General features: G+C 58.4%; 4 protein-coding genes and 3 long non-coding RNA genes across 39 annotated transcripts in view; 5 read left to right on the forward strand and 2 right to left on the reverse strand.

Moving 5' to 3' along the window:
• The window catches only part of TSPAN32 (tetraspanin 32), a 16,987-nt gene extending 7,748 nt beyond the window's left edge, over positions 1 to 9,239 (forward strand). For 3 of the 17 annotated variants that reach the window (XM_086383876.1, XM_086383870.1, XM_086383871.1), the window contains 5 exons: positions 5,382 to 5,483; positions 5,929 to 6,015; positions 7,298 to 7,381; positions 7,563 to 7,633; positions 8,031 to 9,239. In XM_086383876.1, coding sequence (XP_086240002.1) covers positions 5,382 to 5,483; positions 5,929 to 6,015; positions 7,298 to 7,381; positions 7,563 to 7,633; positions 8,031 to 8,229 — 543 coding nt within the window. In that variant the 3' untranslated portion in view covers positions 8,230 to 9,239. Of the gene's footprint in view, positions 1 to 5,381; positions 5,484 to 5,928; positions 6,016 to 6,424; positions 6,558 to 7,297; positions 7,382 to 7,562; positions 7,634 to 8,030 lie in introns of all 17 variants that reach the window. The other 14 variants (XR_015157605.1, XR_015157604.1, XM_086383865.1 and 11 more) reach the window with 9 other exon arrangements.
• Positions 9,240 to 11,241: 2,002 nt separating this feature from the next.
• On the forward strand, positions 11,242 to 13,437 carry LOC147341694 (uncharacterized). Of its 2 annotated transcripts, none has more exons than XR_015157615.1 (2): positions 11,242 to 11,993; positions 12,330 to 12,749. It is a non-coding gene; the product is annotated as an uncharacterized LOC147341694 (long non-coding RNA). The 2 variants fall into 2 exon arrangements; XR_015157616.1 differs by having other exon boundaries at positions 11,707 to 11,920; positions 12,330 to 13,437.
• Positions 13,438 to 21,409: 7,972 nt separating this feature from the next.
• LOC147341695 (uncharacterized) lies at positions 21,410 to 43,334 on the reverse strand. 5 transcript variants are annotated; one of them, XR_015157612.1, is made up of 4 exons: positions 43,183 to 43,334; positions 37,915 to 38,040; positions 23,662 to 23,925; positions 21,410 to 22,408 (listed from the first exon to the last, which is right to left on the reverse strand). It is a non-coding gene; the product is annotated as an uncharacterized LOC147341695 (long non-coding RNA). The 5 variants fall into 5 exon arrangements; XR_015157610.1 differs by having other exon boundaries at positions 22,276 to 22,408; positions 23,248 to 23,925; XR_015157609.1 differs by lacking the exon at positions 23,662 to 23,925.
• Positions 43,335 to 58,407: 15,073 nt separating this feature from the next.
• Positions 58,408 to 78,070, forward strand: CD81 (CD81 molecule). Its single transcript, XM_086383878.1, has 8 exons — positions 58,408 to 58,698; positions 71,558 to 71,672; positions 75,108 to 75,205; positions 75,966 to 76,040; positions 76,318 to 76,422; positions 76,756 to 76,857; positions 77,241 to 77,327; positions 77,476 to 78,070. The coding sequence occupies exons 1-8, from the start codon at positions 58,633 to 58,635 to the stop codon at positions 77,536 to 77,538; spliced, it is 711 nt and encodes a 236-aa protein (XP_086240004.1). The 5' UTR covers positions 58,408 to 58,632; the 3' UTR covers positions 77,539 to 78,070.
• A 2,366-nt stretch (positions 78,071 to 80,436) lies between these two features.
• Positions 80,437 to 84,111, forward strand: TSSC4 (tumor suppressing subtransferable candidate 4). Of its 5 annotated transcripts, none has more exons than XM_086383859.1 (3): positions 80,437 to 81,882; positions 82,626 to 82,741; positions 82,880 to 84,111. In XM_086383859.1, exon 3 carries the CDS (start codon positions 82,902 to 82,904, stop codon positions 83,877 to 83,879), a length of 978 nt encoding a protein of 325 aa, XP_086239985.1. In that variant the 5' UTR covers positions 80,437 to 81,882; positions 82,626 to 82,741; positions 82,880 to 82,901; the 3' UTR covers positions 83,880 to 84,111. The 5 variants fall into 5 exon arrangements, with proteins under 5 accessions (XP_086239985.1, XP_086239986.1, XP_086239987.1 ...); XM_086383860.1 differs by having other exon boundaries at positions 80,437 to 81,194; XM_086383861.1 differs by having other exon boundaries at positions 80,437 to 80,898.
• A 777-nt stretch (positions 84,112 to 84,888) lies between these two features.
• TRPM5 (transient receptor potential cation channel subfamily M member 5) lies at positions 84,889 to 107,009 on the reverse strand. Of its 7 annotated transcripts, none has more exons than XM_086383855.1 (25): positions 106,973 to 107,009; positions 103,512 to 103,638; positions 102,975 to 103,155; positions 101,272 to 101,438; positions 100,366 to 100,549; positions 99,017 to 99,081; positions 98,728 to 98,919; positions 98,383 to 98,485; positions 96,941 to 97,059; positions 96,304 to 96,627; positions 95,928 to 96,068; positions 95,698 to 95,821; positions 95,256 to 95,401; positions 92,316 to 92,428; positions 91,942 to 92,034; positions 91,571 to 91,829; positions 91,344 to 91,462; positions 91,045 to 91,177; positions 90,789 to 90,963; positions 87,607 to 87,760; positions 86,963 to 87,144; positions 86,667 to 86,799; positions 86,067 to 86,139; positions 85,683 to 85,749; positions 84,889 to 85,343 (listed from the first exon to the last, which is right to left on the reverse strand). In XM_086383855.1, the coding sequence occupies exons 2-25, from the start codon at positions 103,626 to 103,628 to the stop codon at positions 85,237 to 85,239; spliced, it is 3,471 nt and encodes a 1,156-aa protein (XP_086239981.1). In that variant the 5' UTR covers positions 103,629 to 103,638; positions 106,973 to 107,009; the 3' UTR covers positions 84,889 to 85,236. The 7 variants fall into 7 exon arrangements, with proteins under 7 accessions (XP_086239981.1, XP_086239977.1, XP_086239982.1 ...); XM_086383851.1 differs by having other exon boundaries at positions 87,387 to 87,760; XM_086383856.1 differs by lacking the exon at positions 95,928 to 96,068.
• Positions 107,010 to 107,791: 782 nt separating this feature from the next.
• On the forward strand, positions 107,792 to 115,962 carry LOC147341699 (uncharacterized). 2 transcript variants are annotated; one of them, XR_015157613.1, is made up of 6 exons: positions 107,792 to 107,948; positions 108,542 to 108,648; positions 112,121 to 112,332; positions 112,524 to 112,677; positions 113,461 to 113,577; positions 115,605 to 115,962. It is a non-coding gene; the product is annotated as an uncharacterized LOC147341699 (long non-coding RNA). The 2 variants fall into 2 exon arrangements; XR_015157614.1 differs by having other exon boundaries at positions 107,817 to 107,948; positions 112,118 to 112,332.
• The last annotated feature ends 10,219 nt before the right edge of the window (positions 115,963 to 126,181 follow it).

A 126,181-nucleotide genomic window follows, 5' to 3' on the forward strand; every position in this document is an offset into this window, starting at 1 on the left:
GCCCGTTAGCAGCAGGGGCTGCGGGACAGGGGACAGGGTGTCCAGCGGTCCTTCAGGGCGGCCCTGACCTGCCTGCAGGCGGGCTGCCTGGTGACCTGCTCCTTCCATTGTCACCAGGGGCTGTTCCCAGGGATGTTCACTTTGGTGGTGACCGTGGCGATGGTGGGCGTGGGTCCCTTTGCGGGGGCGGGGGGGGGGGTGCTCCGTTCTCCTCTCCTTCCTCCGTCCACCCACCCCTCCATCTCTGGTTGCTGCTGGTTCTGAGGGACCCCGGGGCGGCTCGAGGCTGGCAGGGAGGGAGGCCCCAGTTCTGAGATAACGCAGTCACGCGGGACACCAGCCCCTGGACAATGGGGCTTGAGGCCTGCGGGCCCGGGTCTAGGGTGGGTGCCACCCCAGGGAGGAGGGCAGGACCATAGCTCGGGAGGGATCGCTCCCAAGTGACGGGGGGCGGGGACCGCCTGGCCTTCCAGAAATTCTGCCTGAACTCCAGGCCCTGAGACACAGCTGAAAGCCTGCCTGGGAAACGGGACTGGTCAAGTCCATGAGTGAAGCTGAGTCCTCCCAGACCAGGGCTCGGGGTCAAGGTCAGAACTTCTGTGGCCGGACAGAGGAAATGGGTGCCCAAGAGGTTCAGAGAGACGGGGGACGCAGCCCCAGATGGGCTTCTGTTTGCAGAGGCCGAGGCCTGGCGGGGCCAGGAGGGTCCGCAGTCTGTTGAGGAGGGGGCGCCGCTGGTCCATGTGGCCGATCCCAAGGGCAGAGCAGGGCTGGCCAGCACCCCCCGTGCCCTGTGCCTGTGGCCCTGACAGGCTCAGCTTCGCTCCCAGCCGAGCTGTGAGTCTGAAGGGCAGCCCCTGGGTGCCCCTCCCAAAGGGGCTTCTCTGTAGAGGCCTCCCCCCAGCCCCCAGGAGCGGACACAAGCCAGGCAGGAGAACCCAGGCCCAGGCTTCGCCTGAGGGAGCCCAGACCAGGCCAGACCCCAGAGCAGACCCTGGGGAGCCCAGCCCCACAGGCCCTGTCCAGACAGACTTTCCGAGACCCCGAGCGCGCCTTTCTCCTCTCTTTGGGCTTAAGATTCCCCTGCACTCCATAAGGACAAGCCCGGGGAGACCACGGTGAGTCCTGCTGGAGGACACTGGTGAGGGGAGCGGTTTAGTCTCTAAGTCGTGTCTGACTCTTGCGACTGTAACAAGCCGGCCTTCTCTGGCCACAGGATTTTCCAAGCAGGAATACTGGAGTGGGTTGCCATTTCCTTCTCCAGGTGGGGGGTCTTCCTGACCCAGGGATTGAACCCAGGTCTCCCACATTGCAGACAGATTCTTTATCGACTGAGCCACTAGGGAAGCCCTGGAGGATCCTGGGTTTCCAGGCAGGCAGGTGACCAGCGGCGTGTTTGACCGTGTATCAGGGATCCCAGCGGCCCTGGCCCCTGGTTGCACGGGCGCCCCAAGGTGTTCATGAAGCATGCAGGACAGCTGGGTCAGGAGACCAAGTTTGTGCTGTGCGTTTTCAGGCGTGTGGTTACCCACGCTAAAGCCCAGAGGGCTTCCCTGGTGACAGCGGGTAAGTCTGCCTGCAGTGCGGGAGAGCCGTGTTCGAGCCCTGGCTTGGGAAGATCCCCTGGAGAAGGAAATGGCAACCCACTCCAGGATTCTTGCCTGCACAATTCCATGCACAGTGGAGCCTGGTGGGCTGCAGTCCATGGGGTCACAAGAGTCGGACGCGACTGAGCGACTCACACTTTCACCCTCTCTCTTTACCCACTCTGGCCTGCCCTGCCTTATCCACAGCACCGGCCTGGTTCCCCTGTCCCCGCCCCACCACCGCTGAACTTCTTGGAGTTGAGGGGGCATCCCCAGACCTTGCAGGGCGGTGCCATCCTCTTGGTCTGCAGATGGAGGGGCTCAGGCCCATGGGGGTGGGGAGGGGACCAGGTCACCCTGGCAGAGCCGGAGCAAGAGGGGCCACTGTCAGGGCTCTTAGACCTGAGTCAACGCCTCTTTTCCCGTAGCTGCCCAAAGATCACCCCAAACCGTTCACCACTATTCTGGGATCATCTGGGGTCACCCACCCCTGACCAGAGGGGAAAAGAGCATTCCTTCTGGTTCTTGGGGGGTCGGGGCCCGGAAAGGCAGCCTCGGCTCTCGGAGACCAGGGAGCACCGAGCCAGGCTGCTGGCCCCCCACCCAGGAGCTGCCGGGCCAGGCGAGGTCAGGGTCACCACACGGGTGGTCCCTGCCAAGACAGCTGCCAGGGTGCCCGGCCGGGCAGCTCCCCCGGGGCAGCTGCAGCCCCCTGTCTTGACTCTGACCCTGTGTGTTTACAGCTCCCAGATCAGGGCTGGCGGTTCTGCAGGGGCGGGGCCCACAGGCCGAAACCCTTCTGGGGCTCCCGCTCTGGGAAGGGGAAGGGGTGGAAGCAGACAGGACCCAGCTGGGCTTCCTCCCTGCACAGCCCCTGCCACCCCCGACAGAAATCATTCTGGTCTGGTCTGTGCTGCAGCTGGCCTTTGGGGTCCAGGGTTCAGGGCCCTGGCAGGCCCCAGTGGGGGCTGGGGCTTCCTCCCACACCTGAGTGGGCGCAGGGGGGCCTGGGTGGGGTCAGCCCTGCGTCCTGCGCTCTTGGGCGATCGGCCCACCTTCCTGGGCCTCCGTGTCCTCGTCTGTAAAGGAGTATGAAGACCTCCCCGTGTGCGGGAATGAATCAGCACAGGTGAAGGGACAAGCGGAACCCACTTGCAGCCGCCGAGCCCGGGTCTGACCTCCGTCACTCGCTCTCACGAGGGTGCGGGCCCCAGGTGGCAGGGGCCGAGGAGCCACCTGTCCTGTGCCCCCGACCCCGGGCACCTGGGGGCCCTTGGCATCGAGGCCAACCCGGGCCAGCAGATCCCTCTTTCCATGGGGTCCTCCTGGAGGCCGGAGCAGAGACCCTCAAAGGGCCGCGCTGTTTGCTCTAAGGGGTCTGTTCACCCCCATTTCTCCCCTGGCACCCCCTGAGAGATCCTGAAACACGGGGTCCAGATGGCCTGTCTACCTGAGGATGGCCTTGACTTCCGGTGGTCCCGGAGCCATCCCGCAGGCCCTGACCACTCCCTGCCCCCCTCTCCCGGCCCCTGGCCCCCCTCCCAGCCTCAGGCCCTGGTAGGTGCCCTGAAGCTTGGCGGGCGTTCAGCAGGACTAGGCAGTCGTGCTGTGAATACAGAGCTTGAGGGCGCCTGAGAGCCGCTCTGCCCAGTCCCCAGACAGGCCTGCGGGCGATGAATTGCCAGGCCCCGCTTAATAATTCAGGCACGGATTGAGTGCGCGGTGCCTGAGCTGGGGAAAGGCTGCGCGTCCCCCAGCTCCAGGGCTGGGCCCCGCCCCTCGGGGCCACTCCCCGCCCCCACGGTCCAGTAGCCGCCAGAGCCGGCCCTGGGCCACCGGGGGCTGCTCCACACCACCTGCAGCTCCTACTGCCCCCGCCCCCCAGGCATCCCCCGCCAGGCAGGTTAGCAGACTATGGGAGGGTGGTCAGTGGTAAGATTGGGAGGGGTCCTCGTGGGGAGCTGGCCTGGCAGGGACGCCCCAGGCCCTTGGTTTGTATTCAGCAGCCTAGAAACCCTGTCCTGAGGGGTGTCCCCCAGAGCCCTGGGAGATCGGGCTTAAAGATTAGGGCGCCCTGCAGGGAGCACCCAAATCTTGGGATCCAAGGGCCTCTGAGACCTCCCAGCCCCCCATGAATTTCTCTCCTAAAGACACACAGGACCCCTGAGCCCGGGGATGGGGTCCGTCTGTGGAGCACCACCCACCCAGGCACCGGGCCTCAGGAGAGTCAGACGAGCCCCACATCCAGGCCAGGGGTCTCCGGCAGGGGTGTGGCTTTGTCGGATCCACCTCTTCACCTGGAGGAGGAGCTCATGGCCCCCACTTGGAAAGAGGAGCCCATGGCCCCCCTTTCTGGGGTCGGGAGCGGGTGGGGAGCTAGGAGGGGGAAGAACCCACAGCTCAGCCCCGGTGGGCGTGCCCCTCCAGCCAGTGTTCCTGGTAGCACTCAGAGGGGCCAGGGTCTCCCTGGGCCCTAGTGAGGGGTAGGGGGGGCTGGCCCCTGTCACGGCCTCCTGTACCCCTGACCCCAGGCTGGCTCTGCTCCCCCCACAGGCCCCCCCGAGACCTCCTCCCACAGAGACTAGGACAGCCCACCCGGTCTCCACCCCCAGGAGAGGGCCCCCTCGCCAGGCCTCCTGCAGGGGTGGCCAGCCTGGCGCCTGGCCCCCCGCCCAGGACGCTGCCCACCTCCCCCTCGGGTAGTGAACAGAGCGGCTGGAGCATCTGCGAGGCTCGGAGATCTGGGTCTCACCAAGAGAGCAATGAGCTCGGAGCGCGATGTTGGGGGTGCAGATACGCCTGTCCCTACAGGGGCACCAGGGCTTTGGGCAGCACTGGGCAAGAGTGCCCCCCCGCCCGCCGGCCCCCAAGTCCTCCAGGCTGGGAGTGGGGAAGCCGGGTCCTTTCCGGAGGGCGGGGTGAGTGGCCAGAGCAGGGTACCCCCGAGCACCCGCCCACCTATCCCAGTGGGCACACGACTCAGGGGCAGGAAGGGAAGGGAGGCTGGGCTCAGGGTCTCTGAGGTGGGGAAGGAGGGCAGGGGAGCTCAGAGGCCTTGCCTCTGCCAGACCAGTGACTCCAGCACAATCACCAAAGACTCCCTGGAGGAGGCAAGATTCCAGTCTGCCTCTGGCGAAGTAACTTGGCAAGGGGAGGGCACTTCAGAAGGCGCAGGAGGGGACGTTTAGCTGGGCAGATGGAAGGAGGCCTGGGGAAGGGGCACAGGGTGACGGCACAGCTGGCCAGGCCCTTTTGCTGCTCTTCTCTGTCGGCCTCAAGGGGCCTCATCAGCCCTGGGTGCCCATGGCCAGCCCTGGGCTTTTAGGGCTTGCCTGCACCCCAGCTGCCTGGGCCTTCTGGAATGTACCAGATGGTTCTGGGGGACGACCTGGACCATCCCTGTGAGCTGAACTCCGGCACGAGGCGGCTCCTGGCTGTCTCCCCCAGGCCCACCCTTCGCTCTCCCTCCCCACTGTCCATTTCCAGATCAACAGAAGCAGGTGGACACAGGCCAGGCCCTCCTCCCACCGTAAGACAAGAGCTGGTTTACCCTGCGGGACCCCAAGGGCAAGAGTGGCATCAACAATCATTCTTAGGGGGAAGTCCCCACAGCTGGAGCACGGGAACCCCTGTGACCAGCACCCGGGGGACACAGGCCCTGCTCCTGGGGGGCCTGGTCCCGAGGAAGCAAGAGGAGGAGGCCGGTTGAGCGCTGCTCAGCACCTGAGGGTCGTCAGCGGGTCCGTCAGGGACGTGAGCTTCACCAGCACGGCCTTCCCGCTGCCCTGTGTGCAGATGGAGGACGCTGTGCTGGACGCCTACGACCGGGCCTACGAGCGGGCGCTGAGGAGCACATCCGGAAGCGGGCGGCAGGAGCTGGTGGCCATCCAGGACACGGTGAGCACGTGGGGGAGGCCCCCTCTGGCGCAGCTCTGAGCAGCCTGCCATCCAGAAAAGGGGCACAGGGGAGCAGTCCCCCAGAGCCAGCTGGCCAGGTGCAGAGCTGAGGGTCCTGGGTCACCGATGCCACGGCGGGGCAAGGCGCAGGGCAGAGCGCGCCTGTCTTCCTCCGCCCTGGGAGGCCTGGCTTCTGAGTCCGTGGGTTCAGAGCGGAGTGTGAGAGCCCGTGTGCACACGTGAGCTTCCAGCTGGAGGTGACACAGCCGGTCTCGGTGCCCGCAGGCCGGGCTGCTGGGAGCTGGGTGTCCCCTACAGAGCCAGCCTCCTGGCCCTGCGCCCCCGTCCTGGCCGGGGGCAGGGCGGGGGGAGGACGTCATGCCTCAGTTTCCCCTCTGCCCCTGGGGTTCTCAGAGCAGACCGCCTCCCTTTTCCGCTCCTGCAGTTCCTGTGCTGTGGCAAGAGCTCGCCCCTTGGGCTCCTGGGGGGCTTGGAAGCCGACCTGTGTCAGGGGGAGGAGGCTGCCAGACAGGTGAGGGCAGGGCTCGCCACCATCCCTGGGCTCTCAGCCCCAGAGCAGCGCCACACCCACCCACTGGCCCCCCAGACCCTCCCAGGGAGGCGGCTGGCCTGGGCTGGGTTCACTTGACCCGGCTGGGCCCAGGTGCTCACTCCTTCGTACAGCTCCCAGCTTGAGGGACTGAGACCCTCCCGTCAGAACTGTCTAGAAGGGCAGGGGAAGGTAGGAGACCCAGGGGCTGAGCTGTGCTGAGCGCCCGCAGAGCGCGGTGGGCAGCTCTGCCTGTGCCGGGGACCCCGAAGCCGGAAGGACATTTCCTGGAAGGTCAGCCTGGGCCTGAATCTGGCCACGAGGGCGTCGGAGGCAGGGACAGTGGCCTCCCCTCACCCCCACCCCCTGTCTCCCCTCCCCCACCGGTCAGGAACAAACTCACCCCATCTCTGGCAAGAGGCTCCTGGCCACCCTCCAAGAAACAGACAGGAGGATGCAAATGGCTGGAAGCCCAGCCCTGACGGAGCCAGCACAGTGCCCTGGGCCCTGGCGCTGGGGGGGAGGTGAGGGCAGTGGAGGGATGGGGGTGGGAGGCCCCAGGTCCTCGCCTGCAAAGTGGGGGTGAAGGCCGGCTTCCTGCACCTTCTGAGGCAGGCAACATGGGAAACGGCGAAAGCCTTGTGGGGAGAGACCCCTGGGGGAGGGGGTGGGAGGGTGGACCCCAGTTGCATTCCAAGAGGAAGTGCAGCCGCAGGGGCGGGGATGAGAGCCTGTCAAAGGGATTCAGGGGCAGATGGACAAACACCAAGCCGGCCTCCACCCCTGCCTGCCCGCAAATGCCAAGTCCTTCCCCGGAGCCGAACGCCACCTCTGAGTGGTTCAGAGTGGGGGGTGGTCCCCTCCCTCTTCCCTGGAAATAGGGTGCCTTTGTGGGCGCCACGGCCTGGGGAGGCCGGGGAGGTTCAGACGCGGCAGGAACGCCCCTCCCTGTTAGCCAGTGCCCTCTCCTCACCCTCAGTGGGGTACCTGGGACTCAGCCTGCCCTGGAGGGGCAGACACATGGCCTAACACCCAGCGGCAGGCCCCGCTGGGCCTCTGGAGCCCCTCGTCCCCACAGAGACAGGTTCCATCCTGCTTGTCTTTGCCTGTTTTAAGTACCTGTCTGGAGCTCGGGGCAGTTGTCCTGGGACGGGTGGCACCCCTAGCCTGGGTCCCAGTGTCCGCTAGGGCCCCCCGCCCCTGCGGAGGCACCGTGCCCGGGTCGGGAGGGGCGGTCCGGGCCCACACGCTGCCCTCTGCCCAGGACTGCCTGCGGGGGATCCAGAGCTTCCTGAGGGTGCACGGGAACATCGTCTCCACCCTGATCGGCCTGGGCCTCGCCTTCACGGTAGCTCTCACCACCCCCGCGGCCCCTACCCCCAGGGTCCTGGGGACCCGCAGGGCTCGCCCTGCACAGGGAGCAGGGAGGAGCAGGCCTGGGGGTGACAGGACCTCCTTGACCCCCTTCCCCGGGGGGCGGTGAGCCCCCAGAGCTGCTGGGACATGTGCTCTGTCCCCCCGCCCACCAGGTGTACGCAATGCTGCTTAGCTCCTTCATCTGGTTCACCATCCGCTTGGGCAGATACCCTGTGAGCCAACGGTAGGCCCACCCACCCCCCACCCCCACCGCCACCTCCCCAGAAGGGTCCTAAGGGCCTGCAGGTGCGGGCAGGGGGCAGACAGCACCACCCCTTCCCGCTCCCAAGATCCCGCCTCTGCCCAGCTGTGGGGCCCCTGGACCGAGGGCCCAGGCCGACACCCGAGAGCAGGCCCTTGGGGGGCAGCAAGCACTCCGCCAGGCAGGCTCCGCCCCCTCCCCGCCCCCGCAGACACCTAGTCTCACAGCGGCGTCTCTGGGGCCCCCAGGACAGCCCCCTGCCTCCATCCATGCCGCAGGCTCCTCCACCGCTGACCCAGCCCCTCTGCTCTGGCCACCTGCCCGCCCTCCGGGCCCAGATCCCGGCCCCTCGCGTCCTCACCGTCCCTCTGCCCCTCAGGGCCCGCGACCACCCTCCCCAGGAACCCAGAGTCTACAGATGCATCCGGGAGGGATCCCCGTCTCCGCACCCGTCCAAAGCAGATGTTCCTGGGGGCCGTCTGAGTCCAAGCAGACGCTCGGGTCAGCTTCTGCTGCTCCAGGACACCCACCCGCCTACCCACGGGAGTGGAGAAGCTACGGTCTCGACTCGCATGTGACCCTCGTGGGAGGGGAGGAGCTGTTTCCCTCCACGTGGTGGGGGGTCAGGGAAGAGGAGGCTTGACCAGACCAGCACCTCCATTGAAGCAGACGGGGGTTGGGGGAGCAGGGGTCAACTGCAGACTCTGGGGAGAGGCTAGGGGGTGAGAGTGCGGGCAGAGGGAATAGAGGGTGGGTTTGGCAGGGCTCCCTGGCCCCCCACTCCCAGGCTCTGGGGAGAAGGGAGGACCCACTGCAGGCTCAAGCAGACTGGAGGCAGTTCAGTTCTGCACAGCGTCAGGACTGAGGCCCCACCCATGTCGGCTGTCCACGGGCTGCTCGGCTCCGGAGACCACTTCCCCTCCTCACACGGCCCCCCATCCTCACATCGCAGGCAGGAGGGCTCCTGCTCCCCTCTGACCCTCCAAGCAGGACTATCTGCAGGCCCAGGTGACTAGGTGAGGGCCACCCGGGTGACTTCCCTGTTGTAAGGAGAAATCACTCGTGTAGTGATGCTGCGTGTACAGTCCCGGGGGTGCGTCTGAGAAATCCTGCCTGCTGCTGCCCCCGTGTCTGCCATCCGACCACCTGACGACTGGCATCCTCGGCTCAAGCCCCAGAGTCCTGGGCGGGACACCGGACTGGCCCAGCCCAGCTTGGGGGCCCCGTCGTAGCTGCCAAAGGAGAAGGAAACACGGCCCGTGGGGCTTCCACCAAGGGGGTGCGGCCCCGCCCCACCGAAACCGGCAGAGTCTGCTTCTTCCCCAGTGAGGAGCAGCGTCTGTGAGGTGCAGCCAAACGGGGACGAAGTGAACAACGCCCGCTGCCCGCAGTCACACACAGGCCGTAGTACACCTCCCAGAACAAGCAGCTCCCCAGGGACAGACAGCAGCCTTGTGCCGGAAGCTCGTGGGCAGAAGTCTCGCGGTTCTGCGGTTCTGGGTTTGGTAACCGTCCAGGGCCTCTGGGGAGGTGTGTTCCTCTCCCAGTCTGTTCTTCTCATCTTACAAAATAAACTTTAAGGAAGGCACCAGCAGTGGTGGGAAGAAGAGGGAACAGGCTCGTATCAGGGACTTTCCTGGCAGTCGAGCGGTGTACGCTTGACGCTTCCACGGCAGGGGCCGTGCAGCATGGCGAAAACCGAAGAAGAAGAGAAGAGAAGGGGTGTGTCACGGTCAGAGTTCGTAGAATCGGATGTGAGAGTGCAGGAGAAGAGTCTGCGCCGGAAGCTGTGGCCGGCACCCTCTGCCATCAGGCTCGCCTCTCCCCTCCCACGCCCACCTGCTCCGAGCCCTCCCACCTGCTTCTCCTGCTGGCGAGCCCACTCTTCTTGGGGAGGGTGCTGGGAAGGAAGGCCTCCTCCCGGTGGTGACCTCTGCCATGCACCCTCATCACCCCCTCATCCCGCCCTCACTCAGGAGCAGGACCGCATTTCCTCTTGATCCCGTCACCGTGGCCCCCTTCGGGGCCCCTTAATCCACTGGCAAGGGAGCCCCAGGTGGGCCAGGTGGGAACGCTCCCCCTTCCAACTCAAGGTCACCATTGTTTTGTTCAAAGCATCCCTTTGCTGGGACTGAAAACCAGGCAAGCAGGGCCCAACGGGGACGAGAGACAGAGCGTGTGTGAGCAGCCCGCTCATTCTAATCACAGGAAGCGGGCCCTCCCCGCCGTGGCCTCCACCCCCGTGCATCCTGATCTGGGGGAGATGGCGGCATTGACTAGCATGTCCTAAGGACACAGGGCCACGGTCACCCCACTGTCCCAGCCGTGGTCCTAAACGACGCCAAGGCCCCATCCCATGGGGTCTCCTCCTTGAGGAGCTGGGTATGGGGTGGCTCTCGGGGAGCCCAGGGCATCTCCGCTTGCCTTGCTCCTCTGGCTGTAAGGTCAGGTCCTTGCCCAGAAACAGGGATCCGGGAGGAACCAGCCCAGCAGCACGGTGTTAAGTCGGTAAGTAAGGGAAGGACGGGCGCGGGTGGGGGGCAATCCAAGTGCAGGGCGAGAGCCCAGCCGGTGGGAACCATCGCTGCCCTTCTCGTGAAGGGGGAGCCGGGTTCAGCAGTGTTTCAGCGTGACCCGCCAGAGGGGACGCGACTTCTGGGGAGGCTGTGGGGGTAGTGTTTCCCGGGGAGGTTGGCACTGAACTGTGGACGCAGGAGAGTAGGCGGCCTCCCCCATGTTGGGGGGCACCAGCCAGTTCCCCGAGGCCTGAACGGAGCACATGGGGGAAAGGAGAACGCCCCTCCTCCGGCCCCACCGCCTGAGCTGGGGCGGCTCCAGGCACCGCCTCCTGCCCTCAGACTGCGGTTTCCAGCATCAGGGGGCTCAGGCCTCCAGACTCAGGCTGGATGACGTCACCAAACTGGCCTTCCTGGGCCGCCAGTGTGCCCACAGCAGGTCATTCCCAGCCCCGTAACCACGCGAGCTGTTTCCTCGTAGTACATGCTTTATAGAGGGGCAGGTAGGTAATTGGCTGGATGACAGGTGGAGGGGTGTATGGACGGAAGGATGGAGAGACGGAAGGGTGGGTGAATGGAAGACGGACGGATGGGTAGAGACGGGTATCCCACTGGTGGGCTTCCCAGGGGGCACCAGCGGTGAAAAACCCGCCTGCCAAGGCACGAGACGCAAGAGACGTGATTCCACCCCTGGGTGGGAAAGATCCCCTGGAGGAGGACAAGGGGCCCACTCCAGCGTTCTTGCCTGGAGAATCCCATCGACAGAGGAGCCTGGTGGGCTACAGTCCAGGGGGGTCACAAAGAGTCAGACACAACTGAGTGACTGAGCATGCATGCAGGCAGCCCACTGGTGCGGTTTCTCTGGAGACTCCTGACCCACACGGGGTCTCACGTCAGTGAACCTGCTACCAGGGGGCAGGCCGGTTTCCCGGAGGTCCGGCATTGTGGTGCAGAGCTGGACGCGCGACTGTGACAGGCTGGGCACCCAGCTGTAGGGGTGTCCTGCTGGGCCCAGGGACGGCTCCTCTCCCTGCCCTCTGCTTTGCGCGGGCCCAGCAGGCAGCATGGGGCTGACTGGGGAAGGAGACACTGCCTGCCTGCCATGGGCTCCAAGGGCCTTACAGGAGTCCAGACCCCCAACCTCACTGGGCAGTGGGGCGCTGCTGGCCTGCCCAGCTACATGACCCAGTGCCCGATGACACCCCCTTCAGGACGGGCAGCTCAGGTCACCCTGCCGCCCCATGTGCGGGGGTCCACCTCTTCCCCAGCCCAGAGGGGAGCCAAACAAGGTGTCCCAAAGGGAGGTGAGGTCCTGGCAAAGGGCACAACTATGTGCCCGCACAGGACTGGCACTGACCTTCTGCATCTCAGCTTCCCCAGCAGCCCTGGGGCCCCTGGGTCACAAGGACCAAGTCCTGTAACCCCGGGGGCACCTCCACCAACTCTGCATGTCGCTCAAAGTCAGCACCCCAACGTGCCGCCTGGATGCAGGTGAAAGCAAAGCGGATGCCCAAACAAGGCCTCCGCCTCCTGTGCACAGGGTCCAAGGCGCGGGGCACACAGCTCTGTCCCCCGGACCCAGTGAGGACCTGTTTTCACAGGGATTACTCGCGCTCTGCCATGCGGTTTTCACCCAAGTGGCCTACCATGCCTCCTCCAGATCTCCTCGGCAGGGGTCAGCAGCCCGTGGACTGAGCCGACGAAAGCAAGTGTCTGAGTGGTCCTGACGCAGGGCACGCTGCTGTCCCTGCAGGTGAGGGCACAGATGTCTGGCCTCTGGCTTTCTGCATCTTAGGACAGACCTAAAAACTCAAAAACAAAGCCAGGTACTGACTGGGCGGGCAGCCGCACACCGGGGGCGGGGGGTGGGCACGTGCGTAGGTTTGTGCCGACTAAGAACACCTGGAGCAGGGCTTCCCTGGTGGTCCAGTGGTTAAGCTTTTGCCTTCAAACGCAGGGGATGTGGGTTCAGTCCCTAGCTGGGGAGCCAAGATCCCGTATGCTTTGGGGCCACAAAACCCAAACATAAAAAAAACATAAAACAAGCTATACAGTAACAAAGTCTCAATAAAGACTTATAGAAGCCCTGAAGCTAGGGCTGCCCGTACGCCACCACCTGATTTTTAAGGTTCACTCCTACCCCCATGGGGCGCATCTCACAGGCTGAGGACCCGATCCAGGGTCCCGTCCAGAGGTGGGGTGCCGTATCGCCGCATGTGCAGAAGCCACCCTCCTGGACATGGCCCATCGGTCCTCACACTGCTCGCTCCAATTCCAGCGCTCACAGCAGCGCACGCGTGTTCTTGCCCAAGACCTGAAGACGTCTGTGCGTCCAGGAGACATGACTTCCCGTTCACATGATTATTGGCTGTTTCTGTTTCCTGTTCTGCCAAATGTCTGCCTTTTGCCCATTTTTAAAATCAGATCCTATGTCTCTATCTTCTGAGGCGTGGGGAAGTCTGTATTACTGGGTAGAAGTCACTTGTTACTTGCATGGATTGTAAATACTGTCTCATATTTGCGACCTGACTTTCACTTTCCTTATAGTGACGTCTGTGAACAAAGGTTCTTTGTTCTTTAGCTTTTGATGAAAACTTTAATACAGAAAAGAAGTAGAAAGAGTAATATAATGAATACACATATATCCACGGGAAAGGCTAATTTTATGTGTCAGCTCGGCCAGGTCCTGGTGTCCAGCTATTTGGTCAAACACCAGTCAGATATTGCAGAAGGTATTTTTCGATGAGATTACCATTTTTGTGTGTTTGCACTGAGTCTTCCTTGCTGCGTGTGGCTCTTCTCTAGCTGCGGCGAGCAGGGCTCCTCGATAGATGCAGGCGCAGGCTTCTCAATGCGGCGGCTTCTCCTGTGACAAAGCCCGTGCTCCAGAGTGAGGGCTCAGTAGTGGTGCTCACGGGCTCAGTTACCCCATGGCGTGTGGGATCCTCTTGGATCAGGGATCAAACCCATGTTCCCTGCATTGGCGGGTGGATTCTTAACCTCTGGACCAACAGCAAAGTCTGATTGAACATTTCAACCAGAAGATTTGGAGTAAAACAGATCACCTTCATCGAGTGGGTGGACCTTGCCCAATCATTCGAAGGCCTTCAGAGCAAAGACTGAGTTTTCCCAGAAGAAGGATTTCAACCTCAAAAGTGAAACACAGGGAGCCAGCCTGGGTTCCTGCCTGCCGACCTGCTCATGGAGCTCAGATGTGCCCCTCTCCCAACTGCATGAACCAGTTCCGTAGAATAAATACCTCGTTCCTCATTCTCTCTCTTTATATATAGACACACATACACATACACACACGTGTGTTTACTTTAAGATATGTGTGTATGTAAGACTCTTAAAGTCGATTCCATATGTCATGACACAGAAATTGCATAGACAAGTAGTTCAGCATTCATCTCCAAAGAAGGAAGCTGTTTCCCAGCAGACCCACAATCCCACTGCTGTGCGGCCACGTTAGCAATAATTCCCTGGCAGCGCTGAGAACACGATCTGCATTCCATTTCCACCACGTTTCCATCTTAGCTCTTATTGCTGGCTTGTTCACGCCTAGAGTCTGTCGAGCCCCCTGCCCTGGGTGTGTCTCCTCAGTCTTTTCGGATTCACAGCAGTTTCCTCCCACCCTCAGCATTTCTCCCCGAGCCACAAGCCCATTTCGGGAGCCCGGGTCAGTGGCCCGAAGGTCCCAGGTTCTGAAGGTGACGTCCTCCTGGTGCCCGTCTAAATGTGCCTCTCTCCCCTGTTTTTCTTGTAACTGGAAGTGATCACTGAAGGCTTGGTGAGATGGCAAGTCACCCGCCTTAGAGGGAACCCTGCACAGGTGAGGCGTGGGGTCCTTGCTGCCCCTGCTTGGGAAGCACGGGCCTGCTTGTCACACAGGGGACAGCAGCATTTCCACTGTCAAGTTACATCTCTCCCTTGCCACGAGCAAGCACTCCATGGTCGTCCTGGTGACAGCCGTTCCCCAGCAGGCAGCCTCCTCCTGGCTGAGCGTCTGTTGGATTGATTATGACACTAGATGTGGCAACACGGCAAGTCGCTGTCGTGATAGTGAAAGTGATAGTCACTCAGCTCGGCTCTTTTCAACTCTATGGACTGTAGCCCACCAGGCTCCTCTGTCCATAGGATGCTCCAGGCAAGAATGCTGGAGTGGGTAGCCATTCCCTTCTCCAGGGGATCTTCCTGACCCAGGGATTGAACCCAGGTCTCCTGCATTACAGGCAGATTCTTTACCATCTGTTGTGATAGGCAGCATATAAATTAGTCTCATCAAGCCCTGCCTCCTACTGGTCACACCCCCATGCAACCCACTTTGTCTAGAGCATGTGGGCTGATCTAGTGACTGACTTACCTCCAACAACTGAATGAGGGGACAGTGATGAGGTGTCTTCTGAGGCTAGACCCAGCTTCCGTTCTCTTATCGTCTTTGCTCACTCTGCTGGGAGTGGTGACCGTATGGAGGGCTGTCCTGTGAAGGAAGAATTGATGCTTTTGAACAGTGGTGTTGGAGAAGACTCTTGACAGTCCCTTGGACTGCAAGGAGATCCAACCAGTCCATCCTAAAGGAGATCAACCCTGAATATTCATTGGAAGGACTGAGGCTGAAGCTGAAGCTCCAATACTTTGGCCACCTGATGTGAAGAACTGACTCATTGGAAAAGACCCTGATGCTGGGAGAGATTGAAGGCAGGAGGAGAAGGGGACAACAGAGGATGAGATGGCTGGATGGCATCACTGACTTAATGGACATGGGTTTGAGTAAACTCGGTGCTGCAGTCCATGGGGTCACAAAGAGTCAGACGTGACTTAGCAACTGAACCACACCTATAAGATTTAAAATGTTTTCTTCATTTTTTGTGTGTGTGTGTTTTTTTTTTTATGTATTATTTGTGTGAAAAGTATTATAAACCTATCACAGTACAGGACCACATAGCCGACAGTGTTAGTTAGATACCCGGGCCGACCTTTTTAGACTTACAAGCGTGATCTCAGAACAGAGCTTGTGTGCATGCAGGGGACTTGCTGTACCACATTTGGGGCCAAGTCGCCTCATACCACCGCAGACAGCTAACATGGTGTATTTGTTACTCCTTCTGTGTCCCTTAGATGACCCTTCTCTAGGAAGACACTTTCCTTCAACTGAGACTACTCGTGAACTAGGACGATTCTTAATCTGACTTCTTCTTGAGTCAGTTTGGTCCATTCATAATTTTCTATCAATGTTTTTGTTTCATTGAGGTTTTCAAATTTCACAGCCTACAACTTTTTTTCTGACACTCTACTTTGAAATAATTATAGCTTTACAGGAAGTTGCAAAGAAATATATGGAGACATCCTGGGCACGCTTCTCCCCTCCTCTAGAAAGCCTGATGGCAGAAACTGCTGTCTCAGCTGACCCCTCCCCGGGTCTAACAGTTGCTACTCAAAACATAACTAACCAACAAGAAAATGGGGAAAGGGACAGCCGGCCTCAAGGACTCTTCCCAGGAGGGTGGAATCTTTAGATCATCGTTAAGAAATAGATTAATAAAAGGGACATAGAAGGGGCAAAACAAAGGTCTTAATACAGCTGTCTCAAGGATGGCTGGGCCAAAGGGAGGCCTTGCTGGCCTCCCACCATTAACGGGCCCTGAGCAAGCTTGGCCTGTTTCCACCAGTTTGGAGGAAAGCAAGAAGCAGGAAGGCAGCAGGCACAAAGAGGAAGCGGACCTACACTCTCTGGGGACAGTGATCAGGCGACTTAATCAGAATAAAAGTTGACACTATCTTCAATAGTCAGGACATAGAAGCAACCCAAATGTCCACCTGCAGATAAATGGTGTGTGTATATATATATATACACACTATGGAATATTACTCAGCCACAAAAAGGAACAAAATAATGCTATTTGCAGCAGCATGGATGGATGTAGAGATGGTCATACTGAGTGAGGTAATTCAGACAGAGGAAAACAAATACATGAGTTGCTTTTGTGTGGAGTCTAAAATACACAAATGAGCGTATTTGCAAAAGAGAAATAGAGCCACAGGTGCAGAGAACAGAAGTATGGTGACCAGGGAGGAAGAGGGATACGCTGGGAGACTGGGATTCACACAGACACACCACTGCATTTGCTGCTGTTGCTCCGTCGCTCGGTCGCGTCTGACTCTTTGTGACCCCACGGACTGCAGCACGCCAGGCTTCCCTGTCCTTCACTATCTCCCAGGCTTTGGTAAAATTTATGTCCATTGAGTCGGTGACGCTATCTAACCATCTCATCTTCTGTGGCCCCCTTCTCCTCCTGCCCTCAGTCTTTCCCAGAATCAGGGTCTTGCCCAGTGAGTCAGCTCTTCACATCAGGTGGCCAAAGTATTGGAGCTTCAGCCTCAGTCCTTGCAATGAATATTCAGGACTGACTTCCTTCAGGATCGATCAGCTTGATCTTGCTGTCCAAGGGGCTCTCTCAAGAGTCTTCTCCAACAACACATTTCATATACAAAATAGATAACTAATAAGATAATAATAATATAAAATAGATAACTAATAATGAGTATAGCACAGGAAACTCTACTCAAAACTCTGTAATGAACTATATGGGAAAAGAGTCTGAAAGGGGGGGCACGTGTATACGTGAAACCGGTGCACTGCGCAGCACACCGCAGCCGACACAGCACCGCACACAGAGCAGCTCAGCTCAGCTCGGTCGCTCAGTCGTGTCCGACTCTGCGACCCCACGGACTGCAGCAAACCAGGCTTCCCGTCCATCACCAACTCCCAGAACTCACTCAAACTCACGTCCATCAAGCCAGTGATGCCATCCAGCCATCTCATCCTCTGTCGTCCCCTTCTCCTCCTGCCCCCAATCCCTCCCAGCATCAGGGTCTTTTCCAGTGAGTCGGTTCTTCTCATCAGGTGGCCAAAGAATCAGAGTTTCACCTTTAGCATCAGTCCTTCCAAAGAAATCCCAGGATTGATCTCCTTCAGAATGGGCTGGTTGCATCTCTTGGCAGTCCAAGGGACTCTCAAGAGTCTTCTCCAACACCACAGTTCAAAAGCATCAGTTCTTTGGCCCTCAGCTTTCTTTTGGTCCAGCTCTCACATCCATACATGACTACTGGAAAAACCACAGCTTTGACTAGATGGACCTTTGTTGGCAAAGTAATGTCTGTGCTTTTTAATATGCTGTCTAGGTTGGTCATAGCTTTTCTTCCAAGGAGCAAGAGTCTTTTAAATTCATGGCTGCAGTCACCATCTGCAGTGATTTGGGAGCCCCCCCAAAATGAAGTCAGCCACTGTTTCCCCATCTATTTGCCATAAAGTGATGGGAGCAGATGCCATGATCTTAGTTTTCTGAATGTTGACTTTTAAGCCAGCTTTTTCACTCTCCTCTTTCACCTTCATCAAAGGCTCTCTAGTTCTTCTTCACTTTCTGCCATAAGGGTGCTGTCATCTGTGTATCTGAGATTATTTATATTTCTCCCAGCAATCTTGATTTCAGCTTGTGCTTCATCCAGCCCAGCATTTCTCATGATGTACTCTGCATATAAGTTAAATAAGCAGGGTTACAATATACAGCCTTAACATACTCCTTTCCCAATTTGGAACCAGTCTGTGGTTCCATGTCCAGTTCTAACTGTTGCTTCTTAACCTGCATACAGGTTTCTCAGGAGGCAGGTCAGGTCGTCTGGTATTCCCATCTCTTTCAGAATTTTCCACAGTTTGTTGTGATCCACACAAAGGCTTTTGCATAGTCAATAAAGCAGAAGTAGATGTTTTTCTGGAACTCTTGCTTTTTCCATGATCCAGCGGATGTTGGCAATTTGATCTCTGGTTCCTCTGCCTTTTCTAAAACCAGCTTGAATATCAGGAAGTTCACGGTTCATGTATGGCTGAAGCCTGGCTTGGAGAATTTTGAGCATTACTTTACTAGCGTGTGAGATGAGTGCAATTGTGCGGTAGTTTGAGCATTCTTTGGCATTGTCTTTCTTTGGGATTGGAATGAAAACTGACTTTTTCCAGTCCTGTGGCCACTGCTGAGTTTTCCAAATTTGCTGGCATATTGAGGGCAGCACTTTCACAGCATCATCTTTTAAGATTTGAAATAGCTCAACTGGTATTCCATCACCTCCACTAGCTTTGTTCATAGTGATGCTTTCTAAGGCCCACTTGACTTCACATTCCAGGATGTCTGGCTCTAGGTGTGATCACACCATCATGATTATCTGGGTCCTGAAGATCTTTTTTGTACAGTTCTGTGTATTCTTGCCACCTCTTCTTAATACCTTCTGCTTCTGTTAGGTCCATACCATTTCTGTCCTTTATTGAGCCCATCTTTGCATGAAATTTTCCCTTGGTATCTCTAGTTTTCTTGAAGAGATCTCTAGTCTTTCCCATTCTGTTGTTTTCCTCTATTTCTTTGCATTGATCATTGAGGAAGGCTTTCTTATCTCTTCTTGCTATTCTTTGGAACCTTGCATTTAGATAGGTATATCTTTCCTTTTCTCCTTTGCCTTTAGCTTTTCTTCTTTTCTCAGCTATTTGTAAGGCCTCCTCAGACAACCATTTTGCTTTTTTGCATTTCTTTTTCTTGGGGATGGTCTTGATCCCTGCCTCCTGTACAGTGTCACAAAGCTCCGTCCATAGTTCTTCACGCATTCTGTCTATCAGATCTAAACCCTTGAGTCTATTTCTCACTTCCACTGTATAATCGTAAGGGATTTGATTTAGGTCATACCTGATGGTCTAGTGGTTTTCCCTACTTTCTTCAATTTAAGTCTGAATTTGGCAATAAGGAGTTCTTCACCTGAGCCACAGTCAGCTCCTGGTCTTGTTTTTGCTGTATATATAAATCAACTGTACTCCAAGTATAAACAAAGAAAGTAAGAGTGGACCCCAGTGTCCCTCAGCTCAGCCCTCTGCTGGGGCCCCAGAGCCTTGTGCAGAGTGGACACCAGGGTCAGGGGTGGAGAGACAGGGTCCAGGAGTCCTCAGTGCCAGAGCCCTGCGCACGGTGGGACCAACACGGGCTGGAGAAGCCAACAGTCAGAACAGCGGGTGAGAGGAGCACAGGGCCACGGGCCATGGCAGGATGATGCAGTGAGGACGTCTGGGCGGCTCTTGGGGCAGCAGCCATGCCCCCTTTACCTAGTGGTTTGTGATGTGGACATTATGCCGCAATAAGGGATGCGTCCCCTGCCTAGTATTATGAAACCAAGCCCTGTAGATGGACCCCAGTGGAGGCCACTGGGAGGAACGTCAGGGTCGATGGAATTAAGGTCGAAGTTCAGAGAAGCCTCGGGATGCTTGGACAGGCTTTATGTGACGCCACTGAGCCTCTTCCACCGGATTGTGCTGGGGGATGGGGTGGACGTGGTGTCCGGCTCGGGGATGTCTCTCCTGCCTGGTCTTGTAAAGCTCGTAACTCTGCCCTTCAAGCCGTGTTCACCAGACATGCTGAATGGGAACCAGTGAGATGACCTGAGCCACCCACCAGGGAGTAGAAGCTGGGGCGCCAGGCGGGCAGGTCCTTGAGCGATGCCCTGTGTGCAACCAAGACAGGAGCTCAGGGCAGCAGCCGTGGGCACCTCCTAGTGATGACCACCGGGACCTCAGATGAGAGAACTTCTATCTGCGTGGAGTCATCAAACACCCGCTTGCGTTTGCCTTGTTATCAGACACCCACTGGAGCTGTCCTGATGGCTGAAGGACGCAAAATGATCATGAAGGGCTTCCCTGGCAGTGCAATGGTTAAGAATCCACTTTTCAATGCTAGAGATGCCGGTTTGATCCTTGGTCTGGGAAGATCCCACAGGCCACAGGGCAACTAAGCATGTGCGCCCCAACAATTGAGGCTGAGCTCGAGAGCCCGCGAGCCGCAATGAGAGAAGTCACCGCAATGAGAAGCTGGAGCACGGCAACCAGAGAGAGGCTGGCATGCAACAACGAAGACCCAGCACAGCCCCAAAATAAAACACATGAATTTAGAAAAAAAGACCATGAAACCTGAAATCCCCCCGACGTCCAGGATGACACGGGGGGTGGAGCTCTAAGGTAGCAGAGGTGCCCCGGTGAGCTTTCTACAGGGTGGTGCCGCCTGGGGAACACAAGGCCCACCACCGCCCCCCACCCCGCACAGGGAGCCTCTGCTTCCCCGGGACTGACCTCGGGAGGAGCTGCTGGGCCGTGCTGTCCCTGGGACGCAGCCCGACTTGCAGCTCTCCCCTGGCCGACCGAAAGCAGCTTGTCTGGATGGCCCCGCTCTGGCCGAGCTGTACGCAGCTCAGCCTGGCATCGAGCAGGCTGGCATGTGCTCTCCTCGAAGCGGGGGGAAGCACCGGATGGCAGGGGAAGTCCTGACATTTGGGTTTTTACTGACATGTAGGCAAGCCAAAGACCTGACCATCTGGTCGGGCAGGAGGCCCGTGGACCTGGCCTGTTACAGGGACGTCCGTGAAGGACGCGGCCCCATGGAAATCTCTGTGGGAATCTGGGGTGCGCTCAGGTAGGCATGTCGATGCCCCTCAGCACAACCCTGTCGCAGGCTCAGAGGCGACTGGAATCAGCAAGCGGATCCCGGGTTCTCACCTGAGGCATACACCTGGGACCCCGGGGTGGGCAGACGTGGGGGCACTGCAGGGGGATGGGGTCCACAGCCTCAGAGGCACGGCACCCCGGGAAGAGACGGGGGTGTCTGATGGCCATGTGGCCAGTTCTCAGGGCTGGGGGGAGGCCCCGATGGAAGCCGGCAGGCGAGACTGAGGCTGGGAGCCCGTGGTCTGCACGGGGGTCCTGACGGGAACAGACGCTTGGCCCGGATGGTGTCTGGCTGACCCAGACACACTCAGAGCCCTGAGAAGCCGGAAGAGGTGGGTCGCGCCAATCTGGGCAGCCAACTGCCATGGCTTCCGAACGAGGAACTCTGTAGGACCCAGAATGTGCAGCCTGGGAGCGCAGATCTGAGGGACGAGGGACCAGCGGGTAGAACGCGGGAGGGGGCACGCACGTGGGGGCCAGCGGCGACCCCCCTGGACCGAGACTTCCGTCTCCCGGGTGGGTCGGGGGCAGCGAGGGCAGAGAGGACGCTGGCATCATTGTGCAATTCCCGCCGGGCTGGGGGCGGGGGGCAGGCCCTGTTCTTTCTTCCCCAAAACACTTCAGTTTTTTCCTACCTGATGCAACACCAAAAAGAGCAAGTCTGCAATGACCAGGGGCAGAAGTGGGGGGTTTCTTATGCAAGAAACGGCAACTGTGTTTTAAATTTTAATTTCACTTTTTATTGGAGTAGAATTGCTTTGCAATCTTCTGTTCGTGTCTGCTGTGCAATGAAGTGATATACACCGTATAGCTCTTCCCTCTTGGACCTCTCTCCCGCCCCACCCCCGACTGGAATTGATATAAATACACTTGCTTTTAGTCACTAAGTCCTGTCCGACTCTTTTGTGACCCCACGCACTACAATGCGTAAACAGGTAACTGGTGGGAAGCCGGCCGTGTAACACGGGGGTCAGCCCAGCGCCCTGTGCTGACCCACAGGCCGGGGATGTAACTGTGGTTTTAAACCTGAACGCCTCCGGGCCTAAAGCGGCCAGTGGAGCTGTGCTGCCCCGCTTGGCAAACCTGGGCTGACAGCAGATGTGGCTAGCCCGGCACTCGCCCAGAGAGGGGTGGACTGAGGGGAGGCATTCTCGGGGCTCCTATTCCAGCTGAAATCTAGACCAGCTCGTCCGGGAACCAGGGAGAGAAGGAACAGCAGCTGGGGGCAACGGGATGAACCCGCAGGTCCTGGGATGTGAGAAAGGAAACCAGTGTTACGCCAACACCCGAGAGAGGCTCAGGGCCGGCGACGCTGGTCCTCGTTTCAGCTTCACCAGAGGCCTGAGAGGTCAGGCCGCCGGGCCAAGGCCAGTCCTGCTTTGCAGCCTGACCAGATGGGCCTGCGGGCCTGAGGAGCCTCGCCCTGGGGGACGTTCCCACCCGACGTGACAATGCACTGCGCTGATTCTAGCGAGGCGCACAAACCGTGTGAATTTTACCATCGTTTTGCTGGAAGGGATCCTGTCGGTGACCCGAGAGTGGCCTGTGATACAAGAAAAAAACAAATATTTGGCCTTTGTTCTGGCCCTTGACACACAGTCGCTAGAGTCCGTGGTATCTCTTGGGACGTCCCTAGCTGTCCAGTGGCTAGGACTCTGCACGTCCGCTGCAGAGGATGCGGTTCCATCCCTGGTCAGGAAACTAAGATCCCGTATCCTGCACAGAGTGGCAAAAAAAAAAAAAAAGGAGTTAATTAAATAAGACCCTTTCATCTGTGAAGTAATGAGCATGCTTCGTGAGCTGAGGGGACGACAGGTGTCTGGGGGCCCCAGGTCCTTTCAGGACGAGCGCTGGTCTCCGAAAGGACCCGGCGTGATTAGAGGGTTGGCCCTGGCAGCCCCGCCCCTTGACCCCTGGGCGGGGAGAGCGGCTGGGGGCTCAGTCCTGCGGCCGGGGTGTGGATGGGGGCCCCGTGGAGGGGCCAGGAGGGCCGTGTCCCCAGGAGGCCACGGACGCTCCATGGGCTCCCCTCCCTCCCCTCCTCCCCCGAGCACCGCATCCATCCGGCTGTTCCCGAGTTGTGTCTTTTTTAATAAACAGGTGCTAGTGAGTGAAGCCCCTTCCTGGGTTCTGTGAGCCGTCCTAGGAAACAATCAAAGCTGGGGGGTGGGGTTGGGAACCCCCTATTCACCGTCATAGTTGGAGGCGGTCTGGACTCGGTACAGGTGTGGGGACCGTCTTGTGGGGCTGAGTCCTTAACCTGGGGGTCTGAGTAAACCAGGCTGACGCTGTCAGAATAGACTTGGACCCCCCCCCAACTGGGGTCCAGAGACTCAGAAAAGTGGATGTGGTGTTGGAACAGCCCCCTCCCCCAACCAGGGGCTGCGACAAGCAACGCTGCTACGGACATCTGTGCGCACTGTCTTGAGTGGGCGTAAATTTTCAGTTCTTTTGGAGAAATGCCCCAGAGTGTAATTGCTGGGTTGTGTGATACTCGCATGCTTAGTTTTACTGAAATGAATAAAAAGCCGCACGGTAGTCAAATGCGCTCTCACCATCCTTTTAATCTCCCGCTGAATCTGTTCGTAGGCCCCTTTCGCTTTCCTGATGCTTTTTCATTGGTTTCGTCTTTTCGTGATCCAACTTGCCAGACTTTGATCATCATGTCCATCTTTCCAGGCAAGCCAGGGGCTGCGGTCCCTCCCGCACCCGCCCCGTCCCACCTTGTTACCTCTTGCTGTTGCTGGGCATTGCTATCGGCCATTCATTGCTTGGGGTAAAGGCTTTAAATTCTCTTGTTCCTGACTCCTGGCCTCCTGAGTCCTCGCCTTCACAGAGACGGTCCCGTGGGTGAGAGTGCAGGGCGGGCTCCAGGCCCCGCGTCCGTGCCAGGGAGGCTGGCCCTGCGTCCTGCCCACATGACCGTCGGCACCCCCTCCCCCTGCCTGGGGTCAGCCGGGGACGCTCACCCCACTGCGGGCTCCGGGGACAGGCCTGGGCCCTGGGCCGCATTCCCACACACAGTCTGGAGTCTGGTCTCTGGCTGCCCTTCCTCCACCGACAGAGGGGCCTGGTGGGGCCGCAGTCCACGGGGTCGCAAAGAGTCGGGCACGACAGCACTCACAGAAACGCAGCCACATGCGGCCCTGCTAACGGGCCAGTGCCCCGGCCTTCCTCACACCCGCATCTCCCCACAGGGGCTCCTTGCAGAGTCTCGAGGGCGGCAGACAGACCTGCAGACAGACGGGCAGGCAGCCCGTGCTCAGAGGCTCTGCTGGGCTCCACCCCCGGAGCCTCTTCCTTCCCGGTGGGCATCTGCCGGCCTCTCGGCTCTTCAGCACCGACCAGTAAGCCCCCCAGCCCCGGATCACCCCGGCGGGTGAAGGCGGTGCACTGGTGGCCATGGCCTGCTGGGACCCTGGGGGTGCTGCTGTCCGTCTTGTCACCTGCACACTGACACACCTTCCGTATGTGCAAAAACACGGCCCAGTTTCACAAATGTGGACAGGACGCAGAGGCGGGGCCGCCCCCTCAGCGCCCTCGGCCCCTGTGCTCCGGGGGCCGTATGGGTCCCTGAAGTCACTTGGTGCCCGCCCTCCCCTCCAGGTGCTGACCGGCTCCTGTCCCGGGGGCGCACAGGCTGTGCTTCGGGGGACACAGACGACACGGGCCCGTAGCAGGCGGGGACAGCCCCCCTCCCGATCTGCGGCTCTCACACGGGGCAGGGCAGTGGGGCCGGAAGCCTGATGCACACAGTCGGGGGCAGCCCTGGGGTCCTGGCTGGTGGCAGGAAGGGGCAACCTCTGAGGAGCCCCCACCAGGGGTTCCCCCCCCTACACTCTGTACCGTGGCCCACAGAGGCCCCGGCGCCTCTCCAGACGGTCAGAGTGACCCAGGAGGACAAACACTCGGGCGCTCAGACCAGGGGGCTTTCAAGTCCACATCATGCAGGAGGGGGACAGGTGGGCACCAGTGGCTTCTGCCCTCCTGGCCCGAGAGAACGGAAAGCCCCCAGTCCAGGGACAAGCGCAGCAAGGGAGGCCCCGGTCCTGGCTCAGGGGCCCTGCAAGGCCTCAGGGGCTGTGGTCACGCAGCAGCCCCGCAGCCAGGCCCCAGGTGTCCGCACCCGAGACCTCACCCTTCCCTGAGGGCTGTCGAGCACCTCCGAGCAGCTCTGGGGACGGCGAGGCTGGGGGTCTTGTCTGAGCCAACACATCTGGGGGCTCAAGGACCTCAGGGGGCAAGGTCTGAGAAGCCCCCGGGGACTGAAGCCTGCTTTGCGGGTCCCTCACATCCCCATCCCCACAGCAAGCGGCTGGGCAAGGACCCCTTGCCACCCACTGGCAGCTTCAGGGAACACCCCCCCCACACCCAGGCCCAAGTCTCTTCCAGGCTGCAAGGATCCTGACACAAAGAGGCTGGAGTTGGGTGGGGGCCCCGGCGGCACCAGAGAACAGCCACTGGGCTGCTCAGGATCAGAACCCCGGACCCGCCGGCTGCTGCCTGTGTCCTGCCCTCAGCCTCAGAGCTGAAGGCTCCAGTAAAGCTGGGACTGGGGTCCCCCAAGCCCCGCCCCCCCCAGGCGGCCTGGTGCCCAAGTGGCAGCAGCTCCGGGCCGTGAGCTCACTCTCGAGTCCAGCACGTGTGGCCCAGCCTGGGGGTTCCTTCACAGCCTCCACGGAGGGGGCCCAGGGTCCCCAGGGTCAGTCCTGACCCCGCACACCAGCTTGGAGGCCACGGTCTGTCTCACTCCCGTGCACTCAGCCGGGCCCCCCTCTGCCCACGGCACCAAAGCCCACAGAGCCCACGCAGGCACCAGGGCCCAGCTCAGAGCCGGCAACACCAGCAGTGACGGAGGAAGACCCGCCAGGGACGTGGAGGAAGGAAGACAGGGCTGGGGTGGGCCCATGGTGGGTGCTGCGGGGGTCTCAGCCCAGCTGGTGGGCAAGCTCCAGGCTGAGGCCCAAAAGGCCAGGGGAGAAGAGTGTGAGTGTGTGTGTGCACGTTGGCGTGCGTGTGTGAACACACGTGTGTGTGCACGTCAGTGGGCTGCATGTGTGCACACAGGCATGTATGCACACGGGGTGTGCATGGGTACGTGTGGCTTTGTATGCATATGTGTGGACATATGGCTATGCTTGCATGTGTATGTGCGTGTTGAGGAGGGTGGCGTTCCAAGCAGAGGAAACCAAATGTCCAGCTGCTGGGAGGTGTGGGGCCCTGTGCCAGGAACGAGCACGCCTGAACGTCCAGTCCGGGGAGGGGTGGCGGGTCAGCTGTGGCCTCAGACTGGAGGAGTGTGAGGCTGTGACAAAAGGAGGACGGACAGGAGACACGGGTGTGCACGGCGCCCTCTCCCTTCCAGGCTGGTGCAGGTGGGCGGGCGGGACATACACACCCCACCACCCAGGCCTGGCCCTCCCGCCCCCTTGCCCACAACCCCAAAGGCCACCTGTCCCGTCGGCCAAGCTGCAGGTGGAGGACGGCTGCCAACCCACGTCAGATGTGCCACCAGCTGCTGACACAGCCTTGAGTGCGTGTGGGGCCGTGTGCACTCCCACTTCTCTGCCCTGGCAGCAGCCACCTGGGCCCTCAGGCTCGATACACAGGTCTGAACCTTCCTCTGACCTTTGCTCCGCTTGCCCCAGCTCAGACGTTCTCCTGGGCCTCTGTTACCAAGCTTTGACTTTGCCAAGTTCTGAATTTCTGAATATGTTTTCATATTCACTTTCCTTTCTGCAACGTGTGCTCATATTCATTTTCATTTCTGTTTGCAGAGTGGACCTTCTTGATCCCACCTCTTCCTCGAACACACAAGGCCAACAGCAAGCAACACACACAGCACCCTAATACACACACACAGCGACCAACACACACACACAGCACCCTAACACACACGCAGCATTCTGTTTCCAACTTTCACCCTTGGCTTTTGGCTCAGTCTCCTCGCGGTCCACTTGCAAAGTGACCACGAAGTGTTCTTTACTCAATGCCCCGGCATCACGTGAACCATAGCTCCAGCCTCTGCTCTCACAGCCACTGTAACTGAGCAGGACCCGAGGGGGCTTCCCACAACAGAACCCCCCCCACCCCGCCAATGTCCTCCACCTGCCTTTTATCTGTAGAGAAACTTTAGTCAAAGGATAAATTTAATCAGAGAAACGAGAAAATGTAGAAACAAAGAAAAAAGTCAAATAAGACAAAATAATAATAGTTTAGCCACTAAACAGAGTCAAGGACCTTTAGTTCCTCCTCCAGGGCTGAGCCATATCCTTTGAGCTGTTTTGCAGATACTGAGCTTCCCTGTGGCTCAGATGGTAAAGAATCCACCTGCAACACAGGAGACCTGGGTTCAATCTCTGGGTCGGGAAGATCCCCTGAAGAAGGAAATGGCAACCCACTTCAGTATTCTTGCCTGGAGAATTCCATGGACAGAGGAGTCTGGCGGGCTACAGTCCAAGGAATCACAAAGAGTCGGACACAACAGAGTGACTAAACCCACAAGCCCCCACCAGGTGGAGGAAGTTAATTGTGTGCTGCCCACCTGCATGGAGACCCCAGACCCGTTGGAACCAAAAGGTTGATGATGCTGACTCCCAGTTACCTCACCACCAACCAATCGGAAGAGTATCCACAAGCGATCACCCTCCCCACAATCCCCTCCCTCACCCTGGAACCCTCCGGGGACTTCGGCCTTTTGAGCACCAGCCGCCTGTACTCCTTGCTTGGAGCCTGCAATAGCCTCCGCTCTTTCCTCCACCATGACTCAGTGTGCATAGACTGGCCGGACTGCACACAGGCAGGTGGACGCAGGTCTGGTTTGGTAACACCAGCAGCCTGTCTGCTAAGCCGGGGCCACGTCATCTCAGGTCACGTCATCTCAGGTCTGGAGCCTATTTGTCACCACAGCACAACCTGGCCTACGTGACTAATACGGGAAAAGGTTTTGACTGTTGTCACAGCAGAACACTAAAATGAGCAACTACCCAACAGGTCGCCCGGACGCCAGGTGGCGCGCTCTGCAGCGCCTGAAGCAGGGCTCAGACTGCCTGGGCTCACGGCCCTGTCCGGGCATTGGCTGCTGTCCCCAGACCTGGCTCCATGCCACCTGTGCCTCATCCTTGAGAAGGCTGGCCTGGCTGCGTCATCTTGATGAGAACAAGAGTGAGTCATATGACTAAGACTAGAGTCAACGGCAAAACTCCCCAGCGACAGTGGGCAGGCACCCCCAGGTCCCACAGCAGAAGTGTGTGCACAGGCAAGACTGAGGGTGTCCCCAGGTCCCACAGCAGAAGTGTGGGCACAGACAAGGCTGAGGGTCTGGGGACACCAACACGATGCCAACTTTTCAAGTCAAAAGCTGCAGGACCAAGAGGAGGCACATGCCAACCTGACATGTCACCAGCTGGTGGCCTGGACCTGGCATGGCCATAGCCACAGGTAGGGCAGGCGGGGATGTGTTCTGTGTGTGAGAAGTCATCTGGTGGGCAGGCGGCCCTGTGGGAAGAGGTAAGGCTAGGTGCTGGGCAAACAGAAAGACTGCCATCCCCCACATCCAATACGGGCACTTGGGGTCACGTGACTGTGTTCTGACCAGTGGGATTGCAGGGGGAGGGAAGCAAGCTACTTCCCACCTGGTCCCCCCTTTCAAGGTGACCTTGGAGGCCACAAGTTTCCAAAAAACAGAAGATGAGGAAGAGCTGGTGGAGAGATCTGACAGAATGTGGTCCACTGGAGACGGGAATGGCAAACCACTTCAGTATTCTTGCCTTGAGAACCCCATGAACAGTATGAAAAGGCATAATGATAGGATACTGAAAGAGAAACTCCCCAGGTCAGTAGGTGCCCAATATGCTACTGGAGATCAGTGGAGAAATAACTCCAGAAAGAATGAAAGGATGGAGCCAAAGCAAAAACAATACCCAGCTGTGGATGTGACTGGTGATAGAAGCAAGGTCCGATGCTGTAAAGAGCAATATTGCATAGGAACCTGGAATGTCAGGTCCATGAATCAAGGCAAATTGGAAGTGGTCAAACAAGAGATGGCAAGAGTGAATGTCGACATTCTAGGAATCAGCGAACTGAAATGGACTGGAATGGGTGAATTTAACTCAGATGACCATTAAATCTACTATTGTGGGCAGGAACCCCTCAGAAGAAATGGAGTAGCCATCATGGTCAACAAAAGAGTCCGAAATGCAGTACTTGGATGCAATCTCAAAAACAACAGAATGATCTCTGTTCGTTTCCAAGGCAAACCATTCAATATCACAGTAATCCAAGTCTATGCCCCAACCAGTAACACTGAAGAAGCTGAAGTTGAAAGGTTCTATGAAGACCTACAAGACCTTTTAGAACTAACACCCAAAAAAGATGTCCTTTTCATTATAGGTGACGGGAATGCAAAAGTAGGAAGTCAAGAAACACCTGGAGTAACAGGCAAATTTGGCCTTGGAATACAGAATGAAGCAGGGCAAAGGCTAATAGAGTTTTGCCAAGAAAATGCACTGGTCATAACAAACACTCTCTTCCAACAACACAAGAGAAGACTCTATACATGGACATCACCAGATGGTCAACACCGAAATCAGATTAATTATATTCTTTGCAGCCAAAGATGGAGAAGCTCTATACAGTCACCAAAAACAAGACCAGGAGCTGACTGTGGCTCAGACCATGAATTCCTTATTGCCCAATTCAGACTGAAATTGAAGAAAGTAGGGAAAACCACTAGACCATTCAGGTATGACCTAAATCAAATCCCTTCTGATTATACAGTGGAAGTGAGAAATAGATTTAAGGGCCTAGATCTGATAGATAGAGTGCCTGATGAACTATGGAATGAGGTTCGTGACACTGTACAGGAAACAGGGATCAAGACCATCCCCATGGAAAAGAAATGCAAAAAAAGCAAAATGGCTGTCTGGGGAGGCCTTACAAATAGCTGTGAAAAGAAGAGAAGCGAAGAGCAAAGGAGAAAAGGAAAGATATAAACATCTGAATGCAGAGTTCCAAAGAATAGCAAGAAGAGATAAGAAAGCCTTCTTCAGCGATCAATGCAAAGAAATAGAGGAAAACAACAGAATGGGAAAGACTAGAGATCTCTTCGAGAAAATCAGAGATACCAAAGGAACATTTCATGCAAAGATGGGCTCGATAAAGGACAGAAATGGTATGGACCTAACAGAAGCAGAAGATATTAAGAAGAGATGGCAAGAATACACAGAAGAACTATACAAAAAAGATCTTCAGGACCCAGATAATCATGATGGTGTGATCACTCACCCAGAGCCAGACATTCTGGAATGTGAAGTCAAGTGGGCCTTAGAAAGCATCACTACGAACAAAGCTAGTGGAGGTGATGGAATTCCAGTTGAGCTATTCCAAATCCTGAAAGATGATGCTGTGAAAGTGCTGCACTCAATATGCCAGCAAATTTGGAAAACTCAGCAGTGGCCACAAGACTGGAAAAGGCAGTTTTCATTCCAATCCCAAAGAAAGGCAACGCCAAAGAATGCTCAAACTACCACACAATTGCACTCATCTCACACGCTAGTAAAATAATGCTCAAAATTCTCCAAGCCAGGCTTCAGCAGTACGTGAACCGTGAACTTCCTGATGCTCAAGGTGGTTTTAGAAAAGGCAGAGGAACCAGAGATCAAATTGCCAACATCCGCTGGATCATGGAAAAAGCAAGAGAGTTCCAGAAAAACATCTATTTCTGCTTTATTGACTATGCCAAAGCCTTTGACTGTGTGGATCACAATAAACTGTGGACAATTCTGAAAGAGATGGGAATACCAGACCACCTGATCTGCCTGTTGAGAAATTTGTATGCAGGTCAGGAAGCAACAGTTAGAACTGGACATGGAACAACAGACTGGTTCCAAATAGGAAAAGGAATACGTCAAGGCTGTATATTGTCACCCTGCTTATTTAACTTATATGCAGAGTACATCATGAGAAATGCTGGACTGGAAGAAACACAAGCTGGAATCAAGATTGCCGGGAGAAATATCAACAACCTCAGATATGCAGATGACACCACCCTTATGGCAGAAAGTGAAGAGCAACTAAAAAGCCTCTTGATGAAAGTGAAGTGGAGAGTGAAAAAGTTGGCTTAAAGCTCAAAATTCAGAAAACGAAGATCATGGCATCCAGTCCCATCACTTCATGGGAAATAGATGGGGAAACAGTGGAAACAGTGTCAGACTTTATTTTCTGGGGCTCCAAAATCACTGCAGATGGTGACTGTAGCCATGAATTTAAATGACGCTTACTCCTTGGAAGGAAAGTTATGACCAAGCTAGATAGCATGTTCAAAAGCAGAGACATTACTTTGCCAACAAAGGTCCGTCTAGTCAAGGCTATGGTTTTTCCTGTGGTCATGTACGGATGTGAGAGTTGGACTGTGAAGAAACCTGAGTGCCAAAGAACTGATGCTTTTGAACGGTGGTGTTGAAGAATCTTGAGAGTCCCTTAGACTGCAAGGAGATCCAACCAGTCCATTCTGAAGGAGATCAGCCCTGGGATTTCTTTGGAAGGAATGATGCTAAAGCTGAAACTCCAGTACTTTGGCCACCTAATGCGAAGAGTTGACTCATCGGAAAAGTGCCGTGACTCGGATTTAACCTGGCTGAAACAACCTCTGCGTGGAATAGGCCAAGCACAGCAGGAGCCCAACTCAGCGAAACTCCCGCGCTAGAAGCGGAAGGCGAAGAAACCCAGCGCAGGGGAAGGCCCATCGTGCTGGAAACCGGGACAGTGAAAAACGAACTCAGCAGAAAGCTCACGTGGCCCAGTCTCAGATTCCAGAAGGCCTCTGGTTAAGGTAAGAGGTCCTCGCTCCTATGGCTGGAGGGACCTTTACAATCTCTCGTTTCTTGTTTCCTCGAACCTCCCGCTAACAGGCGGGCGGCAGGGGCACAATTGAGAGACTCTGGAGAGGCTGCTCCTCAGCATGTCCCAAAGGCGCTATCTGCTGAGCCCCAGTAGCTGTTACCCAAGCCGGTGGGGGTTCTTCTGTCCTTTCTCTTCTCTGTGCCAAAGATCAGACCAATGAAACTGTGAGCACCGGTCAGATATTTAGCAAATCTTCCGGCGGGCTATGAAGGGGATTCCTTGGTACGTTTTCCCCACTGCTTTTTCCTCCTGTCCTTCAGCTCTCTCCCGGGACTCAAGCCCGGTCAAAACTAGTGAAACTCAGGCTCTGATGCCTCATTGCAAAAATTCATTGAGAGACAAAGTGATAAGAGGTGGATTTGTTAGGATCCAGAGAGAAGCCACCCTTCAGGGTGTGAACCATTGCAAGGGCAAGGGCTGGGGCCATGGAATTAGGCCTGGCTAGGTTTTGAGAGGGGATGGAATTCATATGCTAATGAGCGAGAGGACCATCCCAGCCATTGGGGAACCACCCACTCCTCCCTCTTCTGACCTTGTGCCTTGGAGCTGTCCTGCCACCTCTGGGTGTGTCTGTTGGCTTATAGATTAAGGTTTACTTGAATTTGACTTGTCATCTTGGACCCAACTGATTTTAATTGGTTTACATTATACCCTTGTGCTATGTCATTCTTTTCAAAGGTTGTGCTCTGCCCCCTTCCTTCCTGTTTCATGCTCTTTTCCTGAGCCCCATTCAGACCCACAAGGTTTCTACAATCTTCTGGAGAGACAACCAGAAAATAGCTGGCCTTGGGAGGGAAATACTCTATAATATCCAACCCCCTAATCCTACCCAATACTGGGCACACTGGAGATCTTGGGGACGCCCAAACTCCAGTCCGGAGGGTCCCAGGAGGTCATCACGCCTTGACCTGCCTAGGGATCGGTCTTCGAGAGGTTGTCACGCCTCAACCTGTTCGGGGATCCTCTAGTCCCAGGGGTCCAAGGAGGCCGTCACGCCTCGACCTGCCCAGGGACCCAATCCTCGGGAAGCCGTCATGCCTCGACCTGCCCGGGGATTCGATCTCTAGGAGGCTGTCACGCCTCAGCCTGCCTGGGGATCTGCACCCTGACCCGGGGACGCCTGGCTCTCAGGTTGCAACAGTTCTGGGTAGGATAAGCTTCAGAAAGACTCACCCCTAAGGAAGTCCACCCATGGAAACATAAAAAGAGCCTATTACTTGCGGGACTGTGCCCAGTCTCAGCAATAACTCAGGAGCCCAATGAGAACCCCACTGCCTTTCTGGAGAGGCTAAAGAGGCACTCCAGAAGTTTACCAACCTGGATTTAGACTCTTACAAGGGACGGGTGATTTTAAAGGACAAATTCCTGTCCCAGTGTGCATCAGATATCAGAATTAAGTTACAGCAGCTACAACAGCAGGACCCTGCTGCCTCTTTAGATGAGATGGTCCAGACAGCCACCAATACCTTTTATAACAGAGAACAGGAGAAGGAGGCCAAGGCCCAGGAGAAGGAGAGAAAGAAAGAGACAAGGCATGTCCAGATGCTGGCTGCCCTCCAGAGAAGCCCTATTGCAAACCCCGAGTCCTTGAAGGACAAGGCACGAGACAGATGCCTGATCTGTAGACAGGCGGGGCATTGGGCCAAAGAGTGTCCAAACCGTGACAAGTCTCCTAGAACGGCTTGCCACAAATGCCATCGACTGGGACATTGGGCGGCACTCTGCCCTCGGGACCCAAGAGCCTCAAGGTCAAGCGCCAAGCCTACCCTCACGATGGTTCAAGAGGACTGAAGTGGCCCGCTCCAGCCAGCCTGCTGTCACAGATAACCATCACGGGCTGGAGCCAAGGGTGCAACTGATGTGGCAGGTAGGTCCGAGAATTTCTTGGTTGACACAGGGGCTCCCTACTCTGTCTTGATCTCCTACTCGGGAGCCTTCTCCTCCCAAACCTGTACCGTTTTGGGTGCTACAGGAAAAGCAACTACTAAAAGATTCACCCGAGCACTTCTTTGTTGCTGGGATGGACAAATATTTTCCCACCAGTTTCTGGTGGTCCCTGAGTGTCCTACTCCCTTGTTGGGAAGAGATACACTCACTAAACTGGGGACCACCCTTGTGATGGGAAGTTTTCCAGCCCCTAGAGCTCTACAGCTCCTGGTTACTACTGAAGAACCCAATACACCTTCAATAGAGAGGGATCAAAAACTATGGGAAGACAAAATCAACCCCCAGGTGTGGGACCAGGGGATTCCTGGACGAGCCCACCAAGCTGAACCGGTCATCATTGTCCTCCGAGATCCCACTCAGTTTCCTAACCGGAAACAATACCCTCTCAAAAGAGAGGCTCGGGAGGGACTACAGCCTTTAATAAATAAATTCCTTGCTTGTGGGCTACTGGTCCCCACCAGTTCGCCATGTAACACCCCAATCCTCTCAGTAAAGAAAAAAGACGGAACCTGGCGACTGGTTCAAGATCTCCGGATCATAAATGAAGCTGTCGTCCCCCTCCATCCCACAGTACCCAATCCCTATGTAATCTTGGGAGAAATCCCACCCAGTGCCAAGTGGTTTATAGTCTTGGATCTCAAAGATGCATTTTTTTGCATACCACTGGCTAAAGAATCTCAATACCTCTTTGCCTTTGAGTGGGAGGCCCCAGGAGAAAAACACCAACAGATGACTTGGACAGTATTACCTCAGGGGTTCAGAGATAGCCCCCACTTGTTTGGACAGCCCATAGCCAGGATCTCCTAGATCTGGACCTGGGACCTAATGGGAAAATATTACAATACGTAGATGACCTACTGATCTGCTCTCCAGATGAGAAAAGCGCCCAACAACATGCAATTCAGGTTCTAAACTTCTTGGCAGAAAGGGGATATAAAGTCTCCCGTGCTAAGGCACAGATGGTCGAGACAAAGGCCACTTACCTGGGAGTTCAGATTACACACGGGTCCAGGAGGCTGTCCTCTGATCGGGTACACGGAATCCTCCAGTTGCCCTCCCCTACGACTTGAAAACAACTGCGAGCTTTCCTGGGGCTAACTGGTTATTGTAGAATCTGGATATCCAACTATGGTCTAATTGCCCCGCCCTTATATGAAAGCTTAAAGGGACGAGATGATTCAATCCCACTGATGTGGGGAACGCCTCAAAAGGAGGCAGAGGCTACACTAAAACAGGTCTTAACTCAGGCACCTGCCTTGAGGTTGCCAGACCCAGAAAAAGCATTCCAAGTTTATGTCCATGAAAGAGAGGGAACAGCCTTGGGAGTGTTAACTCAGAGGTTGGGATCTGAGCCCCAGCCTGTAGCTTACTTATCCAAGAGGCTTGATCCAACTTCCCGAGGTTGGCCTCCCTGCCTTCGAAATCTTGCAGCTATTGCAATCATGATAGAAGATGCTTTAAAACTCTCCTTTGGGGGCAAACTAACAATTTTTACCAGCCACCAAGTAAAACAACTCCTAAATGGGAGAGGCCACTTATGGATGTCTGATCAAAGAATCCTCAGATATCAAGTCATGCTGATGGAAAATCCAGGCCTCACTATATCCCCCTGTGAGGTTCTTAACCCAGCCCCCCTCCTCCCTACCCCCGAGGGCTCTCTCCCCTTTCACTCTTGTCTAGAAACCTTGGACCACTGGACAAAACCCTGCAAGGGATTGTCAGAAGATCCTCTGACCAATCCTGAGGAAGTCTGGCACACTGATGGGAGCAGCTTTGTCTTGGATGGAAAAAGAGGAGCCGGGTATGCAGTCGTCTCCAATTTTGAGACCATAGAAGCTAAGCCTCTGCCACCAGATACTTCAGCCCAATTAGCTGAGCTCGTAGCCCTGACTCGAGCTTTAGAGCTGGGAAACGGAAAAAGAACAGCCATTTACACTGACTCCAAGTATGCCTTTCTGGTGCTACATGCACATGCGGCTGTTTGGAAAGAAAGGGGCCACTTGACCACCCAAGGGTCCCCAATCAAATATGGTGATCAAATCCTTAGGCTCTTGGAGGCGGTCCACCTGCCCACTGAGGTTTCAGTCTCCCACTGTAAAGGACACCAAAAAGGGAGCACGGAAGTGGCACGACGGAACCAAGCAGCTGGTCAGGCAGCTAGGAGAGCAGCATTACAGAACCATGACCTAATAGGGATTGCCACCTTAGTTCCACAGACTAGTCTGCCAGAAACTCCTTCATATACTGAAGGTGAGACTCTTAAAGCTAAGAGTGAGGGCTTTCAAGAGGATCATACGGGGTGGTTCCGAAAGGAGGGACTCCTTTTCCTGCCTGGAAGCCTCCAATGTAAGCTGGTTAACTCCTTACATGCCACCACTCATTTAGGAGAAAAGGCCCTCCAGAGATGACTAGAAAGGTCCTTCAGAGGAACAGGCCTCCAAATTACTATAAGGCAAGTAGTCTTCTCTTGTCCCACTTGCCAATTAAACAACCCCCAAGGAGCTCGAAGACCCCAGCTGGCCCAGCCCATCCAACGGCATGGGACCTACCCAGGAGAGGACTGGCAGATGGACTTCACCCAGATGCCAGTTTCTCAAGGGTATAAATACCTATTAGTCATGATAGAAACATTCACAGGATGGATTGAAGGCTTTCCCACCTGGACTGAGAAGGCCAAGGAGATGGTAAAAAAACTGCTCCATGAAATCATTCCAAGATTTGGTCTTCCCAGGTCATTCCAAAGTGACAATGGGACATCATTTCCTTCTAAGGTCACCCAAGGGGTCTCAAAAGCATTGGGCATTACTTATTATCTCCACTGTGCCTGGAGGCCTCAATCTTCAGGAAAAGTAGAAAGAGCCAATCAATTCTTAAAATCAGCGATAAAAAAGATAACCCAGGAGACCTCCCTGGGATGGAAGGAGGCTTTACCAATAGCTCTCCTCCGCACCCGCATTGCCCCTAAGGAACAGGTTGGTCTTAGTCCTTATGAGATGCTATATGGGAGACCTTTTGTTTATGTCAATGACCTCTTCCTAGATCCAGAGGCTCAGACCCTCCGGTCTTATACCATGGCCACTGGGCAATTCCACCAGGATATACGCTTGTGGGGTATGAACCAGGACCCAAAAGATTATCTAAAGAGTCACCACTATATGCTCCAGGAACTCAAGTCCTAATTAAAGTCTGGAAAGATGGGTCCCCAAAGGCTCAACTCCAGCCCACATGGAAGGGCCCCTACCCTGTAATACTTTCTACCCCCACAGCAGTCAAGGTACCAGGACGTGACTCCTGGATTCACTATTCACGAGTCAAGCTGTGGAAGAAAACAGAAGAGGACACTCAATACACCTCTGAGTCCCTGGGAGATCTCAGATACCTATTCAGAAGCACCAAGGAGTGTCATTCTAATGAACATCCCCAAAATCTGGTTTCTGGGGATAAGATTTCTCAGGATAACTCTAAGGAGCCAACACAGCTTGACAGAGACTGTACTCCAAAACAGACAGGAGATAGATCTTCTGATCCCTGAGCAAGGAGGGACTTGAGCCATCCTGGCGATGTGCATTTAAAATTGACCAGTGTCCCTACTAGTCCTCGTTATGCTATATCGATGATGCCTATGATTATTCCATGTACTGTCAATCGTCTAACCTGTTTTGTCTCTGCCCAGGTCAACCAGCTACAACATGCAGTGCCAGTTCAACAAAGATATAAAACTACAGCTGACCACGGAAGATATCACACACCCTTGGACACCGCTATAAGGACTCTGAGGATTGAGACTAGCAAGAGGGGGAGGCCCAATACCCCTCGCTGCCCCAGTTCAGCAGGAAGTAGCCAGAAAGACCTCGACGCCCCTATTCCCAAAGAATTGGGCCTCCCATCTCTTGAGGGGGGAATGTTAGATAGGCAGAATAGGGAAAAGGAGTCCAAAATGGTGGTGGCTAAAAGACAAGGAAGGTCAAAGGAAGGTCCGAGGACCAGAGTGAAGACTTAAGGCAGAACAAACAGCACTCCTGGCTAAGCCCAGTTTGCATAGGGCAGGCCCAGGTGGAGGGAAAAACATATAAAAGGAGGAGCCAAAGTGCTTTCTCAGGGACTCTCTCTCCCGCGTGCGTGCGCACGCGCGCGCTCTCTCTCTCTCTCTCCCCCCGCCACCTCCTTCCCCACGCACTCCTCCACTCTGTTCTCTTTGAGTCTTGGATTCTCCTGCTATCTTCTAAATACAATGGAGCTGTAACACTGATTTGCCTAAGAGCTGTAGCATGGTTTGTCCAAGACCCAAGAGCTGTGACACACCGAGGGCTTTAATGTCCGTCGCTCCAAATCTTTGTTGTGACGAGACAAAGAACTGAGGAACATACACTCACGTGACAGTCATGTATGGATGTGAGAGTTGGACTGTGAAGAAGGCTGAGTGCCGAAGAATTGATGCTTTTGGAGGTGACCCTCCTCCCTCCTGGCTGGTCTCAGGCTCTGGCCCCAGCTGACTGCTCCTGTGGAAATTGGAATGAGGATGAACTCCAGGCAGCTGGAAAAGTACCAGGCCACCCTGGAAGGGCTGCTGCGCGAAGTGCTGCCACCCTCCCAGAACGCCCAGTGACAGGCCACTCAGGGGAGAAGGTGGACAGAACTTGGATCCCCTCCACCCAGAGAGGCCCCAGAAATGTGCACAGCTCATCCACTGTTTAAAAAAAAAAAAGAATAGATGCTTTTGAACTGTGGTGTTGGAGAAGACTCTTGAGAGTCCCTTGGACTGCAAGGAGATCCAACAAGTCCATTCTGAAGGAGATCAGCCCTGGGATTTCTTTGGAAGGAATGATGCTAAAGCTGAAACTCCAGTACTTTGGCCACCTCATGCAAAGAGTTGACTCATTGGAAAAGACTCTGATGCTGGGAGGGATTGGGGGCAGGAGGAGAAGAGGACGACAGAGGATGAGATGGCTGGATGGCATCACTGACTCGATGGACGTGAGTCTGAGTGAACTCCGGGAGTTGGTGATGGACAGGGAGGCCTGGCGTGCTGCGATTCATGGGGTCGCAAAGAGTCGGACACAACTGAGTGACTGATCTGATCTGATCTGATCTAACCCATGTAAGACTGTGTGTGGGAGGAAGGAAAGGAATGAGAGCTTAGGGTGACTTTGTTACTGCAACAGAATCTAGCTTCAGAGTGGTGGCTGGACCAGCAAGCAGCACCTGAACGGGGTGGAAATTCAGATCCTCATGGCACCCGCACCCCCCTGCCCCTGATGACCTCATGACTCAGAAACACTAGGCTGGGGCCCAGCAATTGTGTTCGGACAAAGTCCCCCCACTAGGGGAATGTGATGTCCACCGAAACCCCACCCCGTAGACCCCACGGGGATCCTGGGCATGGAAGTCTTTCAGACAGTTGCTAATCAGGGAAGGGCAGGGATGTGGAGACAAGGGAGGAGCAGCCGAGATACAATAGTGAAGGCTTGAGCAGGGTCCTGGTTCCACCTGAAGAGATACACAGAAGAGGATCTTTGACCTCTTAAACCCCAAACAAATGGCAGATGTTAGCATCTTCATTCCAGAGAAGGCTGCAGTTTGATAACCTTGAGAACCAGAGAGGCTCATCGGGAGACCCACCGGTACCTGTGCTCAGCTTCCTCAGTCGTGTCTGACTGTGTGACCCTGTGGACCGCAGCCCAGCAGGCTCCTCTGTCCATGGGATTTTCCAGGCAGGAACACTGGAGGGGATTGCCATGCCCTCCTCCAGGGGATCTTCCTGACCCAGGGATCAAACCTGCATCTCCTGCGTTGGCAGGCAGATTCTCCCACTTGAGTGCGGGGCCTGCACACAGCCTGATCCTTGTTAGCAACCCTGCCTTTGAACCATCACTATCAAATTCCTCATCAATTTGCCCCAGGGTGGGGGCACACAGGTTTCAGGGCAGGAGCCCATGTGTCCCCCTCTGCCTGCTAAAGCTATTCTTTTCTACTTCACCCAAAACTCTATCTCTGGGGTTCAATTTGGGACCAGTGCACAGAGGCAGAGCTTTCGGTATCAACAGGAGCAAGGGCAGGATTAGCGTGAAGGATGGGTGTTCTAGGCTGGTGACTAAGACGTGAAGACAGGAAACGGCAGGAGAGTAGGTGACAACGCAGATGTGAGATGAACTCAAGGCAGGCTGGAAGGACGGACGTGGGGAGCGGGCTGGAAGGACGGACGTGGGGAGCGGGCTGGAAGGACGGACGTGGGGAGCGGGCTGGAAGGACGGACGTGGGGAGCGGGCTGGAAGGACGGACGTGGGGAGCTGGGGTCCTCAGCCTCAGGTGAGGCAGGGCCAAGGCTGACGAGATCCAAGGGGCAACAGTGGGCTCTCACAAGCGGGGCTACGGTCACTGGAGACGGGCGGCCGTGGTGTTGTGCGTTGTCCTGAACTCAGATTGGGATTTGAACCCATAAGGCTGGGACTCAAACATGGCCCAAACTCGTCCTTTAACTGAGATCTCACACCTGGTTTCAGGAGTTAATGCAGCTTGGGTTCTTGATCTCTCATCTCAGAAAGAATTCAGTGAGAGATGAAGTAGGAAATCGATTTATTCAAAAAGAAACACTCTCCACTGGCAGAGTGTGGGCCATCTCAGAAGGTGAGAGTGGCCTCGAAATATGCAGTGGCTGGCTTTTATGGGCTGGGTGATTTCATGGAGTAGTAATAAGGGGTGGGGATTATTCTAACTATTTGGGGGAAACAGTGGAGATTTCCAGGAAATGGGCCGCAGCCCACGTTTCGGTCTTTGATGATTGATGTCAGAACTGTCAGGGCACCCGTGGGCATGCCGCTGGCTTGCTGAGGGCCACAGTGAGTGTGCACTGTGACAGTGTGCACTGTGACTGTACACCAAGGGAACGCGTGTGTGTGTGCCACAGTGAGTGTGCACTGTGACTGTACACCACAGGAACGTGTGTGTGTCTGCACACATATGAGATGAAGTGAAGTGAAAGTCCTTCAGTCGTGTCCGACTCTGTACAGTCCATGGAATTCCTAGACCAGAATACTGGAGTGGGTACCCTCTCCCTTCTCCAGGGGACCTTCCCAAACCAGGGACTGAATCCAGGTCTCCTGCATTGCAGGCAGATTCTTTACCAGCCGAGCCACAAGGGAAGCCCTCTGTGTGTGTGTGTGTGTGTGTGTGTATATATATATGTATATACACATATATGTTTTATATATGTGTGTGTGTGTGTGTGTATATACACCAAGGGAACATTTTATGCAAAGATGGTCACAATAAAGGACAGAAATGGTATGGACCTAACAGAAGCAGAAGATATTAAGAAGAGGTGGCAAGAATACACAGAAGAACTATACAAAAAAGATCTTCATGACCCAGATAATCATGATGGTGTGATCACTCACCTAGAGTCAGACATCCTGGAATGCAAAGTCAAGTGGGCCTTAGAAAGCATCACTATGAACAAAGCTGATGGAGGTGATGCAATTCTAGCTGAGCTATTTCAAATCCTAAATCCTAAAAGATGATGCTGTTAAAGTGCTGCTCAATATGCCAGCAAATTTGGAAAACTCAGCAGTGGCCACAGGACTGGAAAAGGTCAGTTTTCACTCCAATCCCAAAGAAAGGCAATGCCAGAGAATTTTCAAACCACCGCACAATTGTGCTCATTTCACATGCTAGCAAAGTGATGCTCCAAATCCTTCAAGCCAAGCTTCAACAGTATGTGAATCAAGAACTCCCAGATGTTCAAGCTGGATTTAGAAAAGGCAGATGAACCAGAGATTAGATCAAATTGCCAACAGCCATTGGATCATAGAAAAAGCAGGAGAATCCCAGAAAAACATCTACTTCTGCTTCATTGACTACACTAAAGCCTTTGACTGTGTGGATCACAATAAACTGAAAAATTCTTAAAGGGATGGGAATACCAGACCACCTGACCGACCTCCTGTGAAAACTGTATGCAGGTCAGGAAGCAGCAGTTAGACCTGGACATGGAACAGCAGACTGGTTCCAGATTGGGAAAGGAGTACGTCAAAGCTGTATATTGTCACCCTGTTTATTTAACTTATATGCAGAGTACATCATGAGAAATGCCAGGCTGCAAGAAGCACACTGGAATCAAGATTGCCAGGAGAAACATAAATAATCTGAGATATGCAGAAGAAACCACCCCAGTGGCAGAAAGCAAAGAGCAACCAAAGAATCTCTTGATGAAGGTAAAAGAGGAGAGTGAGAAAGCTGGCTTAACATACAACATTACAAAAGACAAAATTCATGGCATCCAGTTCCATCACTTCATGGCAAATAGATGGGTAAACAATGGAAACAGTGACAGACTTTATTTTCTTGGGCTCCAAAATCACTGCAGATGGTGACTGCAGCCATGAAGTTGAAGCAAGACACTTGCTCCTTGGAAGAAAAGCTATGACAAACCTAGTCAGCAGATTAAAAAGCAGAGACATTACTTTGCCAACAAAAATCCATATAGTCAAAGTTATGGTTTTTTCCAGTAGTCATGTATGGATGTGAGAATTGGACCATAAAGAAGGCTGAGCACCTAAGAATTGATACTTATGAACAGTTGTGTTGGAGAAGACTCTTGAGAGTCCCTTGGACTGTGTCAACTACAAATTGGCACTTACTAAGAGCATCGCCAACAGCTAAACAACAAAGATACTTGCCATCTGACTCTCCGGAGATTACACCCCATGCTGCGATGGCTGCTGACCTTCAGCAACCCCTGAGTGAGTTCAGGGTGGGTGGAGGCCGTCTGTGCTCCAGGGAATCTGGTGGGACAGGTCTTTAGACAGTGGATGTTTTTAGGAACAGATTTTATGATCTCAATCCTTGCATCTCCTCATATCTAGAGAAGCCCTAAGTCCCTTCATGGTGACCTCAGAGCCTCACAACTAACAAAACACCTTTTGTAAAATGAGCGCTTCATGGTATTGAGCTCCCCCTTCTCCAAGACCGTATGTATTGTCTTTCCCCCACTGCTGCTTTGCAGCAGGCTCTCAGAGCTCTCTGAGATGCTGTCCCTGGGCTGCAGTCCTAATTTTGCCCCAAATAGAACTCAACACACAACGCTCAAGTTGTATATTTTTTTCAGTCGACAACTGCAAGGTGATCAAGCCAGTCAGTCCTGAAGGAAATCAGGCCTGGAGTTCATTGAAAGGACTGATGCTGAAACTGAAGCTCCAGTACTTCGGCCACCTGATGAGAAGAACTGACTCATTGGAAAAGACCCTGCTGCTGGGAAAGATTGAGGGCAGGGGGAGAAGGGGATGACAGAGGATGAGACGGTTGGATGGCATCACTCGCTCAATAGACATGAGTCTGAGAAAACTCCAGGAGATGGTGAAGGACAGAAAAGCCTGACGTGCTGCAGTCCATGGCGTCACAAAGAGTCGGACACGACTGAGCGACTGAACAACAACAGTACTGAGACTCAAGGTCTAGTGGAGGTCAGCCCGTCCACCATCCTGGACCCACCTGGTTCTAGCCCGTCTCTGCCGCGCCCTCGGGCTCGGCCATTCTTTCAGAGGCTGTGCCCTGTCCACTTCCCTCCTGTCTCAGCCCCACCTGGGACGGACATGGGGCTTGGCTGGGAAGAGTCCCACAGGCCAGTCCCCTCCAGATCCACACACCTGGCTCCAGGGATGGCAGGGCAGACCTCTGCTGACGTCAGGCTCCTGTAGCAGAAGACACAGCGTAGGAATCAGGGTTCCGATGACAAGGAACTGGCTCACACCATCGGGAAGGCTGGGCAGCCCCGGGACCTGCAGTCAGCGCGTGGGACCTGGAGAACAGAAGGTATCAGTTCTAGTCCAAAAGCCAGTGGGCTCGGGTCTGCAGGAGGGCCCACACTGCAGCCTGAGTCTGAAGGCAGGGAAAGACTGTCCCTGTGTCCGGGCTCCTGACCAGGCCGGGGGAGTTCCCTCTCACTGAGCCTTTTGCTCTTTGTGGGCTTCACATGATTGGACAAGGCCCACCTTCAGGGGCAGGCCTCCTGCTTTATCCAGTCTACACGCTCCAACACTAAGTTCCTCTAGAAACACAGATATACCCAGGAGAATGTTTGAATAAATACCTGTGCTCCCCGTGACCCAGTCAGGTTGACACATGAAGCCCCTCATGTGGCTTCTGTCCTTTTAATGGTGTGGAATTCCATCTCCCACCCACTTCAGGACCAAGGCTGCCGTAAGCCCTGAGCTGGTTCAGACATGACGAGGACAAGACATAGAGGAAACCGCAGGACCTCGCTGGGCACTGGGAGAGGCCGTAGAAGCGGGTCTTGAGTGTGCTGCCTCACAGAGAATTTGAATAAGTGTGTGGATATTGAACACACTCTCCTGTGACACACCCTATAAAGAAGGCTGAGCACCGAAGAATTGATGCTTTTGAACTGTGGTGTTGGAGAAGACTCTTGAGAATCCCTTGGATTGCAAGGAGATACAACCAGTCCATCATAACGGAAATCAGTCCTGAATATTCATTGGAAGGACTGATGCTGAAGCTGCAGCTCCAATACTTTGGCCACCTTATGTGAAGAGCTGACTCATTGGAAAAGACCCCGATGCTGGGAAAGATTGAAGGCAGGAGGAGAAGGGGACGACAGAGGATGGAATGGTTGGATGGCATCACCAACTCAATGGACATGAGTCTGAGCAAGCTCTGGGAGATGGTGAAGGATGGGGAAGCCTGATGTGCTGTGGTCCATGGGGTCGCAAAGAGTCAGACGTGACTGAGTGACTGAACTGAGTAACTGAGATAGCATATTAGAAAGCAAAGACGCCACTTTACCAACAAGGTCCATCGAGTCAAGGCTATGGTTCTTCCCGTGGCCATGTACGGACGTGAGAGTTGGACTATAAAGAAGGCTGAGTGTCAAAGAATTGATTCCTTTAAACGGTGGTGTTGGAGAAGATTCTTGGCAGTCCCTTGGACGGCAAGGAGATCCAACCAGTCCATCCTAAAGGAAAGCAGTCCGAGTATTCATTGGAAGGACTGATGCTGAAGCGGAAGCTCCGGTACTACGGCACCTGATGCGAAGAGCTGTTGCTGTGGTGCAGTCGCCCAGGCACGTCGGACTCTGTGACCCCGTGGACTGCGGCTCGCCAGGGTTCTCTGTCCCTCACCATCTCCCGAAGGTTGCCCGTTTATGTCCTTCGCATCAGCGATGCAATCCAGCCATTGTATCCTCTGACGCCCTCTTCTCCTTCTGTCCTCCATCTTTCCCAGCATCAGGGTCTTTCCCCATGAGTCAGCTGTTCCCAGCCGATGATCAAAATACTGGCGTTTCAGCTTCTGCATCAGTCCTTCCAAGGAGTATTCAGGGTTGATTTCCCTTAAGACTGACTGGTTTGACTTCCTTGCTGTCCAAGGGACTCTCAGGAGTCTTCTCCAACACCACAGCTCGAAAGCATCAGTTCATCTGTGCTCAGCTTGTTCATGGTCCAACTCTCACATCCGCACATGATGACTACTGGAGAAACCATAGCTTTGACTAGACAGACCTTTGTTGGCAAAGTAACGTCTCTGCTTTTTAATATGCTCTCTAGGTTTTCTTCCAAGGAGTAAGCATCTTTTAATTTCATGGCTGCAGTCACCATCTGCAGTGATTTGGGAACCCCAAAAAATAGAGTCTGCCACTTTTTCCACTGTTTCTCCATCTATTTGCCATGAAGTGATGGGACTGGATTCCATGATTTTTTTCCTGAGTGTTGAGCTTTAAGCCAACTTTTTGACTCTCCTCTTTCACTTTCATCAAGAGGCTCTTTATTTCTTCGTTACTTTCTGCCATAAAGGTGGTATCATCTGCATATCTGAGGTTAATTGATATTTGTCCCAGCAATCTTGATTCCAGCTCATGCTTCATCCAGCCCAGCGTTTCTCATGATGTACTCTGCATAGAAGTTAAATACGTCCGACTCTTTGCGACCCTATGGACTGCAGCACGTCAGGCATTCTTGTCCCTAACCATCTCCCAGAGTTTGCCCCAGTTCATGTCCATTGAATCGGTGATGCCATTCAACCATCTCACCCTCTGTCACCCTCTTCTCCTCTGCCTTCAATCTTTGCCAGTATCAGGGTCTTTTCCAATGAGTTGGCTCTTTGCATCAAAGTATTGGAGCTTCAGCATCAGTCCTTCCAGTGAGTAGTCAGGGTTGATTTCCTTTAGAATTGACAAACTGTGGTCCTAGAGAAGACAACCGAGAGTTCCTTAGACTGCAAGGAAATCAGAGCCATTACACTCCAGTTAAAAAAAAAAGAACCAAATCTAAGTGTCACAGTCATCTAGGGCTACTGTGTAACAAAATACCACAGCCTGGATGAATCAGGTAGTAGAGGTTTACTCTCTCACAGCCTGGAGGCCAGAAGTCCAAGGTCAGGGTGTGGGCTTGGCTGGTTCCTCCAAGGGCTGTGAAGGACCACTGGGAAAGGCCTGTCCCCAGCTCCTGGCGGTTTGCTGGGTTCCTCGGCTTGGAGAAGCCCACCCCCGGCCTCCGCCTTCATCTCCACGTGGCCTCTCCCTGTGGCCTCTCCCTGTGTCAGGGTCCAGTCTCCACATCCCTTGTGGAGAACACTTGCCCCTGGATTTAGGATCCACTCCAAATGCCAATTCAATAACTCTCCATGAAGGCCCTATTCCCAAATACAGTCACATTCTCAGGTACTGGGGGTTAGGACGTCAACATACAAGTTTGTCGGGGACACAATTCAACCCACAGCTCACCCCCGCTATCGTGGGAGCAGAGCAGCAGGTGAGATGCAGAGGGTTGGCTGGAGAGGGAGGCGGGCAGACATCACACGGCTGGGGGAGGTGGCTCCTCTGGAGGCCCAGCAGCACGAGGTACAGGAGCCATAAGGCTGTCCAGGCCTGCGCCTCCCAGTCCAGGCCCTGCCGGGGGGCCCCATGCAGCCTCAGCAGCAGCAGAACCCAGGCCCTTCCTTACACATGTTCTGTCCTTCACAACCTTGGATCCCAGGGCCCTGCAGGGATCAGGGTCTCGCCAGCATCCTTTGATCTGGTCAAAGGTGAAAAGATAACAGCCTGGGAGACACCGGGTGCCCGAGTCTCTGGACTTGGAGCAGGAGGTCTGGGGAGAGCCCAACCGTTAGAAGCAAAGGGACTAGGGCCACTGAAGGCGGCGCCCCGAGGCCGCGCACCGCGCCCCCGGGAGGAGGGGCGGCGCCCGGGAGAAGGGGGCCGCTGCGCCCTGGACTTCTCGGGTCTGTCCCGGGAGCTGCCCCCGCCCGGCGCCTGTGATCGGAGGTCTGTCCTGGTCACTGAAGGGTCCTCCCAGCTCTCTCCCCACCAAAACCTACTTTCCTGGTGATACGCAGAAACTACTCTGGAGATGGAAAAACAAAGAGGAAGAGAGGACTCGGGGGAACTGGGAGTGGGGTGTGGGCAGGACGTCACCTGGAGCGAAGGAAAGCCGAGAACCTCCACAGACGGCTCCGCGTGACCCCAGAGCCTGCGCGGCACAGACAGAGGAGCGCGGCAGGGCGCGCGCTCTCGGAGCGGGACACCGGGTGTGGGAGGCACGGCGGCCCCCCTGCCCTGGGAGGGATGCTGAGGGGCTGGCAGAGCTCGGGAGGCGGGTGGGGAGCCTCATGGGTGGGCCAGACAGGCAACGCCTGTGGAGACCTGCAGGTCCTCAGCTCCAGCCCGGCCCCAGGGGACCCGGGCACGTAGCGGGTGGCATGAGGGGGCGCGGAACAGGGTCTGGAGTTAGGGACCCAGACAGAGAAGACCCCATCCCCCACCAGCCCGGGGGTGCTGTGCCCGACCCGCACCCTGCACGGAGGGGCTCCTGGGAAACAAGGCGGAGCTGGACCGGGAGCACGGATGCTGGTGATCAGGCTCAGCACGGAGACGGCCGCGTCCAGGGAGACCGCGTTCTCCCGGCTCCGGGCTCTGTGAGATGGAAGGAGCAGGGAGGGGGACACGGTCCGGGCCAGGGTCTGAGGGAAGAGGGCGGCCCTACGGGCCAGTGGTCAGTCACTCAGGGCCACGCCCGCCTGCCCCTGGGCAGCCAGGCCAGGAGGGTGGAGGGCTGTGGGCTCCGCGTACTCATTTACACACGTTGGCTAAACCCTGATAATCCACAGCAGACGGCGCGAACGCCCCCAGGGTGCAGCAGGGCCCAGACCGGGTCGGGGGGAGGCAAGGCTGGGGCCTCCCTGGGCTCTCCTCCCCGCTCCCCCGTTCCTGCTCTGGCACGTCTGGGAGGGGGCCCAGCCTCGCTCTCCCCAGCCTCATGCTCAGGGAGCTCGGAGCCCTTCCCCCAGTCCCCCCAGTGCACCTGAGCTCTGGGTCAGCTGGGCCCCTTGATCTGCCTGGGAGGCTGACCCGAGTGGGGTTCCCAATCCAGTGGCCCCGAGATCAGCAAGGTGTGGGGAGGCCCCGGAGAGACGCAAGGCACCCAGCGGGTGGGGGGTTGGGAGGGTGGCTGAGTAGGGCAGAGTCCAGAAGACAGAGACCCTGTGCCCGGGGCCGGTTTCAGCTGGGCCGGCCCTGCTTGGGCCCTCAGCCTCAGTGGGCCCGCATGCTGTGCAGACCCCCACGGCCAGTGAGAGCAGGGGCTCCTGGCCAGGTCTCAGTGCTGAGTGGGAGCCTGCAGCAAGACGTGGCCCAAGTGCTGAAAGGGACCAGCCCCAGGCGGACCCCCTGGGGACGGGCTTCGGGACTCACCGCCTGCCTGGCCTGAGCCTGCTGTTTGAGGTCCAAGGCCACGAGTCTGCACCCAGGCCCTGGCATCAGCCCAGCACAGCACCTCAGGCCGGGCACCCAGTGGGGAACGGGGGGAGGCGTGGATGAGGCCTCGGCGGGGCCTCCAACCCCCGCCCCTCCACGCCTACCTCTCCTGAATGACGGACTCTGGGGAGACAGAAGGACAGACGGCAGGAGGAGCCTCGTCTCGCCCCCTGCTGAGGCCCAGTCGGACCCCGAGCCCCCAGATCCAGGCCCTGCCCTGCACCCTGCCCCCCTCAGGAAATGGCCTCTTCACCCCCACAGGGCAGCCAAGTCCCTCGGTGCCCCTCTTGCCAGTCTCCTGGCCTGCCCCCTGATAGTCAGGCCTTCACTGCCTCTTCCTCACCACCCACCTGGGCCCCTGAGGACCCCTGCCCACCTTGAATCCAGCCCCAGAGTCACCCCCGAGGCATCCGAACACGGGGAACATCCCACCCTCCTCCGGCTCCTCCCGGAGCCCCACCGTACCTGGGGTCAGCTTCTGTGTGGGGGGCCCTTGAGACCCCAGACCTGTCCCTGCCCCCTGCCCCCTCCCCCATCCACTGCTGCCCTCCCACCTCTTTCTGCTGGTCTTGATTTTAAATTTTCTCTCCCAGTTTATTTGATTATTTAGTATTGATTTAGAAACCAGAGCTGAGTCCTTTGGTAGGCAGCATTGATTGCTATTCATTTTCCTTAATCTTAAGAATGGAAGCCGTATTAACCACCCCCACCCCCACCACCAAGCTTTCGATCCTGAGGGCCCTTCCCCCACTCCCCAGCCCGCGTCTCCACCAGCATGGCCCTCCTCGTCACAGTGGGCTGCTTGGGGGCCTCCGGGCCTCCTCTGGAAAGACCCACCAGCTGGTCAGTGGGAAGCGCCAGCAGGATGCGTCTCAGCCCCACTCTCTGCTGCACGCACCAGACGGGCCCCCTGGGGCCTGGGTGCTCCCCGTCTCAGGATGGAGAGAGCCCCCTTTGACCACATTTCCCGCTCCCCGTGGACCCGTCGTGATTCGGGGCCCCCTCCCCACACATGTGGGAATGAGCGGTGGACAGAGAACGTGGGCACCGCCTATGTCTCCCTGGGGTCTCAGCTGGGCAGCCGGGACTCAGCTTCCCCTCTGTGTCTGGATCTCACTGACACAAAGGAGACGATGGTACCATAGACTATATCGGAAGGAAGACCCAGGAGCCTCTAGCTGAGGGCTTGGGAGGCCGGGGACACATTTAAGGGGCCCCGCCTCCCTCCGCCTGAGGCCCCCACCCCCCAAACCGGACACAGACCCTCTCTGTGCTTCTCCCCAAGGCGGGAGCTCCTCCAGCTCCTCTGGGCTAAGATTTCCACCCTGCCAGGGCTCCTGCGGCCGAGCAGTAACCAGACGCCTCAGCCTGTGACCAGCAGGAGCCCCGGGTCCATATGAGTATCCAGGGTTGATCTCCTTTAGGACTGACTGGCCTGATCTCCTTGCGGTCCAAGGGACTCTCAAGAGTCTTCTCCAGCACCACAGTCAGAAAACGTCAGTTCTTCGGTGATGGTTGCATGGCCTCACTGACTCAATGGACATGAGTTTGGGTAGATTCCGAGAGTTGGTGATGGACAGGGAGGCCTGGCGTGCTGCAGTCCATGGGGTCGCAGAGTCAGACATGACCGAGCGACGGAACTGATGCCTTCCTTATGGTTCAGTTCTCACATTTTTCAGCTTTATTGAGATGCAATTCGTGTACCATCAAATTCACCGATGTAAAATACACAGTTCAGGGGTCTTTGTACACCCACAGAGCTGTGCTACCTAATGCAACATTTCAACACCCGAAGAAGACAGCCCACGTGTACCACCTGCCTGTGTCACAAACCTTCTCCATAAGCTGGCTCCGCCCCTCGCCTCCTCTCAGGGTCACTGGGGACACTGTCTCCCTGTCTCCTGGGCTTGAAGGTCTTACAAATACCCACAGAACAGAACTAACTCTCAGCTTTTAGGTGGTGAATTTTGTTTTTTGGTTGACAGCCTATTCTGGACATTAGCCATAAACAGAATCATTTAACCCATGGCCTACTGTGACGGGTTTCTTTTGCTCAGCATCATGGTTCCAGGGTTAGCCACTGTGTGGCCTGTGTCACGACTCCCTTCCTGTGTATGGCTGAACGGTACAGGGGGCCCACACTTGTGTATCTGATCATCCATCCGTGGGCACACGAGTTGCTTCCACCCTTTAGCTGTTATGAACAACGCTGGACATGGCTTTGAATGGACGTGTGGTTTCATTTCTCTTGGGAATGTACCTAAGAGGCCTTGCTGGATCATGTGGGAACTCTGTTTAGCATTTTGAAGAACTGCCAGACTACTTTCCAAAAGGACTGCGTCATTTCACATCCCCACCAGCAGGGTCTGAGGGCTCCGGTTGCTCCACGTTCTTCAAAGCACTTGGTACTGTCTGTCTTTTCTGTAGCAGCCATCCCGGCGGGTGTGAAGTGATGACTCACGGTGGTTTTGATTTGCGTTTCCCCGATGATTAACGACACTGAGATCTTTCCCTGTGCTTACTGGCCACACGACCCATCTTCTTTGGGAAATGTCTATTCAGGGAATTCCCTGGCGGTCCAGTGGTTAGGACTCCACTCTCACTGCAGAGGTTGTGGGTTCTCTCCTTGTTTGGGGAACTAAGATCCCACAAGCTGCTTAGTCCAAACAAAAAAAGTTTATTCAGATTCTCTGTCCATTTTTAAGTTGAGTTGTTTGCCTTTTTGCTGTTGCTACACATTCTTTACATCTTGAGGATACTAGTCTCTTATCAGATATCAGACTTATCAATACTATCCCCCACTTCCTGGGCTGTGCCCCACTCCCCCACTTTCTCAATGGCGGTGTCTTGTTAGGGGGTGGCGGATCATGCCGAGGGACTGAGATTATCTTTGCCAATGCTTTATTTAGCACAGGTTCACTGCCACGCCACGCTTGTCTGACTACTTATGACCCCGTGGACTGCAGCCCGCCAGGCTCCTCTGTCCATGGGATTCTCCAGGCAAGAAGACTGGAGTGGGTTGCCATTTCCTTCCCCAGGGGATCTTCCCAACCCAGGATCGAACTCACGTTTCTTGCGTCTCCTGCACTGGCAGGCGGGTTCTTTACCACTGCACCGTTACTGCAGGAGTAACAACAGTATCATGAGCATACAGGGTAATGTCTCTTCATGAGCCAATAAAGAAATAACACGCTCCAAACAAATGATGGATTACTCCATTGCTCCAGCCAGAGGGCAGTAAAAAGCACGAAGTCTAAATTCGGCTGAGACGTACCTTTTGAATAAAGTTTGGGCTCCTCCACAGACATGTCCAGCTGCCAGTGCAAAAATAAAAGTCTCTCCTGTTGCTGGGGAACCGAGGTGCTGCTGTTGGGTGGAAGGCTGATCTCCTTGGCAAGACAGCTGCACCATTCGTCACCATTTCTCATAAAGGAGTCACCTCTACCAAGCCGAGGGCTTCAGAGAGCTGGATCAGCAGTCTGGCTCCGCGGTCACAGACTCTTGGTATTTACAGCCCTAATGTCCGGGCACCACGGTGGCTTTTTCACATATTCTTATTGATAAGCCCCCAGGGGCCCTTTGAGCAGCTGAGCTCTGATAAATACGATGACATCCTGACACAGCCTATTCTTACATCGAAACAACCTTACTTCTTTCCTGCTTGCTTTGTTTTTAATTTTTATGTTATGTGGGTGCAGGTTTCATTAACAATGTTGTGTTAGTTTCGAGCATACAGCAAAGTGAATTGGTTATATATATATATATATTTTTTTTTTTTTCAGATTCTTTTTCCATACAGGTTAATACAGAATATTGAGTGGCGTCCCCTGTGCTATAAGTAGGTCTTTGTTGGTTATCTATTTTGTATATAGTAGTGTGTGTTAATCCCAACCTCCTAATTTGTCCCTCCTCTCCAAACAACTTTACTTCTAAAAACACTTGTCTCTGCCATAATCAGTGGATTAATGCATTGTCACTTATATTGTCAAAAGTAGATTTGAAAAAAAAAGAGTAGATTTGAAATCATATAATCTCAATACACAGTATCCTTTGATACACAAGAGTTTAACATTTTTACCAAGCCCGATTTACCTACTTTTTCCTTTTCCTTTTCTTTCAGCCACACCGCATGGCTCGCAGGGTCTGAATTCCCCAACCAGGGACTGAACCCAGGCCCTAGCAGCAGAAGCGCCGAGCTCTAGCCACTAGACCACCAGGGAACTCCCTACCTGCTGTTTTTTCCTGATTTTGTGTGTGCTTTGGGGTTGTGTATATGAAATCACTGTCTAACTCAAGGTCATGAAGATTCGCGTTTTTCTCTAAGAGTTTTACAGCTTCCGCTCTCACACTGAGGTCTGTGGCCGCTCTGAGCTGCTGTCTGTGTGTGGTGTGAGGTGCGGCCCTCCCTTCATTCTTTTGCCTTTGGAGTTTCAGCTGTCTCAGCACCAGTTGTTGAAAAGACTATTCTTTTTCTCCTCGAATCGTCTGGGTGTCCTTGTGGAAAGCGATTGGCTGTGGATGCGAATGTTTATTTCTGGACTCTCGATGCCGTTCCACTGATACGCTTGTCTGTCCTTAGGCCAGTGCCACACTGCCTTGATCTCTGTAGCTTTGTGGTAAGTTTGAATCGGGAATGTGACTCCAACAGCTTTCTTCTTCTTTTTTTGAGATTGTTTCTGCTATTCTGGGGCCCTTGCGTCCCCACAAGAATGTTGGGATCAGACTGTGAAAGGCCAGCTGGAGTTTTGATAGGGATTTCAACGCAGCTGCAGATCAATTTGGGGGGCACTAGCAGTACAACCATATTGCCGTAGCTTCTGATCCGTGAGCGCTGGCTGTCTTCGCGTTTCGTCAGACCTTCTTTAACTGCTTTTGGCAATGTCTTGTAGTTTTCAGTGTACTACAAGAAGTACAGTTAGCTTATGCAAAAGAAGTCTTACATAAGTCCGCAAAAGAAGTCTTATGCTTCTTTTGCCACATTTATTGCTAGGTATTTTGTTACTGCTGTTACACATGGGACTATCTTCTTAATTCCACGTTTGGATTGCCCATTGCTAGTGTATAGCCGTACAACTGACTTTTGTGCATTGATCTCTCTTTTTTCGTCTGTGTTGGGTCTCGGTTGCGGCACGCGGGGTCTTTCCTTGGGCACATGGACTCTCTAGATGTGGCCTGTGGGACATGGGAGCTGCCGCACGCAGGCCTAGCTGCTCTGTGGCATGCGGAATCTCAGTTCCCCGACCAGAGATCAAACCCACGTCCCCTGCATTGCAAGGCAGATTCCTAACTACTGGACCATCAGGGAAGTTCCTGTATATTGACCTTGTATTCTGCCCACTGTTGAACATATTTATTTATTGTTTTAACTTTCTGTATGTGGATTTCTTAGGATTTTCCATACAAGACATCATGTCATCTGCAAATAGAGATAGGTTATGCCTTCCTTTCCCATATGGGTGTCTTTTTATTCCTTCATCTTGCTTAAATGCCCTGGGCACAACTTGTAGGACAGTGTTGAACAGACGTGGCAGGAGTATGCAGCAACACGGATGGCCCTAGAGATGACCAAGTAAGTCAGAAAGAGAAAGACAAACAGCAGATCAGGAGTATGCGGCAACACGGATGGCCCTAGAGATGACCAAGTAAGTCAGAAAGAGAAAGACAAACAGCAGATCAGGAGTATGCGGCAACACGGATGGCCCTAGAGATGACCAAGTAAGTCAGAAAGAGAAAGACAAACAGCATATGTTATCACTTACACGTGGAATCTAAAATACGAAACAAATGAATTCATACAAAACAGAAAGAGACTCACAAACACAGAGAACAGACTTGTGGTTACCGAGGGGAAGGTGGATCAGGGAGGGAAGGACTGGGCTTAGCAGATGCAAACGATTATGTATAAGATGGGTAAACCACACGGTCCTACTGTAGAGCAGAGGGGACTATATTGAATATCCTGTGAATATATATTCGATACATGTATAACTGAATCACTTCGCTGTATAGCAGAAATTAACACAACATTGTAAGTCAACTATATTTCAATAAAACATATACATATATATATGGAAAGAGAAGGAGAGAAAGACAGAGAGAGGGAGAGAGACAGAAGTGGCAGGCTTTGGAGTCCTTCCCTTGACCCTGATCTCATGGGGGCCATGCTCAGAGTTCACCATTAGCTGTGATGTTAGCTGTGGTCATTTGTAAACACCCCTGATCCAATGGAGGACGTTCCTTTCTATTTTGAGCTTGTTGAGTGTTTTCATCATAAAAGAATGTTGAGTTTTGTCAAATGCTCTTCTCGCTTCTATTGAGATGATCATATAATTTGTTTTTTATTTTATTAATATGGTGTAGCACCTTTTTCAGATGTTAAGCTCTTTTTGTTTGTTCGTTTGTTTTTTAATGTAAACTTGTCTCCCTTGGGGGCGGCCTTGAGACCCTGTCAAATGCAGACCCTTCACAGGCAGACTCCCTGTGAAGCAGGCTTGCAGAAACAGCCTGTCTCCTTTAGGTGGTCTTTGCTTATATCCACAGGAAATGGAAGGCAAGGAGGCGGGTCCAGTGATCCCACACCCCCTCCCACAACACACACACAGTGCTCGTGTCCCAGAAAAGCAGTGAGTCACCAGCCCCGGGCACAGAAGCCTCTCCGTCAAACACACGTGAAGAAGGCCCTGGCCTCCTGCCTCTCGGGAGCCAGGCCTTGCTCCAAGCGCCTGGGCCTGTGGTCGCGTTCACTGCAGACGGGACACGGACGAACCAGCCCCAAGTCACTGGGAGGAGAAGACCCAGGCCAAGTCCAGCTGGGCAGTGAGGCCTGCTGGGCCTGCCGAGCTGCTGGCAACGCCCCCCATCAGCTCCCCATCTGTCCTGGGGCAGTCAGGGGAGGGCAGGGGTGGCACAGGTCGGGGAGGTGGGGGAGTTGGGGAGTGAGGGGTGGGAGGGTGGCCGGCGTGGGGGGCTCCCCTCCCAGGCTGGCAGGCCCTGCCTCCGCCCCCTCATTCTCGAATGCAGCCCATCTGGGAGCTTGTCCAAGTGTCCCGGCCCAGAGCTGGAACGGGAGCTCTGTGGCCCAGCCGACATCAGCAGCCTTGCCCAGGCCGTGCCCCCGGGGTGCCCCCACCCCCTCCTCAGGCCTTGCCTCTGGGGCGCACCCCCCATCCCCAGCTCACACTGGCACACACGACATGCCACCTCTGTGAGATGTGGGCCCCTGTGTCAGTGTGACCCCTCCCCGGGCACCCTGAAGGGGCACGCCTTCTGGGGGAGTCTGGGGGTGCTCCCAGGTGGGGTCAGTACTGAACGTGGATGCAGGAGAGCAGGTGCTATCCCCCAAGCCTGAACGGAACACATGGGTGAAAGGAGGACACGCCCTCCTCCGGCCCCACCCCGTGAGCTGGGGTGGCTCCTGGCATCTCTTCCTGCCCTCAGACTGCAGTTTCCAGCATCGCTGGGGCTCAGGCCTCCAGACTCAGGCTGGATGACGTCACCAAACTGGCCCTCCTGGGTCACCAGCATGCCCACGCAGTTCATTCCCAGCCCTGTAACCATGCGAGCCGATTCCTCCGGGGCCAGGCCTGACGCTCTCCTGTGGAAACCCTCTAGTCACCTCCACTGGGGCCAGAATCCAGGGCAGCACCACCCTTCAGGGCCAAGAGCCAGCCTCACCCTGACCTCACCACCAGCCCCCACCTCAGACCTTAGAGTCTGTCCCTCTTCCCACATTCTTCTGCTACCACCCACCAGCTTCCTGTTTCCAACCTCCCCCTCTGCCTGAAATGCTCCCCCCAATACCCCAACAAAGGTCCGTATAGTCAAAGTTATGGTTTTTCCAGTAGTCATGTACACATGTGAGAGGTGAACCATAAGAAGGCTGAGCGCCAAAGAATTGATGCTTTCAAACTGTGGTGCTGGAGAAGACTCTTGAGAGTCTCTTGGACTGCAAGGAGAGCAAACTAGTCAATCCTAAATATATATTGGATTGAATTGGACTCATTTATTCAGTCAACCCTGAATATTCATTGGAAGGGCTGAAGCTGAAGCTCCAATACTTTGGCCATGTGATGCGAAGAACTGACTCACTGGAAAAGACCCTGAATGTGGGAGAGATTGAGGATAGGATAAGAGGGGGCGACAGAGGATGAGATGGTCGGATGGCATATCAATGGACACGAGTTTGAGCAAATTCTGGGAGATAGTGCAGGACTGGGAAGCCTGGTGTGCTGCCGTCCATGGGGTTGCAGAGTCGGACACGATTTAGCCCTAGCGACTCAACAACAAAAGCACCCCACAGGGCTGGCTCCGTCACTGACTTCTCCTGGAACCCATGGAGGAGTGGCCCCCATCCCCGGTGGCTTTCCATCCAGCATCCTCCGAACACTGTCCCTTCCCAGCACTGCCATGACCATCATCGGGTGACATCTGTCGCCCTCACCAGGGCCTGAGGTCTTCAAGCGAAGGGGTCCTGGCTGTCCAGCTGCTCACAGCGCCTGGCACATAGTTGGCACCTGCAGGACTGAAGGAGCGGACAGAAGAAGCGGGGTGCTGGGCCAAGGACGCAGGCACACGGTTCTGCGGCTCCCTGAGCTTGGGCTCTCTGCCCCACCACCCCCTTCCCAGAAGGCCCAGGGAAGAGACAGCCCACAACGTTGGCAGGGAATGTCTGCATCACTGAAGGGAGAGGATGGGAGGACAGGGTGCCCAGGGCACCCAGACAAAAGTGAAAGTGTTAGTCGCTCAGTCGTGTCCGACTCTGTGACCCCATGGACTGTAGCCAGCTAGGCTCCTCTGTCCATGGAATTCTCCAGGCAAGAATACTGGAGTGGGTTGCTGTTCCCTTCTCCAGGGGATCTTCCCAACCCAGGGATCGAACCCAGATCTCCCACATTGCAGGCGGAGTCTTAACCATCTGAGCCACCAGGGAAACCCCCTGTACGAGCGACTCTTCAGACTGAAGTCCTGTTCTGCCTCCTGGTCAGCAAAAAGAATCCAGGCAGACCCCTCAAAGACGTTACTTCTTTTGGTTATAACCTTCAACATGCACAAACCCCTCACCTGTGCTCCTGGCTCTTCCAGAAGCGTGAAGCCAAAACAAATTTTTAAATAAACCACCGAGAAAGCTACAGGACTGGCAGAGCCTCTTGATGGATACGACACAGTAGCCACTGGCCTTCTTCAGCTACTGAAATGCAAACCCCTGCACCATGAGCAAAATCAGCACGTCAGTCCCGGGCGGCGGCACTGGCCATGTTTCAAGCGGTCAGTAGTTACTCGTGCCAGGGTGACTGCAGAGGCAGAGCTCCTGTCTCTCCAGCTGCTGTCCCCTTGCTGTCACCTGGACAGAAAGCTTGACGAATCACCTCTTTGCCCCCTGGTTAGCTCAGGCAGTGAGGGCAGCAGGGAACTCAGGAGACAGCAGGGCTGTGGGTAATGGCACCACCAGGGTGTGCGTGAAACACGCCCCATGTTCCTGAGGCGGCCTGGGCCTCTTGGACGCAACACTGGCCGGGGGGACACTCTCTCTGTGACCTTTCTAGCACAGACTCCTCTACCAGCTCTCAGCGATTCCCCGTTTCCATGGGGCAAGGGCTCAGCGACCTAGACTCGGCTTCTATGATCTTCACGCCAGGGCCTCCTCCACCGCCGCCTCACTCCCAACCCGACCCGGCTTTCTGTCCCGGAAAGCGCTGTGAACAAAGCGCACTGTTTAGCTGTTGGCCGGTGCATCACCTCCTCCATGGGGCCTTCGAGGATCGTCCCCAGGAGCCTGAAGGAGGAGGGGAAGTGAGTCTTCCCTGGCTGCAGGCCAGTCCTCCCGCGCGGCCCCTCGGGGAATCGAGCGTGCCCGCAGCCTAGGGATGCATGCGGCGCCTGGCACTGCGCGCCCAGGCCCCTGCGTCCTGACTGCACTATTTGACACCCCGAAGTGTGTGAGCCACAGGGGGAGGGTCGTGCGCCCCTTCCCCGGGGGCCAGGCTGCTGGCTGGGGCTGCGTCCACTCCGCGCTCCGGCAGCAGGGGCGGGGGGGGGGGCCTCGGGGCGGAGCCTGTGGGCGTGGCTTCGGCGCCCTATTAATACCGGAGCGGGGCGCGCGCCCGAGCTCAGAGTGAGCGCGCAGCGGCTGCGAAGACTCAGGCGCGTGCCGGCCAGGCCTCCCGCTCGCCTAGTCCGCGTTCCTCGGCGCCCCTCGTCCGCGCCTGCCCCGCGCCTCCCGTCTGCGCACCCCAGCCGCCCGCCAGGCCCCCAGCCGCTCTCCAGGCCGCCAGGCCCCGCGCCCGACACCCAGGACAGGCACGCGCCCCGCAGGCCGCCCGCCGCCCGCGCCGCCATGGGGGTAGAGGGCTGCACCAAGTGCATCAAATACCTGCTCTTCGTCTTCAATTTCGTCTTCTGGGTGAGCCTGCACCGGGGTGGGAGGGCGTTCCCCGAGCCCGGCGGGCCGCGCGCTCGGTTAGGCCCCGCCAAGGGGCGCAGCCGGGCCGCTAAGTTGCGGGGCCACCTGTGTGCGCCCAGCCTGGGTGGGTGGGAGGGCCTAGGCCGGCGAGTCGCGAAGGTGGGGGTCGTCCGGGGCCGCCGCGTCCCTCGACGGCGGGTCTGGGGGCTCTAAGACGGGTTTCGGGCCTCTGCGCGTCGGGACCCAGAACCCCGCGGCCGGGCCCTTCGGGGACCTGGGGTCCGTTCCCGGCTGGTGATGGTGGTGGTGCGGTGGGTGCGTGTCCCGAACCCAGCGCCCGGCTACTGCTTAGTTCTCCGGACCGCTGTTTCTGGGGCCGCCCTGCTTCTTGGGGAAAGAGGGGCTCGAGGGCGGGGCTTGAGACACCCCGCCCCCATGAGCTCATCAGAGCCACCGCCCCTAGATGGGCGGCCCGGCCCGGTGCAGTGGCTGGCGGGCGGGCGGGCGGAGGTGGGGTGGCGCGCTACAGTTTGCCTTAGTCTTGGGGACTGTCCATCCCACTCTGGGCCCAACTCAGTTTCATCCTCCTGTTTGCTGTGGCCACCCTGAGGGTCGGTTTGGGGGTCCGTGCCCGGGCAAAGCGCAAACAAGAAGCGCCCTGCACCCGGGTGGCCCGCGTGCCGGGGTGCCTGCATAGTGGTGCCCCCAGTTTGAGGGGCCGAGCCTCCTCACCCAGAGGTAGATTCCAGCCCCTCCTCGCCCTGGGGCGCTGCAGAGGCTGTGAGGGGCGAGGGGCTGAGCGGTGTTCCAAGCTGGCACAGGCAGGGGGCCCGGAGAGCTGGGCGACTCCGAGCCTGAGGGTGCTGGGGCGGGGTGGATGCCCAGCTCCGGGCTTGGAAAGAGGTGCCCACAGGTGAGACGTCTGAGGGGTGCTGGAGGGTCTCCTGGGGCCTCTGGGCAGCAGGCCTGAGTTGTGTTTCCTGATCAGCCTTAACTGCTGGCTGGTGCCCGGTGAAGCTTTGGCTTTTGTTTCCATTTCCTGTTGGTGCTGGAATTAGGGGCGTGGAGATTTCTTGCTGTCCCGGGGGCCCCCAGGCGTGGGCGTCAGGAGCCCCTCTGGCAGCTGTGCGCTGCCACCCCTCGGGGGTCCCCGGGCAGGGACCTGGGCCACTTTCTGGCCCCTCGTTGCTTCTCCACCGCCCCAGGCTGCTCAGCCCTTGTCCCGGAGGACGAGGACTGTCTGCTGAATGCCAAGTCGACAGGGGGAGGCTAAAGTTTTAAAATGGCTCCTGGAGAACTGTGTGGGCCTGGAGACCTCTGTTTGCCCTCCGGACGGCCCAGGGTCAGGTCCCGGGACACCGAGGTGTTGGGGTGGGGAGGCGGAGACTGGACTTAGAGTGGAGCTGTCACATCCTGCCTGCAGGGGCACCCGTGGGGGCCCGTGGCCATCAGCCTCTGCCCTGGGGGTGGGAGCAGGGAGGTTGGCAGGATGGGCCAGGGGCCTTGGCAACCTTTGCTGAGGGGCTGGCCTTGGTGTTGATTTAGTAATCGCCTGCTTTGGCCTTGGCAAGGGGTGTCGACCAGACCCCCTCTCCCCGCGGCTTTCAAGCTTTTCCCTTGAGAGCAGAGCTTGGGAGGGCCCTGGTGGGAGGTGGGGGGCAAGGAAGGAGACCGAGCTTCCCGGAGAAGCCCCTCCCACCGCGCGGCCTGGGAGGTCTCCGGCAGACTCCCCCCTCCCCCAGCCCCTCCCAGCTGCCTCTGGTAAAGTCCCAGGTTTCCCAGGCAGCCCTGGCGGAGGCCTGACACATCCCCCGGGGCCACTCTATTCAGGCCGGAGGAATTATTTCCCCTCCCGTCCCCTCCCCGGGCCTGCCCTTCAGAGCTCTGACAAGTTGGCTTCCAGGGGCACGGAGGCCCCACCCACCCATGGTGGGGAGCGGGGAGTCCCTCTCTGCACCCCCAACCCCAGCCAAGAGTGTGGGGCCGGGGCCTGGACCGTGGTGGAGCCTGCTGCCCTGGTCCTGGCTCCCTCCCTTCTGAACTGGGGGTCCTGTTAGTTTAGGAGCTGGGTGCTGGGCTTGGTGGCCGTAGGGAAGACCGCTCTCCTTGGCAGGTGTAGGCTGTGACGTGGGGAGGCTGGGGTGCGAGCCAGGTGGGAGGTGGAGGCTGCGTGTCTGGATCCGGATCCAGGCACTTTCGCAAGTTTCATTTCAGTGAGTAAAGCCGTCCCCTTGGGAGGCGGCGGCACAGGCCTGCTGGCATGGGGTCCTGGAAGGAGCCCACCCCTACATGCCAGCGCACACGCGTGCGCACACACAGACACACACACAGGCTCACACACACACACGGGCTGACATACACAGGCTCTCACTTGCGCGCGCGCGCACACACACACACACACACACACGGGCTCTCACCCATACAGACACATGCAGGCTCTTACACATGCAGACACACACACGGGCTCTCACACACACACACAGGCTCACACACACACATGGGCTCTCACACATACACACATATATGGTCTCTCACACACACAGGCTCTCACATGCGCACACACACACACACACGCTCTTACACACACACACCCCCCACGGGCTCTCACACACACACCCCCCACGGGCTCTCACACACACACACAGGCTCACACACACACATGGGCTTTCACACATACACATACACATACGGTCTCTCTCACAAACACACGGGCTCACACACACACAGGCTCTCACGTGCACACACACACACACACAGGCTTACACACACACACCCCCCATGGGCTCTCACACACACACACAGGCTTACACACACACACGGGCTCTTACACACACACACACACACACCCCACAGGCTCTTACACACACACAGGCTCACACACACACACGCACATACGGTCTCACACACATACACGGGCTCACACACACAGGCTCTCACATGCACACACACACATATGGGCTCTCTCACACTCACACACACACACACACACACACGGGCTCTCACCCATACAGACACATGCAGGCTCTTACACATGCAGACACACACACGGGCTTTCACACATACATACACACACGGGCTCTCTCTCACACACATACACACCGGCCCTGCGCCCCCCTCCCCGCCGCCACACACACACACATGGGCTCTCCCACGTCTGCACACTAGACCCCGAGCCCCTGTGGAGGTGGCTGAGGGCTGTGAGGTGGCTGGGCTGGTGGACGAGTGGCCCGGCCCGAGCTGGGGAGCGGGGCCTGGAGCTCCTGCCCGCTGGGGTGTGTGTGGGGGAGCCTGGGAGCTCCCTGGCAGGGTGGGGCAGCTGGGACTCAGGGGCCCTGCTGCTGGGGCAGCTCGGGGCCTGTGCAGGCTCCCGGCCCTGCACTCTTGCCCAGCCCAGAGTGTGCGAGCTGTGGGAGCCTGCCAACCACATCTGTGAAATGGGTGTGATCACGGCTTCCCCTCTGGGACAGCGGCAGCCTTGCCCTGACACCCGCTGCCCCCATGCACTCACACCTCCTTCCAGAGGAAGCGGCCGGGGCAGGCCGGGGCAGGCTGGGGCGAGGCTGGTTAGAGGCCTGCTCACCAGCCTTTTGCTGTCGCTTCCAGACGGCACATGGCTGTCTGTCACTTAGCGGTTCTGTCACCTTCCTTCCCTGGAGAGGGGCCAGACCCAGGCGGGCTCTGCTGGGGGGCAGGGACTTTCTGCGCCTTGTTTCAAAGGGGCAGGTGGCCTCCCCTGGTGACCCCGGGCACCTGGCTGCTGAACTTTGGGCTACGGCTGTCGATCTGGGCCAGGCCAAGAAGTGGAAGTCTGTGGTCTGTGCCCAGGTCAGGCTTGCCCAGGGGGAGTGTCTGGGCACCAGGCGGTACAGACATGGGCGCCCGGGACCCTGCTGGCTCTGCTCCACCCCATGGGGTGCTACCCGCGGCCCCCAGCTCAGTCTCCCTCCGGAAATTTGAGTTCACCCTGATCCCTATCTCTAACTGCTTTGAAGGCCAGACAGAAATAAGCTCGCGCCAAACCACCCTCCTCCCAGATAATCTACCTACACTCCTTCCCAGTGCCTGAGAGCCGTGGCGGGGGAACCTGGGCCGTGGTCAATAAGGTTTAGAGTCCAGTGCCCGAGGGAGGGGCCGACGGCACGTTTGCACTCGTTTTGGAGAGGGCCCCGGTTAGGGGTGGTGTGGGGGTGCAGGAGCCTGGCCCTGTCCCCCCGCTGGGACCTGGGCCAGGCTGCGGCCAGGCCTGGGTATTTTCCACCTTGGAGGCGGCACTGGCCGGTGGCCAGGACCGCCCACCCTGCAGGAGCAGATTGACTATGACAGGTTAACAGAGTCTCTCCTGGGCCATTTCCACCTGTCCGCCAGATGTGGTTTGACCCCGCAGGCTTCCTCCCAGAGCCTCTGGACTTTGGTGCCACCCCCCGCCCCCCAGCACACACTCTGTTCTGTGGGGCCTGGGCCCCTCCTCGCTACAGCAGAGCTGGTGCCGATTCCCACAAGACCACCGGGGGCCTCCGGGTGGGCGCCCAGACGCTGGGGGAGGCCCTGCAGGGGTGGCCGACCAGCTGAGGGGCAGCCACCCTCCCTGGCCTTGAGGCCTGCTGGGCTCCGCGGACAGGGAGGCACCTTGGAGCCGGGGCTGGGGGTGGCGTCGGGCTCCTCAAGAGCCTGAAGCGTAGTGAGGATGCTTCGGGCAGGGGGCTCCAGAGCCTGGGTGTGGGTCGGGTCGCCACAGAGGCCTGGGGAGCAGGGCCCCCTTCCCCTCTCCACGGAAGCTGTAGCCCTTATACCTTGAGAAAGGTGCTGCTCCCTGCACCCCAACTGCCAGGGAGACGTGATGATTGTGGGGGAGGTGAAGGACAGGAAGCCAGGCCCATGCGGAGCGGGTGGGTGTGGGCGGGCGGCCCCCCGCATCCCTTGCCCTCACAGTGAGTCTTCTGTTGCGACTCCCACGCCCAGGTCGCCCCGGGCCATAACTCTCCCTCGGGGAGCGTCCAGCAGCGCCCTGGAGCCCTGCCTCGCCTGGCGTGCCGTCTGCCTCACCTGCGGTGCCTGTTGAGTTTGCTTCAGCTCTGCAGCCCGTTGCTGGCTACAGCTCAGGCTGTGACTCTGGGGCTACCAGGTGCCCTGGGCATCGTGGTGGGGGAACATGAGTAAGGACCCCGGGCTGCCTGCCTGCCTGCCCAGCCTCCAGTCTGGGTGCTGGGAGACCTGAGCCCCAGAGCTCGATAGTGTGGGTCTTAGGTGCATGGGGGCTACCAGGGGGCGGTGGGCCTGGGAACCGCCTTCCGCAGTCCTGCCTGCTCAGGGCTCACAGGGGTGTCTCCCTCACACACAGCCGAGGTCCTCTCTGCTCCCCACCCGAGGGGCTCAGCTGCCCGCTCTCTGGGTGGACAATCTTCCCTTCTGTCCCCAAGATATCAGCTCTAGCCCATGTGAAACTCCTCAGCGCCTTCCCCTTGCCCACATCTGCGGCCCACTGGGGCGATAAGGAGCCTGAGGTTCCAAGTGGCCCACGTGAGGAAGTGGTAGAAGCAGGCTGGAAACCAGGGCCCTTCCTTCAACCGCTGTGGTTCAGGGCCGGCATGGCTCCAGGCGGCAGCAGGGTGGTGTGGCATTCCCCCAGGGCGAGTGGCTGTGCCCGGGCTTGTGGCGAGCAGGTGCCGGTCAGACACCCTGAGCTGCCCCAGGGGCCCTCTGCTTGCCTCTGCCCCCTACCCGGGCCCACTCACCTGCCCTCTCCCTCTGCAGTGGGCTCCCAGTACCCCCAGACCCTCCTTGTCTGACGTGTGCGGCCCCCTGCAGCTCAGCCTTGGGAGGTCAGTGTCCACATGTGCCCCCCGCCCCCGCACAGGGGCCGAGGGGGCAAAGGGCCATCCACACGAGGGGCTCTTTCAGCTGGTGGGCCGGGTTTGGGGTGGAGGAGCAGGCCACTTCCTGGGCTCCTTGCCCACAGTGGGTGGTAGGCTCGGGAACTGGCCCAGAAAGTGACCAGGCCTGCTCTGCTGGGCCCCGGGAGGCGGCGGGGGGCCTGTGTTCACCTCCCGGCAGGAGGGCGCTCTGGGATCCCCTGCTGGTGGGGCCCTGGGGCCCGAGTCCTTCCCCACCCCCACGCCTATTTTTAGAGGCCGGGCCAGGCGGCTTCCTGAGGTCGAGGGGCTGGAGAGGGGTTTCCGCTTCCTGGCTGAGCCGAGGGTCCTGCTCCTCTGTCCTTCCTTCCTTCCTGCCCTGAGCTGGGCGGCCCTGCTCCCAGAGGGCACGGCAGGACTCCGGGAGGGCAGTCAGGCCCCGTGTCACCGTGTCTGTCCTTGTGGCGGGTGGAGGTGGAGGCTCAGCCTGTGGGGCCGCGTCCCGGCCCCACCTGAGCGGGGTGCCCTCTGGCCCTCCTGACCCTCCACGCCCGTTAGCAGCATCTGGGCTGCACCTCTGCCCTCTGAATTGTCCCAGGGTCTGCAGGGGCACTTCCTGCCTCGCTCCCTTCCTGTGGCCTTCACTGTGCTCCTGGGCGGGTCTCCAGGCCCCAGGACCTCTCGGGTGCCAAGCCGTGTGGGCACTCCCTGGGTCAGAGCGCCGTCCTCCCTGACAGCGCTGGGCTGAGGGCACGATGAGGGCACGAGCGCCTGGGGGCTGCTGGGGCTTGGCCGCCGATTAAAGGGGCACGGGGTACACAGATGTCCTGTCACTCCTGGAGCGTGTGGGCAGCACTTGGGGCGACCATGCGGCAGGGTTGGGGGTGGGGAGGTGCCCGAGGCCTGGCGGGGTTGGTGGGGGGCAGCAGGCTCAGCTGAGAGGGAAGCAGGGAGACGCCCGCTCCTTCTCCGTTTCAGCTGCTGCTTGGAAACGCAGACTGGCCGGGCGGGAACCCAGTGTACTTGGCAGCTCCCCACCCCCTCTTCCTAGCTGACGCTTTTATTTATTAATTCTGGGAAAGGAGGGAAGAAGAGAGAAACAGAAAGTGAGCCTTCAAAGCACTGCAAACAGCCCGTGCCGTTCCCCGGTGTGGAGCTCCCTGGTCATCCCAGCAGCGGGTCAGCCAGCCCCTTCCTGAGCTGCTGCCCAGCCTCGCCCCCAGCAGGAGCGTCTTGGGTGCAAGAGCAGCTGGCAGCAGCCCTTCCGACAGGCCGGCGCTCTGGGATCCCCAGAGGGAGAGGGGAGAGGGGAGAGGAAGCCGTGCAGACCCCACCGGGGACCAGCCTGCCCGATGCTCCCGATGGCCGTCCCAGCAGTCGCCAGCGCTGTCGGGCGCGCTCCGTACACAGCGGCGTCATCCGCGTGCTCTGCCCGTGTCCACGTGTGCACCGTGAATTCCTCAGTGTGCACGTGAGGACACTGGAGGCAGGAAGACGCCCAGGGGTCCAAGGTGACCAGTAGCCGGAGGTCCCGGTTCCCATGCAATGCCAGGACGGCATGCTTTCCGTTAACACCGGACTCTGTTTTGTAGCGGGCGTATCCTTAGTTATCCAGTCCCTTGTTTGATGTTAAACCTCAGTTCTGTGGACAAGATTTCAACATTTCCAGATGCTTCCTGCTGGTCACTGGAAGCCTGGGGTCCTGACCTCGGTGAAGAAGGCAGCTGGGATCCTTCAGGACTTGCTGCTTGGAAGTCCAGTAGACAGGGATCTGGGTGTGGGGGCTTTTAAACAGCTTTGTGTGACACAGCGTCAACCGCACATTTAAGATGGACAACCTGGGGGCTGCCCTGGTGGCTCGGTGGTGAAGAAGCCACCTACCAGGGCAGGAGGTGCGTGGGTTTGATCCCCGATCCGGGAAGACCGTGCATGCTGCAGAATCACGAAGGCCGTGGGCCGCGGCAGGTGAGCCCGTGCCCTGGAGTTGGTGCCACGGCGATGAGAAGCTTCCCCTGCAACCAGAAAAGGCCCTGCAGCAGTGAAGACCCAGCGCAGCCGCAAACAGAATGTCTTCAAAAGGAAAGGCTTCCCTGGTGGCTCTGACAGTAAAGAATCTGTCTTCAGTGCAGGAGACCCAGGTTCAATCCTTGGATTGGGAAGAACCCCTGGAGAAGGGAATCACTTACTCACTCCAGTATTCTTGCCTGGAGAATCCCACGGGCAGAGGAGCCTGGTGGGCTACAGTCTGTGGGGTCACAAAGAGTTGGAGATGACCTAGTGACAAATTTTCACTTTCGTTTTTACCCAGCCCCCAAGGAAGACCAAACTAAACTTGTGTCCAGAGTACACGTGTGCTCTGTCCCAGCAGCCCTGGGTTTTGACGACCTGCTCAGGGTCTACACTGGCTCCTGAACGATTTTCTCTTTGGCAAACTATAGGGCTTCCTCCTTTTCAGACTGTTCATGGGGTTCTCAAGGCAAGAGCACTGAAGTGGTTTGCATTCCCTTCTCCAGTGGACCATGTTTTGTCAGAACTCTCCACTGTGAGGCGTCCGTCTTGGGTGGTCCTGCATGGCGTGGCTCCTAGTTCCATTGAAGTCAGACAAGGCTGTGGTCCATGTGATCAGATGGGTTAGTTTTCTGTGACTGTGGGTTCCAGTCTGCCTACTCTCTGACAGAGAAGGACAAGAGGCTTATGGAATCTTCCTGATGGAAGAGACTGACTGAGGGGGAAACTGGGTCTTTAACTTCTATGCAGAGCACATCATGAGAAATGCTGGGCTGGAGGAAGCACAAGCTGGAATCAAGATTGCCGGCAGAAATATCAATAACCTCTGATACGCAGATGATACCACCCTTACAGCAGAAAGCAAAGAAGAACTAAAGAGCCTCTTGATGAAAGTGAAAGAGGAGAGTGAAAAAGTTGGCTTAAAGCTCAACATTCAGAAAACAGATCATGGCATCTGGTCCCATCACTTCATGGCAAATAAATGGGGAAACAATGGAAACAGTGACAGACTTTATCTTTTTGGGCTCTGAAATCACTGTAGATGGTGACTGCAGCCATGAAATTAAAGGACACTTGCTCCTTGGAAGAAAAGTTATGACCAACCTAAGACAGTGTATCAAAAAGCAGAGACATTACTTTGCCAACAAAGGTCCATCTAGTCAAAGCTATGGCTTTTCCAGTAGTCATGTATGGATGTGAGAGTTGGACCATAAAGAAGGCTGAGTGCCGAAGAATTGATGCTTTTGAACTGTGGTGTTGGAGAAGACTCTTGAGAGTCCCTTGCACTGCAAGGAGATCCAACCAGTCCATCCTAAAGGAAGTCAGTCCTGAATATTCATTGGAAGGACTGATGCTGAAGCTGAAACTCCCAATACTTTGGCCACCTGATGTGAAGAGCCGACTCATTTGAAAAGAGCCTGATGCTGGGAAAAATTGAAGGCAGGCAGAAAAGGGGACGACAGAGAATGGGATGGTTGGATGGCATCACTGACTCAGTTGACATGAGTTTGAGTAAACTCTGTGGTTGGTGATGGACAGGGAAGCTTGGTGTATTGCGGTCCATGGGGTTGCAGAGAGTTGACATACGACTGAGCGACTGGACTGAACTGACAGGGCTTCCCAGATGGCGCTAGTGGTGAAGACCCATCTGCCGATGCAGGAGATGTTGGTTTGGTCCTTGGGACAGGAAGATCCCCTGCAGGAGGGCATTGCAACCCACTCCAGTCTTCTTGCCTGGAGAATCCCGTGGACAGAGGAGTCTGGCGGGCCGCAGTCCTTGGGGTTGCAAAAGAGTCGGACACAACTGAGCGACTGACACTTTCAGTTTCACAGGACCTGGTAGGTTTTGATGTGGGAGGCCCCTGTGGACACTGAGCCCGCCACCAGGAGGGTGTGCACAGCGCTCACCCCAGCAGAGCCCCAGGGCCTGCCCCCAGGGCACCACCTCCCTGCTCCAGGCAGTCACTAGCCTGCCACTGCTGCCCATGTCTGCATGTCTTAAGTTTGTAAAGAGTTTTTGGACCCTTAGTTCCCTGACCAGGGATTGAACCTGTGTCCTCTGCAAGCATGGAGTCCTAACCCCCGGACCGCCAGGGAAGTCCCTCTTCTACCTTTTATACGAAGGGAATCAGAAGGTGGGTTGTCCCCGGTTTGGGGGCTTACCGGGAAAGCACATGTGTGTGGGCATGATGTCCACCCCCACTTCAGGCAGTACCTGGGGGTGCAGGGGATGGCACAGGCCTGCGGGGGGAGCATCCTGGGGGCTGGAGCTCTGTCCCTGGGGCCCTCGCCGGCACCTGGTCTGGTCTCCGTCTCACTGTGGTTTCGTTTGCATCTCCCCTGGGGCCGGTGACGTCAGGCATCTTTCCGTGTGTTTATTTGCTGCGCGTGTTTCTTCTGCGGTGAAGTGTCTGTTCAGGCTTAGGTTTTCGTGAGGTTTCTTGGCCTGTTTTTTAAAAATAGGGTTATTTGTGTTCTTGCTGAGTTTTGAAAGTTCTTGATACCTGTTGGATCCGGGTCCTTGTTGCCATTTGCCAGCGCCAGTCCGTGCTAGTCTTTGAAGAGCAGGCTTCTTTCAGACTTGGGGGTTTTCTGGGTCCCCTGCCCTGCCCTCCTGGGGTGGGGTTGGGGGTCGCAGTGCTGCTTTGCCCGTCCTCTGTAGGTGACCGTAGGTGAGTGCTCACCGCCCCCCGGACTGGGCTGGTCACTGCCCATTGCCTTCCCCAGGCCCACCCGAGCGGGCGTGTGTGGGGCCTGGCATGGCCGAGGAGGGGGCACTCTAGCACCAGGCTGCCCCCTGCCCTGTAGGCAGGACGGGCTTCCCTGTCCACCCCTCTGGAGGGTGGGGGAGCACAGGGAAGTCTGGAGACCGCAGCCCCCCTGCACATCCTGAGGTTTGTGCTGGGAAGCTCTTCCCGAGGTGGGAGAGGTGGGGGCTCTGCCTGCCTCTCGGTCCCCCTGCCTCAGCGTCTGGGGGTGGGGCAGGCGTGACCCTCACTGCTTCCGTTAGGACCAGGCGCCCCACATGGGCCTGTGCCCTGGGACCCTGGGGTGAGGGGCTGCAGGGGAAGATGGGTGGTCCCAGCACAGCCAGGGGCGGGAGGGGCCCCTCCGTGTCCGTCGCCCCTTGCAGTGGGGACACCAGGGCCAGGTCGGGGTTGGGGCCCAGCCTCTGGGGCCACAGAGGGAGGCCCGGGTGAGGCTCCCCGCCCTGCCCGCTTGTCCCGGACTCTCACAGAGCGCTCTCTGGACCACAGTTTCCAAACAGAATAAGTGGCAGTTTCCAGCCAGAGTTACCACGGCAACCCTCAGCCTCACCACCGCCTTCCCTGGAGGCGCAGATGGCAGCCGGCTGAGCCAGGAGCCGGGACTCCCTCTGGAGCCGCCCGCCTCACCCACCACCCCCCACCTCCCCTACTCTCGTCCCCCAGGCCCTCCTGCCCTCTCGCGGGTGTGACGGGCACCTGGGGCAGCCTCAGGATGCCTGCGGCTGGGGCACTGCCCTTCGCGGGGTGCGCAGGGCCTGGGTGCCCTGGGAAGGACCCTGCTGGTCCCACGTGCTGCCCTCAGTTGGGAAGTGTTGGGGGGCAGGGAGCGCCTCCATCCTGGGGCAGGGGTTTGGAGGGTGTCACCTGCTCCAGGGAGGGGTGCCAGCAGCCTCCCCTGGCAGGGGCAGCCCGGCTGCTGCCAGGCACCAACGGTCCCCAACGGTCCCCGCCTTATCGTGCATGGAGCCAGCCCATTGTGGGAGGGTCTGGGTAGGGCTGCGAGCCTCCCGCCCCAGCAGTGCCCCGTGTCCCCTGCCTGGAGATCCCTGGGGGTGCTTGGGGCTTTCCTGGGGGCAGCCCATGGGGCCGGAGCCTCGAATCTCTCTTGCTCCGCTGAGCGTGGCCCCCACTGGTGACTTTGGGCCTCGCTCGGGGGCCAGCATCGGGCCGCCCAGGTGGTTTTCTTGGGGCCCGTGTTTTGGTTTCTCTTCCTCTTTGGACACAGAGCCAATGGTCTGTGTAAGAGCTGACGTTCCTAGCTCCAAAAACAGTCACTGCCTCGCTGGTGGGGGAGCCCGGGGGTGCTTGCCTGGCCGGGTCGGATGCTCAGACGTGAGCCTGGCCTGGATGCGCCCTCAAGGGCAGACCCTGCCTACCCCTGAGCCACCGACCTCTGGGGGTGAGTCAGCCGGAAGCCCCCACCCCCATGCCAGGCTCTGCGAGGAGCCCCCTTTCCTGCCCGCTCTCAGGGCGGTCTCACTGCCGGCTGTCTGGGAGGGGCACAGCAAGCTTCTTCCTCCCAGCAGTCTCCCTCTCTCAGACGGCGACTGCCAGCCCTGCCAGGGCCCGGTGGCATCAGATTGCCACCCCTCACCGTGTCCTGGCACCAGAGACTTGGCATTCACTCCTTGGAGTTCCCGGATGAGCCAGCTCAGGGCAGTGCCACCCCCTCGGAGGAGGGCTCGGCCTTCCCCAGGTCGCAGGCTCCCGTGTGGCCTCTGGCCAGATTTAGCAAGTGAAATACAGGGTGTCAGTTACACTTCCGCTCCAGGTGAACGGCGAGTGCTTTTCTGGCGTGAGTGTGTTCCGGGAGCGTTTGGGGCACGCTCGATACTAAAGAAGTGCTTGTGAATAACCAGGTGTCTGAGTCTCATCCGACAGCCTGTCCCGCAGTCTCCGGTGGTGCTTGGTGGGAGGGTGTGGATGAGCCCCCAGTTCTCCGTACCAAAGCCCGCCTGGGGCATCTGGAAAACCAAGGGGGCAAAGCAGACACGAGGCAGTGGGCAGCCCAGACCCCAGGGCCTGTGAGCCCAGAGTCTGTGAGCCCCGGGCCTGTGACCCCAGGGCCTCTGAGCCCAGAGTCTGTGACCCCAAGGCCTGTGAGCCCTGCCCTTGGTGCTGACCCTGCAGAGCGAGGGCCCAGGGCCCGCCTCTCTGCGCTGCTGCGTGGGAGATCCATGCGCGCCACGGCCAGTCTCTGAGCCGCGTGTGACCAGTGCCCTGCTCTCTCCCCAGCTGGCAGGAGGTGTGATACTGGGCGTGGCCCTGTGGCTTCGCCATGACCCACAGACCACCAACCTCCTGTATCTGGAGCTCGGAGACCGGCCCGCTCCCAACACCTTCTATGTGGGTAAGTGATAGGGGATGGGTTGCAGACCTGGGCAGCTCTTGGCTGGGAGCCGGCAGGAACAGGCCACTGGGGGGTGTGATTGTAAGCTCAGTGAGGCTGCAGACAGGCAGTCAGGGAGCACTTCCAGGAGGAGGCGACTGAGTGGGCCTTGCTTCTCCCTGGGGCAGGGAGGAGGAGGCCCACCAGGAAGAGCTCGGGGGTGGGTTGCATCAGCCTGGGGACGCTGTAGGGGGTTGCATCAGCCTGGGGACGCTGAGGGGCCTGGGCGCCCTCTGCAGTTGTTCCAGGGCCTGCCTGGGCCAGGGTGCTCCCAGGGAAAGCTGGATGGGAGGGGTGTGGGGCCTGTGGGGATCTCACCAGATCGCCCTTAGGGGTGAGGGGAGCCAGGGCAGGAGCAAGCGGGTGGGAGCAGCAGGGGGGAGCCAGGGCGGGAGTGGGCAGCGGGTGGGGGCGGCGGGGGGGAGCCAGGGTGGGAGCGGGCAGCGGGTGGGGGCGGGGGCGCTGTGTCAGGCCGTGGGCCTTTCAGGGAGGCTCCTGGGCGGGGTGGAGCTGGATGCCTGGGCTGCCTGGGGCCCCTCGGCCACACTGGCTGCCTTATTAGGCCGCGGCCCTTCAGGGCATCTGTCAGGCTGGGTGTGGGGTTGGGGCCTCCGGGAGCAGGGGTTCTGGAGGATGGGGGGGGGTGCCTCCGCATGCTCAGCAGTGCCCCTCCTTCTGGCCCTGCCCCCCTAAGATGGGCCTGGCTCCCAGGGAGCTCAGGGAGGGTGTGCGGAGTCATTTCTGTCCTTTAAAGGACTGGCCCCTGGGCGGGCCCCGCTCGGCCCCACAGGCAGAGCAGCAGGCCGGAAGCCTGCGGGGCTCATGTGGCGCGCGACCACCTGCCATCCTGGGTGGACCCTGCAAGGGGTCCCAGTCCTCCCCGCTGCGTGGGGGTCCCAGTCCTCCCCGCTCGGGGGGGGCCCAGTCCTCCCCGCTGCGTGGGGGGCCCAGTCCTCCCCGCTGCGTGGGGGGCCCAGTCCTCCCCGCTGCGTGGGGGGCCCAGTCCTCCCCGCTGCGTGGGGGGCCCAGTCCTCCCCGCTCGTGGGGGGCCCAGTCCTCCCCGCTGCAAGGGGTCCTAGTCCTTCCCCGCTGCGTGGGGGTCCCAGTCTTCCCCGCTGCGTGGGGGCCCAGTCCTCCCCACTGCGTGGGGGCCCCACTCAAGATGCACGCGTGGATGCTGGGCTGGGGTGGCCCACACGCACCATCCCGCTCGGCCACCCCAAGTCGTGGGGGGTCCTCTTTGGGCCAGCCCCAGGAGGGCTGGAGCCCGTGGTCTGGGGGTGGTCCCGGGGCCAGCCCTCCAGGGAGGGTCCCCAGCTCTTGTCTGCAGGGTCCTAGGCTCCCCACCCCCCAGGCTGCGGGGGCCCCCTCAGGTCTGAGTCTCAGGCGGAGAGCATGGGTGTGCACACCCCAAGAGTGCACAGGGGAACCGTGACCCGGCCCCTGCTGTCCCCACGCCAAGCACCCTCAGAGCAAAGCAGCCAGCCTTGCCCACACGTCTGAGGATGCAAGGGTGTCCTCTGGACGCTCGAGAGGAGTTTCTCCCTGGGGCTCCTCCCAGGCCTCTCCTCCCCCTGCCCAGGGCCTGCCCCTGCGTGGTCCCGGTCTTCTGTCCGCGTCCCCCTGTCCGAGCTCTTGGTGCAGGGGGTGTGGGCTCCCCAGGGCGCACCGTTTGGGAAGGGGATCCCTGTCCTCGTGGCTTGGCTGGCTCCTCCTCTCAGCCCAGCGTGTGGCCTGGCAGCTGGGAGAAGAGCTGAAGCCCGCCTGCCTCAGCCTGGACAGGGCAAGGGTGGCAGTGGGCTGCAGACCTGGGTGGCCCCGCGCGGCCCCCTGGAGACACATTCCGGGCAGACGCCCGGGGGTCTGGGGAGACCTTGGTAGAAGACTGGAGGCTGGGGGCCGGGCCCAGGCCGTGATGGGAAGGGTCCCATAGGGAGGCTTGTGGGGGCATGGCTAGCGTTGCGGGTGCCCCTCCAGCCTGTGCCACAACATGCCGCCGCTGGGCCTGAGGGCTCCCCTCAGGGAAGGAGTGAAGGAGGGCTGGACCACCTGGCAGGCCGGGTACCAGCCCCTGGACTCAGGCTTCTGTTGTGCCACCATGCCACCAGGGGTGGGCGCCTCTCAGAGCCCCTCTGGCCGCAGCGTCCCTGCCCACCCGGGGCCAGCCTTTCGGAACCCCCTGGCTGGCAGAAGGATGCAGACGTCCGACGCAGAAGAGGCTTGCCAGGGCGGTGGGGACAGACGTGGGCCCTGACGTGAGCTCTGTGTCCACTGCCAGGAAGTAGGGGGTGGTTAGCGGGACTTAAGCAGCACCCGGGCCATGCTGCAGGGCCTGGGAGGGTCCCCAGCCTCACAGGTCAGAGCCAGAGCCTGCTGCAGCAGGAAGGCTGCCCCGTGGGGCGGGCTAGGGGTGCTGGGAGCCAGCACCTGCCAGGACGCCCCTCCGTGGTGCCCTGGGCCGTCCCGCTGAACCTCAGGGAGGAATGTGGGGACGGGAGTCTCGGAACCTGGCCATGTCCAAGTGAGGAGCCCCCAGGGCTTACCCTCAGCCAGGCCCACTCACGGTCGCCCAAAGGCTCTGTCTGGCCCAGAGAGGGCCCCAGGCTTCTTCTGAGCCTGCCAATGGGTCCCAATTCCCAGACTTCTTCTCCAGAGACGGCCAGGCAGGGCCAGCGGGCCCTTGGCACCAAAGCCCTGGGACCTGGTGTCCTAGCTCTGCCCTAGCTTCGCCTGCTGCGTAACCATGGCAACTGGGGGGTGGGCCCAGGTTTGCTGGAAGGACTAGGGTTGTGGGAAGTCCTTGGAGAGACGTGGTCAGCGTTTCAAGGGGCAAGGGCCCCTTCTGGGTGGGCTGCAGACTCAGGGAAGGGCCGCATGGCCAGCAGTGAGTGCTGGACAGGCCAGGAGGACAGACTGACCCTGTGTGTCACCCTCAAGTGAGCTGGGGCCAGCAGACCCCGGGCTCCACTCCGCCTCCCAGGCCAGCAGCTGGGCCCTTGGCACCGAGATGCGGGTGGCTCTCCAAGGCCCACCGAGTCCCGGAGGCTCTCAGGGGTCAGTGCGCACAGGTGGCGGGGTCAGGTGGAGACCCCCGAACACTCACCACTGGCCGTTCAGTCCTGGCCCCGGTGATGCCTGACTCCCTGTACGTCACAGAGGAGGAAACTGAGGCCCACAGAGGTGCCCACACGGCCCTGCCAGGCTGCTTCCCCCTCGAGGCTCCTCTCCAAGCTACTTGGCATCTGACCTCCTCCCAGCAGGGTGGGCGCCAGCACCTGGTGGGCCCTCCTGAGCCCTGGGCAGTGGTGTGCGTGCCCAGCGCAGGGAGGAGGGCTTCTGGGGGTTGGGGGTGCTGGGACATTGGGCTGCTGAGGGTGTGACCTCTCTCCACTGCAGGCATCTACATCCTTATCGCCGTGGGTGCTGTGATGATGTTCGTTGGGTTCCTGGGCTGCTACGGGGCCATCCAGGAGTCCCAGTGCCTGCTGGGCACGGTAAGGTCCTGGGCTGGGTATGGGGTCGGGGGGGAGGGCTGCAGGGTGGGCCAGGGGGCAGAACCAGGAGTTCGGTGCCAGCCCGGCCCTGCGAACCTCCCTCAAGTGCCAGCTCTCTGGTTGCCCCAGTTTGTTCTCAGACCCCACCATGGCAGACTGCTGCTATATCGAGTTTTTTGTCTAGTTCCTGGTTATAAGTCCAAGTTGTTTTTCTCTCTCTTCTTTGTTAAAACGAGCCACAGATATAGAAAAGGGTGAGTCCCTGCCCAGGTGTGGCCTCAGGTATCCCTGGGAAGTCACCCATCCACGGGAAGCAGAGGCCTGGCCGTGCTGCCCAGGGCCTGGCGTCTGGGTGGCGTGGGCTGGGGAGTCTGCGCCTGTGTCTCCGTGGGGGGGTCCCGGGTGCACCACAGTGACTCCCACCCCGCTTCCCACAGGCTTTGCTCCCTGTCCCCTCCCACCTGCCCAGAGCCAGCCTTGCCCTCCCCCCACCCAGCCACCCTGTCCTCCAGAGCCCAGTCTCTCGGGGCTGATGAGAAGGGTGGCAGGTAACTGCCAGCCCGAGTCCTAGACGCTGCTTCACACTGTTCATCCCCCATCAGGGCTGGGGCGGGTGGATACTGCCGAGCGCCCCACACGCGCCCGTGGGCCCCTGGGGTGCTCGTCGTCTGTGGCAGGCGAGCCCCTGCCGGCCTCGGGGAGCCCTGGGCCCTCTCTAGCCTGTTCTGACCTCCTCTCTGCCCGCCCTTCCCCTCCCCAGTTCTTCACCTGCCTGGTGATCCTCTTTGCCTGTGAGGTGGCCGCCGGCATCTGGGGTTTTGTCAACAAGGACCAGGTGAGCCATGTCCAGGTGGAGGGCAGGGGTGCTGGTGGGGAGGGCAGGGGCTCAGGCTGTGGGGAGGGCTTGGCCTGTGGGCGCTTCTCTGGGCGGGCTCTTCAGGTAGGAAGCCACAGAGGGCTTCCTGGAGGAGGGGGCGTGGTGGCCGAGTGAAAGGCAGAGCCACCTCCCAGCTCCGGGCGGGCAGGTCCGTTCTGACCTTCCAAGGGAGCCAGGTGAAGGCACGTCTTGGGGGGGGACAGTCACCCTGCGCTGTGAGCACCTCCTTCCCCAGATCGCCAAGGATGTGAAGCAGTTCTATGACCAGGCCTTGCAGCAGGCCATCGTGGACGACGACGCCAACAACGCCAAGGCCGTGGTGAAGACCTTCCACGAGACGGTGCGGCAGGGCCGGGGCCGGGGCACGGAGGGAGAGGCCGGGGCCGGAGGCTTTGTCCTCTCGGTGTGACCTCAGCCAGGAGCGGGAGGGGCACTGGGGCCTGGCAGCCCCACTCTTGGGAACCTGGGGTCTTCTGGGGGGTCCCCGGCAGGAACTGGGTGGGCCAGCACAGCTAAGTGGAAGGGTGAGAAGGAGTGGGCCGCTCAGCGTGGTTCTCCCCCAGGAGGGGACTGCCCCAAGCCCCCAGCTTCCGGGCCAGGGAGGCTCCTGGGGCCTCTGCAGCCCATGGGACATGTGCCCAGGGCTGACGGCGGGCGCCCTCCATCCCTGCAGCTTAACTGCTGTGGTTCCAACACGCTGATGACACTGACCACCTCTGTGCTCAAGAACAGCCTGTGTCCCTCCAGCGGCAACGTCATCACTAATTTGTTCAAGGTACGTGATGATTCCCCCGTTTGGCTGCTGCCCCTTGGGTCATGGGTGGTGGCCGGGGCTCCCTCAGGCCATGGTCATGCTGGGCCGTGCGGTGGCTGGAGTTGGAGCTGCTCTGCCTGGGGACCGTGGTCACTTCTGAGCCCCGCGTAGAGGGTGCCCTGGCCTCCCGGGCCAGCCCTGTCCTGACGGTGCCTCGTGGTCTCTGAGCACGGGAGGGTGCCTTTGGCATGCTTGCTGTTCACACCAGGCAGAGACCAGACGCCATTCACACCTCTTTTGGGGGGCCCTGGGGGCGGGGCTGTGCCCCTCCATGGGGCCCCGGGCTGCTGCCCTGTGGGGTCGGAGGATGGGCGCCTCTGATTGCCCTCTGGCCGCCCCTGCAGGAGGACTGCCATGGGAAGATTGACGAGCTCTTCTCGGGAAAACTGTACCTCATTGGCATCGCGGCCATCGTGGTCGCTGTGATCATGGTGAGTGGGGCACACTGGCTCTGCTTGGGGACCCCACCCCAACACCGGGGTCTCCGAGAGCTGACGGACCTGCCCCTGACCCCCCGGGGGTCTCCACCCCCTCCCACAATCTCCGGGAGCTGACCACCCGCCCGCCCCCTCCCTGCAGATCTTCGAGATGATCCTGAGCATGGTGCTCTGCTGTGGCATTCGGAACAGCTCGGTGTACTGAGGCTGCAGCCGCTGAGGCCTCAGGGAGGGCCTCAGGGACCCCGGCAGCGCCCCCCGGAGTGATCCAGACACTTCCAAGAAGGGGCCGCCGCCACCTGTGTATATAACCTCCTGGTACCACTGCTACACTTATCAGCTTTTTTACTTTTGAGGTTTTGTTCATGTCCTGAAGCTCCCTGTTAATTGTCCTTTTGGGGCTGACGTCACCTGTAGGGGCGTGTGAGTGGGCCGTGGGGACTGCAGGGCAGGGCCCCGCTCTGCTGCTTGGGGGCTCTGCTTGCTCAGCCAGGCCTCTCCTGGGGGCCACCAAGGGCCATCCAGCCGAGCTGCACCCACGCGCCCGTCCCCATGAGCGACACACACGCTCAGCCTTTTTTTAATCCTTGTTCCTTTCCGGCCACCTGTCTCTGGAGCCGGGTCTACGAGCAGCCTTATGCCTTCAACGCGCACCTCTCCTTTCTAACGCGTCACCTTCAATTGTAATTACATCTTGAAAAGTCATTCAATAAAGAAGGAAAAACCAGGCATGCTAACACAGTCTGGCCCCTCCGTGTGCCCGTGGCCTCTGAGATCCGGAGGGCAGCCTGAGGAGCCGAGGAACCTGGCACGGGTGGTGCTCAGCTCTCTGGACCCTGTTGGTGGGTGCCGGTGGGGCCCCTTTCTTGGGCCTCGTGTCGCCAGCAGCAGCCTTCACCTGGCCCTCACTCCCGTCCCCGCTCCATGGCACTGCTGCCCGGGGGGGCCTACGAGGGGTGCGCAGGACGACCCAAAACACTTGGTACAGGATATGAGGGCCCTGCAAGACTCCCCTTCCTCTTGACGGTCAGCTCCGTAGACGATGCACACACTGCTCCCTCCCTAGGGCCTCTTCTCTTCCTGTCTAGCTGGTTGTAATCTCCTGTAAAGGTGCTGGGTGGCCCCATCTTCCAGGGGCTGTAGGTGAAGCCCTCAGCCACTCACTGGGGGAGCCCAACCTGGCCCAGCACCAGGGACTGAGGCCCAGCCAGAGGCTGCTGCCCCCGCCGGGAATGCTGGGTTATGTCGTCATGAGCTGCAGGCAGGTACTGACCTGTCTGTACACTAAACTGACCTCTTGAGAATCCAAGTCCCTGGCTGGAATTTGTATGTTAAGGGCTCCCAGTGGCCACCTTGGGGGCTAATATTGGAAACTAGGTCCCAGCCCTGCACTGGGGGTCACAGGGCTTCTGTATGTGGGTTGGGAGACGGATGGCCCAAGGAACCTGCTCCTTTTTACTTCTCCCTGTGCTGTGAAACCCTCTTCAAGCTGCGATGTGAATTAGTGCCTGGGGTGGCTGGACCCCCTCATTCCTGGTGAGGCCCTGAGTGTGGGCACCTTTAGGGATGACATGTCCCCAGTTCAGTTCAGTCACTCAGTCATGTCTGACTCTTTGTGACTCATGGACTGCTCATGGACTGCAGCACGCCAGGCCTCCCTATCCATCACCAACTCCTGGAGTTTACTCAAACTCATGTCTATTGAGTCTGATGCCATCCAACCATCTCATCCTCTGTTGTCCCCTTCTCCTCCTGCCCTCAGTCTTTCCCCGCATCAGGGTCTTTTCCAATGAGTCAGTTCTTCACATTAGGTGGCCAAAGTATTGGAGTTTCAACTTCAGCATCAGTCCTTCCAAAGAACATTCAGGACTGATCTCCTTCAGAATGGACTGGTTGGATCTCCTTGCAGTCCAAGGGACTCTCAAGAGTCTTCTCCAACACCACAGTTCAAAGGCATCAATTCTTTGGTGCTCAGTTTTCTTTATCGTCCATCTCTCACATCCATACATGACTACTGGAAAAACCACAGCTTTGACTAGACGGACCTTTGTTGGCAAAGTAATGTCTCAGCTTTTTAATAAGCTGTCTAGGTTGGTCATAACTTTCCTTCCAAGAAACAAGTGTCTTAATTTCATGGCTGCAGTCACCATCTGCAGTGATTTTGAAGCCCTCAAAAACACAGTCTGTCACTGTTTCCCCATCTTTGTGCCATGAAGTGATGGGATCAGATGCCATAAGATGTGTCCCAAGGTTGCACAGTAAAGTGGGCCCTGTTTCCTCTCTGGGTTCCTGGGCTGGGCAGCAGCACGGCCTGAACCCTGGATTCCTGGGTGCGGCCCTGGCCGAGGGGGCTCGCTCTGGCCGTCCACTAGGGGGGACGAGAATCTGCGCTGAGCTTCAGTGGGTGCTTCCCCGGTGGGTCAGCTGGTAAAGGCTCCGCCTGCAATGCAGGAGACCTGGGTTCAATCCCTGGGTTGGGAAGACACCATGGAGAAGGGAAGGGCTACCCACACCAGTATTCTGGCCTGGAGAACTCCATGGACTGTATAGTCCACAGGGTCGCCAAGTCGGACACGACTGGGAGACTTTCACTTTCGGGGCAGAAAAGACCAGTCAGACAATCGGCAGGCGAGGCCAGGGCGCCTCCCTCAGGCGGCTTGCCACGCGGCGGCCGGCCCGAGTCGTCCAGTGGGCGAAACAAATTCACACCGCGGGACACGCCCCGCGGCCCGGTTCCAGGGACCCGAAGGAGCAGGGACGGCTGCTCCGGAACGGGATCGGAAGTGCCTGGAAACCGCGCCGGATACGTTACGCACTTCCGGTTCTTGCGGCTTCCGGCAAAGTGGGCTACAGTACCGAGAACGAGGCTCTGGCCGTTAGCCCTGGAGCATTCTGGGAGTCGCAGCACTGCCTCCTCACCCTGTCTCCCTTCCTGAGTCAATTCCGGTCTCTTCGCGAAGGAGCGCCACAGTTTCCTGTAGGGAAGCTAGCGCATGCGCAAAGACATCACTCCCGATAGGCCTCAGGAGTGGAAGCCAGGTGCCTTGTGGGAGATGTAGTTCTTCAGGCGCGGGAGAAGCGGCCATCGCCTAGCGGGGGACTCGGTTTCCCAAAGGGCTGAGCGTGGCTCAAGATGGAGGCAGCCAGGCCGAAGTGAGCCGGTAGGTTTTTGGTGGGGAGGGCCGTGCTGCTGACCCGTCGGGCTTCAGCGGGCCACTGTCCGTAGTCTGCTGCCCTAACCAGGGAGACCCTCGTGAGGCCCGGACCCTTGGCCCGCCCCCGCCCGACTTGGCCGCAGGACTCAGGCAGCTGACACGAGCGCCTGCTGGGCACGCGCCGACATTCTGGGCGCGTGGAGTGGAGAAAATCAAGGCTCTGCCTCCCGGGGGAGAGAGACAACCCTCAAGGAAGCCAGCGCTCCCTGGGACCTGGCCAGCCCCGACCCCGCGCCTCCGTCAGCCTGGACTCAGCTCTGCCCTGCAGTGAGCTCAGGAAGTTCTCAGAGAACTCAAGAGACGCAGACCTCGCATGCCCGATCTTGGGGCGCGATTCCCGGCTCCCCTCGGTGTGTCCCACTGATCACGGGCGTCCAGGGGACGGGAGTGCAAATTTAGGAAGCCAGAGGCTGGCTGAAACTCCAGCTTTGCCTCCAGTGTACTGAATGACGGGCAAATTACCTCCCCACTCCGGTCCTGCCAGCCCTAAAACAGACACCGCTGGCGCTTACTTCGTGTCCCCTTTCTTGGAGTTGTTCCTTCATTTTGGGAGTCATACAAGGCCCAGAGGAATGGAGATCTCGCCTGTGTTTGGCCTGGAGCAGGGCACTCAGAGCCACTCCTGGTCCACCTGGCCTGGTCTTTGGTGGGTGCAGGAGCAACGGAGTCACCCTGGGCGAGCAAGGGAGGCTTGGTGGGAAGAGGACGTTGGTGGACAGAGGCTGAGCCCTGTCCTCTGAGCCTGGAACCAAGTTTCAGGGTGCCTGGTAACACTGGAATGCTAACCAGGTGTTGGCAGGACTTCTGTGCTCTGCTGGGAAAGTGAAGGTGTGTGGAGGATCACAGATGTCCCTGGAGGTTGCCTCAGGAGCTGTGGGGCTGGCCTCTGCCAAACAAGGCTGAGCCAGCTTCCTGAGAGCCTGACCCTCAGATGTCAAGGACCTGGCTGCAGTCCCTTCTGGAGCTCCCAGGGCATCTCTCTGCACTCAGGAGCACCCCTCTTCCCCACAGAGCTGGCAGGTGCCCCCGGCTTTGTGGAGTACTTCCTGCCTGCCCTTTTCCCAGGCAGCATCCCACATCAAGCTCTAAAATTCTTTACTGCAGTTATTAGCAAAGTGAATAAATGTACTCGTCATCCACACGACAGATATTTGTGAAGTCCTGACTGAGTCAGTTCGAGCTATTCAGTGAGCCGGTTTGCAGTTACCGCCATGACTGTCAGCTGCTTCCCGTACCTCTGAGCACTCACGGACCTGAAAACGTGTGATAAGCTATCACGTGGAGCCACCACAGGATGTGTCAGTTACCAGGATTAGCCTAGTGACTGACACGAAGTAGGTTCCATAATTTCACTTTTTGAAAAGCGTGATCACCCTTCACAACTCCTTGTAATCCATTAGAAAGTATGTATGTTACGAGGACAAAACAATTGAACATGCTAGTGTGTGGAAACACTGGCACTGTGTCAGAACGAAACAGTGACGGTCTTTCTCCGAAGTGAAAAAGTACTCAGTCGGTGGCCAGGATGCCCTCAGTTTCCAGTTTGTAGTCCACAGGTTTTTTTTTTTTAATGTTTCACACCTGCAGCTGCTAGCCAGTGAAGGAGGACGATACCTGCTTTAGCACAAAATTATGTTATACGTGTCATTCATTCATTTCTTCATTATTTATTGGAGAAGGAAATGGCAGCCCACTCCAGTATTCTTGCCTGGAAAATCCTGTTGGCAGAGGAGCCTGGCAGGCTACAATCCAAAGGGCCGCAGAGTCGGACGCGACTGAGCTGCTAAGCATACTGCCTGCCACTACCTCACGTGGCCGACAGAGGGAGCGCAAGGATTGCTGCTGACCCCGGGTTGACACCCAGGCTGGCTGCTCTCTACCAGACCACCCCGTGCGGGTCCCCTAGTGGCTCTAGTCAGACCTGCCTGGCGAGGCCTGAGGTGACAAGTCACAGGACCAGCTCCTGGGCCTGGCTGTTCCGGGGGCTTTGTAAACCCAGGCCCACTCCGGGGGGTTGGCACCACTTCTGTTTGTCTGCCCTCTAGTCTGATGGCTGGCTGTCCCTCCCTGCCCTTAGCCGGTCACCGAGCCGCTGAGCAGAGCCGTGCGCGGGGGCCTTTGCCACCAAGAACCTTCGTCAGCATTCAATCCACCTGCCCTCCAGCGTCCAGCAGGCGCCCATCAGACGGGGAGGTAAGAGGAGGGCTTTTGGTCGGTGCCGGGGGCGGGGCTGGCCCTTCCTCCTGGGACACCGCTCTTGCTGCTGATCCTGCCTGGGGTGGTGGGTCTGAGCTTGTGTCCTCGGGGACTCCCGGGGCTGTTTTGGTGCAGGTGTGGCGTGGCCTGGTGACACATGGCAGAGGCAGGGCACAGCCAACACTTCCTTGACCCGGAGGTCGACGCCCTGCCTCCCGACACTGTCTCCCTCAGCGACTCGGACTCCGACCTCAGTCTGCCCGATGGTGCTGGGGTGGACGCCCTGTCCCCGGGGGGGCTGCCTGGGGAGGCTTCTGGGGATTCAGGCCCCGATGAGCCCCCCTCGCCCCCCAGGGGCCTCCCCACAGAGGCGGTGCAGCCCTTCCACCTGAGAGGCACGAGCTCCACCTTCTCCCAGCGCAGCCACAGCATCTTCGATGGGCTGGAGGGGGCCGCCAGGCGGGCTGTGCCTGCTGTGACTCCAGCCAGCCCGGGTGATGGGGGGGGCTTCCAGCAGCTGCTGACACCCTCCAGCCAGCCTGCAGCGGGGGTCCCAGGTAGGGCTGCTGGGAGCCCTGCTGCCCAAAGGGCGCCCCCTGTCCCTGACTACGTGACCCACCCTGAGCGCTGGACCAGGTACAGCCTGGACGATGTGGCCGAGGCCAGCGAGCAGAGCAACCGGGCCGCCGCCCTGGCCTTCCTGGGGCCGCAAAACCTGGCTGCCCCCGGCAACTACATGCCTTCCTTCAACCAGGACCCCTCCAGCTGCGGGGAGGGCCGGCTTGTCTTCACCAAACCCACCCGAGCCAGCGAGGCTCGGCCCGACAGGAAGAGGGTATCCAGGAAGGTGGGGGAACCGGGCAGGGGTGACCCTGGGGTTCCAGGAGCGGCAGGGGGCGAGGGCCCCGTGGAGCTTGCCCACCTGGCCAGGCCCGGGAGCCCCGAAGCCGAGGAGTGGAGTGGACCCCGAGGGGGCCTGCAGGAGGTGGGTGCCTCTGCAGGCGTGGCCCACACCAGGCCTGGGTCCAGCCCCCCGCTGGTGGAGACAGTGGGTTTCCATGGCAGCAAGAAGCGGAGCAGGGACCACTTCCGGAGCAGGGGTGGCAGCCCCGAGGCCCCAGGTGCAGAGCTGTGAGCTGGGAGACTGCCTGGCCGCCTCCCTGACCTGGCTGTGCTAGAAGGCTGGCCACCGCTGCCCCCAGGGCGGCTTCAGGGCTGGAGCGGACTCAGGGCTCCAGGGCAGCGAGCTGGCCCGCCGGCTGCCTGTAGGTGCCACCAGGGAACAGAGACCTCGCCAGGGTGTGGGCCAGGGGTGATGGAGGCCCAACCCGTTTCTGCCCGGGAGACAGTAAAGGCTCTACACGTTCCTCTGGCTCCGTGTATCTGTGTGGACCACCTCTCCCCCAGCAGCCGCAGCTGGGGCCCTCCGCCCTCCAGCCCCCAGTGTCCCGCGCTCGTCAGGAGGTCTTTCTGTTGACTGAGGCGGGTCCCTCCTCGGGCTTGAGCAAGAGACTGAGACCCCAGCCCATCCCAGGGAGGACTCGCAGCTGCTCGCCTGAAGGCTGGGGTTGGGGGGTTGATGTGGATCTGGGGAGAGCGGAGTGTGAGTGTGGCCGGGAAGCGGCTGCCCGTGGCCCTGCACGCTGCGCTGCCCCCGTGTGTGGGGATGACCGGTGTCGCCAGGACTGCCGACTCTGTGTAGGGCGCTGAGCCTGGTCCCCAGAGGGCACTGGGAGGCAGACGGGAGCCAGCGCGGCTCCCGTGACTGCTGTCAAGCCCCGGCCTGGCCCTGCCGCTGTGTCCCCTGCCTGAGGGAAGGGGTGACCAGCCTGGCTGCCCACTCACCTTGTGTGGGGTTCCCAGAGGGGCTGGGACTCCGTCCCTTGTCGTGTGCTTCACTAAGCAGCCACCTCCCGGGGTCCCCTCTGCCTTGGGCTGCAGCCCCGGGTGTGGGCGCGCTTTCCCAGCTCCAGGGACCGTAAAGCAGTTTTCGGGGGTGGTGGTGGGTCCTCTAGGGGTATGACCTGCCACCACTGCCCAGACGGGATGGCCCGGCACTCGCCATGCGCGCTGTCGGGCGTGGGGGCGGCAGCCGACACAACACTCAGCCTGGGTCTTGGAGACAGAGATTCTAACTCCAAGCGTTTCAGAAAAAGACCAGTCTCTTGGTGGGTGACACAGGTTGGGCGTGGACCCCAAGGCAGCTGCCCACCTAAAGGGAGGCTCCCCACAAGACACTCAGCGAGGCCTGCTCTTCTGGCCCCAGCTGGTTGGCTCTGGATGGGGTTCGGGGGGCCCGTGACACACTGCTGCATTCCCAGGCCTAGGGAGGTGCTGGGCAGGGCGAGGGTGGTACATCGCGCCCGGGGTGCTTGACTGGTGGGGGGTTGTTCAGGCATCTCCACGAGGCCCAGGATGACCAGCCAAGGGCCGTGCCCTCCAGGTCTGGGCCCCTGGGAGTGCAGGGCTCCCTGTGCTTATGTCCAGGTGGCTCAGGGGTTGGAGGGCAGCTGGCCAGCCTCTGGGCACTCTGTGCTACCCAGGGCTCCTCCGTGGTCAGCAGAGGCCGGTGGGTTCCCGCTGCTGGAGTTCTGAGAGTCTGGGAGGGAAGGAAGACCCCTTTACAGCTGCTGGGTGCCCAGTAGGGCAGCCCCGGGGAGAGCTGGCCCTGGGCGGGGTGGGTGGGGGAAGCAGCCAGTGGGGCCCATGAACCACGCTCCGGTTGAGTTGGTGGGTTCCCACAGAGGGCCCCAGTGCCCTAAAGATCGTGGCCAGCCAAGGACCATCCAAAACCTGGGCCTGTCTTCTCCCAGGACAGGTGGAAAGTGGAGGCCTAAGGTGAGGCAGAGGACACAGCCCCCAGGCCTGCAGGCTGGCAGAGGGCTGCCGTGCCCACCCGCCCCCCGAGCGCCTGGGGAATGGGGGCCGTCACACTCACTCCAGCTGGAGCTGCCACGGGCCAGCGACTCGGCCACAGAGGAGAGGAGCGCCGCGCAGTAGCCAACCTGGAGGAGGGCAGGCTGGGGGCTCTGGGGCCGAGCCTGCGTCCACCGCCCCCCCCGCCCCCGCCATCCAGCTGCCCCTGACACCGCTCTGATGGCTGTCACTCAAGAGAGGGAGGAAGAGGCTCCAGCGTGTGTGTGAGGAGTGGACGGGGAGGGGTCTTCAGTGCAGGACCCCTGGGGAGCAGCAGGGTCTCCTCCCAGAGGGGCGGGCACGAGTCCTGAAGCTCCAGGCTCTCTCCGCCCTGCCCCTGCCCTGACTGCATGCCCACCTGCCAGGCCCTGCCCAGGGAGAAGGGCGCCCTGATCCACCAGCCCACCTGAGACTCCAGACGCCTGACGCGTCTCTCCTGTTCCCTCAGGCCCCCAAGGTACTTGGCTACGACGTCCACCCTGTGGCGGGAGCGGGCAGGCAGCAGGCGGCTGAAGGCCAGTGCCCCACACCGGGGGCCTTCCCACCTCCCTGCCCTGATGCCCAGGCCCTTTGGGTGCGTTTGGGGGCCACTGAGCCTCTGTGGGCGCCTGAGTTCAGGGTGCTCCGGCCCCTTGGGCATGGTGGTGAGGGGGCATCAGGGCTGTCCCCACCCACAGGCAGGACCAGGCGCGTGGGTGTGAGGTTTGCCCCAGAGCAGGAAGAACCCCGTGAGTACTGGCACCAACCCCCAAGTGTAGGGCAGGCCTGGCCCAGCAGAGCCCAGTCCAGAGTGAGAGGCTGCTTGTTAGAAACGGGCCATGTCCCCACCCAGTCCAGACCCAGTGACATGAGGGGCCATGCCAGCCTTAAGGCAGCCCGCCATCCCCAGAGAGCTCCCAGCCCCGCCAGCACCTGCTGGCCCTGCAGGGAGGGCGCTGGCCCCCGTGCGTGGCTCTGTGGGCTCGGTGCCCCCGCGGCCCGCCGCACTGGGAGGGCGCCCCCACACCTGTGCGCCGCCTTCCGCAGCAGCTCCTCCTGGCTCTCCCTCCGGCGCTTCTCCAGCTCGCTCAGGAAGTTCTCCTTCTGCACCGCCTCCCAGGTGACCACCTTCTGGTCCAGCGGCTCTGGCAGGTCCCTCTCTGGGGAGCCGCGCAGCCTCAGGGCAGGGCCCAGGCCTGGAAGCCCCATGGTGGGCAGGCCCTCGGGGCTGCCGCAGAGGGGGCCGGGGCCCGCTGCCCGCTGCCCCCGCCCAGGCCCAGGCCCAGGGCCCCTCCGTCCATGCGGTTCAGGCAGGAGCCTCACCTAGGCGCGCCCGCTTCTGCGGGGTCCCCCTCTGCAGGAGCCTCTTGAGCACCAGGCTCAGGTGGCTGAGGAGGATGAACGGGGGCGCCAGTGCGGGGCGCTCGTGGTACTCCACGATGAGGTGGAAGCGCTGGAACTTCCAGAAGGCGTCCGCGTTGCCCTGCACCACCTGGAACGTGTAGCTGCGGGCGGCGGCGGGGGCGCTGCGTGGGCGCGGGCCCTGCTCCCCCGGGTCCCCCACCGCCCCCCTGCGCCCCGCCCCGCCCCCCTGCGCCCCGCCCTGCCCGCCCCCGAGGTCCCCCACCGCCCCCCTGCGCCCCCAGGGTCCCCCACCGCCCCCCTGTGCCCCACCCCGCCCGCCCCCGGGGTCCCCCACCGCCCCTCTGCTGCAGCCTGGCAGACCCAGGCACCTGCCCGCACACACCTGCCAGGCCCGCACCATCTCCTTGGTGCCCTGAGCGCCAGAGGGGAGACCTCCAGAGGGGAGCCCCAGCTCTGGAGTAACACCCCTTATCCAAGCCCCTCCTGAAGGCAGAGAGGCGACTGCCCCCTGCGGTCTGGAGGGCTGGACAGGTCTGGGCTGGGGAGACCAGAACCAAGGCCCCCCCCGCAAAGTGGACAGATCCAGGCGGCAGGGCAGCCACCTGAACATGGCGATGAGCAGGTTCATGAGCAGCACGTTGGTGACCAGCAGGAAGGTGACCAGCAGGAGGATGACCACCCAGTTGGCATAGAGGTTGGGGCAGGAGGGTGAGCCTTCCAGCAGCAGTGGGTGCAGGGAGCAGTTCACGCGGGCTTCTGCAAGGGGCGGGGCGCGGGGGTTGCGGCGGGCCTGAGCCGCCAGCACCCTCGGGCGTTGAGTCGTGTCCCTGTGGTTGAGGCCACCCGGGGGAAGGGCCCAGGGAGGTGGCCAGTCCCCATGCTTTCCCGGGCACAGTCCGGGCTTCGGCGCTCAGACTCCCAAGTCCTGGGACAACTGGGTCTTGGGTGGTCTGCCTGGCCGTGCTGGCCCCGCTTCCACCGCTTTGCTGGGCTGAGGTCACAGCATCCCACGGGCTCTGGAGGCAGAGCCCAGCCCGTGTCACCCCAGCCCCACCCAAAGCTCTGCTCACAGCCAGCGTGGGGGGTGCTGGCCTTGGCGAGGGCGTGGGGTCTCTCCCGCAGGACTTTGCAGGCCTGTGGCTCGCTGCCCGCCACTGGAGTCTGAGCCAGGGCAGGTCTGCACCTTCCCAAAGCCTGCAGCGGCAGAATGCCCTTGACACGGGTTACCGCGGCCTTGAGGAGGAGCTGGCTCCTCGAGCCGTCTGGGCAGTAGAGGCGCGGGCAGTGAGCACCCAGCCTGGGGCAGGCTGAGCTCCAAGCCCTGGACAGGGATTCTGGAGGGGCCGTTATCTCTGAGGGGCCCCTCCCCTGCCTGTCTCAGGCCCTGCAGGGCCAGCCTGGCCCCCACCCCCACCCCAGGAGATGGGAGGGAGGTGCAGATGGAGGCCAGGGCAGGGCACAAGGGTGCGGGGGCCCCAGGGGCTGGGGCGTCTCCCTGGCAGGAGGGCTTGAGGCTGCAGGGGTGACCTCCACAGGCCGTGTGTGTGTGTGGACCTGGACACGCCTGCACGTAGGACTGTGTTTCCCTGACTGCCCCCTCCCTGCCGTCTTCATGCTGTACCTCAGTGGGGGGCATGGGGGTCTCTGTTTCTCCGTGTGTGCCTGTGTCCCACCTCTGGGCTTGCGTGTCAGGCTGGCAGGGCCTGTTCCCCTGTGTGTCTCCCTCATGGGATGAACCCCTCCTGACTGAGGTCCTTCGTGTGAGACCCCTCCCCAGCCGCCCCTGCCCTTGTGGCCTGCAGATCCGTTCTCGCCCTGGGCACCCCGAGCGGCCTGGAGAGCCTGCCCGTCTGATGGAAGCAGCTCCATGGTGATGAGGCGCCTGCGTCTCCCCTGGGACTCTCAGAGGCACCACCACGCCCAGCTGGGAGATGGGTCATCCCGGGGCCTCTTGGGGCCCAGAGCGGGGCTCTGCCCAGGACACTTGGAGCTGGCTTCCGCAGCCGCCCAGGACCCCAGCTGGGACCACGGGCTGCGGATGCCTTCCCTCTCAGCCTGTAAATAAGCAAACCACCTTCTGCCTGCCGGCTGGTGGGCTCCAGAGAGGGGCTGGCCAGGGTCCACTCTGAGAGCCGGGGAGGGGGAGGGACCCTCAGCGCACTGGCCCAGGCTGGCACTGCCACAGTGGGGCTCAGCCTGGCAGCTACAGTGGTGTTGAAAACTGGACCCCTGGGAACCTGCACCCCCTCGTCCTGCCCAGGTGACCCCAGGCTCCTAGGGACCCCGAACCATAATAGAGTTCCCTCGTACCCATGTGTGGCCATCAGGGCAGGAGGGACCCCACCCCTGCCCGGTCCTGGGCGCCCACTTGTCCCGCCTCTTCCCAAGGAGCCCCGTGGGACTGGGGCAGTTGGAGGTCATGGCAGTGTCCCCCAGGCAGGGCCGCCCAGGCAGGCAGGGGCCCATTAAACTAATGGCCTGGAAAACGGCGCCCACGGGAGAGCACACGTCGGGGGGACTAAGAAAACAGCCCAGGAAATGAGCCCGCAAAACCCTCTAATTAGGAGGCAGCTCCCGTGACGGCGCAGCCCCTCAGCCCGGAGCCCGCCGGTCTCAGTCACGTCCTCGTCCCATGGACAAATATTTACCAGGTCACGGGCGCTGACCTGCCTCATTAGCGGCTGCAGTCAGCCTCAGGGACTCTGCGCCCATGATCGCCCCGTGACACCCACCTGAGTGAAGGACCCCCTGCCCCGCTCCGCACCCTGGGAGCGCCCAGCACGGCTGGAGCCCTGGGCCCCCACACTGGTCCCCCTTGTGGGAGGGGCTGGTTCCCCTTCTCCTCCTCCGCAGTGCACCCCAGCCATGCCGGGGCCCACACAGGTGTTCCGGGTCCAGCCTGGGCCTCCCCGAGCACCCCCTACCCCCTACCGCACTATCATGGGAAATTCTCAGAGGATTCTCTGGGGGCTCAGATGGTAAAGAGTCTGCCTGCAGTACAGGAGACCCAGGTTCCATCCCTGGGTCAGGAAGATCCCCTGGAGAAGGAAATGGCAACCCACTCCAGTATTCCTGCCTGGAAAATCCCATGGACGGAGGAGCCTAGTGGGCTGCAGTCCATACGGCACAAAAGAGCTGGACACGACTGAACGACTTCACTTTCACCAGCCCCCACCCCCACCCCTATGCAGGGGCCTCCCTGGAGACACCCCCTCAGGCAAGCCATACAAGCCAGGCATGGTGTTGGGCTCACGTGTCAGGTGGGTCCCCAGAAGCTAGGGTGCCCTCAGGAGTGGCCTTCCAGCCGAGGGCCTCTCCAGTGGGTGGGCCGCAAGCATACTGTCAGTGGGGACGTGCTGGGAGGGCCAGCCTGGGGCCCAGACCAGGCAATGGCTGGTGGTGGGGGGCCCAGCCCTGTGCCCTGTGCCCAGCGCCTGCCCACCCCCCCTGCAAGGCCCCGGCCCCCGCGGCCCTCTCTGCCCACAGCTCCATCTCTGTCTCCCACCCAGGGCCCGAGGTTGGGGCCTCCACAGCTGGCACACGTCAGCCCGGACCTGTCCCCCACCGGACATGACCTGGTGGGTGTGCCGGGCCTGGGGGCCAGCCCTGGGGACTTCCCTTCCGTCAGCATCAGGCCAGGGTCTCCTGTGACCCCCCGAGGCCCTGCTGAAGGGCTGGGTGTCCAGGGTCTTACAAAAGGAGTGTGCTGCTAGGGGGTCTCAGTGCTGTGGCTCCCCAGGGTGGGGCCCCACGTGGAGTCCCCCGGCCCGGGCTGAGTGCTGACCGTCGATCTCATCCAGCGGGATCTGCCCGAAGATCTGCAGGTACGGCCGGTACAGCACGCGGCGGAAGATCCACTCCAGGCGACCGTCATGCGGGTGCAGCAGCGCCTGTGTGGTCACGCCGTAGGCCACGAGCCACACGCTCAGGAAGAAGAGGAAGAAGAAGACGTCCTTCATCTCGGGGGGCGGGGGGCGGGGAGGAGAAGGGTCAGCACCCTCCGGGCGGGGCCCGGCCTCACCACCCCGGCCCGGGCTCACCATCCGCTCCACGATGATGATCTTGGGGCCCAGCTGCTTGTGGACGGCGAAGATGTGGATGAGCCGGAGCGTGAACACCATGAAGTCAATGGCGAGTACCGTGCGGCCGGCCTCAAAGGCCCAGGGCAGCATCCTGGGTGGGCGGGAGGGCAGGCTGGGCGGCTGCCCGTGCCCAGAGAGGGCTGGGGCTTCCTCCGGGACGCACAGCGCGGGCGCCAGGCCCGGGCGGACCCATCCTGGAGGCAGCCCTGCCCCCCAGCCCCCCGAGGCTGCCCCCGCCAGGCCCCGGGGCCCCAGACCTGCAGGTGACCCCGGCGATGAACAGGAAGATGGCCACCAGGTCACACTTGTTCCAGCTGTCCTCCACGTACAGCGTGAGCTTCTTCACCAGGTGTGTGTCCTCATCCGTGAAGAAGCCCTGGCAGGCGTAGATGGCCCGGTGATGGCGGCCCGGGCTCCCCCTCGCGGGGCATGGCCCCTCCTGGGCCGGGCTGTGACCCGCAACCCCCCGGGCTCCGTCACTGACCTGCCGGATCTCCTCCAGCACCAGCGTGAAGACCCAGAAGTAGAGGGCGACCTCAGACCCCGACGGCCCCTGAGGAGGGGGCCAGAAGTCCACCAGCAGGACGTAGGTGAACAGGAAGAGGAAGGCAAAGTACATGACCACGTTCCCAAGGAACACGGTGACGGGCGCCCCCCAGAACTTCCTCCAGCGCGTGAGCAGGAAAGCGGCTCTCCGGCCTCGGTCACGCTCACTCCTCAGCGCCTCGGACAGCTCCTCCGCCCTGCACCCGAAGGAGGCCACGGCCAGTGGTAAGACGGGCACCCGGGGTCCAGAGCTCGCCCCTGCCCACGGAAGTCCAGCTCCCCACCACTGCCCCCTCTGCAGGCCCTCACCTGCTGCCCAGGCCGCAGAGCAGGCTCTTCTCTGTGTCCAGACTGTCCAGCTCTTGCAGGTCCTCTGGGCCTGTCCTTAGAGGGGCCTCCTTGCTGTGAGCACAGGAGCCCCTCAGGGTCGTGGGGAGGGCACCCGAGGCTCCCGCTCGGCCCGAGCACCCGACCAGCGGATGAACTGCAGAGGGATGCGGGGAGGGGGCACGCAGAGGGGCCACGAGCATGTGGGGTCAGGGAGGGGGCGCACAGGGGCCACGCGGATGTGGGCGGGGAGGGGGCACAAGGGGCCACACAGGTGTGGGTCCCGTAGAGGGGAGGCTGGGGTGTGTCGCCACCAGCACAGGTCTGGGGAGCGGCTGCTGTGTGTGCTGACGGACCTGAAGGCGATGAGGTTGGTGTAGATGAGGGCTGGGCAGAAGAAGGCGCCCAGCAGCCGCAGGATGGGGGTGCCCGAGGCCATGTCCCCCCACCAGATCTTGGTCAGGAAGGCCTGAAACAAAGGGGTGGTGTTGCCCCCCCCACACACCTGCCCCAGTGCCCAGAGCAGCCTCCCTTCAGGGTTCAGCTAAGGCATCAGTCCTCCCAGCCTGCAGCCCCCAGAGCCTCCCTCCTGGTGGAGAAGGAACACCTTCCATGGAGGGAGGCCAGGCTCCAGGTTAGCAGGGTTGACTTGCTGAGACCGGAGGTGGAGAACTAACACCCCAAAAAAGATGTCCTCTTCATTATAGGGGACTGGAATGCAAAAGTAGGAAGTCAAGAGATACCTGGAGTAACAGGCAAATTTGCCCTTGGAGTACAAAATAAAGCTGGGCAAAGGCCAACAGAGTTTTGCCAAGAGAACGCACTGGTCATAGCAAACTCCCTCTTCCAACAACACAAGAGATGACTCTACACATGGACATCACCAGATGGTCAACCCTGAAATTAGACTGATTATATTCTTTGCAGCCAAAGATGGAGAAGCTCCATACAGTCAGCAAAAACAAGACCAGGAGCTGACTGTGGCTCAGATCATGAACTCCTTATTGCCAAATTCAGACTTAAATTGAAGAAAGTAGGGAAAACCACTAGGCCATTCGGGATTGACCTAAATCAAATCCCTTATGATTATACAGTGGAAATGACAAATAGATTCAAGGGATTAGATCTGATAGACAGAGTGCCTGATGAACTATGGACAGAGGTTCATGACATTGTACAGGAGGCAGGGATCAAGACCGTCCCCAAGAAAAAGAAATGCAAAAAGGCAAAATGGTTGTCTGAAGAGGCTTTACAAATAGCTGAGAAAAGAAGAGAAGCTAAAGGCAAAGAAGAAAAGGAAAGATATACCCATTTGAATGCGGAGTTCCAAAGTGTAGCAAGGAGAGATAAGAAAGCCTTCCTCAGTGATCAATGCAAAGAAATAAAGGAAAACAATAGCATGGGAAAGACTAGAAATCTCTTCAAGAAAATTAGAGACACCAAGGGAAAATTTCATACAAAGATGAGCACAATAAACGATGGACCTAACAGAGGCAGAAGATATTAAAGAGGGGTGGCAAAAATACACAGAAGATCTATACAAAAAAGATCATCATGACCCAGATAACCACAATGGTATGATCACTCACCTAGAGCCAGACATTCTGGAATGTGAAGTCAAGTGGGCCTTAGGAAGCATCACTATGAACAAAGCTAGTGGAGGTGATGGGATTCCAGTTGAGCTATTTCAAATCCTGAAAGATGATGCTGTGAAAGTGCCGCACTCAATATGCCAGCAAATTTGGAAAACTCAGCAGTGGCCACAGGACTGGAAAAGGTCAGTTTTCATCCCAGTCCCAAAGAAAGGCAATGCCAAAGAATGCTCAAACTACCTCACAATTGCACTCATCTCACACGCTAATAAAGTAATGCTCAAAATTCTCCAAGCCAGGCTTCAGCAATACAAGAATCGTGAACTTCCAGATGTTCAAGCTGGATTTCGAAAAGGCAGAGGAACCAGAGATCGAATTGCCAACATCTGTTGGATCATCGAAAAAGCAAGATAATTCCAGAAAAACATCTGCTTTATTGACTATGCCAAAGCCTTTGACTGTGTGGATCACAATAAACTGTAGAAAATTCTTAAAGAGATGGGAATACCAGACTACCTGACCTGCCTCTTGAGAAACCTATATGCAGGTCAGGAAGCAACGGTTAGAACTGGACATGGAACAACAGACTGGTTCCAAATTGGGAAAGGAGTATGTCAAGGCTATATATTGTCACCCTGGTTATTTAACTTATATGCAGAGTACATTATGCGAAATGCCGAGGTGGATGAAGCACAAGCTGGGATCAGTGTTGCCGGGAGAAATATCAATAACCTCAGATATGCAGATGACACCACACTTCTGGCAGAAAGTGAAGAACTAAAGAGCCTCTTGATGAAAGTGAAAGAGGAGAGTGAAAAAGTTGGCCTAAAACTCAACATTCAGAAAACTAAGATCATGGCATCAGGTCCCATCACTTCATGGCAAATAAATGGGGAAACAATGGAAACAGTGACAGACTTTATCTTTTTGGGCTCTGAAATCACTGTAGATGGTGACTGCAGCCATGAAATTAAAGGACACTTGCTCCTTGGAAGAAAAGTTATGACCAACCTAGACAGTGTGTTAAAAAGCAGAGACATTACTTTGCCAACAAAGGTCCATCTAGTCAAAGCTATGGCTTTTCCAGTAGTCATGTATGGATGTGAGAGTTGGACCATAAAGAAGGCTGAGCGCCGAAGAACTGATGCTTTTGAACTGTGGTGTTGGAGAAGACTCTTGAGTGTCCCTTGGGCTGCAAGGAGATCCAACCAATCAATCCTAAAAGAAATCAGTCCTGAATATTCGTTGGAAGGACTGATGTTGAAACTGAAACGTCAATACTTTGGCCACCTGGTGAGAAGAATCAACTCACTGGAAAAGAGCCTGATGCTGGGGAAGATTGAAGGCAGGAGGAGAGGGGGACGACAGAGGATGAGACGGTTGGATGGCATCAGTGACTCGATGGACATGAATTTGAGCAAGCTCCGGGAGTTGGTAATCGACAGGGAAGCCTGGCGTGCTGCAGTCCGTGGGGTTGCAAAGAATCGGACACGACTTAGCAACTGAACTGAACTGAGAGGTGGGGATAGGGCCGGAGTTGGGGCTAGTGGGGAGAGTCTCCAGCAAGGGAGTCAGGGGGGTGGCTTCCAGGAATGGACCTGCCCACCCCCATGGTCTGGACACTGGCCAGGTGAGGGCCTGAGGGAGCTGGCTGGGGCACCTGCTCTCTGCCCAGGCTGCGCCCACAGCACGCCCAGGGCTCACCTGCACCCCGTCGTGGGCAAAGAAGGCCTTGGTGTCGGCCTCGGTGGCCAGGTGCAGGCAGGTGGTTCTGCTCCAGCAGCGGTTCCGACGCACCAGCAGGGCGAAGGCGCGCTCCTCGCTGTGGCGGTAACACTGGGAGAAGAGGTCTGCGGGGGCGGCCGCTGCTGTGACGCCCAGGCCCACCCGCTGGGCTCCTCCCTCGCAGAGCTGGACCCGCAGGACGGCCCACGTCTGCGCCCGCCCACCTCCCCCGGGGCTGTGAGAGGCGCCCGTCTGCACCCCGCCTCCCCGTCTGGACGTGGGAGCCTCCCTCTCCCCAAGTGTCCCCACTGGGCAGGCCGAGACGTGGGGCTTTGTTCTCATCACACGTCCCATCCGACCCCGCTGGGAGCACCGGGCCGCTCAGCCCCGCCCCGTCCCCAGTGCCCATCCCCGTGCTCACCCAGGGCCAGCTGCTCGTACTTGGCCTCCCGCAGAGTCCGGCCCACCTCAGCCTCCGTCTCCAGGTGGGACATCTCTTTGAGTATCTTGCAGGCGGCCAGAGCAGCGGCAACTCCCTCCTGGCCCTGGGAGAACGGGCCTAAGTGTGCAGCCACCTCCCAGCCCCCACAGGCCTCTCCCAGCGTCCTCCCAGCCCCCCGGGACCCCCAGGCCCCCTCTTGCCCTCCACACCATGGCCCAGAAGTAGGTGGCCATCTCGTGGCGGTTCTGCAGCACCGCCCACAGGAACAGGTCCCTCCAGGGGTCCTCGCTCCTCTGGTTCAAGTCCAGAAGCCCCTTCTGGCCCGAGGGCCTCCGGGCCAGGCCCCGCTCCTGGAGGGCAGGTGTGTCAGCCTTCGGCCACGGCCCCGCCCTCACTCAAGCCCCCAGCTCCCGGGCACTCGCCGCCCGCCCCCACCCGCACTCACCCGCAGTCACGCCCCCCGCCCCCACCCGCACTCACGCCCCACGCCCACCCCACTCGCCGCCCCCGCCCGCACTCACGCCCCCCGCCCGCCCCCCGCCCACCGCTGCCCGCGCCCGCACTTACACCCCGGCCCGCACTCACCGCCTGGTAGAGCCCACGGCAGGCATCGTGCAGGAAGTCCTTGAGCACCCGGGACACCTCGTGCAGGGAGAAGGCGGGAGGCCCTGCGGGCGGCTCCCGGGCCTGCTGGGCGCCCAGCCCGGCCAGCGTCAGCCGGCCCTCCTCGTGCTTGCGCTGCAGCAGGTCGAAGAGCAGGCTCTTGGGGGCCACGGAGCGGTAGAGCTGCTGCAGCCTCCCATACGTCAGGAAGTCCGCCACGTCCGCGCCGTTGTCCACGAAGAGGCGCACGAACTCGGGCTTGTTGCTCACCAGTGCGTCCATCATCACCTCCTCCAGGTCGCGGGACTGGGGCGCCAGGTGGAGGGTGAGAGGGAGCCCGTGGGGAAGGGGTCCCACGGGAGGGGCGTGGGGACCCTCGGCAAGACCCCCAGCTCCCAGGTGCCCCGCCCTGCCTGTCCCTCTGCACCGAGGCAGCCTGCACCCACTGATGGACATTTAGCCCATCCTGCCTGGGATGCCGACAACTGAGGCCCAACGGGAGGTATCCTGGCCTCCCCGGCTCCCCTGGCAACAGCCGGGCCAGGCTGGCCCTGGACGCCACCTGCCCCCAGCCCCTCATCAGGGTCCCCGCCTGGCACCGGCCAGAGCCTGGAGCCACCTTCCACTCCACGTCCCCATTGAAGATCTCGCTCTTGGCGATGTCCACGCGGTCCCAGGCCACGGCCAGCTTCAGTTCGTCCAAGTAGTCCTGCGCCTCCTGGCTGTGGCTCTTGCAGGCTGCGGGCAGGGAAGGCGGAGTGGGTGAAGGGGAACCCAGGCGCCAGCAGAGCCAGTGGGCACAGGGTCCCTCAAGGTGGGTCTCCTAGATGTATGCCACGGAAACGATGCCCTGGTTCCCTCCACACCCTCTGAGTACTGGCAGGAGCCTCAAGACATCCACCCGCACCCCACCGCTGGGAGCTCCAGGACCCCAAGGGGACCCCAGGGCTGGGTGGAATAGTGGGGAGCGCGCGCCTGTCTGGAGGAGCCTTCCCGTCCTCAAGGGTGCCCCCTGCCCCACAGAGCCCCTTCCTGTCTGTGTCCCCGCAGCAGTCAGCCCCGCAACAAGCGTTTACATTCAATGAGTAACACACTGAGCGGCAGCCAGGAAGTGGAGGCCACCCGAATGCTCCTCCACAGGGGGCCAGAGAAACAAAATGCAGACTGTCGCTGTCCTAAAGGGCTGGTGCCCCTATACCGGCTACAGCGCACTGGATGACCGCCCAGAGCGTTGTGCTCAGAGAAGGACTCCAAAGGCCACACGGTGTGTGGTCCCATGTCCAGGAAGTGCCCCCAACGGGCAGGTCCATAGCCACGCAGGCTCGTGATCGCCAGAGGCCGGGGGGAGCGGGGGTCTAGTGGGTCTTCTGGGTGGTGGACATGCTCGGGAGTTAGTAGTACACATGAACCATCTCGAAAAACACTAAAAACCCCTGAACTAACTGAGCACCGTAGTCTTCTAAGGACGTCCCTGGTGGTCCAGAGGCTAAGCGTCCGCCCCCAATGCAGAGGAACAAGCTCACGCCCTGCTCTGGGAGGGCCCCCGTGCCGCGGTGCCCACACAGCACCACCGCTGAGGCCTGGGCGCCCTGGGGCCCATGTCCACGACAAGACGAGTCTCCAGGGTGAGAGCCTGCACACTGCAACCAGAGCAAAGCCTGAGTGCAGCAACAGAGACCAGGCTCAGCCAAAAAACTAAATAAAAATTAGGAGTAAGTAATTAAATAGTTTAAAAATTTTGTGATAAAATACATCTAACGTAAAACCTCCAAAGACAGAACCTCTCGTGGATTTGCATGTCATCATTGTGTGGAGGCCCTGGAAGGTTCTGTGTTCCTTCAGTCTGGTCACACGTGCTGCCGCCCAAGTGAGCAGCGGCTGTACACACGCTCAAACACTCGCACACGCTCACCCGCACTGACACTCGCAGCGGAGTGCAGCCACCCAGGCGCAGGCTCCTGGAGGCCGAGAGCCCGGGGGGTGGGGTGGGGGGGGCTGCCCCACCACCCTCCCCTGCCCGGTGCCTCCCGGGGGGCCCCGGCAGGCGCGGCCCGGCCCCACCTTTCACCAGCGCCTTGAGGATGACTGTGTCCAGCTCCTCGGAGCCCTCCTGCTCGAAGTCGTGCACTGTGAGCAGGTGCCGGTGGGACATGATGGTCTGTAGCTGGGAGCCCAGGACAAAGGCCCGGAGGTGACTGCACGGCCCCCAGCCGGAAGGCCAGCCCGCCGTCCCCTGGGCCCAGGGCAGCCCCACCCTCAGAGCCGGGCATCCCCACTCCACAAGGGCCTGAAGCGGGGGCCAGCCCGGGGGGTTTGCAGCCAGTGGGGCTGGGCACGGACGCGCAGTCCAGGGGCTGGGGTCTAGGGCGGGGGCCAGCACGCAGCCCTCTCTCCGGCGGCTCATACCAGCCCGGTCCAGCGCACGACATCCTCCCAGGAGAAGTGCTCGCTGGGGAACTTCTCCCTAAACTGCTTCTCGGCCACGTGGGGCGTCAGGAGGTGGGGCTGGTTCATGAGGGCAGCGAGCACGTCCGCAATGCCCCCCGAGCCCGCCAGGATCAGCCACGGGGCGGCGTGCTCCACGGCCCTGGAAATCCTCTGAGGCAGGCGGAGGGGGCACAATGGGCCGGGTCAGCGCCAGGCGCCATCCCAGCCCTGGCTGGGGGGCCCCGTGGGAGGTCCCCGCCTGCCCTACCTCCAGGGTGCTGGGGTCCCCGTTGACCAGCAGACAGAGAACAGGGATCTCGATGCTGCTGGTTCCTGTGGACAGATGGAGCACAGCGTCCACCCAGGTGCCCGGGTGAGTGGAGGGCGTGGAACCCTCCTGTGGGGTAACCCCCCGGGCCTCAGACCACCAGCCTGCGGCATTTTCTGGGCAAACTCCAGGCAAGAGGCTTTTCCTCCGGAGAGGCTCCCAGCTGCCGTGTGACCCGGGACAAGGCCAGGCCCACACCCCACTCTCCCGCGTGGTGCTTCGTGGCTTTAAACGTCAAGTCGAACATCGGGTCCGTGGCCGCACCAACCACGTTCCAACAGCGGGCATCTCTCCCCGGCCAGGGCAGGAAGCTCCACTGACCACTTGCCAGGCCATCCGAGTGCCCCAGAGCACCTCAATGTGGTGAAGGAGGGGCTTACCCCCGAAAAAGCAGATGTGAGACTTCAGAATGTGCAGCCCCAGAAGCCCGGGCCTGCCGGGTGGGCTGTGTGGGGAAAGCTTGGCAAGCTTCCGGGAGGAGGCAGGACAGACTGGACCGCCCCTGGCCCGAGAACAGTCCCCTCTAACTCACGAGGCGCCTGCCAAGCGGGAAGGATACTGGGCGGAGCGGGTATGAGCCTCCCGGCTTCAGCAGCCCGGGCCAGCCCTGCGTCCTTAAGGTGAGGGGTAAACACGGCTTAGGTTGCATTTTCACTAAAGAGTGCTCAGTTGGTAGACACACACACACTGCTTATAATATTGCCAGCGATCACACGTATATTGTGATTGTAAATGTTAGTTGTAAATACACGGGCTTTGGCAAATCCCGCTTTCAGACCCGCCCTGGCCACGCTGGAGGCCGCTCCTGGGGCAGCACTGCCCCCTGCAGGCAGCGAACTTCCGGCGGGGGAGGGAGACAGGCCCCTGGAAACTCGCAAATCTCACTTTCTTGGCAGAGCCTGGAGCCCCCAGCCAGAGCCTCTGGTCGGGGTGGGGTCGGGGGGCACTGGAAATGGACCTTCACCCACTCTGCTGCCTGGGGGAAATGTTACCTCCTGGCAGGGACTCCCCAAAGTCGTGTTCCCCATCACTCTGGCCAGCAGCCCCCTCACCCAGGACCCCCCAGTGGCCCAGGTCTCAACACTCCGGCATGTTTGGTGGCTGGAATGCCCGTCCCGGCCCAAGCTGGTGGTCCTTCAGCCCTGGCCACCCCTGCGACCCCCACCACGGTGTTCCCGGCAGCCCCCCTCCCCCGCGGGCAGCCCCTCCCCCGTGGACCGCCCCCCTCCGCCCCTCCCCCGTGGACCGCCTCTCGCCCCTCCCCTGCCCCGCCCCCCGGGCAGACTCACCCCCGTAACCTGTCCTCTGCTCCGAGATATACTTCTCCAGCCGCAGCCGCAGCTCCGTGGGCCCGTCGCCCTTCCCGGGGGACCCTGGCTCCACCAGGATGAAGTGGGAGTGGTTGTTGTCCAGGGGGCAGAAGGGGCCCTGGCCGCCTCCGTCGTCCAAGGGGTAGTGCACGGGGCCGTCCCCCTAGGCACACACACCGTGAGACCCGGGCGTGGCCCACACCCCCAGATGGAGGAAGGGCCGCTGCTGCTGCAGGGGGCGCCCAGGGAGGGTACCCTCCAGACAGAACCCCGTGTGCCGGGTGGAGGGGGGCTCCACTCACGGGGCTGCCTGGCCTTCTGGGGACCTGTCTCAGGCCCCCGTCTGGGTGGGGCAGAGAACACCAGCCAGCCCCAGGTCACAGAGCTTGCGGGGCTGTGGCTGAGCCAGGCGTTTGGGCACCGGTCTGGGTGGGGTCCTGGGAAACCAGGTGCCCACTCCAGGCCTGTGCCGGCTGGGAGCCTGGCAGCCCTCTCCCCACTCGTGTCCTGGGAGATGCTGCCTCCTGCTGGCCGCTCACTGGGCAGGAGGCCCCCACTCCCTCCCACCTCCCTCCACCCCTCCCGGCTCTGGGTCCAGCCCCCGCTACCCTGCTGTGGCGTCAGGTCACTGCCTCTGTCCCTTAGATCAGCCTCACTCCCTCCCAGGCCCGTGAGTGCCGCCCCCACCACCGAGGGTAGGGCTGGTCTGCCCACTGCTGCCCTGGTAGGTGGGAGCTCAGTCACAGATGGTGTAGTGTGGTCAGCCTGCGAGATGGCCCTGGGGGCCTCTGTCAGGCACGCCATCCAGCCCCGAGGCGGCCGACCTCTGGGGGCCTCCCTGATCTGCTTGTCCCACGATCTGAGCGCCCAGAGCCCGGCGCCCACCTGGGCATGGTCCAGGAGCCGGCGGTGCAGCACGCGGCCCAGCGAGGCGATGCCGATGGCCACCACGCGGGCCTTGGTGGACGTGCTGGCCAGGGAGTGGTCGCGCACAGCCTGCCCGACATAGCGGGCGAGGCCCACTCGGAGCGCGCTGGTCAGGATCCAGGCTCCTGCAGGCACAGGGGTCCCTGAGCACAGGGGTCTCCCCAGGCACTCTCCAGGACCAAGGTCAGGGTTAGGGCTGGAGGCAGGCCCCTGCTGCCCTCTGGACAGAGACTCTGACCCCAGCCTGTGCTGGCCCAGAACCCAGGACGTCCTTCTAGCGCACAGAGCCCTCGGCCCAACAGTCAGCAGGGCCTTTGTCTCTTCTACAGTCATTTCTGGGGTGGAGGAGGGCGGAAACCCCCCTCCCTGACTGGGCTTTCCGAAGGCCCAGCCCCTGAAATCAAAGCCCAGGAGTTTAATTCTGACCCCAGCCACCAGCTGGCCAGAGTGCTGTCCCAAGAGATGGGGTGAGGAGGCCTGGCTGTGGACAGCAGCTTATGGAGGTCTCACCCTTCCCTGGGTCTTCCACTTAGGCCTGTTGGCCCCACACGTGGCCAGGCTCTCCTGGGGGAGGCTCTGAGCCCGGGGACCTTCAGTCCCTTGCCGTGTACCCCAGAGTGGCTCCCACCGCCCCGCAGCGCCGCGGAGGGAGGGCGACCATGGGGATGGCAGCTGAGGGCCGGCGTGGGGCCTCTCAGGTGTTCTGACCCACCTGTGCCCTGAGCCGCCTGCGCCCTGACCTGTGCCCTGACCGGCCTGCCGTGACTCACCTGCACCCTGAGCCGCCTGCCCCCTGACCCGTCTGCGCCATGAGCCACCCGCTCCCGACCTGCCTGCGCCCTGACCCGCCCGCACCCTGAGCCGCCTGCCCCCTGACCTGCCTGCGCCCTGAGCCGCCTGCCCCCGACCTGTCTGCACCCTGACCTGCCCGCACCCTGAGCCGCCTGCCCCCTGACCTGTCTGCGCCCTGAGCCACCTGCGCCCTGACCCGCCTGCGCCCTGAGCCACTTGCCCCCTGACCTGTCTGCACCCTGACCCGCCCGCACCCTGAGCCGCCTGCGCCCTGACCTGCCCGCACCCTGAGCCACCCGCTCCCGACCTGCCTGTGCCCTGACCTGCCCGCACCCTGAGCCGCCTGCCCCCTGACCTGCCTGCGCCCTGAGCCACTTGCCCCCTGACCTGTCTGCGCCCTGACCCGCCCGCACCCTGAGCCGCCTGCCCCCTGACCTGTCTGCGCCCTGAGCCACCTGCGCCCTGACCCACCTGCGCCCTGAGCCACTTGCCCCCTGACCTGTCTGCACCCTGAGCCGCCTGCTCCCTGACCTGTCTGCGCCCTGACCCGCCTGCACCCTGAGCCACCTGCCCCCTGACCTGTCTGCGCCCTGAGCCGCCTGCGCCCTGAGCCGCCTGCCCCTTGACCTGTCTGCGCCCTGAGCCGCCTGCGCCCTGACCTGCCTGCGCCCTGACCCTCCTGCTCCCTGACCCGCCTGCCGTGACCCACCTGCACCCTGAGCCACCCGCGCCCTGAGCCGCCTGCCCCCTGACCTGTCTGCGCCCTGAGCTGCCTGCGCCCTGACCCTCCTGCCCTCTGAGCCGCCTGCGCCCTGACCCTCCTGCCCCCTGACCTGCCTGCGCCCTGAGCCGCCTGCGCCCTGACCCACCTGTGCTCTGAGCCGCCTTCACCAGCCCCTTGCGAAGCACATCCCGCAGCCACGGCTTCAAGGCGAAGGGCCGCTCCTCGCCCACCAGCGACACCACCAGGTTGGGGGCTGGCAGGTGCCACTCGGCCAGCAGGAGGTCGAAGAGCACAGACGGGGCCACACCGCTGGGTACCCTCACGAACTGCAGGGTGGGAGCAGGGGTGCAGGGCGAGGGCGCGCTAGGCACAGGGGTGGGCTGGGCTCCAGGGGGTGGGGGCAGGGCCGCAGCTGAAGGCCAGGGCTCCCCAGGCCATCTGGACCCGCTGGGTGACCCGTGAGCGGCCAAGGCTGGCTGGAGGAGGAGCCTGGACCTGTCGTGTGTTGGGGTAGGAGGCAGAAGCCAGAAGGGGCTACCAGCTCCAGAATTCCGCCCTCCTGGGGGCTCCAAACAGACCCCTTATGAGAGAGCGGCCCGGAGGAGATGGGCATCCGGGGCCCAGGGTCCAGGGTAGCACAAGGGGTGGTGCCGGCCAGTCCCCAGGTGGGGGCAGCTCTCACCTTGCCTCGCTTCTTCCCAGACCGTCCGAAGATGATCTCACCCCGGCCCAGGCTCGGCTCCCACGTGTCTCCAGCACCCCTGGGGCTGCCAGGACGGGTGCCCCCCGCGTCCTGCATGGGGTCCTGTCTGCAAGGACAGAGCCCACCCTGAGGGCATGTGAGGCGAGCCCCAGCCCACTTCCTGCTGGAGGCCCTGCCGCCTTCACAGGGAAGCCGAGGTACAGGCGGAAAGGGGGAGCACCTGCCCCAGCGCCCTTCCCTGCAGTCCCCAGCCCTGACCGTGACCCCAGCCCTCCTGCAGCCCCTGGGTCTCAGCCTGCCTCCCGTCTGCATTGCTCTCTTCAAGCTGCCAGAGCTTCCGGCCCAAGGCCAGGATGGAAGCTCCTCCTGGCTCCCTCCCCACCCCGCACTTCTACTCACCCTCCCCCAGCACCACTAGCCAGCCCTTCCGTTGCCACTTCTAACAAGCCTTTGGCAGGGGGTGTCCTGGAAACCCCAAAAGGCAGTGGAAGTCTTGCAGCCCGCCCCATACCCCACCATGCCACAGCCCTGTCAACCCAGGACAGGCATGGACCCTGGGCGCCGGCTGCTGAGCAGAGGGGGCGGCAGGCAAACAGGGGCATGAAGCTCAGGTGAGGAGGGATGGGGCCCCCTCCTTACTCCCCACCCCTCCCACCTCCCAGACACCTGCCCACCGAGTCCTCATTCCGGCCCAGCACTGCCCATGTGCCTGGAGGGGTCCCAGGAACGGCCAAGGGACAGGACCTGGGTCCCATCAACCTGCCTGATGGCAAACGCCCCTGTGCCTCCTGGGCCCACCGCAGACCAGCCACCCAGCTCCCTGCCCCCGGGCCACGGCCCACATGCCCCCCCGCCGCAACCTGCTGTCTCCAGCAGCCTCCTCTGCAGACCCACGGGAAAGCGCATCCGCCCCGCCCTGGCCCTCCTGTGTCCACAGAAGGAGCAGAGCCGATGGGACCCCAGGTCCCGGCAGAACTGAGATGCTCTGCCCCACCAGGCCCACTCTGGGAAGCTCCAGCTCCACGGCTGCCCCGTCCACCGCCGTCCCCTGGGAGGTGCCCTGGGCAGGGCCCAGCCAGGATGGGCCCTCTGTGAAAGGAGAGTGACTCCCTTGGTTCTCAGGGCCAGGCCAGCCCTTTGATTCTTAGAGAGGGCCACCTGTGCACACAGGCGGGGCCGGCAGGCGTGGGCAGGGCCCCTGCAGGCCGCCACGGGCCCGCCACCGCGTCCCCCAAAGTGACGCGTCCACGCCCTCGCTCCCGGGGCCTGCGAATGCAGTTGTTGTGGAAGTAAGCTCTTTGCAGATGTGATCAGGGAGAGGGGCTCATCAGGATGGGCTCTGATCCACTGGCCAAAGTGGCCTTAGAAGGAGGGGAAGAAGCCGAGTGAGGATGGACACAGAGGCTGGAGGGATGCGGCCGAGGCTGGGGATGCCGGTGCCCAGCAGTGGGAGGAGCAGGAAGGACTCTCCCTGGCCCTGCTGGGAGAGCGGGCCACGCTGCAGTGGGCTTCCGGCCTCCTGAGCAGAGACTCGCTTCCCCTTGTCCTCCGCCCTCTGTGGGACTTTGCCACGGCTGCCAGGGCACTCCTACAGCCCGTGTGTTGCCCGCACACCCAGGCCCCGTCCCCACACACAGCCTCCAGGCTTGGAAAGGCCGTATTCAAATTCCCCCCATCCCTGCTCTGGGGGAGGGTGGGGGAGGATTTGCATCCGCCCCACCCCGCACCCTTCTCCCTGCCCCGCGCTGGGCCCCCACTGCTGGGACACACACAGGGAGTGGGGGGTCCTGCATCTGACCACAGAGCCAGGGTAGGGGCTAGGGGGGCTAGGCCTGGCCCGGGCTCGGGCACCCCCTTGGCCCTGCCGCCCTTGGGGTTATAACTGCTGGAGGGTCCCAGGCGCCCTAACGAATGACCACCCGCTGGGCATCTTAAAGCGACAGAAGGCTCTGGAGGCCAGAAACCCCAAATCAAGGTGCGCAGGGCCTCGTGCTCTCAGCAGGCTCTAGGGCCTTCTCACCCCGTCCAGCTCTGGGGGCTCCAGCGTCCCTCCAGTCTCTGCCTCCATCTCCCCATCTCCTTATAAGGACACCGGTCACTGCTCAAGGGGCCGCCCCACTCCCTATGACCTCACCATCACTCAGTGCTTCTGCAAAGACCCTCTTTCCAAGCATTCTGATATTTGGGGTGGACGTGAACTTGGGGGGATGCTCTTCAACCGCAGAGTGTAGGCAGCGATGTGGGGAGCCTTCCCACCGTATGGGGGGGACAGGGCAGGGCCTGTGGGGGTGGCCTCCCTCCCCACCGCTGGACGTACCCCGGCCCGGCCTGTGGGGAGCCTGGGTAGCACTGGAGTGCTCACGGTCCGTGAGCCCCGGGCTTGCTCCGCCGGGGGGTGGGCCTGGGGCCGGCCTCTGTCTCAGGAGGGGTGCTATGGTGCCCACCCAGCCCATGCCGCCCTTTCCTTGCTGATAGGCAGCTGGTCCTAAGCCCCAGTTTTGCCTTCTCTGGGGCCACCACCTGACCCCTCACCCCACACCCCTCACCCCAGACTCCTCACCCCCAACCCCGAAGGCTGGTCCCTGGCCTCTGGCTTCCCAGCCGAGGGGCCAAGGAGCACTGGGTCCTGTGCCGAGTGCTGGGGGGTCACTGAGCATGGTGGGGGTGGCCGTGAGCGCCAGGGCGGGGGTGAGGGGGGCAGCGAGCGCTGGGGGTGGGAGGGGCGCCAGGCAAATGGGGCCGCGGAGCGGGAAGGACATGCAAACATCGGATTTGCATGAGCAGGTGTCCGGCTCGAGGCCCCTGTTCCTGGAGGGGGCGGCGGAGTCCAGGTGCCCGGGGGTCCTGAGTCGTCCCCGCTGGAATCCCACCCCCTACCCCTGACAGGCAGAAGAAAATGGAGGCGAGCTCTTCAGCTCCGGCAGCTAAGGCGCTGGGGCCCGTGCTCGGGGCGGGCAGAGGGGCAGATGGCCAGCCCTGGTCAGGGGTCTCCTGAAGTGGCCTCCGTGCCGTGGACCTGGGCAGCCAGGCCCTGGGGGTCCCAGCCCGACCCCTCCCAGGGCCGTGTCATCGGGGCCAGCCCCTCACCACTCGGGCCCACCCCTCCCTCCCGAGATGGGAGAATGTGGTGACCAGGAGCGGGCGCCCAGGGGTCCCACGCTCTGCAGCCAGCACTCAGCCCCCACCCAGACGGGCCCCGGCTGTGAGCGCCGGCTCCCTGCATCTGGCCCCCAGAGCCCTGGGGCTGCTCCTCCGGACCAGACCCTCTGCAGGTTCCTTCCCGGACACCCCACCTCACCCACGGAGGGACCATCCGTCTGCAGCCCCAGGAAGGTTGGACTCGTTCCAGGGTCCAGGGGGAAACCGAGGCACGGGGCAGAAAGTGACTGGCGGCAGGGCGCCCCCTCCTCCCCCATGGGGGCTGGCAGCCGGGCTCCTACCTGCCTGCTTTCTCCCTGAGGCCCGGACGTGTGACTGCCGGCCAAGGGGCGGGTGGAGGGGCCCACAGCCCGCCCGCCTGCCCCTCCCCGCCCACCACACCTGGCACCTGGGCAGCCAATGCCGTGAGCAGAGCTGGGTGCCGCCTGACCTCGGCCTGGCCCGGCCCACAGGCCTGCTGTGGCCAAGCCACCAGGCACAAGGGCCAGCCGTCCCTCTCTGATGGGCCCAGGGACCCCTTGGGCAGCGCCAGTCTCCTGGTGTCAAGAGGCGGCCCTGTGGGGGGTGGCGGCGTCGCCCCTCCTGTGTCTCTGCTTCCTCCCGGGTCTCGCCCATCTCTCCAGCAGGTGGGAGTGGCTGATCCCAGGGGGTACAGCCCAGCCGTCCCTGGAGGGGGCAGAGACTGTCCCCTCCCTTCCTGGGTCCCGCCGAGCAGAGGTGTCAGCCCCCAGGAGTGCTGTCCTGGTTGGTGGGCAGGCTGCTGTCAGCAAGCAGGCTTCTCACAGACACTGTCGCTCCACCGAGGAGCAGCACGGGGAGGCACCGGGGCCCTGGAGCCCAGGGTCCCGGCTCACGCCCTGCAAATCCTTCTGTCTCTCTAACTCTGGGCGTTGGTTTCTCTGGAAAATGCGGATCTAAGCAGCTCGGCTTCTGGGGGTTTGCGGTAACACACGAGAGCAGGTGACACGTCCGTGCGCCCCTTCCCCTGAGCTCGGGGCTGGGTGGGAGGCCGGGTCCAGGCCCAGCTCTAGGACCCCCAACGGCCTCGCCGGTCGGGCCCATCGGCCACCAGAGGGCACCCCAGGACCACGGGCTGAGTCGGGGCCGGTGGACGAGGCCTGGCCCGCAGAGGCCGCTGTGTCTCTGCACACAACAGCTGTCCGGGCCGGAGCAGCCATAGTGTAGCCTGGAGCCCCCCCACCGCTCCCAGGGAGGGGAGGGGCCGCCTGAGATCCCTCAGGAAAGACTGGATTCCAGGTAAGTGGGGCTCCGGGACCCGGACACCACAAGCCCTTGGGGCCTGAGACCCTGAGGACCAGATTCTGGGGGGAAGAGGCCGTCCTTGGGGTTCCTGGGCAGAAGGCCAGACCCAGCCCTGGCAAGGGGTGGGACTGGGTCACACAGCCCTGCTGGCCTGGGGCCCGGCCCCCCGGGGGTCCTGCCAGTGTCCTGCCCAGGCCGTGTGGAGGGTGAGGGGGTGTCCCCAGAACTTCCGAGCCTGTGGGGCAGGAGGCACATGGTACTTCCCCTCCTCCCACCCTCCATTCCAGCCCTGCCCTCTACCGCTGCCCCCAGGACTCCCCTTTCCGGCCACCTCCAGCCTAGTACCAGGCTCTGCTCCTCCCTGCCTGCAAGTCTCCATGGCTCCCTATTACTCCAGCAATGACACCCAACCCGGAACCCACCGCCCTGGCCTGCCCACTGCCCACTTCTCCAGCCACCTGGCCTCCTCGCACCCTCGTCCAACCTCAGAGGCCCCCCTGCTGTCTCCCCGCACCCCCCACCCTGCCACACAAGCTCAGCAGCCTCCCCTGGTCTTTCTCTCTGTGTCACCTGGCATCACTTTTCAGGAGGCCTGACCCTCCGAGGGGAACTCGTGTGCTGCCCGCCTGCTTCCTGCCGGGGACCGTCGGCCACTGAGCCTTCCAGGACCGGAGCTGCAGAGGCGACGCAGCCAGTGAGTGGGCGAGGGGTGCGGGCTGGCGTTTATGTGAGCCAGTGCCATCGGGGAGCCTTGGGAGCAGGGGCTACAGCCCTCGAGGGGCCACTTCAGGGAGGAGACGCCAGGTGCCGCCTGCGCCCACGACATGGCCGGGGCCTCCCGAGGCCTGAGTCCTGCTCTGCTTTTTCTCAGCTGCCTCCATCCTCCCGGCTCCCTACTCAGGACGGGATTGAGTTCGCTTGACCCCTCATTTGTGGGGAGATGCCTCGCCTGGCAGAGCGAGTGCCAGGTCCCAGGCCTCTGTCTGGGGACGGCGGGTCCCACTCCTAACCGCAGGCTCTCCACCGAGACACACTCGTCTTCTGCTCCTTGCTGAGGCCTGGGAGAGAGGGACACACCGCCCCCTGGACAGGGGGCAGTCCCGGCCCATGCATGCTGCTGCCACGCAGGGCTGAATTTGCAGGAAGACTCAGCCACCTTTGCTCTTAGTTTCCTGGGACAGAAGCCACAACCCAAAGAGGGGCCCAGCTGGCCCCACGTCTCCCCATCAGCCTGGGGTCCTCGCTTGGGTCTGCATAAGGTCTGGACTCAGGCCCTTGGACAGGAAGGACCCTGCCCTGGTCCTTCGTGGGGGACACCACCTCTGGTCACTTCAGGTTGGAGAGGACAGAGCAGGCCGCCGCCGCCTGCCACCTCTGGGTTGACCTGCACGTCTGTGGGGAAGGCTGAGACCTGGTGGGCCACGCTGTGGAAGCCCCCTCCAAGCTGAGTAGCCCAGGCTCGCTCCCCGCCTCACTGACCCCCGTTCTCCCGGGTCTTCTGTGGCTCCCCGCCTGGGACTCAGGAGACGGGCAGGCCCGCAAGAATGTCCACGGCTCTGAGGCTGTTCCTCATGGGTCCTCAGGCCCCTTGCCAGTGCCCTCCCCACAGAGTGACCCTCAACGTCTTCCCAGCCCAGGACCCTGCACTGGGCACGCGAAGCCTCGTCTGTGGCCCCAGCAACAGGAGCATGACTGGGATGAGGAGGGCCAGGGGTGGCAGGAAGGCCCCGGCCCCACAAGCAGCGCCTGCAGTCACCCACCTCCGGGCCAGGTGCCAGTCCTTCCTTCAGCCCCTGGGGGGCGGGGGGAGCGTTAACCCATCACAGACACAGGGAGAGGCTGGCAGGGGCTGAGCGGACCCTCAGGCACAGCCCCCGGCCCGGGCTCGCTCCCTCTCCCTCCACCATTCTCTCTGGAGTTTTCTGGAGCTCCAGGAAGGAGCCACCCCCAGCTCACTCCCCCTTCCCCCGACTGCCTGAAGGAGGCTGGTGTGTAACACAGGGGGCTCAGCTCCCCGCTCTGTGATGACCTGGACGGGCGCAATGAGGGGCAGGTGGGAGGAGGTCAGAGAGTGAGGGGACTCCTCAAGTTCAGTTCAGTCGCTCAGTCGTGTCCGATTCTGTGACCCCATGGACGGCAGCATGCCAGGCCTCCCTGTCCATCACCAACTGCTGAAGCTTGCTCAAACTCCTGTCCATTGAGTCAGTGATGCCATCCAACCATCTCATCCTCTGTCGTCCCCTTCTCCTCCCATCTTCAGTCTTTCCCAGCATCGGGGTCTTTTCCAATGAGTCAGCTCTTCCCATCAGGGGGCCAAAGGATTGGAGCGTCAGCTTCAGCATCAGTCCTTCCAATGACTATTCAGGACTGATTTCCTTTAGGATGGACTGGTTGGATCTCCTTGCAGTCCAAGGGACTCTCAAGAGTCTTCTCCAACACCACAGTTCAAAAGCATCAGTTCTTCGGCCCTCAGCTTTCTTTATGGTCCAACTCTCACATCCATACATGACTACTGAAAAATCATAGCTTTGACTAGACGAACCTTTGTCAGCAAAGTAATGTCTCTTCTTTTTAATATGCTATCTAGGTTGGTCATAGCTTTTCTTCCAAGAAGCAAGGGTCTTTTAATTACATGGCTGCAGTCACCATCTGCAATGATTTCGGAGCCCAAGAAAATAAAGCCTCTCACTGTTTCCATTGTTTCCCCATCTGTTTGCCATGAAGTGATGGGACCAGATGCCATGATCTTAGTTTTTTGAGTGTTGAGTTTTAAGCCAGCTTTTTCACTCTCCTCTTTCACTTTCATCAAGAGGCTCTTTAGTTCGTCTTCACTTTCTGTCATAAGGGTGGTGCCATCTGCATATCTGAGGTTATTGATATTTCTCCCAGCAGTCTTGATTCCAGCTTGTGCTTCATTCAGCCCAGCATTTCACGATGTAGTCTTTATATAAGTTAAATAAGCAGGGTGACAATATACAGCCTTGACATACTCCTTTCCCATTTTGGAACCAGTCCATTGTTCCATGTCCAGTTCTAGCTGTTGCTTCCTGACCTGCATACAGATTTCTCAGGACACAGGTCAGTTGGTCTGGTATTCCCATCTTTTTAAGAATTTCCCACAGTTTGTTGTGAGCCACAAAAAGGTTTTAGAATAGTCAATAAAACAGGAGTAGATGTTTTTCTGGAATTGCTTTTTTTTATGATCCAATGGCTGTTGGCAATTTGATCTCTGGTTCCTCTGCCTTTTCTAAATCCAGCTTGAGCATCTGGAAGTTCTCGGTTCATGTACTGTTGAAGCCTGGCTTGGAAAATTTTGAGCATTACTTTGCTAGTGTGTGAGATGAGTGGAATTGTGCGGTAGTTTGAACATTCTTTGGCACTGCCTTTCTTTGGGATTGGGATGAAAACTGACCTTTTCCAGTCCTGTGGCCACTGCTGAGTTTTCCAGATTTGCTGGCATATCGAGTGTAGCACTTTCACAGCATCATCTTTTAGGATTTGAAATAGCTCAGCTGGAATTCCATCACCTCCACTAGCTTTGTTCATAGTGATGCTTCCTAAGGCCCACTTGGCTTCGCACTCCAGAATGTCTGGCTCTAGGTGAGGGGATATGTGTCTACACATGGCTGATTCGCGATGTTGTTCAGAAGAAACTAACACGAGGTTGTAAAGCGATTGTCTCGCAATAAACAGACGTGAGTGCGGAGCGCGTCCCACCACCCCGTCTCCAGAGGAGCAGCCCTCTCCAGTCACCGAGAGCGGGTCCCACCATGCAGCGCTAGGCTGGCTGGCGGCCCCGGCCTCTGTGCAGGGTGGTGGGGTGGCCCTCGCTGAGTCCTTGGACAGCTGTGGGTCCAGGTCCTGATGTGAAGTGGGGACGATGATCACACGCTTTGGAGGACCTGCTGGGGAGGGGGAGCGCTCAGAACAGAGCTGGCTTTAGCGCCACCAGGGAGTGCCGGTGCAAGGACCATCGGGGTGTGTGTCCAGTGCCTGCAGGCGTGAGAATACCCCCTGTGCGTGCGTGCGCGTGTCTGTGGACACTCGTGCTCTTGCCCTGCGGGTGCAGTTGGAGTGCCAGCATGCGGGCATTAGGTCGGGGGGACCACAGCCTCTCCGGTCCTCAGCTGTCCCTCTGTCCCCTTCCCTTCCTGGCCCCCGAGGAGGCTGAGAAGCAGATTCTCCCTTCTGAGGGTTGGTTAAAGCTCAAAACCAGAGGCCTCCGTGGACCCCCACCTGTTTTTCCAAGCCCACCGTCCCTCCACCTCATCTTCCGCCGTCCCATCGTCCGCCAGCTCGTCATTCAGCGTGGATTTCCTGAGCCACCCCCAGGCACCAGCACCGTGGCTCAGGCGACGTGCAGACAACAAAGAAAGAAGTAAGAAACAAATTTAAAAAATGATTAAAATTAAAATCATTTAAAATTAAATGATTAAAGTAGAGCAGTTGAGAACCTGGATGGAGGTAGCTGGATGGTTGGGGCGTTCTACTTTTAAATGTCAAGGGACATCTCAGTGTGAAGGTAACGTTTGTGCCAAGGGGGTTCATCTGCTCCTCCTCCTTCCTTAGCCACCCCATCCGTCCACCCACCCATTGTGCGTCCGCCTGCCCACCCACCCCTGCCCGCCCGTCCGTCTGTCCCTCCGTCCGTGCTTCCACGCCTCTCTGCAGTCACACACTCACTCCCTGTCAAGTCCTCCCGGGCGCCTGGACTCAGCCGTGGGTGAGTCAGTCTCAGCCCTCAGGGGCCACAGATGGGGGAGGGTTGGGCAGCTCTCCCCCAGGCTCTGGCCGCTGTGGGGGTCGGGAGGAGGAGGCAGCTGGGGGAAGCCCTGCACCGTGTGGTGTGTGAGGTCCTTGTATGGTGTCTCCCCTGGCCTGTGTGTCTCACAGAGACACTCTCCACCCACTGCGGGCAGGGCCTCCCCCATGCCACGGCCAAGCCAGGCTGGGAACTCAGTAGGCGCCCCTTGGATAGCGAGCGCCAGGCTGGCTGAGTCACCCTCCCTCGTCCTCCTCCAGCCAGCCCTGCTTTGCCGTTGGCTCCTCCACCCCAGCCTCCCTGGCCCGACTCGCTCGTCTGCCCTCTCTAAGTCCACTCTCAGCTCAGGCCCTGCATGGGCTCTGGTTCTGCAGGGGGAGATCAGGGTAGCTTTGGAGGGCCAGCCGGGTCGGCCAAAGAGCTGGCTCAGCAGCTCTGGCGAGGTGGACGAGGACCCTGACCAGGAAATGGACACACAGCCTCAAAGGACCAAGGACAGGCCACCTCCCAGGTCTCCTGCCCCCTTCTCCCAGGGGCCGGGGACGCTCGCCTGGCTCTCTAGTGAGGAAAGGCCTGATGGCTCCTCAGACGCCCCAGCACAGACACCGTCTGGGCTCCTGGGGTGCACAGTAGCCTGGGGCCCCCAAAGGGTCAGCTGAGGCTGGCGGGCAGTGGGTGGCATGCAGGTGACCTGGGAGGATGGGAAGGTCTCAAGTCGTGCTAATCAGAATCGGGGTGTGTCAGGCCCCAGCCCTCACTCCCCAGGCCAGCTGGGGGCAGACCCAGGTCCTGGGGATCCCATGAAGCTCAGAGGTCCCCGACTTCACACCAGCAGGTCACCCAGGAAACCAAAGGATCAGGGTGAGTGTCTGAGGGAACACCTTTTAGGAGTGATTTTATCAAAGAGGGCCCCAGGCTGTGACCCCGCATCCTTGCAACAGATGCGCTGGCAGTCTGGAACAGATTCAGGTCAGTTTCGTAAGCCACTGGGGCAAATTCCCAGCAAAGATAAAGCAAGGTGGCCCTGCCAGCTGGAAGCTGACCCCGAACCCCAAGCCTGACTTTTCTGCCCAGTGCGATCCCAGCTGCCTGGGGCCCTCGTCACTGGGCTTTGGGTTCTGGAGCTGGTCCCTGAGGCATCCTCTTGGAAGTGGGGGAGGCCCAGCAGCCAGTGGGAGGGTGGCCAGAAGGGACCTTGGGGTGCTTGCAACTCTGACCACAGTGCCCCGCGCTGAAGCCGACCCCTGCCCCACTGCCCGGAACAAAGTGAGTGCTCAGACTTGCATGGGATTTGGAGGACACGTCTTAGCCCCAGAGCATGTCCAGCAGGGCTCTGTATCAGCAGGGCCGGCCCTGATGGCTATCTGGAGACTTGTGACACAAGGGAGCATGAGCCCAGCTCAGCAATATCAGCTGACTTAACCTCAGATGAAAGGAAACACGCGGGCAGCCGGATCTAGGTCCGGGGTGGGGCGGGGTGAGTGTGGGGTGAGGCTCCGCGGGCCCAGCCCCGGATGACCGGGCCCTGACCCAGGGCCCCAGCTGGTCTGCTTTCCGGGAGCCCTGCTGCCAGCCCCCAGGTCCCACTGCTCTGGGCAGCCTTCGGGAGTGGGGTGGGGTGTCCCCTTTGCCCACGTGGTCCCTAAAGGGCTTGTGTGCCCCACCTGTGGACACACGGCCAGACACGCGTGTGCGATACACGTGTGTGCCGTACCCCCCAAGGGTGCCCACACAACGCACACCACTCCCAGCGCGTACCTGGGACAGGAGGGCGGCGGCTGCCTGGACCTCGGGCTGCATGGGACCCTCCGCGGGGGGCCACCAGCTGAGCCGCAGGGCTCGACCCCAGGGCTGGGACCGCCTGGGCCGGCCAGCTGCTCAGTGAGCATCTGGCAGTCCCCGGGGGCAGCGGGGAGACAGATGCCCCTGCCTCCGCCCGGCCTCGGGTGCTGTGGGCTCGGGGTCCTCGGTCTCCCCTGCCCAAGAAGGAGGGAGAGGAGGCAGGTGAGAGGCCGAGTCCCGGGCCGGCGGGCCCCCCTGCAGCACAGCCCGCCCCGTCCTCATCCCCTAGTCCTCCTCCCCTCTCTCCCTGCCGCTGACCCCGGGCCTAGGGCGGCCCTCAGGGCTCTGCGGGAGGGAAGGGGTGAGTGGACACTCCAGCTGTGGAGCTGGAGTGGGGTCCCAGCTGGGCAGCTCTGGGGGCAGATCCCTGGCCTGGACTCTGACCACTCCCCCCACCCCAGCCTCAGTTTCTCTCTATGTCCCTGACAACCTCTGGGCTCCTTGCACATCTGGCCCCGCGTGGGTCTAGGGAGCTGAGGGGTCTTGGCCAAGAGCTGCTGAAGAAAGGCGAGTGTGGTGTTTCCAGAATATTCTGAGGCCCAGAGACGGCCCATGGTGCCTGAGAAGCAGGGAGGGGGCCTCTGGGTCCGCACCCAGCCAGGTGGGCCCGTCAGCTTCTGCCTCCAGAAGCCCAGGGTGTGAAAGGAGCGGTCCCTGGGGAGGCAGGGGGCTTTCCTTGCTGTGGGGGGGGGGGGTCCTGGAGGGCAGCTGGGGAGCCCATGGCTGAGCCAGGCCCCCTGAGAGCCCAGGCCTGTGTTTCCTGGGGGCTGGCCCTGCCCCTCCCTGGCCCCAGCCCCCCGCCCACCCTCTGAGCCCCTCCTCACCTGAGCCACAGCCCTGCTTCACGCACCCACTTCCCTCTCCCCCACCCCCGAGTTCTTCTGACCTCCCCAGGCCCCCCAACTCCTCTGAGCTTTCGGGAAACTTGCGGGGACCCCTTGTTGTCTGGCCTCCCATTCAGTCCAACGTCCCACGCTGGGGCCAGGACCCCCAGAACTGGCTCCCCAACTCCCAGGTGCTTGGGTGGCTACTGATTATAATTTCAGAATACGGAGACTTGCACGGAAGTAAAGCTCACAGTCCGGAGCCTGAATCCGCCGGCGGCGCAACAGGGGCCAGTTCAGAGCAGGCTGGTCTCGTCTCCTCCGGCCACCGCCCTCCCTCCCGGTCACTTGCAGGCAATCCCCTGACTCCGCGTCGTCTGCCCGGGAGCCTCAGTACACAGGGCATGTGGGGCCTCGGTGACCCTGAGGTCCAGTGCGTGCCCAGGAGGAAGGGCAAGCACTCAACTCTGTCCCTTTCTGATTTATTTTATTCCTTTTCAGAATAATGAGCCCTAGCCTCCGACCAAGGCCCAGTGAGAATTCTGTAGTATTCTTTTGAATAAAATGGATTTTAAAGATATTTGGTATATTTTAATCCATACTTTTTTTTTACTTTATAAGAGAAAAAAAATATGCATCAGCTTCAAATGATCATCATTTTCCATTTGATTGCAAAGCTGTCTGTGGATCCTGACACTGAAAACATCTTGAACTCTAAGAGCAGCCTTTACACAAAAAGTTAATGTAAACCATAGATTAGAATCTCTGTAGGATGAATTCATATTGCCATATTTCAAATAACAAGCAGAAAGAATGTCTACAAAAAGAAAAAAGAATGGTTATGGAGAACCCCAACCATGAGGTCTTATATTAAAGTGAAAAGCACTTGAGTTAATAATACTGTTAATTAGAAAGTTTTGGTCAATAACAATCTTACATATAAAGCATCATTTTTCCTGTCTGTAACGGTTTTTCATTTTACATTTCCATCTAACCTATTGTATTTGTAGTTATTTAAAAGCAGATGTTTCTCCTAAAATAGGCTCGCTTTACGTGTCATCTTGCTGGTGCTGTTCAGTCGCTCAGCTGTGTCTGACTCTGCGACCCCATGGGCTGCAACACGCCAGGCTTCCCTGTCCTTTCCCACCTCCCAGAGTTTGCTCAAACTCATGTCCATTGACTCGGTGATGTTAAATAACCATCTTGTCCTCTGTCATCCCCTTCTCCTCCTGCTCTCAACCTTTCCCAGAAGCAGGATCTTTTCCAGTGAGTCAGCTCTTTGCATCAGGTGGCCAAAGTATTGGAGCTTCAGCTTCAGTGTCAGGCCTTCCAATGAATATTCAGGACGGATTTCCTTTAGTATTGACTGGTTGGATCTCCTTGCAGTCCAAGGGACTCTCAAGAGTCTTCCCCAGAACCATACTTCAAAAGTATCAGTTCTTCAGCACTCAGCCTTCTTTATGGTCCAGATCTCACATCCATACATGACTACTGGAAAAACCACAGCTTTGACTATACACACCTTTGTCAGCAAAGTGAAAGAAACCTCACTCAGCTGTGTCTCCTTCTTTGCGACCCTTTGAACTGTAGCCCACTAGGCTCCTCTGTCCATGAAATTCTCCAGGCAAGAATATTGCCTGGATATTTGCCTTTATCCAAATATCCCTTGGATATTTGCCAAGGGATTGCCATTCCCTTTTCCAGAGGATTTTGAGACCCAGGGATCAAACCTGGGTCTCCTGCGTTGCAGGTGGATTCTTCGCTGTCTGAGCCACAGGGGAAGCCCATCGGCAAAGGGACATCTCTGCTTTTTTTTATGGTGTCTAGGCTTGTCATAGCTTTTCTTCCAAAAAACAAGTGTCTCTTAATTTCATGGCTGCAGTCACCATCCACAGTGATTTTGGAGTCCAAGAAAATAAAATCTGCCACTGTTTCCATCCCCCCACCTCCATTTATTTCATGTATCATTTTTATGCAATGAAATCCTTACTTCTTTTTGATGAGACAACTTTTCAGCAGTCAGAAATAGAAAGTAGTCTTATTTTGAGAAAATAGCTGAGGAGTTTATGTTAACATTCCCAATTCAAACTTAAGGATGGGTTTGCCCTTTGATTTCCTATTTCTCTTTTCTCTTGTACTGAAAATCCTGGTTTCTAAGAAGTTTAACATGACACATGTACTACATATATCACACATATGTGTCATTTCAAAGCAGCAGCACCAGTATCGGTACTAACGGTGTGACTCCTGGGGGTCCTTTCGTCTTCGGAGTGCTAGCGATGGTACTGACAACACCGTACGCAGTACCACAGCATGGTTCCGCCCACTGAGGGGCCTTCCGCTGTTTTTATTCTTTCGCTAACACAGATACGGGCTTCCCAGGTGGCGCTAGTGGTAAAGAAACCGCCTGCCGATGCCGGGGATGTGAGAGACCAGGGCTTGACCCCTGGGTGGGGAAGATCACCTGGAGGAGGCGACTCACTCCAGTGTTCTTAGCTGGAGAACCCCGTGGACAGAGGAGCCTGGCGGGCTCCAGTCCAAAGCGCCGCCAAGAGAGGGACAGGACTGAAGCAACTTAGCACACACGCAGAACACAAATAAGCCACCACTCGTGGCCTTATGTGTGTGTTGCTTTCTATTTCTCCTGAGTGTCTGTGGGCCAGTTCTTAGACGTGGAACGAACCAGCCCAACCGAATGATGTGAGCGCTTGTCCTAAAGCCGCCAGGACCCCCTCTGGCAGGTGACATGCCCGAAACACCTGCTCTCCCTCGGCTCCACCCATGGAGCCTGCGGGAATGCCTGGACTCTTGCCCATCAGATAAGAAAGCAAGGATCTCTCTGTGTACCTTCAAATTTACATTCTTTTGTTCCCCGTGACGTTGGGCATTTTTTCCACAAGAATAAAGATCATGAATCCCTTTTCCTATGAGCTGTTCACGTCTTTCACCTGCTTGTCCACAGGACTGTCTCTCATCTTCCCGGTCTCGGACGTTCCTTAGGTATCAGGGCCCTTAACCCTTGACCTGTGCTGCTGTTCGCAAATTCTTCTCCAGGTAGTCATTTGTCTGCTTTGCTTGGTTGATTTCAGTTATTGTCTCTGGGTTTCAGCCGCACTTGGGGATGTTTTTGCTATGTAGTTCGTGGAGGAACTCGTTCATATTTTCCTGTAGAGCCCACACGGCTTCGTTTCAGCTTTTCCCGCGAAGCCTCTGAGCCGCTCAGGCTTTGCCCTTGTGCGCTGAGTGCAGGATCGATCAACTCTATTTCTTCCCTTTCTCTTTGACTCTCCAGTTGTGCCAACACCGCCGATTAAAAGTTCATCTTCCTCCTGCTCAATGGGATGTGGACGTCCTTACCCTTCTCTCACACATGCCTTCATCCGGAAAGCATTGACTGAATGCCCGCAGGTGCCCTGGCTGTGCCCCGCCCTGTGGAGGCCACTTCCCGCCTTCTGGCGGTCTGCCCGCTTTCTGTCCTAAAGGATGTGCTTCCCAGCAAGGCCCTGCTGCCTCGGCCGCCCTGAGTCTCCACGTGCCCGGCACAGTGGGCACCACTTCATTCATTCCTCCTGCGAATACAGGCTGTGCTAGCCACACCAGCCGAAGTGTGGGGAGTCAGGGGGAAGGGCCGAGCTGCATCCAGTCCAGCAACAAGAGCTGACTTTCTTTTTTCTCCTTCTGGGAAGGAAAACATTTTCACTTCTGGTTTTACTCCCTAAATAAATGAACTAATTTTTTTTAAAATGTATTTACTTATTGTAATTTAAATTTTTTAAAATTATAATTACAGGATAATTGCTTTACAATGTTGTGTTGGTTTCTCCCGTACAGCAATGTGAATGAGCTATAAGTATACATATATCCCTTCCCTCCTGAGCCTCCCTCCACCCCCATCTCACCCCTCTAGGCTGTCACAGAGCGCAGGGTCAAGCCCCCTGTGTTATATAGTAACTCCCACTAGCGATCTATCTTACACATCAGTTCAGTTCACTCCCTCAGTCGTGTCCGACTCTTTGCGACCCCACGAACTGCAGCACGCCAGGCTGTCCATCACCCTGTCCATCACCAACTCCTGGAGCTTACTCAAACTCCTGTCCATCGAGTCAGTGATGCCATCCAACCATCTCATCCTCTGTTGTCCCCTTCTCCTCCCATCTTCAATCTTTCCCAGCATCAGGGTTTTTTCCAATGAGTCGGTTCTTCACATCAAGTGGCCAAAGTATTGGAGTTTCAGCTTCAGCATCAGTCCTTCCAGTGAATATTCAGGACTGATTTCCTTTAGGATGGACTGGTTGGATGTCCTTGCAGTCCAAGGGACTCTCAAGAGTCTTCTCCAACACCACAGTTCAAAAGCATCAGTTCTTTGGCACTCAGCTTTCTTTATGGTCCAACTCTCACACCATATATGACCACTGGAAAAACCATAGCCTTGACTAGATGGACCTTTGTTGGCAAAGTAATGTCTCTGCTTTTTAATATGCTGTCTAGGTTGGTCATAGCTTTTCTTCCAAGAAGCAAGCATCTTTTAATTTCATGGCTGCAGTCACCATCTGCAGTGATTTTGGAGCCCCCAAAAATAAAGTCTCTCACTGTTTCCATTGTTTCCCCCTTTTATTTGCCATGAAGCTATGGGGCTGGATGCCATGATCTTAGTTTTCTGAATGTTGAGCTTTAAGCCAACTTTTTCACTCTCCTCTTTCACTTTCATCAAGAGGCTCTTTAGTTCTTCTTCACTTTCTGCCATAAGGGTGGTGTCATCTGCATATCTGAGGTTAATGATATTTCTCCTGGCAATCTTGATTCCAGCTTGTGCTTCATCCAGCCCCATATTTCTCATGATGTACTCTGCATAGAAGTTAAATAAGCAGGGTGACAATATACAGCCTTGACGTACTCCTTTCCCAATTTGGAACCAGTCCATTGTTCCATGTCCAGTTCTAGCTGTTGCTTCCTGACCTGCATACAGATTTCTCAGGAGACAGGTCAGGTGGTCTGATATTCCCATCTCTTGAAGAATTTTCCACAGTTTGTTGTGAGCCAAAGGCTTTGGCGTAGTCAATAAAACAGAAGTAGATGTTTTTCTGGAACTCTCTTGCCTTTTTGATGATCCAGCAGATGGTGACAATTTGATCTCTGGTTCCTCTGCCTTTTCGAAATCCAGCTTGAACATCTGGAAGTTCACGGTTCATGTATTGCTGAAGCCTGGCTTGGAGAATTTTGAGCATTACTTTACTAGCGTGTGAAATGAGTGCAATTGTGTGGTAGTTTGAGCATTCTTTGGCATTGCCTTTCTTTGGAATTGGAATGAAAACTGACCTTTTTCAGTCCTGTAGCCACTGCTGAGTTTTCCAGATTTGCTGGCATATTGAGTGCAGCACTTTCACAGCATCATCTTTCAGGATTTGAAATAGCTCAACTGGAATTCCATCACCTCCACTAGCTTTGTTTGTAGTGATGCTTCCTAAGGCCCACTTGACTTCACATTCCAGGATGTCTGGCTCTAGGTGAATGATCATGCCATCGTGATTATCTGGGTCATGAAGACCTTTTTTACAGTTCTTCTGTGTATTCTTGCCACCTTTTCTTAATATCTTCTGCTTCTGTTAGGTCCATACCATTTCTGTCCTTTATCGTGCCCATCTTTGCATGAAATTTTCCCTTAGTATCTCTGATTTTCTTGAAGAGATTTCTAGTCATTCCCATTCTATTTTTTTCCTCTATTTCTTCGCATTAATCGCTGAGGAAGGCTTTCTTATCTCTTCTTGCTATTCTTTGGAACTCTGCATTCAGACGCTTATATCTTTCCTTTTCTCTTTTGCTTTTCACTTCTCTTCTTTTCACAGCTATTTGTAAGCCCTCCCCAGACAGCCACTTTGCTTTTTTGCCTTTCTTTTCCATGGGGATGGTCTTGATCCCTGTCTCCTGTACAATGTCATGAACCTCAGTCCATAGTTCATCAGGCATTCTATCTATCAGATCTAGTCCCTTAAATCTGTTTCTCACTTCCACTGTATAATCATAAGGGATTTGATTTAGGTCATACCTGAATGGTCTAGTGGTTTTCCCTATCTTCAATTTAAGTCTGAATTTGGCAATAAGGAGTTCATGACCTGAGCCAAAATTAGCTCCTGATCTTGTTTTTGCTGACTGTATAGGGCTTCTCCATCTTTGACTGCAGAGAATATAATCAATCTGATTTCGTTATTGATTATGTGGTGATGTCCATGTGTAGAGTCTTCTCTTGTGTTGTTGGAAGTGGATGTTTGCTATGACCAGTGTGTTTTCTTGGCAAAACTCTGTTAGCTTTTGCCCTGCTTTATTCTGTACTCCAAGGCCAAATTTGCCTCTTACTCCAGGTATCTCTTGACTCCCTACTTTTGCATTCCAGTCCCGTATAATGAAAAGGATAGCTTTTTGGGGCATTAGTTGTAGAAGGTCTTGTAGGTCTTCATAGAACTGTTCAACTTCAGCTTCTTCAGCATTACTGGTCGGGGCACAGACTTGGATTACTGTGATATTGAATGGTTTGCCTTGGAAACGAACAGAGACCATTCTGTCATTTTTGAGATTGCACCCAAGTACTGCATTTCAGACTCTTTTGTTGACTATGAGGGCTACTCCATTTCTTCTAAGGGAAGTAGTAGATATAATGGTCATCTATATTAAATTCACCCATTCCAGTCCATTTAAGTTTGCTGATTCCTAAAATGTCAACATTCACTTTTTCCATCTCCTGTGTGACCACTTCCAACTTGCCTTGATTCATGGACCTAAATTTCCAGGTTCCTATGTTATATTGCTCTTTACAGCATCGGACTTTACTTCTATCACCAGTCACATCCACCACTGGGTATTGTTTTTGCTTTGGCTCGATCTCTTCATTCTTTCTGGAGTTATTTCTCCACTGATCTTCAGTAGCATATTCGGCACCTACCGACGTGGGGAGTTCATCTTTCAGTGTCCTATCTTTTTGCCTTTTCATACTATTCATGTGCTTCTCAAGGAAAGAATACTGAAGTGGTTTGCCATCTGCTTCTCCAGTGGGCCACATTTTGTCAGAACTCTCCACCGTGACTCATCCATCTTGGGTGGCCCTGTATGGCATGGCTCCTAGTTTCGTTGAATTAGACAAGGCTGTGGGCCATGAGATCAGATTGGTTAGTTTTCTGTGATAGTGGTTTCCAGTCTGTCTGCCCTCTGATGGAGAAGGATAAGAGGCTTATGGAAGCTTCCTGATGGGAGAGACTGACTGAGGGGGAAACTGGGTCTTGTTCTGATGGGCGGGGCCGTGCTCAGTAAATCTTTAACCCAATTTTCTGTTGATGGGCGGGGCTGTGTTTCCTCCCTGTTGTTTGACCTGAGACCAAACTACGGTGGGGGTGATGAGGATAATGGCGACCTCCTTCAGAAGGTCCCATGATGCACTGCTGCACTCAGTGCCCCCAGCCCTGCAGCAGGCCCCCGCCCACCCACGCCTCCCCAGAGACCCCTGGGCACTCCTGGGCAAGTCTGGGTCAGTCTCTTGTGGGATCAGTGCTCCTTTCTCCTGGGTCCTGGTGCCCACAAGGCTTTGTGCCCTTCAAGAGTCTGTTTCCTCAGTCTGGTGTAAGTTCTGCTGGCTCTATGGTGGGGTTAATGGCGACCTCCTCCAAGAGGGCGTATGCCATACCCAGGTCTACTGCACCCAGAGCCCTGCCCCTGCAGCAGTCCACTGCTGACGCATACCTCCTCAGGAGACACGCACACACAGTGCTGGCTCAGTCTCTGTGGGGTCTCAGAGAACATTCAATGCAAAGATGGGCACAATAAAGGACAGAAATGGTATGGACTTAACAGAGCAGAAGATATTAAGAAGAGGTGGCAAAAATACACAGAAGAACTGTACGAAAAAGATCTTCACGACCCACATAACCACAATGGTGCGATCACTCACCTAGAGCCAGACATCCTGGAATGTGAAGTCAAGTGGGCCTTAGGAAGCATCACTACAAACAAAGCTAGTGGAGGTGATGGAATTCCAGTTGAGCTATATCAAATCCTGAAAGATGATGCTGTGAAAGTGCTATACACTCGATACGCCAGCAAATCTGGAAAACTCAGCAGTGGCCACAGGACTGGAAGAGGTCAGTTTTCATTCCAATCCCAAAGAAAGGCAATGCCAAAGAATGCTCAGATTACCGCACAATTGCACTCATCTCACATGCTAGCAAAGTAATGCTCAAAATTCTCCAAGCCAGGCTTCAGCAGTAAATGAACCATAAACTTCCAGAAGTTCAAGCTGGATTTCAAAAAGGCAGAGGAACCAGAGATCAGATTGCCAACATCCACTGGATCACCAAAAAAGCAAGAGAGTTCCAGAAAAACATCTACTTCTGTTTTATTGACTATGCCAAAGCCTTTGACTCTGTGGATCACAGCAAACTGTGGAAAATTCTTCAAGTGATGGGAGTACCAGACCACCTGACCTGCCTCTTGAGAAATCTGTATGCAGGTCAGGAAGCAATAGTTAGAACTGGACATGGGACAACGGGCTGGTACCAAATAGGAAAAGGAGTATGTCAAGGCTGTATATTGTCACCCTGCTTATTTAACTTATATGCAGAGTACATCATGCGAAATGCTGGGCTGGAAGAAGCACAAGCTGGAATTAAGATTTCTTGGAGAAATATCAATAACGTGATATGCAGATGACACCATCCTTATGGCAGAAAGTGAAGAAGAACTAAAGAGCCTCTTGATGAAAGTGAAAGAGGAGAGTGAAAAAGTTGGCTTAAAGCTCAACATTCAGAAAACTAAGATCATGGCATCCAGTCCCATCACTTCAAGTCAAATAGATGGGGAAACAAATGGAAAGAGTAAGAGACTTTATTTTTTGGGCTCCAAAATCACTGCAGATGGTGACTGCAGCCATGAAATTAAAAGATGCTTGCTTCTTGGAAGAAAAGCTATGACCAACCTAGACAGCATATTAAAAAGCAGAGACATTACTTTGCCAACAAAGGTCCATCTAGTCAAAGCTATGGTCTTTCCAGTAGTCATGTATAGATGTGGGAGTTGAACTATATAGAAAGCCGAACGCTAAAGAACTGATGCTTTTGAACTGTGGTGTTGGAGAAGATGCCTGAGAGTCCCTTGGACTGCAAGGAGATCCAACCAGTCCATCCTAAAGGAAATCAGTCCTGAATATTCATTGGAAGGACTGATGCTGAAGCTGAAACTCCAATACTTTGGCCACTTGATGCAAAGAACTGACTAATTGGAAAAGACCCCGATGCTGGGAAAGATTGAAGATGGGAGGAGAAGGGGACGACAGAGGATGAGATGGTTGGATGGCATCACTGACTCGATGGACAGGAGTTTGAGTAAGCTCCAGGAGTTGGTGATGGACAGGGAAGCCTGGCGTGCTGCAGTTCGTGGGGTCGCAAAGAGTCGGACACGACTGAGAGACTGAACTGAAATGAACTCAACTGGACTGAACTGTGGGGTTTCTGGGTCCTGTGCACACAAGGTTTGTCTGAGCGCTCCAAGCGTCTCTGGTGTGTATGGGGTTCAATTTTCAATGCGATTTCGCCCCTCCTACAATTGCTGGGGCTTCTCCTTTGCCGTTGGACGTGCGGTATCTTTTTTTGGTGGGATCCAGCACTCTCCTGTTGATGGTTGTTCAGTAGGGAGTTGTAATATTTCACAACTTTTTTTTTTTTTTTTTTTACAATTTTACACATGGTAATGTATTTATTTCAATACTACTCTCTCAGTTCATCCCACCTGCTCCTTCCCTAGCTGTGTCCACAAGTCCATTGTCCACATCTGTGTCTTATACCTGTTCTGCAAGTAGACGCATCGGTATCATTTTTCTAGAATCCATATATATGCATTAATATAGATACTACAGAAAAAGAAAATTACAGGCCATTATCAGTGATGAACATAGGAAGATCTTAATTCATTTAGAGTCTGAAATGGGGGCAGGTATTTTTGATGAGTTTCTTGATTGAATTCAACCTGACATTTTGGCTGGGGAAAGTTAAGAATTCCGGGTAGAAATGGGCTAACTCTGTTTTGCGATTCAACGGGCAGTAGTTGTCAGGAAGGTGAATCAAGACTCCAAAGGCGTCCGTGAGGGAAACAGTACGTGATGCCTCTCCCGGGACACTCTTCGAAGAGGAAGAAGGACACAGCAATCGGGGTGGCAGTGCTCGCCTTCTGTCTGTGGAGAAGCGACTCTCAGCTGGAGGCTCTGACTCGCAGAAACAAAGGAGGTCATGTACTGTTCATGTATTTATATGTGTGTACAGAAGCCTTTCTACTACGCTTGGTAAGGGCTTGGGAAAGAACATAAAAGAGGAAAATGGAGAAATTGGAAAACACAAACTAAATGAAACGGCAGCACTGAATATGAAATAAACAAAGGGAAACAAACGAGATAAAAGTAAAAGATCATCACACAGTCCAGCTGTTTTAAACACGGCTGCTCACTAGAGACACAGCTGCAGCTTTGGAGGAAAAAAGGCAATACCTGGGCATTTGTCTTTTTCAAAAAATTCCAAGGTAATTCTGATATAAATCTGAATTTTAAAAAGTGATTACAGGTTTTTCTATTAGATGGTAGTTTTAGTGATATGGAATTCTGCTATTTTTTGTTGACCAATCATGATACAATTAGTGTACTAAGCAAAATCACAATAGCAGAAGGCATGTATCAGTTTTCACAATGAATAGCCAGACTAAAAATAAAATATCATTACAATTGCAAGCCATACCGGAAACATGATTAACCTAACACTATAAATAATTACATA

This window comes from Bos grunniens, chromosome 29 (genome assembly GCF_055505025.1).
Source record: "Bos grunniens cultivar Pamir isolate PY7600 chromosome 29, Bosgru_T2T1.0, whole genome shotgun sequence".
NCBI lineage: Eukaryota > Metazoa > Chordata > Mammalia > Artiodactyla > Bovidae > Bos > Bos grunniens.

Bases quoted from the DNA above. Each gene is read 5' to 3' on its own strand.
- CD81 (XM_086383878.1), top strand. From the start codon at position 58,633: ATGGGGGTAGAGGGCTGCACCAAGTGCATCAAATACCTGCTCTTCGTC. The intron at 76,423-76,755 runs GTGCGGCAGGGC...CCATCCCTGCAG, and splicing joins TGAAGACCTTCCACGAGACG to CTTAACTGCTGTGGTTCCAA. The intron at 77,328-77,475 runs GTGAGTGGGGCA...CCCTCCCTGCAG, and splicing joins TCGTGGTCGCTGTGATCATG to ATCTTCGAGATGATCCTGAG.
- TSSC4 (XM_086383859.1), top strand. From the start codon at position 82,902: ATGGCAGAGGCAGGGCACAGCCAACACTTCCTTGACCCGGAGGTCGAC.
- TRPM5 (XM_086383850.1), bottom strand. From the start codon at position 103,628: ATGCAGGACGCGGGGGGCACCCGTCCTGGCAGCCCCAGGGGTGCTGGA. The intron at 95,402-95,697 runs GTGAGCACGGGG...CCGCCCCCGCAG, and splicing joins GTACGAGCAGCTGGCCCTGG to ACCTCTTCTCCCAGTGTTAC. The intron at 92,035-92,315 runs GTCCGTCAGCAC...CTGTGCTCACAG, and splicing joins ACCAACCTCATCGCCTTCAG to CAAGGAGGCCCCTCTAAGGA.